Here is a 131506-nt window from a genome sequence, read left to right on the forward strand (position 1 = left end):
CTACTCAGACCCTCAAGAGTTTATGCCTCAACAGGGCAATGAATCACGGATGAACAGGGATACACATTTACAATCTGTTACAACTGTATTTGCTTTGTAAAAACTGGTGACTTGGCAAAACATTTAGACGGTCAAGAAGTAGCTCATTGTATATTTACATTAACACAGACGTTAATCTGAGTGTATTCAGTTCACAAATCGTCCACCAGGGGTCTCTCTAGCCTTGTGTATGTATCAACTCAAAGTTATTGTCTTTTAAAACTGTTTCTGAATGAATTGTTTTGTGTGATTAGCAAATTAGAGGAACATTGTGACGTTACGTAACACTTGCTGTAGATTACACTGGATGCCTCGTGTTTAATTCCTTATGCAGTTTTTCAAATTTACGAGAGCTGATTGGGAACAATCTCAAGATCAGCCATTGCAGCATATTTCATTATTTATATTTTGGTATTGTTACACCATGCTGCCTTTTACTGCCACAATCAGGAGGTCCACTTTCAAGGAGAGAGAATAGGGCTAAAATATCAGTAAGGAAATCACAGTAACAAACAAAAGGGGAAAGACATTTGCATACAATAGTTTCAACTATTTGCTTTTATCATGTGAGTTGTGACACATAACAGTAATCAAAACAAAGACGTTATTAAAAATGGAAACAAATATAATTGTAACTTTATTTTTTACTAAGTAACTACATAGTACCACTAGTCATCCTCCGTGTACAGCAGCACTCCACATACCTGGGTTAGACTTGGAAATCATTTAAATCAAGTCAATTCAACTCTCAAATTAGTTTCAAGAGGCTTTACAATCTGAAAAAAACATCACCCACCCATAGAGATAATTGTGTAACTGGTGATTGTCTTGAACAACTGACTATTAGGTGGGATTCTTTAATCATAAAGACAAATACACTGTATAATTACCTTTTTTCACATTCTTAAGTTCAATTGTTATACTTTATTAACATTTATGAAAGGGCCCTATGATTGAAAGCGATTATCACTATTTAGTTAATTGTAATATAGTATGACATTTGTTATTTGTAATCTATAGTGGACTTTTAAGTCACTTTAGTTTAGTCCTCAAAACGTATGTACTGTTCTAAGTGTATGGCTTCTTGATGTATATAGCACTGTTTTTTGCTTCATAGGAATTTAAAACTAATTATGACGAGCTTCCAATTCAGTATGTATGTTGTATGTATGTAATTTGTCTGTTCAGTTTGGTAATCTTATGTTTTTATGACATTTATTGACTCATTCAATTCCGTGACTTGAATGGGAATTCGAATGTGTTACGCAACATAATGTGCATTGATGGCTGCCACCAAATATGGCGCCCAGGTAGTTTTTTATATAGGGTAACACATTTTGATCGGGTAGGTGAAGACAGGTGTACCACATGTTGAGGGTTCAACTTGCTAATTTGTATCCAGCATCTACATTGACAGATGTCCCTTTCTCCCCGTGTATATATGTGAATTAAGTCCAATCTCCTGGAGACTTCGGGAGTCAAATCTACGGGAAACCGAAGCTTTTCCGCTCCAACCTCTGGATCCATTTCTCAACATATGGCGACGAGAACTGAAACGAGTTCTCGCGATAACTCAACGTCGAGGGGAGTGTCAAATTCCAAGAGAGGAGAGGAGAGGGGAGCCACAGAGAGGGGCGCAAGGGTGAGTTTGTAAACACTTTATTACCTTTTAAATTGCCCATAGATGTGTCGACTACACTAAACTACGACAAAGTAGCGTTTGGCGCGTCAGTTTCAGTGTTTTTGTATGACCCAAACTACCCGCATATTGAATTGCCCCAACTGTTGTGGCAGCTCCAGCGTTTCATTCTGTCTCGCTTTACACTCAAGTGTCAGTCCGCTAACTTCTCTCAACTGCGAGCTTTTTGTGTTTCAGTGAATTCGACTGTTAACGTCGTAAAAATGTCGTTCAAGCCCAGTTCCCTGCGGATGTGACTAGAGATTGCCGCTGCGTGCTCGTTGTCATCGCTGAGGCGGGTCGTAAAGCGGTTATTACACCTTGTGGACGCGCGTTCGGCCTGTTGTGAACGTTAGCCGCTCCAGCTAGCCGGGAGGGCTTCGTGGAGACGGAAAGTTGACTTCGGGGTTTCTGACCAATGAGATTCAACGAGCCAGTGTTATTGACGGGCTCCTAAGCGGCGCACACGTTAGCTCCTGTTGACTGACGCGCGTGTAGCCAGTTGCTGAGGAGAAAAGGCGGTCTTGTTACGGGAAAAGGCAGGGCTAAGTGAGCCCTATGTCGCCACACGGTAATGACGGCTGAAAAAGACAAAACTTTTTTTTTCAGGCCAGTCGGCGTTTTATGGAAGAAGGAACTAAAGTTTTCAGAACTTTTGGATTTCTGTTTGACACGGCTCTCTTTTTTGTTCGTGGCTGCAACAACACGAAACCACGTCTGTTTTTTTGGCGGTAGAATATGCTGAGATGATAATCTGGGTCCGGGCAAAAAGAGACACTAAAGAAGCCGAAGTCTCCAGTAATAATGATATCCATAGTATTGCAATTCGAGCGGTTGAACGCCCCCAGGATCCGCATCCCTATGCATGTCAACACCTTCATTAGGAATGTAGGTCGTGTTTTTGGCAGAGTTGTGCCTCATTCCATCACATAGAGTTACACCAGAGAAAACTGCAGCCTGTTTTGTCCAACCAAACATCTTGACCCACTCTAAGTAATTATATAAGTTTGAATTTTTAAGCAACGGAAATGTTCTTTGCTGCAACTCAAACAGTATTATTTTATTACACAAATGGTGAATAGATTTAATGTTATATATTTTGAGCATGTATGCATTTATTTAATTTGTGCCTTTGGCTGAGATGCCAGTGTCCATTTTATTGTTGGTTTGTTAATTCAGTGTTAGATTTAGAATTGGTATGGAGGATTAAGAATAAAAGAATGAGTTAAATTAATGTATGCACCAGCAGGCTTGAGACACCAAACATCAAGTGGCACAGTCTTTTTCTTTTGAATTAGAGCCAGCACCTCTCGGCAAGTGTTTATAAAAGTTGCAGACCAGGAATAATCTCAGCACAGTTTTTTAATTTAATTTGAGAAAACAGCTCTGGCTGGGTCCATTGTGTATTTTCCTACATTGTCTGTTTGCTCGGGATGGATTTAGCTTTACGGCCTTTTAGTTATGCAGACAAAGATATAGAATTTCATTTGTTCCATTTACCAAATCTCGGGTTCACTTTGCTTACATAAATACATATTGGCTGTTGCACAAATCCAGCTACAGCCTAGATCTCCCATGTCACTCATAGCCTACATTTACAGGACTTCACATGTGATCCAGCAAATATCCTTGATCCTTCAATTGATCACTCACTGACCGACTTTGGCTATTTCACCATTTCTCTCACTACCTCCCCTTACTTTATGTTTTTTTTTTTTTGTGGGGTCTCCCCTACCCCCTGGCAATTCAAGCCTCAGATTCCAGAGGTATAGTTGCAGTGCGAGCTATTAATACGGTTTGTTTAGTCAGTTTCCTAGCAGGCTGCATCAAACACTAGATGGCTGTGGCTGATTATAGCTGCGACTCATTTCCCTACACCTGCTGAGTCGGAGAAATCCAAGTTAACGGTGGGACTTTGGCAGCAGCTCAATGAGTGGGACAGGAATTAGGGCACTTTGACTGCTTGCATGTCACCTTGGCTGAAATCAGGCAAAATAGGTGAACTTGATATCCATGCCTTTAATGATGTGCATCACAAACCGACTGATTTATTGTCTCTCACAGAGTTGAAGTCTGCATGTAGCAGATCTTTACTGAGTGTAGTAAAACTTTTCACTGTCAACTCATTAATTACCTTCAGAGTTTATTCTCAGTGAGACACTACTGACTACCAGCAAACTTTGTTCTGTATTAATGTACTTGAATTTAGCTGAGGATTACAGAGATGTTTCAAAGATTTCATTAAAGATAGATGGATTTACCACAAAGCCAAGCAATAGATGCTAAAGAAAAAATTAAACACATCTGTTTTAATCAGATTAAGAGATTGGTAGGGCCAGCTATGAAAACAAATGGTATTTTCCACCCGTCATCTGAGCTATATGGTGTACTTCCCACAAAATCAAATCCCACTTTCTACGTTGATGCCAGCCAGCCAAGTTAATGTCTAGCATGTCGTTAGTAAGATGTAAACTCTGAAATCTGTTCCCACTCCTCACGCCAGATGTGTCCATTTCCCCACACAGTCCACACCCTCGGTATAACGAGCTAGACGGAGTATCTCGTTTGCAGACACATCTCTGTCCAAATAGACTCAGTGGATTGGGAACACTTTCTGAGGGCCCTGGCACCAAACTGTTGCCTTTCTCCAGAGCATGGGAGGTCTGGAAGAAATCAGACTGCGCTTCTTTATCGGCCATCTGATCTGCACAGAGATGTACAGGGCTTTTGCTTGCAAACACGATGCATACCCCTTCCCTCCATGAAGACACTGAGAGACACAACGGTTGGGCCTGTTACTGGTCTGGCGTCATGGGAGAGCGTTGTATTTCAGCGCAAGGCTTCAGTAATCATGTGTTGGCTCAGGGGCAGCTGTCCTCGTCTAAAGGGAGAAATAGAGGGAGGAAGGAGGAAAATATACTGACTTCAACACTGGGAAAACTTTCAGACATTAATGCCTCGCCAACATAATGAATAATCTGTCCCCCTCAATAATGTGAGGTTGCATTGCTCAATCCATGTAGTATATACAACAGAGGTTAATGTGGCCTGTAACTCAGTTATATTACAATTCTAAACATGTTTAACTAGCTTTGCTTTCCAGTTTGTGGAATAGCTGTACATATGAAATGTGGTAATGCATTGACAGATATATTGAACATGATTAAACAATCTTAAAACAAGTCAGAACAACACAGAAGTTCAGCGGCTGTCCTATCATCATAGTTACAGTACAAGTTTAGGAAGTTGGTCACAAAAGACATTTAAGACGTACATCTTGAAGGGGGTAATATTCAATTATTTAGGTAGAACACCATCTTGCTCATCAGCTCATGAATGTGTTTTAGCGAAACCTTTATGAGTATTGCAGTAGTCAGTGGGTTTTGTTTATTGAAAGGTTTCTATGTGTATACATATAAAGGTGCAATGCATGTTGGTAGTTGCTTCACTGTCAGTGGGACAGCGTTGTGTGATAGCTGCCAGAAGTCACTTTGGGCAGGTTCAGAGTCCCTTGTCCATCGGTTTTCTAAACTTCACAGTTTGTATTTACATGGAGTTTTGTTCATGGTGGTTTGGTGAAGTTGGGGCTTGAAGGGAGGGAAGTGTGTGTGGAGTTATTCTCCTCTGTGGAGACAGCTGATAGAAGCAGTAATCCTCCCACAGCTTTACTTCAGCTTCAGACACAACAGGAGGAGAAACCACACATAAGCATGTGCATATTTAACCTTTTGACATTAGCATTACTCGGGGAGAGATGGATGTGGTATTTGTTTTGTAGTCCTGTGAAAAGCTTTGGAAGTGCATTAAAATGCCCGACAATGTGAACTTTCTTGGCATCTGTACAATGTTAACAAATGTTGATGATGCATTAGCGTCCCAATGAAATCGTTCATGTTATGTTTTTACATCATAGGGTTGGAAAATGTAAAAACATTTATTGAATTACTGATGTAATAAATAGTATATCTACCAAAATGTACTTTTAATGCAATTTCCAAAGACATTTCTCTGGGAATTGTATATACTTAAAATCAGGAATAACAACCTGTCACACAGTTAGCCTAAAGTCTAGAATTTTAAACTGGAACAGAGTGAGCCAGCAGGAAAAGGGAATATAATGTAGGGGATTTATTTGAATCGTTTTAGAGTTAAATGTCACAATTCATTGTGGTAAAGATTTGAGCAGTTATATTATGCACAATTAGCTTTAAGCCATATTACATTTCCATTGTAATTCATCTAGGCAACCAGCTAGCAAAGGGGGATGTTGGATATACATCAATATAATATTTATAAAATTATATAAGTCATTATATTATTCAAAGTTAAGTAATAGTAAATAATGGCAATAGTTTAAAGGTTGGCTGGAATGAACACAAATACCTCTCTCTATTAATAATACTTCACTAATAATGTTTGGTCTCCATCAGTAACTTGCATCTCAATACAGGTAACGCTTATATTTAATAAGAAAGACAAGTACAAGTGACACTGTCAGGTCGTTCATGTACCCATTTCAATATATCTGTGCTGTGGATTGGTGGATGGAGATGACTGAAACAGAGAGAAACAGCAGAATCACAGAGATTGAATGAGGGGTGTAAGAAGGTAAACGGTTGGGAGGTGCTAGAGAGGTGAGGAGAGGGAGTGGTGATAAGGAGAAGAAGGGATTGGAAGTGAGGGAAAATGAGACAGAAAGAGAGGGCGGGTTCTTTGTGTAAACGGTAGCTGTCGTTCTCTTGTGTCGGCGGCTTCTCATTCGCCAACCAGAAGCCCCCCTGTGTGAAGGAAGTATCACCAGGGAAACTTCGTCTCGTTGCCTCTGTGCATGTTTTCCTCCTTGCCAGGGTTATTTTTAAATAGCATTCAGCTTCCTGCTCAGACTAAAGGCTACAAGCCACAGCATCCCTGTTTTGTTATTTTCAGGATTTGCCACTTCACAAATCAAGAAAAGCAGCAGCAATGTTCTCCTCTTCTCCTCTCCCACAGTTACATTGCAAGCTCTTTGCAAAAATGGGGGACGACCGACCTTTTGTGTGCATTGCTTCTGGCTGTGGACAGGTAAGTCGTATCCCTCCTTGTCCTGGCTTTCAGGTGTGTGTATGTGTGTGGTGTGGTATAGAGTACTCTGCAGCAGCTGACTGTAACTAATCATAATTGAATGTATTGTACTTCTTAAAGGAAAACAGAAAAGATAGAGTACTTGAAAAGGCACATGATTTACCGAGAATAACACATCACATATACAATGAGAGAACTTAAAAACCCTGAAAAGACTTCAAATAGCTTTCTAACTAGCATGCTGTCTCCTTCAAAAATTACTCACTGGAAGCTCCAGTGAGTAATCAGTTATTGTTTCAACCTGTCACTGTTGACTTCTAGCGTCTGCAGACACAGGTTTGAGCCATTGCAGTGACTCAGCTGAGTGCCAATAGTGCTATTAAACTGGTCTTATATCACAGCAAATTAAAAAAGTGTGTTCTAGGACTCATGTTTATTCAACAAAGGAAACACTATGTATCAAGTTGTGCTGAATTAGCTGTCTGATCCTGTGTTTAGTTGGGTGTGATATCCTCAGAGCTAGGGATGGATTATCACTCCTGGCGTCTGGAGGAAGAAAGGGTTTTATGCGGTTAAGAAACAGTTGTGATTCATAAGTCGTCTTCCATTCTCTGATCACAAGTGATCTGTTGTACATGGGCTTTGCAGTTTGAACAACAGGCATGTAAAGCAGCTAAACATGTGTGTGTTGGATGAATAAATTATGATTTGTTTGGTTATTTTCATCTCAGAACATTATGGACACCTAGGGACCCATTCCCTTAAATATTTGTTATTCCCTTCGACATGCTAAATGCTCTGCATATTTCATTTGTAGATATTGTTATTAATTTAGTTGTCAAACAACATAATCACATTCAAGCTTTTCAAGGCAGTGACGTTGATGACAGTCTCTAGCTGTGGCATAAATGTCATGGTGGTCTAGTTGGCAAACAGTTGTCTGTTTACATAGAGCAACATGATCATTCATTTGGACCTGTTTCGGTCCATGTGACAAATGTAAATCTAATATTCACTCTGAAGCTGCTAAATACACCACTATGTTAATGAGCTAACGTTAGTCGCAAACTGTGTGTGTCTGCAGTTTGGTGCTGGGCAGGAAGCGCACACTTTGTTTCGATGAAATAAAGCTGCATACTGAAGCTGAAATCAGGGTTGACAGGAGCAATGGGACTGAACCAACCAGCGACCCACTTCACAATACACGCCAGAACCCCAGACTAACTTTTTAACTGGTTGCACTGGTGCAACCAACTTTCTCACGTTTTACACACCAGCAGCATGGTATTAATCAATGAACTTTTCCTACAATACACACAGCATAGCTTTCTCCCACATCAGGTTCTGCGGTAGCCAAAGTGGTACTTAAAAAAAAATGGTTCCTAGAGTTCCTCTCTCTCTCTCTCTCTCTCTCTCTCTCAACCCAACCGGTTAAGGCAGATGGCCTTCGACATAAAGCCCGGTTCTGTTAAAGGGGAGTTTATCTTTGTCACCTTCACCAAGTGCTTCCTCGTGGTGGAATGTGGGGACTTTGTATATTAAAGCGTATGGTCGAGACCTGCTCTACATAAAACGTGTCATTAGATAACTTCTATAAAAATGTAATTGACTTGACTTCCGTACACGCACTATACGTAGGATGGAAACATCAATGATAATGATCATTATGCACTGACATAAACAATGGGGAATTATAACTTGCGCAGCTGTCAGTGTGAAGCCTTGGTCTTTGATCCATGGGTAACATAATAATTGATTAGTGCAGATTTAAATATTGTCTATGCACAAGCTATTAAACAAGAAATTGACTTGAATGAAAAACAGTCTAAATTGAAAGAGGAGCTATCTGTTTAGAGAAATAGCAAATTACTATAAAATCGACCAGACATTTGAAAACTTTTTGGACGTGAACGTTTTAAATACCTTTGGTTTTTTAGTATTGAGTATTGAGGTTCAATACCCAGTCTCACACTGCTGCATTTACTTTTATATCATCTTTGATGATATTTATTTGTGCACATTAAGACACAAGCGCCTTATGTCCAAATGCTGTTTTACTCCTGCCCTTTACAAGCAGTTGTCTACCAGGAAAGTCTGAATCATGCCCATAATAGAACACGGGTGATTGACTCCTGGCTTTGCTCAAGGTTTTCCTTTTACCAAGTTAACAACAACAACAACAATAACAACATCCCCCCATTTTATAATATGATGCCCACCATCTACTTTGTGGGGAGGGGAAATCCAAACTGCCAGTATCTCATGCAGGGAGATTAGTTGGAGATAGTTTCCTCTGCAAGATCCAGCCGCCTTGTTCAGAGGAAAGAGACAAATGAGACATGTAGTTGTATTGGTGATGCTGCCTGGTTGGGCTAAAAATAAGCCCGCTGACACTTGACTGTGTTTCCACTTCACTCTCTCACGTATGAACTCGCAACTGCAACGCAACTCCCAAAATAGGCTGCAGCAAATGGTGAATAGGCTGGTATCAGAGCTAAGATTATTCCTCCTACGTCTCTTGACTGATTCACCTCGCCACTTCTCCAAAGAAGAAGTGGTGCATCTCAGATGATGGCTGAGGGTGCTCTCTTCAGAAGGTCCCATTTGTCCTGTAGCGTCCACTGTGGATACCTGACAGGAAATAGAACAGAGGCTAACATCGAGCTTCATGGATTTTGTAACACACTAGTTTGACAACAATGTTTTCTCTTCTGTAAAAACACCTTACACTTGCATTTGTGTTGTGATGTGTCAGCTTATTTGCTTTTGCTATTTTTGTCATGCCACTGGTTTTCAGACCTCATCAATTTGTAGACCATTTCAACCATTGGTCTTGCCCTTCATTTGTATGCTTTTAAAATCAATTGATTTGTTATACAGGCCCTTTTTCTTTTCTAGATAATTCTAGTTTGTGCAAAGAAATCTAAGCCAACGTCCCGCAGCTGTTATGGGCCAATTCAGGGATTTTAGACATAAGGAGACAGTGCTCTTTATGGTTTGTGTGTATGCAGTGGAGGCTGCATGTGTTGGACTGTATCTCCAAGAGATTATCTAACTGGGATTATTGCAATTATGGAATATGATGTCTGGGTTAATGTTATATAAGGCTATTTCCTCAAGTCACTAGAAAAAGTAGACAATTACCCATAGGCTACCTATCTTTCCTCTTTTCTTCTTGCCTTTCCAGAGGTTTACCAATGAGGACCACTTGGCTGTACACAAACACAAGCATGAGATGACACTGAAATTTGGACCAGCCAGGACTGACTCTGTCATTATTGCAGGTACTGTTTCCCTTCTAAACAAAACCACAGCATTACTTTTCCTCTTGTTAAATATCCACTCCCTGGTCGTTCATCAAAAGCGTACCTCCACATCTGTGTTCCAACACTATTCGCATAATCTCAAGAAAAGCAGCTCCAAAGACACATTTATGACACAGGTTTCTATATTTAAGGCTGAGTGAGAAAGCGATACTTTGAATAATTATCTCTGTTCGTTCTCTTTTGCCAGACCAGACACCTACTCCCACCCGCTTCTTAAAGAACTGCGAGGAAGTTGGTCTGTTCAATGAGCTGGCCAGCTCCTTCGAACAAGACGAGGATGACAAGAGAGCAAAGAACTCTGTAAGAAAGACTATGATTCTGCCAATGTTTTCATCTGTGTTTGAATATGTGTTATTACTATTATTAACCGAAACCAATGGAATCTCCAAAAAGATTCCCACATTGTGAAAAATAACTACTTCCTTCTTTCTTACCTCAAGTGTTGAAGTGAAGAATTATTGCTTTCAGAAATCCCTGCTTTGTGCATTTATCCGTATAATCTAAACTGTTGCATTGACTTCTTTTAGATGATTCTATTTAAATAGATCTGTGTGTTTTCTTTGCACAGAATAGTGTTCATTGATTTTGTGGTTGTTTGGTTTGTGTGCTAAATACTACCTTACTTTTTCAATGTAATGTAGTCTGTTATCTTTGATAAGTCACGTAAACTAACACTCTTTATCTCTCTCTCTCTGTCACTTTTTCTGTCCTCCTCAGCTCCCTGCTCCCAACTCTGTGGCTGTGGACATGAGCATGCAGACAGCATCAGACGTGAAGGTGAAAGAAGAGGAACCTGTAGAGGTTGACTCCTCGGCACCAAGCAGCCCTGATTCTTACTCTGAAGATTCTGACAACTACACGCCTCTGGTTAAAGGAAAGGTAAGACAGAATGGGAGGAGGGGGGTTATAGGAGTGTATAGAGAAGAGGGTGGATTCTAAATGGTGTACTCACCTCACTGCTATTCTCCAAGGACACACCACCCAGAAGTTCCGCCCCCACCCCGACTATTGTGCGTCCAGGTTCCCTCCAACTACACTTGGGCTTTGATGCCCTTCAGCCCACCATGCCGTCACCCACCTCTGTCATCACACAGACACCACCTTCCAATCGAACTCTGGGGTGAGTAAAGTCTTTCTACTGACTTCTGATAACTACTTTAAAACCTGATTTGCCTTAGTAGCTTTAAAGCTCCTACATTATTTGTTCAATGTTCCATCAAAAGCTGTACCTTTCCTCTCCTTAAACAGCTCTTTAAAAGATCAGCCATCATTTAAACACTATCATTGGCTTAAATACCTCATTACTTCAGAAATCTCCACTCGACAACATCTCTCACCTGATTGCAAATGAAACATTAAAAAAGGTGGGTTAATAATGTCATAAAACAGTGTATGATTTATTTGACCAAGATAACTTCTTGTTTTTTTTGCAATTACGTGAAAATGTAATTACCAAATCATTATTTATTTAGATATTTTTCGATTAGATACAGCTTTGCAGGCTTTCCATATATTTCACAAAAATCTCTGTTTGAAAAGCAATAGCTTCGTGAAGGGTCTGACATCTTATATTTATATTATTCTAAACAGTATCTTGCCGATTGATAAATCGGAAATCGGATCTTGGATGCAAATACGCTGATAACATCCTTGAAATGTGTCATGCTGTGGTAATTTCAGCTAAACACAGACAAATACAATCTCACTAAGCTCTTATCTGGAACGATTTTGAAAATACATCATTAGAACAACTTCAATCATAAAACATACTTTTATTTTTACTCCCGGGGACAGCTAGGGAAAAAAGTGTATTCTAGAAAACTGGAAATCTGAACTTCCTCTTTCGCAGAGGCATTGGTCAAAGGAATTAACATCCTATAGTGCAGCGTTCATAGTGTAAGAAGGGAACCAGCAACGTATGAAAAAACAAGGGTCTCTTTTCTGGCCTTACATAATCCTTAAACCACCTTGGTTAGTATTGTATTGTCTACTTAATAGTGTCGGAATTTATCAACATAGAACATTAGAACCTCACACCTGATTGAATTCTGTTTTATTAGCATTTTTAGGGGTTGGGTGTAGGGGGCACTTTGTTTTCCTGTTTCTTTGTAATTGTTTTTGGAAATGCCTATTTTGGTTCAGTAAAACATCTTAAAAAACAAACGCATACACATTTTGTGTAGTCCACATTTCCCATATTCTCGATAACACTATGTTGAACCTCAACTATGTTGTGAGTGAACCCTTCAAACCCAGAATGCCTTTTATATATTTCCTCATCATTAATCAGACATATGTTGTATCTAAAAAGGGGTGATAGTTGCTTTGTTACAAAAACTTTGTTCTATAAAATTGTTATTTATACAAACATGACTGAACTTCCTGTTCCTGCCTGTCTGTCTGTCTAGTTCGCCAACCAGCCACTACCCCATGATGATGCTTCCTTCTGGTCAGGCAGTGCCTGTGCTCCCTGGTCCAGGACAGATGTCCTCTGTCATAAATGTAAGGCAGACCAACAGTCTAAATATGTTGAATGTCAATGTTATAACTAAAAAGTTGGTTTGCGCTGTGAAAACATGTGTATTTGTGCATCTTATCTGGTTTCCAGCTGGTCCGACCCATGAGCATGGTACCCAACATTCCTGGAATCCCCGGTCCTCCTCTGGGAGGCAGCAGCAGCGGCTCTAACTCCCCTTCTGGCTACAGCATCCACTCAGAGGCCAAGATGGTCAGCATTAGATTAGCTCTCTATTTTTATCTCTTTATCTGTTCTTTTTGTCTCCACCTTCACCCTCTAGCCTTCCTCTGCACTGACTTAGTTTGTTCATTATATGACTTTTTACTGCAGTTACTTGTTTATTAAACCCTTAAGGCATACCAAACCAACATCAAAGAACTAGTGGCGACGAAGGCTGACTGTTGCGACGCCTCACAAGGCCTGTTTCTTTGCCAATAAGTAGCACTTGAACACACCGCAAAGAGTACAGCCAACGGCCAACTAGTGCGTATATTCTGCACCATGGATGTGTGAATAGAAATGGATACAGCTCTGGAAATAACTCTAGATTCAGCGTAAAGTGCTTTTAACTTTAGAACCTAATTATTTAAATACGGGCTATTCAAGTGATTGTACTGAGAAGTTGATTAACCAAAAAAGAAATTATACTCAGACGTCTCTTTAAAAATGTAAGTCTATGGGAAAAAGGCTTTTTGGGCCCAATGGCATCACGTGACGGACCCTGAAATTATAATTCCACGGTTTGGTCACTCTAAAATTTGCTTTCGAGCCTGGTGCTTTTCCTGGGGGCTTGTTCTGAAATCACTCCATACCAGCAGGTGGCGGTAGTCCATATTTGTCATTCAAAAAGGGAAAACGCACTATGACTGCAAATATGGAAATAAGTGGAATAACCTAACCCTGGTCACACACATGGTTATGGGTTCACTCAACCACTATCCTCTTCCTAATAAACAATTTACTCTTTAGATTTTGAACACTTATTACTCATTGACTATCATTTTTGCATGTACAAAATGTGGCTCATTGCATCATTTGATTGTTTTCAGAAAATAGGATACAAGCCGTTATACTACCTTTTGTATTCCATTGCAGAGTCTTTGAGGGCATTAATGTACACAATCTGAAACTTCAATAAAATAGGGTGCCTTAAATGTAATAAACTATTTATTAAGGAGGGATTGCAGAAAGCTATGGGACTCTTTACTACCAAAATAATGGTATACGGTATTTCTTCAAGCAATGGGCAATAACACCTGGTGCTTATATTATTATGTTATTAAAACACCTGAGATCTTGTGGAAACAGGTGTATTGCACTTGAAATGTGTAACTAACTGCTGAATATAACAGAAATAAAATCAGCTTTCATCTCTGGTGTTATCAACAACTTACTTTAGGCTGTATTGATGATTAGTAACTAATGTTTCGTCAAAGTTGGATTGGGTTTGCAATGATGCTGCAGTGTTTAATAAATAACAAAACAGACAAAAAATGTTGCGCTATTGGTATTGAATCTGACTTTCTGTGGTCTTGCTTTCTTTACCTTTTTCAGTGATATTATCTTTTCTACAGAGATAAAGCCATTTTTATGCTTACATTACAGAGTTAATACTGTTGGTTTGGGCTGTGTTATTGATTGTGGTCGCATCATTGTTTTCCTGTAGCGTCTGAAGGCTGCACTGTCGCAGCAGAGCCCGTCAGGATACCATATGGGGATGATGGCCATGGGCGGCAGCCCTATGATACCTCAGAGGGCAGAGCAGAGCCAGCTGCTGGTCCAACATCCAGATGCTCCGTCACCTGCACAACCTCAGGTACACTGTTGTCTATAGGCAAGGACCTGACTGTAATCCAATAACTATGTTACTTACATTTGGAAAATCCACCAAAAGTAACTGAGCTAAATCTTGTTTGATGTCAGGCATATCACCTGTTGTAGTTAAATAAAATTGGGCTGTAAAAGTGTGAAACTATGACAAAATTGCAAATTGCTCTCAAACTTCCCCTTTCTTTCTTGTCTTTCTTCTGCTCCCCTTTTCCTTATCGCCCTGACCCGGTTCTCCCTCTAGGTATCTCCAGCACAGCCTACAGGTGGGCGGCGGCGGCGGACGGCAGAAGATGACCCAGATGAACGAAGGCAGCGGTTCCTCGAGAGGAATCGGGCCGCTGCATCGCGCTGCAGACAGAAACGCAAATATTGGGTCAGCTCTCTAGAGAAGAAGGCTGAGGAGCTCTGCAACATGAACGTCTCGCTGTCGGTGAGTGGGCCTCGAGTGAGTGGGCCGGGATGAAATGTGGCCTGTGTTAGTTTGTGCATCGTCAGTCGCTGTGCACAGTTCACAGGCTTTCTTGTTGTGGAAGTTTGTGAAGTGTTTACATCAGTTTCAAATTGTTGAATTTACAGGATTTTAAACCGTGGGACTCATTACAACTTGTTTCACATATTTGTTTTATCCGGTGGTTGCAGGTTATATTTTACACTGCATGACCACTTCTCCATTGCCAGCTGTATTGTAGTGGAAACCAGACTCTTTGCCCCTTTAGAGCTGAACAACATTAAATATCCATTAGGGGGAAACAAGTTTGGTCTCTCTGTTTTTAATAATATTATGTTTTCTTTTCCGTCAACTGCAAGTCTATAAATTATTGAAACGTGTTCTAAGTCCTTATTTTCTTATCCTAGAATGAAGTGTCTCTGTTACGGAACGAGGTGGCTCATTTAAAGCAGCTGCTGCTAGCCCACAAGGACTGTCCTGTGACCACCCTACAGAAGAGGACTGCCTACTTAGGTGAACCTTTTTAAATCAATGCCATATTCCTCCTATGGCAGCCTCTTATGTTTATTTTCTCACTCATAATTATTAACAACAGAATTCTTACACGCTGCACTGGGGTTACTGTTAGATAATACAGAAAATGTCTACAGCTTTTCAGTAAGGCTGATAGAAACTTTATTCATGGTCATAAGTGAAATGTTGCCCTCGATGGACTGGCGGCCTGTCCAGGGTGTCCCCTGCCTTCGCCCTATGTCAGCTGGGATAGGCTCCAGCGCCCCCGCGACCCTAATGAGGATAAGCGGTATTGAAAATGGATGGATGGATAAGTGAAATGCTTTTGCCAGTTTAAGTATAAATCTGTACTTGTGTCGTCTTCTTTTCTGTGTAGCCGTAGAAGATAGCATGAAAGACACCACAGAGCCTACAGGCTCGCCTGCCCCGGTGATCCAGCACAGCTCTTTGGCACACAGCCCCTCTGCAGGGCACAACGGCCTGAGCTCAAGGGCAGCAGCTGAAGCCATGGCTATGTCTGTTCTGGCAGGAATGGGCCAGCAGCAGAGGGCTGAGAGTGGACCCTCTCACATTATCATGGCTGCACAGTCTCAATCTGCTGCCAGATGATGAGCGATGCCACCACCGCCCAGACTTGGCTCACAATCATCACCCAGGGATAGAAAAGAGCAGCGGACCCATTTTTTCATCTTCCCCTTCGTCCTTCGCGGTGCTCCTCTGCTCTCTGACCCTCTTGTGGAGCCATCAAGCTGTGGCCTGAAGCTCAGCAGCAGCCTTCTGAGAATGGACTGAGACTTTTGAGAGAGAGCTTCCTGTTCACTTTGCCATAGACTACAGGGGCTGGACTCCAACCTCCCATCCTCGTTTCCCACTCTGTGCTTCCCCGCTTATCTCTCCTCACTGGACTGTAGGACTGCATCGCTCTGAGTGGATGCCACCATGAACTTCCCATGTGGACACGTGCACATCTTCTAACACACTAGGTGTTTTGCATAAACATTCTCGATCAAATCAGATACCAAACAACACACAGGACGTTACACTGTTTTCAGCAGGGATTTGTGCCTTGTGGTCCTCGACTTGTCGGCCATGCACACACCCACACACGCCATCACAGCATACGTCCCTGAACAACCGTGGTTCCAAAATGCAGTAGTTGTCTAGACGTCAGTGACTCGGATCTCAAATACTCACTCAAACCTTTTGTAAATGGTTCCACCATTTTTGGGTCCATCTCAACATGGACCTAAAAACCTTACCTCAATTACTCCCCTTTTATGATAAAATGAATAAACTGTGTGTGTGAGATAAGCTCTGTGCGTATATATTTATGTACATCACAACACAGCAGTTTGCCTACTCCTGAACTGATACGTTAATAGCTGGGTTGTTAGCATGTGACTATTAGGGTGTTATAATGTTGACACAGCTATGTGCAGCTATATACTTTTTTGTTATTAATTGGCACATTGTCCCAAATTTGTCCACAGAACCAGAACCAAAATCCATTGGATTGACTTTGTATTATCTTGTATGAGCAACAGTTTTTCTGACCTGAAGGGAATTCAACCTCTCCCCTCTGCCTTACTTTCCTCTAAAACAGACAGTTTAGCTGTTTCTTGGTTTGTAAGTGGATGCCTTTTCCATTTTATATGAAACTATTCTAGTGACTGTGTTTCTCTGTGTGGGCCCTGGACTTACTGTAACTGTTATTTTCACACTTCTCAGGATGGTTGCACATCCTTGCTGCTCGTTGGAAGTGCGATGAACCCAGTCACCTTGCGCTTTACCAAACCTAAACTAAGCCATACTGACCACAAATCAGATATCTGACTCTCCAAAGACCACCGTGTACTTGTTCTGGGGACAGGAAGTAACTAGCCTTACTGTTATTTTGTGACTCAGAGGTCAAAGTGACAAAATCTACAGTATATCCCTGCTTGTTACTTGCACTTACACTCAGTCTCACATACAGTGTCTGATGATTTTGCCTTAAGATCACATTGGTGCCTCCAATAACCCCCAAAAACATGCAGATTTGCTCTATGGAAAAAACAATGGAGCCTGAAAAAAATGTATTTGTATCAATTTGTCAATTTCCTCAAATAAAAAATCTTATCGATGAGGAACAAATGATTTCCTCATTGAAGATTCCTCAAAGCCTTTAAAATGAATGGATAATGAAACCATTAATCTCTTTAGTGACATAAAACGATCCCATACTTGCCTGTCATCTGGTGGAGAGACACAGCAAATACATCTTCACTGGAAAGAAAAGCTGATGTCTTTTGACTGTTAATGAATGGCTCCAGTTCTTTATAAATCCCACCCAGATATTTGACCAAGATATCAGTATGTTTTTTCATAAACACCAAGACAAGCTGTTGGCTTGCCTTGTTTTTCTTCCCGTATGTCGTCTTTTTCTTTCCATTTCTCTGATAGGATCATATATTTGCCAGATGTGATATTTCAAAAACAAGATATCTGTCCATTAACACGAGGGCATGTCTTTATGCACTAAAATAATGCAAGTTCATTGTTGCTTTGTATTCCTGTTCTGTTCATTTAAAGTTGTTGCAGTTCTCTTGCCCCAGGGGTATCAGATACTTTAAAAAAAAAAATCATGTTTCTCCTTTCTGTACTGTATTCATTAATGGGAATATGCCCGGCAACTTTAAAACTTTTCACCTTTGACTGAAACCTTTGTCCTACAGTCCCGTGGGAGAGCCCGACATTTTGTTGTACTTCAGAGCTGGCACTATATTTGGCTGGCAGTCCCTTTATAGACGATTGTTCATATGAAATGAAAAGTCAAACTATATTTAGCTTTCATGTAATTCATGTCCTTGGCACCTTTTCTGTCCTTTTTTCTGTTTTCTTGTGTTGTGTGCTATTTTCAGCACTATACAACCCTTGTCATAACGCTTCTGATTGTACTGATGAATATAGAAACTAATTTCTTTAACACAGAGATTTATTTTTTGTTTGTTTGGTTTTCTACAGAAAAATATCATTAGTCCTCTTTCAAAAAGTGATTTTGTTACATCTGTAAAGATGAATTTGGTCGTGTCTCTTGACTATCCTTATAACTTATTTTTTAATTGGTCAACTAACAATGGTCATAACAGTCTTTTGGCATATTAATATTACCTAGAATTGTTGTGAAAAGAGCAATTTATTGAAAAATAGAACAAAGTGAAAGTTGAATAGTAAATTAATGGTGTTTCACACTCCCACTGTTGGACTGATAATTTCAAAAATTGTCCCTGTACTGTACATATCTGTACTATATGAATATATTTACTTTTCCATGCATGTCCAAGTGGAATACTATGAACACTTACAGTGCTGCAGTTTTAATTAAAGAAACTACATACTTAATGAACATTTAAAAGGTTCTGTTTGTTTGTTTGTTTGTTTGTTGAATGTTATATCTAAATTTGCTGTAATCTCACATGACAACTGGAGAAATGCAGTTTTTGGTTAAAGTGATTTGAAAGACAGTGAATATGAAAGAATATACTATATGTTGGGACACTATACTGTCTGCTTTGTTCATAGTTGTCTGTACCCAGTGTTCATAGAGTTTCATGATTATATTGTTACTAATGAGAGAGGGGCAACATAACTAATATATATATATATATATATTATTATTGTTATAATATATATATTATTATAAGTATTATGGTTTCTTCACTTCAATATTTGTTGTAATGTTATAGTAAGCGCTAAAGCGCTTCGATTTTTTTTTTTTACACTCAAAGTGCTTACATTCGACAATTTCTTGACCAAAACTAAATCTACTTTAAAGGTCCAATAGAGTAACAAGTGAATTTTTCTCGCGTTATAAGTGCAAAGTATTGAAATGCACACTGCCCGTATTCAGATTCAGGATTCATGTACGGTTGTAATGTCAGATCTATACAATTAGGGATGTTCCAACTAATTACTAACATAGTCGAAGCTCTAGAAAAATAGTAGCAACAACAATATTGTCCGAGATATATTTTAGTCTACTAATGCTTGTTGTTTCAGAATAATCAACAGCACTGTTTATTGTGTGCAGTTTATTCGTTTGGTAGTCAAATCAGGCTCCTTGGGTTGAATCAACAAACAGTTGACCATTTGGGGTCCTCCCCTATCTACAATATTTATACCATTTCACAGTTTTTAATGTAAAAATGCTGAATGTGTCCCAGTTTATTTTCTGGTTGGAGTGTATCAGACTGACATCAGCTGACAGGATATAAACATTGACCCCAGGGCTAATGTAGGGCAGCGTTTCAGGGAGAAGCTCAATACAAACAAATTCAGACAATATGAGAAACATTACCAGTTTTTTAAAACATTAAAGCATGTAAACATTCTTGTAGAAACACAAAATACAACAACCTGTAAATGGGCAGAAGATTTCTTTGACATATCAAAATTATTTCTGAGTAGCGGTGGTGTGTATTTAGAGACTGAACATTTCACTCAGTATGCTTTAAATCTTCGCTGTGGCCCTGCTTTTAAGTTTATTTGACACAGTAGCCTACAATTATGCTGTTATGTCAAGTTTGCTTTGAAGCTTGTTGTTCTTATAAGACAATGCCCGTGTTTCTTATAAGGAAAACAGGGTTGTAACTTTTTGTAAGCAGCCCTTAATTGCAGAGGAAGTGGTTGGAAGGGTATGCTTAGTTTTTATAATAATTACAGTCACGATGCCACATTGGCCTTTTTAAGTATTCTGACATGAATTTACGTACTATTTAAAGTATTTCATCTCAAGTAGGACCAGGGTCAAATTGAACTTGCTATGTGGCTAAAACGAGTCTTTTTGACCCCCAAGCCGTTTTTCAGAAAAATTGAGAAGGTTTGCATACCCATACTAAACACAGTGTATATCCTCTACCACAAGGGCTATTTGAATTTTTTTAATAATATATAATAAAAAGGAAACACTTGTGAGAATACTTCAGATGTGTAAATATCAGCCTATATTTTACTGGTTAAGATTCAATGAAGATGGCACACAGCATAAATTAAAAAGTTTCAGGTTCGCCTTGTAAAAAACACTTATTATTATGATTATCTCTTTGGAATGATGCAGCTGAAAGGTTTAAACTTCCTCAACATCATAGCACAATATATGAACAGTATCTCTGCAAAGTTTGAGCAGAATCAAGTTAGAGCCTTGTTAGTAAAGACAGTTTAGGTGAGGTCTCCAAAATGGGCATTTGGGCACATTGGGCACCATCTGGGCCATTTGAGCATAGTGCACAACATTTAGTGTTTCAGCTTCAACAAAATAACAAAGACATTTGAAGCAGTGTGGGCGTTTGATGTGCATTATTCACTATTTTCTGACATTTTATTGTTCAAAGATTTAATAAAGGAAATAATTGTCACATTAATAAACATTGAATTAGTGGCAGCTTTACAACCTACACGTGGCATGTTACATTGTATTGTATTTGTTCCACCGCACCAGAGACCAACCAATAGGCCAATTCCTATGCTGCAATGGGCAGTTACTCAAAGTACCACACAGGGAACCTGGTACTGTTTGGGCCCCCTGGGTACTTGCCTGTTCTGCCTGGTTATTTCCTAACCCAGGTTTGATTGGGATATTCCGATAGTTTTTCCACCCTTGAAAGCCACATCCTAGTCGTAAGGCTGGAAAAAACCTTTACACATACTTTTTTATCTTGCCAAAAGATAAAGTTGAACTTTCCCCCTCTGAGTGAAACCACTGGGATTCGACGAGGGGCCCAGGATCTCACCGGAAGAGAGAGTGAGGATAACGTGATGAAATTGTGCAGCGCTACTCAAGTAAAAGCTGTTTCTGCCAGTGAGACGCCAGGGGGAGCAACAGTTTCGGTGTGTGTTTTCCTGGGACACAGCGAACCGATGTACAGGCGAGGTAAAGGCAGTCACGTGACCCCTCGTTGCCGTTGATGAGTTTTCCCATTATGGCGGAGGGGCCAGCCGTGCGGATGGACCGTCTCTCACACTCCGATGCTTGTTTTGTGTCTTGAGAGAGGGCGTTGTATTTTTTATTTTTCTACATTTACCCGCATCGGGCTGGTTCCTTTTCAACTAGACGGCTCTCGTGTTCATCGGTGAAGTCATGGCAGACCGCGGCGGGGATTTGTCCGCCCTGCCAAAAGAGGTTAGAGACCAACTGGCGGAGTTGGATCTGGAGCTGTCTGAAGGTAAAGGAGCGGAGGGGACCGGTGGGGTGGGGGGATGCTACAGCATATTTTCAAGCTAGCTATGTGCCTCAGCTGTCTGGGCTAACCAGCATCGATTAACCGAGCAGTTTCCCCCCTTTATTCTACTTAACAGTTCATCTTACTTGACTGAGGGCTCGCGTCTAAAGCTAGCTCATTTCGTGCTAGTACAGGATGTGGACACGCAAGCTAGCAGTGCATGACAAGCAGAGAAAAGGCTTCCCCATCCATTTCCTCGTGTCTGCTTTATCTTAAACCATTTACATCTGAACGTCTAGTTAGTTAGACATATGTTTTTGAACCAGAGAGAGAGAGAGAGAGAGAGAGAGAGAGAGAGAGAGAGAGAGAGAGAGAGAGAGAGAGAGAGAGAGAGAGAGAGAGAAAGAGAGGGGCCCTACTATCAGTGCTTGACCCTACTCCGGTCATCTTGGTTATACTTTTTCACATGGTGGCTTCCAGTTTGACATAATTTACTTTCTTCAGGTCTGGGCTGAAACAAATGTTTTATTGCAGTAAAAACTGAGTCACTGTGACCAGTGTTGAGATATAATGACAGGGCCTTTAGTCACCATTTACTCTAGTGTCATATGAAGATACAGACTGTTATGAATGACGGTCAGCAATTAACATAGTGTCTGACTTCAGTGATCAACAAGATGTACAGGCAGAGCCTTGGGCACCTGTATAAACCTGCTATAACTGGAATTATAGGTTTACCTACATGCGCCGCTAATCATGGGTTTCACTACCCTCAATCTTGTGGACAAATTGTGAGATGTGTGTCAGGTGTACCTATGTTTGTTCTCCCACTTGTGGATTTAGGTGGGTGATGGATGTGTCTATTTATTGTAGTTTGCAAATATCTCAACCATTCATTCATCCAAAGCATAGTGTAATCAACCCCTCCCTCAGGGCAGCTGTTAGCCCCTATCCTACTTTACACCCATTGACACACACTGTCACATCCCAATGACAGCATCCCCCTTCTCCTGCTGCATGGCACCTGGGCTACATTCTTCCAGCTGAGGTGACGTGAGGTGGCATCCTGTGCAGTGACCGCTCTGTGTCGACTTATCTACGCTGATTGACGTTTGGTTATTTTAGGAGTGTGATATGGTCTCTGAAACTGATACCTAGTATTTGATATGCATTTTTGCAAGACTCTACAAATGCAGATTAAACATTTCAATCGTGCCTGTAATAAGACCTTAATATATGGGTTGTTAGCAATTGACGGTTTTAATACATGTCATACTTCCATAAAAATATGAATGCATATTTACAAGCTAATTACTGTTATTCTAAGAATAATAGCGTGAGACCATTGATGCCTTTTTACAGCTTATTTTAGGCCAATATTGAAAGCTGATATAGTGCTTTTGGAATGTTTCATCCCATTTATTACAAAGGATTTATACAGGGTGACCATTTACCACAGTTACTCATAGGTCATTTTAAAGATGGTGTGTGTGTGTGTGTGTGTTTGTATGTTTGTGTGTGTGTGTGTGTGTGTGTGTGTGTGTGTGTGTGTGTAATTTAGATACATAGATAGACATAATTTAGTCAACTGGGATTTTTCCATATTGTTTATACATTATTTATACTTTAGTAACTATTCCTTTAGCATCTCATCAGGACTGTTTTATGGCAACATTTAATGTTTATATGATTCTGTCCACCCATTTGTTGATACACACATGTTTTAAATTCCAACCAGTCACTGAGAGGCACTGATTTGCTGAATATGTTTTTGAAATCATTGAGTCTGAACTCAAAATGAGATGATGCAGTGAAAAACATCACTTTTATTTTTGGTCACTTTCATATCATAATGATATGATATGAACTGTTCTACAAACTCTTCCTTGTTGGTGCAGTCAAGTGCCAGGTAGAAACATATGAGACTTGAAGTTTGCGTATTAATGCCACATTCACCGTATCCTACACATTCACCATGTTTACTCATTGTATGTTTCCCACATATTGGTTGTCTGACAACATACCTGGGAATGCTTTCTGGATTGAATGTAGTTGAGTAAATATTGTCTCAACTGGCAATGATAGTTAAACATGTTAGGGTTTGCAATATTTTAAATGAATGTGTGTGTAAGCCAGCTAGCCCCTTTATGACTGGATGCATGCAGTATGTCATCACCTTATAGGCCATTTTTCTGGGTCCATAACAAGTGTTCCTCTGAACCAAATGGAAATGCCTTTTCCTGCATTACTTGAATAAGAACACAAGCCTGCCAAATGGCCTCTTAAAAAACAACCCATTTCTGCTAGCCCCCTGTGACCATGGGGACACAATGAGGACCATTCAGCTGGTCTGAGCTGTCGTGGCCAGGAGCTCTGCTGCCATTTAGGCCATTCAGCTGAACCCAGTCTTTGTGTGCACGTTGGAATGAGCTGCCTCAATATGAAGCGTAGGGAGGGGCTGGTGACTGGTCATACTTGAGAAGATGACGTGTAGTGTGTGTACTACTGAGGGGAGTGGTTCACCGGGCAATCTCTCAGCTGAGCCAGCCAGGGGTAAAAGGTCATGTCTGGTTCTTCCCTCGAACCAGCCTACCTGGTTGACATCCCACACCACGTGTCAGGCATATTGGTCTAATGTTGCTGACACAAGCAAAATGCAACACAGATCAGTGTTTCGTCGTTGAGTTAGTAGCTGGTGGTCATTTTGACATTAAATTACAAATTGAAATTAATACCTTTTGATTGTCTGTGTTTATGAACAGATACAGTTTTGCTCTTTGTTTGCATCTGTATCAGTATGTGCAGACAGAGAGAACAGATTATTGCCAGTTGCTTCTTTTCTAGACCAGCTAGCCAGCTTTCAGATGCAACAGCAGCGGGCTTGGATTAGTTTTGTATTAAGTAAGAGGATCTTCAGCAGAGAATGACAGCATGGATATGGACCCAATCTGTATCAGCCATCCATCTTCCTGACCCTAGCCACCAGTGATGAGAAAGCCTTATGGATCCTTCAGGAATACAATACTCCCAACCAGGGAGGAAGACTGAGAAAGGATATATTTCATCTCTCATCATTAACAGGATACGCAGCAAACTGTTGTTTTGGTAGATAGTCAGGCAGAAGTGCTTATTTTGAGACGTGTGATATACTTCCTCAAACTGAAGCTCATGTGGTGCAGAGCTCTTCTTTATGAGGTGGAGGTCAAGCCCGTTACAAAAAGAGGAATAAGGGCTTCTCACACTAATTGAAAAGCTGAAATCTCTTCTCAAATTCATATCATTTCAGAGAGTCACCGCATTATCTCAACAATATGTTCACAATAACTTGTCAGATATAAAGACTGTTAATATGCATTTTTTTTCACTTTATTGGAGAATTGACCATCTCGAGAGACCGGAAACATGGGTAGAGGGATAGGGGACGATGACATGCAACAAATGTCCCCAGACAAAGCGAATCAGGAACATCGCAGTTACAGACTACTTGACTACTTCCTGTGTTTAAAGTGTTTTTCTGTAATAAAATGAAAAAGGATGTTCTTGTGCATTTAGACATAGCGACAACTGTGAACCACAAAGCCTCCTCATGAGCGTTTTGTAACAAAATTATTTTAAAGATTGATGATAAACATTACAATTTATTTATTGCAAGACAACTTAAAACTTACCACTATAATCCTTCCTTGCATTTGAATGAGCTTTGAGCAGTGTGTTATTCCTCTATAATAGAGAAATATAGATATTTGGATAGTTTACGCTTCTGTTGGCGCCCAATAGGTCAGAATCTAAAATGGGCAAATCATCATCCTTGTAGCTGCGGAGCCAATGCCTTAAGTCCAAGCAGATGGTTGTGTACTCTTGGCAAAGGTCTTTCCTAATGTGTGTTAGTGTGTGTGTGTGTGTGTGTTTGCACGTTCAAATGTGTGTTATAATACTGTTATACTGTGAATAGTTAATGATGGCTGCATTCCCTTTTCCTCCTCCAGACCTGTTGTAGTCTGAATTATTCACATGTTCTCATTAAATATCAGGACACCCTCACAGAGTGGTCTGTGTGTGCTTAGTAAGCGTCACTTTTTTACGCTTCCCATGTAGAAGTGGAGGCAACCGGCCTGCTTTAGTGCCAAGAGATGTATTGATATCCCACTCATCACCCCTCCAGACCGACACATCTCTTTCTACTGGAGAAGATGCTCAACTTGTTGAACTAGCTCACATGTGATGTCAGGCAGGGCTTGGCAATATATTGTCACAATATTGGCCCCACTGTCAGGACTCCTGTGTTACTGCGCTGTTGAAGTCTGAGAAGACACATGGAAGCCATGAAATAGTGGGATAGTGTCTGTAGACTAGAGTGCCATGAAGGACCTTGGTTGAAGCACCTGCATGAACAAGCATCCTCACTAAAATGGTGCTGACCTTGTGCTCTGACCTTCCTGTGGAGGTAGGCAAGTTCATCAACTCAACATTATCATCATCTCTTGATGTGATATTGTAGCATACTTGCGTATCTTACAGTTTGTTGAAATGCAACAGTCTAGGCAGGCCTTCTTCCTGCTTGTTGTAAATCCGTGAGTCACTACAATTAGGTGCGTCCTCTTCTCCGGGGCACATCCATCCGCCACAAAGTGAGAGAACCGGTTTTAGCCTCCTGTCTTAGGGCTGTTTACTCAGTCTGTGGCAAACTTTGACTCATCATAATTGAAGAATGACTGGGGATTTTGTAATATCAGACCCTTTCTCCCAGTCTGTACAACAGCCTCCTTCATTCACCGCGTGACCTACCTGTAATCCCAGCTGGGCTAACGGTGACGGTGAAGCTCCATCCTGGCGTTGCATTGCATAATTACGCTGATCTTTTGTGGCCTGCAGTCATTTAGTCAGGGACCCAGGCTCTGACATGTCAGACAATGTTGACTGATTCACACTCTGATTTATGGCCTCATAGACTAAATGATGAACTCATTGATAGTAAAACCGAAATCTTGTTGTGTCCATTGTTGTTGTCAGACTGTGGGAGCTGATGCAGTCGCTCCAATGTATTGCCAGGCTATCCACACTCTGGCGGGCCATGTGACTTTGCTAATGCTGAAGAATGCTCTTGTGAATATAAATAGACCTGGCTGGCAAGACAAATTTGCTTTCATGCCTGAGGAGGAGAAAACAAGCATCTCTTTGACACAAAAGCTCCGCCATTATTGCAGTGGAGGCCACCCTCCCAAAGTCCAAAGGAGTCAGTCCTAATTGCGTGCTTTTTCTTCTCGCTGAGGCTAATGCTCCTGGCTTGTAGACAGCAACGAGTAGCAAACACTTGCACATCCAACCACTAGATGCTTGGCTGCTACATGTGGGTCACTGTTACGTCCTTGGGTTGTGTGGGAAATACCGCTGCCTGATGAGAACTGACCTTCTCAGGCCAATCAGACGTCTGTCTGACCCATGGAGAAAGTTGCTATAGGTCTGCTAATTGTTAAAGCAGCATGCCATTGGTTTTTAGATGTTTCAGCATGCTGCCTACAGATTAATTAACAATATTACTGATGAAATGATGCTATGAGTTTAAGTACTTCATCAAAGTGAATATTTAGTCATGTTATTGTTATGTGGTCATACAGGTGAAGGTAAGGAGTGTTAACCTCATCTGCTTAAGGGAAAAAAGTTTCTAGCAGCAGCTGTTGTGTAAAATCAGTTGCATTGGGTAGATTTCCATAAATGGGTTACATCTTTTCATATAACCAATCTATTTACACCAAAGTGCCTCAAAGTTGCGAACAACAGAAAACATTATCTTTAAGCATGTGTACATGCTTTCTTATCTATAGCACGTACACTTATTTTGTACTGCGCCCTGGCTTGCTGAATAAATTAGCAAACAAGCAACCCAGTCTTGTTCGCTAATGTCTCTCATGCCATTGAGCAGTTCAAGCGTATCTGTAAATGTTTACAGATACGTTTTACATTGACAAAAAAATGACATGTATGATTGGGTGTATTAACTCTAAAAATGTCCAGAGCTCTGACTATAAACCTGCTGTCTGTTATAAATCATGTTATTCAAAGTCTCTTTCTGTCTCTTATTTGGGCTCTTCAGCTGATCAGCCACAGCTGATCATTACAGCCTTTGTAGAACACAGGGTATTTTCTCAGCAGCTGGTGAGTTTCTATATATGAAAGCGCAGGCCTGCGTCACAGGAAGGGCTGATGGGAAACCAGAGCTCAGGGGTAAAGCAGTCCTGCTGTACATGTACAATGAAAGTTTCCAAAAGGTCAACTGCTCTCTCCGTCGGTCACTCATTGGGTGGTTGTATTTTTTCTTCTTCTTTTGGATTCGTGCCTTACATTCGAATAGTTCTCTTCCTTATTCTTGAGCGGAGCCAAAGGGTTATTGAAAATAATACCCGTGAGTAGAAGTCCTCAGAAAGCCCCCCAACAAGCTGATGTCTATCTCCCGTCTTGGCCCCTCAGAGCACATTGTGCTGGAGCTTGGCTTGAAGTCAAAGACCCCTTTAATTCAACTTCAGAGCGAAACATGTTAAACAAATGCCATGAAAACACATCGAATGGGTGGGGCTTCAACTTCTTAATCCTCAACTGTCAATAGCACAGGCAATGTTGTATGTATTGTATGTTCATAGCCTTGAATGGAAACATTAGGTTAATATTTAGAATCACAGCTGTGTGTTTTAGTTTGGTTGTTCACTTTTAAGTGTGTCCTGTATAGTCATTGCGGTTGTTATAAGTATTGGACTAGATTTGGTGATGCTATATCAACACAGTGTTTTGCACACTCCTGTATCAGTGGGAGGCCTTTGACAGTAGGTGCGCGTTGTGCTACATGCTCCCACAGGCGCTGGTGACACTGGATGTTATTCAAATCACCTGGCTGTGATTGTGATGAAACAGCCTTTAGATTTAAAGTAATTTCCTAAGATTATCCAACAAAACTTTCTCTTGAGACTGTGTGAGGTGACATCAAGTGAGAACGTAATGTCTGACTGTAGAAAACTATGTTCATACTACTGTACATGTTGAATGTTTACAATTTTGAATAGCATTTTTACATCGCTGCCATTTTGGACTTGTGGTTACATAGAAAGCGTAGTCTGTGCAACTGCATTCCATCCCAAAACACATAGCTATCATTTATTAGTGTTTTTACAGTTCAAACTGGCATTTGATACCATGCATTCACTTTGCACCAAGTTTCAAGATCTGTTTTTGGTGGGTAAGCTCTGGCGATGGAATTTTCAAATGCACCTGCATTAGTGAAGATGCATTTCATTAAGTTGTATCAGGATCAAACCAGTTGTAATTGCTGCACATCTAAGACTCTCACCTTTCCTTCAGTAAGCACTCTTGCATCTAATCCCCTTACCTGCCTGTGTTTTAGTGAGTAGCTTGTTGCTAACACCGCCTAACTAACATTCCCCTGTGACCTTGTACCTTCACTTCCACGTGAAGGGACATGCTTTCACTGACGTTTGTGTATTTTAGACCTTTGACAGGCCTATTTTACACCACATTTTCTTTTACACTTGCTGAACATTCAGAGCCATAATTTTTAGAGCGCCGATAGATGCCCATCATGATGACAGGCTGTTTAATGAGCTGTTGGTGGTGGGAGGTCAGGACCATGAGCTGTCCAGAGAGTGGAACATGGACAATAAGTCCTGTGTGGTTTTAGTGTCAGCTGTAGACTCAACACTTCAGGATGTGAGTGTTTCTCACAGACCACCCCTTTCTTGTGAGCTTTTAATAGTGATTTAATGAGTCAGCTGCCGGGTTAACATTCCTCCAATATTAATGTCCTATTTGAACCCATCATCCATGAGCAATTAAGCAGTCAAGGAGTATCTCTGGTGCATATGTTTTCTAGAGATGAAACATAGAGGGGCTGTTGCTAAGCCAAGCTCAGTTTGTATGGTAGGTGTTTGGTGAAATATTGTCTAGTGTGTACTCACTGACCACATGTGGACAACACAACAGACAGATGTCAGTTCAGTTGATGTAGATGTCTCGGTGAACCTCAGGTCAGGTCTGTTGCACACTTCTAACCCCTGTATCTCTAAACTACTACAACAACACCACCACCACAGTGAAACTCAATACCTCTGACTCACTTTCACTGCTCAGTACACTCTAGTTACCAGCAATGCTAAAAAAACGGTCTGTCATGCAGCTAACCAGCCAGGATACCCCGGTCTAAATACTGTAAGTGTCTACTTTGTTTTTCCTGTTATTTGCAGTGCAATGAATGAAGACAGCATCAACATACTGACCTGGTTACACATCAACGAGATAGAAGAGAAAGTGACAACATGTCAATGTATACAATGGAATAGGCCTTTTTCACAGTAGCCATTTTAACTTGTTATAGTACAAAAAATGCATAGGTGTTACTAATAATATTAATACTTACTACTTAATCTCATTAAATACAGCTGTGCTTTAACAACTATGGTGGAGAGAGAGAAAAGACAATAGCTGGAATCAAACCCAGGACATTGCAGTTACTGTATATGCACTATAACCACACAGCTACTAATGCGCTCCATCACTATTATTCTCAAGCAATCTTTGTGCATAATGACAGATAATCCAGTGAGCGGCAGGGTAGCAAGCTAACATGACAAGAAATCTGGGAAAAGCCTCTCACTTCAGGTAGTCTCCCTCATGTGTGCACCCACAGTACAACAACAAACATGCAACCTGCTAGCTAACAGCTCATTGAGGTTGTAGCGTGATTAAAGGATGAAATACTTTTACTGGTACCACTTGTGGCTGTCCGACCTCAGTCGTCTGACGTCAGCTATGAACCATCTGCAGTTGCTCACCAGTCTAATCACTTTGATGAAGTAATGTGCTCTGAGTTTCCATAAAACAGCTTATCACTGTCAAAGTTGTGCAACATGCCTGTTGTTGGGAAATTCTGTGACCCAAATCAGTGTGTGATAGTCTATTAAAAGATGAGCAGCACTCATGAGAGGTGATTGTCAAATTTGGATCTAAGGTAAGGAGTTGGTAATCAGTGATATAGCTTGGATTATGGAGGACATTTCAGGCTTTCTCAACGCTGTTCCTGAACCCCGGCTCATAACTCCACTATACTCACACAGTGGGCTTGAGTGCCTTCTCGGAAAATATGAAATGCACAATGTAATATAAGTAATGGAGGAAGTAGGGCAGTGCTCAGTCTGCACTCAAACAGAATATGAATGCTTTAAAAGCTTGGAAGGAACATTAGTTTTATTTCTTTGGCAAAAACAACTTCAGGATGCCGACTGTCCAGTCTAATTGCTGGATGTTTCTTTCAGTTTGTGGATGTAGTCTAATCTTTATTTAATCCTCGTAACACAATTGAGCTGAAGTGTTTTCATCCCGTACAGGAAGGTCTGATTTGATGAAACGATTAGTTGTTCGAGTTGGAGTTTGAATGTAGAATTGGCCAGCATGTGTGTCGGTTTGCTTGTTTGTATCCATGACACTGATAATGGCGTTTGTTAAGATTTAGCTGAAGGAATGTGTGATTGTCTCAAATTCAGGGCACTAACACAGTGACTTTGATGTGTTATGTACTTGTGAGTCTTGGTCTTTATCTTTCACCCTAGTTTCCTCTGAGCTCTACCTTGCTGCTTTCCATCCAGTGCCTCTGACATGGCTTCACTTTCAGTTTTCGATACCACTACACATCTTTTGTTATAACCTATGTGCTGCTCACTCCATTAACTCAATACCTTCTGTAATGGCGAACACAGGTGTTACACATCTTTTATTGTCAGCCGTGACATCACATTGGAGTTTTTCACTTGAATCAATCGGTGCTAACATGCAGATCTCAGTCTGCTTATTCTTCTCTTTAAGTTTTTCTCAAGAAATTGCCTGGATAGTAAAAGGGACCACACCAACCCAGAGTAGACAATGGGTGCTCAGCAACAGATAGGCAAAAGGTAAATGATCCAATATGCCAGTTATTCATGCTCATCATACATATCATATTACAAAAACAAAACAATTTATTTTTAAATATCAGCATATGTCCCAGTAGATAAGATGGAGAAAACAAATTGTATTGTTTGTGTTCATGACAAACAATGTGACTTGTTGCCCAGCCCTACTCAATCAGGACTTGACAGTTCAGTTAACTGACAAGACCTGATGACTCCTCTGTTTACGCAACCAAATACAAACCACTTACACTGGAGATCATGTCTAGAGAAATTACACACCCTCTGCCTTTTTCTTAGCTGGATGGCAGATTTCTTCTTCCATCTTGAGATTACTTCATCCTCTATGTCTGGCTGAAAACCCCCACATAGACTAACTGGGTCCCAGAGGACTAGTAGGCCTGCTTTAGGAGTGGAAAACATTGGTCATGGAGTTGAGAGGCCTTTGTATACATGTTTCAATCTCTTGCCAGACATGAACAAATTACCCCCTTGACTGAGCCCTGATTGCTGCTGATATTTGATAACTGAGATTTAGCTGCCGAGTCCCTAAAGACTTTGATCTGAGAGTTATACACAGTTAAGAATGTGGATGCCAATGCAGTTGTCTGGTCATTTTCAAACAACCAACCGAATACAGATGATTCACTTTAAACTTAAAAATATTATACTAAATAAAGTGCAAAGTAGGGAAACATCCTAAATTAAGAAATACTCTGTATTTCGTATGATACTGTGAGGATGGCAATTGATAAACCAAGTCTTAACATGCATACACCCTGATCAAACAAGTGTGTTCACAGTGGGACAGTGTATAAATCATACATGAGAATTAAAATCTGGAGTATGTGAATTTACTCTTTTTCTTCTTGTCTAACTGCTTCCATTTAAGAGCATGAACTGTGGAAATAAGCTTGTAACATCCACTGAAACTAATGTCCAGGTGCCATTAAATGGCCTTGGTGTCAGGCTCATTCATTTGCATTTCCTACCTAGTGCCATTTACCGATGTTCTCAGCACAGGCTGCCTGTTGTTTTTGTGTTTCTGCTCTATAAATAAGATCCTGTGGGGGATGTTGGTTCCTCTCTCAGCCCCTGTGTTTATGTGTGTTTTGGGATGTAAATGTACGCACTGTGACTGTTTGTGTGAGAATATCTGTTTGTTGTTTTGCTCTGTATCTTCTCGCTGTCATGTGCTCACCAAGACCATACTGGAAACTAGCTGTCTTTTGTTGGTATCTATTTCCTGTGAGATTGAGTTGTAACAGTGTTGCATGTTAGCATCTCATTTATTACAGACAATAAACCACTGATAAACAAAGACGGCTTTGTGCAGTTCGAACCAGTATCGCCGGCTAAAAGCCCGACCATGATCTCACAGTTAGAAAATAGAGGCTAGCCTCAGTTCAGACCTTTTTGTCATCAATCCTTTTGACCACACATGTCTGCACAAATGTCCAGACGGAGGGATGTAATCTGTTAGGTTAGATGTAATCTCAGATTACAGATAAGGATAAAACCCAAAATGTGAACGCTGGATGATTCTCACAACATTAAAGGTTTTTTTTATTTATCCATATGTGTAATCAAGGTAGTTATTCTCATTGGCTTGCGTGTGTTTGTGTCCAGTCATGTGTTTTTCAGTAACCTGTGTGTGCCTGCAGGGAGAGGAACTGATACTATGAGGCAAGAGGAAATGACAGAAACAGTCATGTTGCTTCTCACCAGAGCTGGATACCACCAGACTAATCTGACCACAGTAATTATAGGGCTCCAGCAGAGGGGGGGATAAATATGTGTGTGTAAGGAGGTTGCTGTGGTCTGTGTTTGCAAAACTAACAGAAAAATGACAGAAACCGTATTTAATAAGATAAATTACAAGTGTTGTTGTCACGTCCTCAACAAAGAAGTGGAAAACTGTCTCACTGTCTTTTGTTCATATGCGATCTTAGTATTGTTGAGGGTGCTGGGAGGCTAATCAACTGATTCCTGAAGCCATTTAGTATCCCCCACTCATCCACTAACCTGCCCAACACACACAGGAGCAATCAGATCAAAGGCATTAATGTACAGCAAAGGTACATAATTTGGGTTTGGCAGTTTGGTGGATGAACGGGTGTTAAATCCAGTCTACACTCTCTCCTGTCTGCTGGCATCAACTATAAGCTCATCATTCATTCTATTAGAGGACACATTAGCCCGGCAGTGACCTCTGACTGTTGTTGAGACCCCCGTAAACTGTGCTGGCTCCTCGTTTATATCGTTTTGGTGCACTGTTGGGAGTGTTTTCATCATCTGGTACCTGGGCTGCTGGCGGTGATATAGTGCCATATTCATCTATAACCCAGGGTGCTTCCGCTATACTTTAAAAACAACTAAAGGTTCTTTCACTTTTGCTTTTTCAAATTGCTATTGGGCTTTTAATTTATGAAAATATGCTCTGACCACAAAACACATGGACAACGTTGTCATTAAATAGTGCTTCACTGAGCACTCCGGCAGAGAGGAGCATTTTCCAAAATGAAAAACAGTTTTTCACGTGTCAAGTCATATCAGTTATGAAGTACAACGAACGTTGTGCTGCAGTATAGAAGTTGGCAGCAGTTGTTACTCTGATTGAAAGAATAGCCGGGAAGCACTCTGGCTTTGTTGTTGGAGTTTTATGTTGGCGTCTGAGACTTCCACCAAAGTGCTGTTTGCTGATAGTGGCAGCTAAAATTAAACTGTTTGTTCATATTTTTAACCCGAATCAAAACAGTCCTTTCAAGTCCTCTTTAATTTCTAATATTCATTTCACACATTGCTAAATGACTTGGAGGTTTTAGGTGCTTCGGGGGAGGATTTGTCCCAGTTCATTTGAGTTTCATTGTGTATTCCCCCCACACAGCGTGTGCCATAACTCACCATAACCTCAGTCTTTCCTTCCCGTCCCTCTCTGACTGTGTGCTGTTCATTACTCATCATTTATACACCGTTGATGTGGTTCTGTGTTTCTCTTTAGCTTGGTTTGAGAAGGCCAAATATTTAGTTAATTGTTAATAGTGACCTCAGAAAGCGCATTTTAAGTGTGTCAACTACAGCCAGTCAGTCATTTTATTCATCATATCGGTGGCTTGGAAAAAAACAATGGAAACAACTATAAAGACAATAATGTCTAGTGGGCCACTAATATTATAGATCCACCAGTTTAAAGCACCAGTTTATCTAATCCAGAATTAACCAGATTTTGGCAGCAGATTTGTAGACCTCTTAAAAGATATATTTGATTGCCTCAACCATCACGGTGAGCTAAGACATGAGCTGCAGATACACAAACGGCTGGAAGGGGCTGGACAATGCCAGTCCAGATTAAAATATGCTTGTAATGCCTGGATTCATGCCTTGTACGGTAAAATCCCTCTACGTCATAGTGTGGTTCGAAAATAATTATTGGTGTGACTGTGTGTGTGTCAGCTGTGAGAGGATCAGCCTTCTATCTAGCCTGTCCTCAGGTCAGAGGTCAACAACAGCAGTTTAAAGGAAGTGTCAGAGGGTCACTGTCATTTTGACTTGAATTAGTAACAGCCACATTACACAACCAGCTTGATGAAGACAAACTAATGCCTGGATGACATGAGGAAGGATTATGATAATTGCTTACAAAAAATAGGTGACCTTTGTCACTGAATGTATATGTCTAAGAGACATTTTTACACACACTTCTCTCAACCAGCCTCTACAATTACTACAATGTTAAGCAGGTCCAGCATATGCCTGGACAACAAAACGCACATGAATCTGGTCTGACACACTGACACGCATCTCACAGAGAAGGCTTATAATGCAACTCTCCTCCAGGCTCAGTTAGCATTCATTTCTCTGTGGACTAGAGCACTCCTTAACCTGCAATAGCAGTGTATACTCGCATGTACACACACATATATTTTGCTTCCTGCACCTCAGAGGAGTTTTTGGCCAATGGGCTAGCTTTCCTGGCCAGTTGGCCCTCTCTGTTACCACGATGTTCTCCAATCAGCACATTCCTCCTTCTCTAGACAGACACAGGGAGACGATTTTGGCAGCACATACACAGGGTGGGGTAACGCTCATATCCTGTCCCCTGACCTCAGATTACACGCACACACACACACACACACACACACACACACACACACACACACACACACACACACACACACTGTACTGTACTGTACTGTACTGTTTTGCCCATGCTCACACTCAAAACACCACATTCTTGCTCTCAAAACATACAGCTTTTCCTCTGTTTTGAAGCAGCTGTCACAGTCAGTCTTTCAACCCAGAGCCCTCGGTGTCTCTGCCCACTGCCAGCTACAAAGCCAGTGCGGTCATGCCAGTCCACGCCTGTTGTTATGCCCTCACACTAACACAGACTCTTCTCTGTCTGTGTTAATGACCCTCCCTCCCTCCATCTTTCCATCCTTCCCTTGCTCCCTCCGGGCACCACTTGGGCACCAGGACCAGGCTTGACAGAACCTCATCTCCAACATCAATGATGCTCCAGTCCACCACAATCAATATGCTGCTGATTGCTGTATTTGCATGTCTGTCTATGAGTGTTTTCCTAGCCTGTAGCCTGTGCATAAGAGGACAAACAAAGAAAAAGTGATTGTTAAGGACATTTGCTGCTGTATTTTTCATCCCAAGTATATTTAAGGCTAGTGTGTGTATCCTGGCATGAAGTCAGAGCGGACTGCTGGCCACCCCATTGTAACTTTCTTATTCAGAGAGGGATGCCGGATAACCACTGCTTCACCCGGCATTATCCTAAATGAGGGGCTGGAAGTATCAAAATGCTCAAACTGGTAGAATACGCACACTTAAATCTATGCATAGATTTAAGTGGGTATCTATTCTACCAGCATTCAGAGAATGACAAAGCACTCAGCATTTAATCACACACGTGCGCTCTCTCAAACTGTCTCTGACTGCTGCTTATTTCTTCTTGCAAATGATGTTCTGTTCGCTCCCTCTTCCCCCGTTTCACGTGATTTAACAGTGTTGTGAAACTTTGAAGAATTTCCTGCATGGGAAGGATCTGAAATGGAAGTCCACTAAACTCAAATACTGCCAATCTTTAGACTCAAATCTGAAGGGAGCTTATTTTTTGGATTCAGTTTTTCTAGGCAAATACTACACACCACCAGATAGTGACCAGAGTGTTAGAAAGCTTTACCTGTGTCACACACGGGACTCCCTACCCAGTGTTGGCTTATCCAGCCCACTACCCGCCAATCTCCTGTTGAACTTTGGCTCCCCCTCTCTCCTCATTTTCTTTCCATTGTTGTTTCATACACACACCGATCCGTGTTTGCGCTGGCTTCTGCCAGTGACTCTTGCCGTTTGTTTCTCACCTCATCGCCCACAACCCTCTCCTCCCTGTTATCTTTATCTTATTTTCTCGTCCTCCGAGTTGGCTGGTTTCCTTGTCGTCACCGGTCAAAGTGTGGAGAAGGTGCCGGGATTGAGGCTAAGCAGTCCTTTGGCACATTGCACTTGACAACGCATATAGTGTAATCCCTGGACACAGGAAGAAAAATAACAGAGTTTGTGGTAGTGGGTTTGTTTGTGTATACAAGGGGAGTGTGTATGTGGCATGTGTGTTGTGCTACACAGAGAGACTGTGTGTTTTGGGGTCCCAGTTAAGTAGACTTTGTCTTAGCCTCTGTTGCTTTCCAACAAACTCTGGTCGCAGTGGGAGTCCTGCCAGTCCAAGGCCGAATGAGGAGGGGGTGCGGCTGAGTGTACAGTGGGAAAAAGAGGGGGGAGGTGGAGGAGATAAATTGTTGAGTCCCATGTGAAACCGGCTCACATGGCTTCCTTTTTGCTCTGCTTACTCTCCCAAATGTTCCCGATAGCCTTCAGATTTGCCATTGTTCTCTGCCTCGCTTGGTTATCTTCTAGTTGCCGTAATCATATTTGGGTTTTGTTGCCTGGAGGAGATTTTTGTGCACTCATCATGTTTATTCACTGGGGCTAATGTACGGCTCAACAATGGTGTTATCTCCTTGCCTAGTTGTAAATGGACTGAGCTGTTAACATGTGTAGTTCAGCAGATTTGGTTTAAAGGATTATTATTATGACCTGCACACGTATTAGCTAAAGCAGAGGCTGTGTGTTTGTGTGTGTCAGAGGAGTGTTGTGTGTACTTCATTTGGTTTATGTGTGTGTGTGTGTGTGTCTGTGTGTGTAGTTGTGCGTTGTATGTGTGGTAATTATAACTAACATAACAGTGTGGTGTCACTGTTCTCTCTCCTAGGTGACATCACGCAGAAGGGCTACGAGAAAAAGAGAGCCAAACTGCTGGCCTCCCACATCCCCCATTTGCCAAGTAAGACCAACTCTTCTGCTCTTTGCTTTTCCTAATTTCACTTCTTAACCATCTTTGTCTCTTTCCTGCGTATTCTCCATCTTCCTGTCAGCATTCTTGGTGCTGATCTTTCAAAGATGCGGAACCTTAAAGTAATTGCATCTCAAGAACTCAAGTCATGAGTTCTGTAAGATGGACGTTGCATTTGAGGTAATGGTTCTCCCCCATCTGTATGGAGAATTACATGCGGGAGAAACAGTGGTTTAAGTCTTTTAGCTCAATAAAAAAAGTAGCATCACTGAATATCCAGTGTGATTGTAATTCTCTTTGTCCAAATTGTCAAAGACAATTTGTGGCTTTCTGTGGCACTCTAGTGGCTGAAATTGGAATTGCACATTGCACATAACCAAGCATAGAGTAACATCTAGCAACTTCCCTAATATCTGCGGCGCTGTAGAAAACCCACATAATAACACCAAACCATTGTTAGTTTACAAGCAGCCACATAAGTAGGGAGGTACCAGAGTTTCACGTACAACTATGAGCCAGTCACCTCCCAGTCATCTCGTTGGTAACACGATATGTTCAGCTGACTCACATGAGGGTGTGGTGTTTCCTCAGGAAGAATTGCACCACATTAGCATGGGCACGAAAAGATCTTTCTTGATGTGTCACTGTAAGCTCATTTTAAAAAGAAGAATACTTGACTTCCTTTCCTGCTTAACCGTGGCCTGTTTTGGCTTGAGCTACCGCATGATACATGTGAAGTGATTACGCACACAGGAAATTGAAAAGGACTGCAGGAATCTCAATCTCATATGGATCATTTCCATATTTAGTACTCCCATGGTTGTTGGTTGGTTCTGCTTTGGAGCTCCAAAGGTCACCTCCGGCTCCTGCACCCGTCCCATCCAGTGTCCTTATCCCTCTGAACCATCATCCACACAGGGACTCCGTTGCTCAGGCCTTCTGAGAGGAGTTAATTAAAAATACATTTGCTTGAATCTAGCCTAGTTTCATGTACTGCGTTAGCAGTATAAGTTACATCAGTCAAGCACATGTCCTTATTTCACTTTGTGCTCAGAGGCTCTGTAGCGAGGCTACATTTAGAGAGCTTCTCTGAGTTTAATATAATATTTATGCCTACATGTAGCTGTAATGGCATTATATAAAGCAAGAGTGTGCATCCTTCCGAAAGATAATGTTTGTTTCTTGTTTATTAATGTCACCATGCATCATTTTCATTGACTTTACACATACCTGCTTCTTTTCTGTAGATGTGGATTTGTCTCTGCCAGATGTACAGCTTTCCCCTGGCCACAGTGCCGACCCCAGCCCAAGTCCTGAGGCCCCGGGCCCCTCCACATCTTCAGCCTCCAGACACCACCGCTCACACCGCAGTGGAGGGGCTAGGGACGACCGCTACAGATCAGGTAAACGGCGTACATAAAAAACACGCACTTTAACAAAATCATTAACTAAAATCATCCAGCAATAACAAATCATCCTGTCAACTAATATTTGTAATATATCTTTTCTCTTTATTTCTGTTTGTCTCACTTATTTGGCCCTCTCCATTTATTCTTACATTTAATATAGACATCCACACAGAGGCTGTACAGGCAGCACTGGCCAAACACAAAGAAGAGAAGATGGCACTACCCATGCCAACCAAGAGACGCTCAGCCTTTGTCCAGTCGCCCATAGATACCTGCACACCTCCAGGTAAACTAGAATTATCAGAGTGGGTAGCTGTCCATCTGGACAGTTAAGTGTTCACATTACTTAAGTGTCTCTAGAGTAAGACACTGTATCCCTGCCAACTGAAGGGATGCTGTTCTGTAGCTGACTTCTACATATTGATACCCCTTTTCAAGGAGGGCTAGAAAATGATACATGTGTCCTTTGAGGCTATATAGTGTAAAAGACAACTAAATGTTCAGGATTTTTTCTTTCCATCAGACACATCTTCTGCATCAGAGGATGAGGGCTCACTGCGTAGGAAGGCAGCTCTCAGTGCAGTGCTAGCCCAGAGCCTGCAGAGCCCTGATTACTGGATCAACCGTTCAGTCCAAAGCTCCTCCACGTCCTCGTCTGCATCCTCCACCCTCTCCCATGGAGAGCCCAAGAGCCAGCCCCAGCCCCAGCCCCAGCCCCAGCCTGCTGCTTCCTTGTTGGCCGATTTACTGGCCCACACACGCATTGGTAATCTTAAATAACTCCAATGTTCACATAACAGTGTTTGTTGGCTGTTGTTCCCATTCATGACTCTCGCTTTCTCTCCAGAAAACAGCGTGCCCCCAGATGTGACATCCTCCACTCCCCAGGAGAGAGGGTCCAGGGTGGACCTGGCTCCAGCCGTCAGGGGCATGAGCCGTGGACAGAGCCGCTCCAGCATGATTGAAACTGCTGATGGTACACTCGCTTAAGCCAAGAAGTTTATGAAAGTCTGTTGGTGGTATCAGTGTGTATTTTCCAGGCTGTATTTCCACTAAAAAAGTAGAAAGATCCCAGTAGTTTTCTACATGTTGAACTTGGTTACTGTCATCTGGTTATCGATCTTCTTCAGATTGGAGGTCAAAGTTATTTCATGTGCTAATTATGGCACTTGAGTGACATTTTCTGTTTTGCGTTGAGCGCATGGCTCACAGCATTGCAGTGACGAAACTGATTGGACGGTTCAAATCAATAAACGATCTCCCATGTTCAACATTATCCTCATTTCCCTGTGTGGTGGATGCTGCTAATCACAGATATTTTCTGTTCTTTCTTTTGGGTCCATTAATCCTGTCCATGTCTTGACTTTCATTTAAAAAAGGAAAAAGAAAAGGTAATTTAAATCGAAATCGGGGAACGGGAGGGATGCTGAAGAACCTCAAATCGGCTTGCTTCAAGCCTGGTGTCTGTCTCTCTGTCTCTGTTTGTCTCGTTTAGACGTAGAGAACATCCTATATTTGATTTTCCTAAAGATCGTCCAATCTGTGTCTCCTACCAATTTCCCATTTTAATCTTTCCTGCTGCTGATTCTGATCCTAACTGCGTGCTAGTGCCTCGGGTTCTCTCTGTGTGAGAGTGTGTGATATTGTACATTAGTATTTGTGATACAATAGCATTGCATGTGTGGGTGTGTGCTTGTGTTATTTGGGTTGTTTCTGACTGTGACCGTTGCCTCTGTTTGTTCAGGCGTGCCTGTCAACAGCAGGGTGTCCACTAAGATCCAGCAGCTGTTGAACACACTCAAACGGCCGAAGAGACCTCCACTCAGCGAATTCTTCCTCGATGACTCTGAGGAAATTGTAGAAGGTGAGACACACAGTGTGATTATGAATTCATGTTCAAAGAAATAATAAAATAAGCACTCACTTATTCACGTGAGCACATTTATCAACCTTCAATTGACCATCTTACGTAGTCTGTTTGACAATATCTCACTTGCTTGTTGTTGCTTCATTCAGACTGATTGTGACTATTGAGACTATTTTTTTGCTGCTTTTTATATGAACTTATGTAATGTTAGATTTTTTTGATTATTTAAACAGCTATTGACATAACTAGCAAAACTGGTAAATACGATTTAATTAATGGATGCTGAACCGAAAGAAACTCGCTAAAATGAATGTATTATTATTTTAAAAGTTATATAACTACACTATATTGCAATGTATTGTTGCAAGCTGTCGGCTTCTCATAATTATCTACCGCCTCTCCTCTCATCTGTTGTCCAGTGCCCCAGCCTGACCCCAACACCCCGAAGCCAGAAGGACGTCAAATCATCCCGGTGAAGGGGGAGCCCCTTGGAGTGGTCAGTAACTGGCCTCCTGCTCTGCAGGCTGCCCTAGCCCGCTGGGGGGCCACCCAGGCCAAGAGCCCTGCCCTCACTGCTCTGGACATCACCGGCAAGCCCCTCTACACCCTCACATATGGTGAGCACCATCTCCACTCACAGCAATGATAACGTATACAGTAAACAGCAAAGGTTCTGTGTAGTCCAAAGTTCATGTTCATGATATTGTGTCCACCAAATGCAAATGTGAGAGTTATGTCTGGCATATGAGCTGGTTTAAGTACATAAATATGTGCTGGCTTGAGCAGAATATGTGTACGATACATTTCCTACAGGAGCTACAGTGGGTTGTGGACTTGAACTATCCTGGATCAGTTATACAACGTGATAATAAACAACAAACAGGACATTTTATAATCATCTTTGGCTTTTCTTTTCCACAGGAAAACTATGGAGTCGCAGTCTGAAATTGGCCTATACACTGCTGAATAAACTGGGCACCAAGACAGAACCTGTCCTACAACCTGGAGATCGGGTAAGAGTCTCTCAGTTGCCACTTAATGTGTGAAGTATTAAAGAGCGTGGAAAATAACTTTGTTTGTTTCATAGGTGGCACTGGTGTATCCCAACAGCGACCCTGGCATGTTCTGGGTGGCTTTTTATGGCTGTCTGTTAGCTGAGGTCATCCCTGTGCCCATTGAGGTACCATTGTCACGACAGGTAACAAAGTCGCTCTTCTCAAGTGAATTTCTCTGTGGTGATCACTGAGAAATGCAAATCAGTCTCAGTTATTCTGAATTGTGTGGCACCATTTACTAACTACACTGTAATGCCATGTATGTACCTCTAATAATCATGTTTGGTATGGTAAATACAATGCCTCATAGCTCATATAGTCATATTTAAAATTTTAGAAAGACAGCTAGAGTGCATTTATGTTTTTTAATTGCCACAGTATTTGTATACTAGCCCCTCCATGTGTGTCATAAGTCTTTTGACCATTGTCCCTCTCCACAGGATGCAGGCAGCCAACAGATTGGCTTCTTATTGGGCAGCTGTGGTGTTAGTCTAGCCCTGACCAGTGAGATTTGTCTCAAAGGGCTGCCCAAGACACCTAACGGAGAGATCATCCAGTTCAAAGGTCAGTCAGCCCAAATGCACCATTGTTACGGCTGCTTGCTCATCAACAGTCATCTCTGTCTCAGTCTCTTTGGGAGCCATAAGAGTACAGACTCATTAAAGAGAATAACGGGGCTATGTTCACTGGCCAATGTAGGGCCAGTGAACATCAGTGTGTTGTCACTCTGCTTGTAAAGAATCGGCTGCTTACTTTTGGCCTTGAAACCAGGAGGTTGAAAGGTGAACCGTGTCAACTTATTGCGGCTCCAATTGAGTGAACCTGAACACACTCTTTCTTTTTGCTTTGTGTCAGCTAAAATATTTATATGTGTTTCTTTGTGGTTATGTTTACCAGGATGGCCACGGATGAAATGGGTAGTGACAGACACCAAGTATCTGACCAAACCGTCCAAAGACTGGCAGCCTCACATCCCCACCGCCAACACAGACACTGCCTACATCGAGGTACTCTTTAGAACATGCAGTCACAGTTTTGGCATTTCTACTTTGGTTATCCCACAACATGTTATTGATTGACATGCTCTTCCACCAGTACAAAGCAAGTAAGGAGGGGACAGTGATGGGAGTTGCTGTCTCCAAGATCTCCCTGCTGACCCACTGTCAAGCCCTGACGCAGGCCTGTAACTACTGTGAAGGTCAGGGCTCTAACTTATACCACTCCTGCTTCTTTGCCTCTTATGCTAACCCTCTTTCTTTGTGTAAGGGTGAGATACTTAAGCATTATAAACTAAATTATTTGTACAAGTTTAACAGTGCTCAGCTCTTGAGCTCTTCAGCAGAGGCACCTCAGAGAAGGTTAGCTGAGGATCATGATTAGGGAGAATATGAACTCTAATGGACCACAAATAAAAGTAATTTGAGTTACCAAGATTATGCATCTTTCACACAGTCAGCTGGTGATTGCACACATCTTCGCTTACATGTTTTTGTGTTTTCTGTCTTAGGGGAGACACTGGTCAACGTGTTGGACTGCAAGAAGGATATGGGCATGTGGCATGGTGTCTTAACGGTGAGCTGGATGCAACAATTTGTACTGTATATACTGACTAGTTGATCTTTTTAACTTTGGTTTGTAGCACAAGGGGACAATGATAATTTGTGTATTTCTTCCAGAGTGTCATGAACAGAATCCACACCATCACAGTGCCATATGCTGTCATGAAGGCATGTCCCATGTCCTGGGTACAGAGGGTCCACATTCACAAAGGTTTCAGCCATTGTCCAATCTTACTTGTATATTCCCTGTTTTTCTTATTTTATTGCCTACGTGATTTTGTGTTTTTTCAAATGATAAATGTTGATGCTAGTGGTGGACGTTACTACAAAATATGTTTTTTATCCATTTCCAAAAAAATCAGGGCCAGAATTGCAGATACCGATACTTTTTATAATTAAAAGTGGCTTGTTGCTATATAAAATAAACTGAATTGTGTACTTGCATGTTGCTTTCCATTGTTAATTATGTAATACACGCATGTTAAAACACAGCACGTCTTTCAAAGGCAAATAACAAAATGCACACGTTTATTTGTTGAATATATTGACAGTTTTGTTTTTAGTGAAAACTACCTTCTTCATCATTCACAGCTGTGAAATGGCTCAAAACATGATACTCTTTTGTTAACTAGCCAGGGTGTTATTTGACAGCACGCCGCTAAAGAGCAGCAGTATGAAGCAAAGATTACAAGCAAACTTTGTTTGGACAGACAGACAGACAGACAGACAGACAGACAGACAGACAGACAGACAGACAGACAGACAGACAGACAGACAGACAGTTCAGTTTGACTCTTTGAGAAACTGATTCCTTTTTTGTATCGATCCTATTGACGCTAGAATTGATGTTTAAATCTGTAGTATAAATATTTTTGGATCAATCCGACCACCCTAGTAGATACTTAAACATGATGACTACCTTCAAGACCACTATGTTGTATATTATTTAAAAATGGCAGCAAATGTCAAGTTGGAACAGTCCACACAATTTACACATAATTGATGAAACAAACTGTAAATACAGTATGTAAGTGCACGCTATATAACGTTCTCCATACCCTCTGATAGCACGTGTGGCCTTAGTGAAGTGCCGGGACCTCCACTGGGCCATGATGGCCCACAAGGACCAGAGGGACAGCAGCCTGTCCTCTATCCGTATGCTTATTGTGGCTGATGGAGCAAACCCATGTGAGTCTTTGAAATAAAGAACTACTGTGGTATGAACTTATATGTATGACTATTTCCACCTGTTTTGGTAATGTGTTTTTTTCCATTGTTTGTTTTCAGGGTCTGTGTCGTCGTGTGATGCCTTCCTGAATGTGTTCCAGTCTCATGGCCTGAAGCCTGAGGCAATCTGTCCATGTGCCACCTCTCCTGAGGCCCTGACTGTGGCCATACGCAGGTACAACATCTGCATACTCAGACGCTCTGGGATGAGACGCTCTGATACTGTTGTTTTGCCTGCAAACAACAATATTTGCTTTTCACACAATGCTCACCATTAAGTCACTTGTATTTAGTGGGTCTTAAAATTCAGGTGGGGGAATTTCTTAGTTTTTTATTGACATGGCATCATACTTAAAGTATGTTAGTTAAAAGTGATGTCTAGGCTATAATATTGTCACTACTTAGTAAATCAAAACAAAACCAACTCCTTTGTTGTCCTGCCTTGTTCAAGATAAAAAAAACACTAAAACCACTGCACTTTGAGACTAAGACTTGTTTTGTTCATCAGCAGACTTCAACAATGTATTACCTTTCTGCTACCTCCCAGCTGAACCCATTATTATTTCCCTCACTTCTCTTTGTGCTTTCCCTGCAGGCCTGGTGCACGAGGAGCTCCACTACCAGCCAGAGCCATCCTGTCCATGGGCGGACTGAGCCACGGGGTGATCAGGGTGAACACGGAGGACAAGAACTCTGCTCTCACTGTTCAGGATGTGGGCCACATCATGCCTGGAGGTTAGCCACCAGAGTTGGCTTTAATTGGCATTGCAGCTGCCCCATTTACTGTACTTTATCTTACCTTTATAAGAATTTAGGTACTTAAACATATGTAATGTTGTGATCTGTTACTGTGTTTCAGCTCTGATGTGCATTGTGAAACCGGACGGGTCACCTCAGCTGTGCAAGACGGATGAGATAGGAGAGATTGTTATCAACTCTCGGGCTGGAGGCACCATGTATTACGGCCTGCCTGGTGTCACCAAAAACACATTTGAGGTATGTCGGTGTGCACTGGGATTAGCTTCGGCCCCACTACACTCGATGGTTTAGAAAATAGATGGATGGAAAAGAATACATGCTTAAATGATTCACTAGATGGAGCCAGAGTCTTCATGAAACTATTGCATTATCTTCAATACAACCTCCCAATTATTTTGTGTTTTTGTGTATTGCATTTTTTTATTTAAACATTTGTAGGAAATAAACGCCCTCTAAACTAAACTCTTATGTAGTATCACAATTATAATTCTAGTTATTATAATATATTATGATTAATATATAATGCATTTAAGTCTAATCTGCAAACTTTTAGGTGATCCCCGTCAACCAAGCCGGAGCACCCATAGGAGAAATTCCCTTCACACGGACTGGTCTTCTTGGATTTGTAGGACCAGTAAGGGACACACACACACGCACACACACCACACACCACGCACCACACACACACACACACACAGTGAAATAAAGGCTTCACTTTCTGAAATTTAAAAAAAGAAATAAAATGAGATTTTGGTTTTCCTTACTCAGTTAAACGGTTTGCTCCACAGGGCAGTCTGGTGTTTGTTGTGGGGAAGATCGAGGGGCTGCTGATGGTGAGTGGGCGACGCCACAACGCCGACGACCTGGTGGCCACCGCGCTGGCAGTGGAGCCTGTCAAAACAGTTTACAGGGGAAGGTGAGTCACTGGCTGCTCCTTGTGAGCCATTGTGCTTTGTGTACAAGTTCACCACATAACGGTGCGTGGATGCACATCAATAATCATTTTTGTGATATTTTATTGGTAAATAACAAAAATAGCCCTTGTGTTGTAGATCCCTCTAAACTGAACAATCCCATGAACAACCTGCACAGCCTCTCCCTGTGCGCGTGTGTGTGTGTGTGTGAAAGAGTGCTCATTTCTCTGTTGTCGTTTATGCAGGATCGCTGTGTTCTCAGTGACGGTGTTTTATGATGAGAGGATAGTGATTGTGGCAGAGCAGAGGCCTGATGCCAGTGAGGAAGACAGCTTCCAGTGGATGAGTCGAGTATTGCAGGTAAAATCACATTCATGGTAAACTTTCTACTTACTTAAGTCAGAAGTTTTTAAACAAATTTTTTAAAGCAACGTTTTAGTTTAAACGGCCTCCTATCACTACAGAGGCTGGCAAAACTAGATTGTTCCACTCCCGTTCTTGGTCCTGAAACAATCTGCAGGCCAAGCTTAAACTTGAGACCTTTATCTCTGTAAATTATTTTAAACTAAGAACAAAGGAAGTGGTTACTGCTAGCTGCAGTTGCTCCAACAAATGCATGACCACAATGCTGCCTTGTTAATGCACTGGATGATGTAATACATTTGGTCATATCGATTGTTGCTGCTGTGATCTGATGTCCTTTTCAAAGGCGCAATGGGTAAAATAATAGTTTGTAATAACCGTGTTAACTTTGCAATCATTAAATAATAACCTATTTTCTTCACAGGCCATCGACAGCATCCACCAGGTCGGCCTGTACTGCCTAGCTCTCGTCCCGGCCAACACCCTCCCAAAGACGCCCCTTGGAGGCATCCACATCTGTGAAACCAAGCAGAACTTCATGGAGGGAAACCTGCACCCTTGTAATATCCTCATGTGCCCGCACACCTGTGTTACCAACATGCCCAAGCCACGGCAGAAACAGCCAGGTAGTCCATCTTAAACCATATCTACTTATGTTGATAATATAACATCACAGCAAAGACCAAATCAATGTTGAAAGTATGTCACTGAATAAACTCGTCTTTGATCTGTTCAGTGGATGTCGGCCCTGCTTCTATGTTGGTCGGCAACTTGGTAGCAGGGAAGCGGATCGCCCAGGCTACAGGCAGAGAGCTGGGTGTGGTGGAGGACCAGGATCTGATCCGAAAGGTACCACACTTTGACCTCACTGACCCTAGAATAATATCCAGAAGTTTAATAATAGAATCATGAAAATGGACCATTCTTTTTCAACTTTATACTGTTGCTATTATTAGTTATGTATGTATATCACACACAATATTACAGCATCAATGATTAGTTGATTAATAACGTGCAACTCATTTTTATCAAGTGGTTTGTCAAGCAAAAAATGTTTTAACATTATTACTGAATACCTCCATGTTTTGGATTGTTTTTCAGACGAATCAAAACATTTGTAATCTTTGGCTCTATGAATTCGCGATGGGCATTTGGTGTTTCCTGATGAATCAATTAAGAAATTAATTGGAAAATTAATAGATTTTTTTAAAGTAATCTTAAATTTCACTATAGGTTACACTACAGGTAAGATAAGTTACTCTGTATAAAACACAAATCTATTTAACTGAATGAGTTTACTAAGTTAAAGATGACCCTGTAACAGTCGGGGGGGAAATGGATGCTGATGTCTGATCCTAAATCTCTGTTGTTGTTCTACCTTTAACTTTGCTTGGGTTGGGCTTTAGCTCTGTATGTGGCCCACCATGATGGTAAGGCTCTAGCTTGGCCCCGTCTCTGCTTCTCCTGCTTCTGTCAGTCAGATGTGCTTTTGCAGCTGCGACAGCCGGATGGCCTCCAGCAACAGCTTTGGCCCGATGCACAGAGATGACTGTACAGTCTGGTTCCCTGGCCAGCAGGGGTCCACACACTTAAACTAATGTACAGAAATGCAATAAAGATCAAGTTAAATGCCACTTTCCATTAATCAGTGTCCCATAACAGATGCTCTGCTTTCACCTTTTGAAGATGGTAGTTTGCCAGCAGCCGATTAGCTTTACCAAACCGAAAGCTCAGCAGTAAACTAAGTGACATTCATCTAAGTGAACGCAAGTTGAAAGTTTTGTTCTTTTTAAGGAAGTAATGGAGACTTTAAGCAAGTGGTTATTAACAGTCCGCTACCATATGTGACCTTTGAAGACCATCTTATTATGTACTGCTCTGCATTATGCTAATAAACCCCCAGAAAAGTATTATTTACATTGTCGTGTGCGCCTCTGCTCGCTGTGTTCACTGTGATGCTCCCATGTGTAGCATGGCTTAATGAGTGCTCCGGGCAGACGGTCTGCATGATGTGACCCCTGATTCATTGTTGACCTGAGCACGACCTGTTGTCTGACAGAGAGAGAGAGAGAGAGAGAGGCACAAAGGATGACTTCGGCCAGTGATATTAATATGACATATGTAATATGTAAATCATGTTTGTTTGTCCTGAGAACGTCATAGTGTGAACTATATTTTGTTGTTACTTTACGTGTTAGCTTTACTTGGCGTCAGAGTTTCTTTACACGTCTTGTCTTTTTCAATCCTGTGCACCGGCCAGTTCCTCAGCTTATTGAGATCATTTATTTACAAGCTAATATTCAATTAAATAAAATTGTATTTCTTCCAATATCACAAATCACAAATTTGCCTGTACAACATCCTCTGTCCTTGGACCTACGCATCAGATAAGTAAAATCTCCCCCAAAAGAACTTTTAACAGAAAAAAGAAACCCCAGGTAGAGCAACTGAGGAGGGATCCCTCTCTGTGGGTCATGTGGTTGGAATGAAAAGCACAATGAGATTACATACTAGTCAATATGACAGAAATGATACATCTAAATAGAGCATTTTTATTTTTTTTGAATTCTAGTTTCAATTTAAAAAATAGTTATTGGATTCTTCTCTTGAAGCATTTTTTTTCAAAGAAATGTAATACTGAGGCACTAAAAAGCTTTTCAAAGTTGTCATGAGCCTTTGTTTTAAAGGCCCAAAGCTAGTATTAGTGGCTTGAGTTGCAGATGGTCTCATTATGACCCTGCACTAAAATATTCTGCAGACATACTCCTGTTGTTTGCCTCTGTGTGAGAGGTCACAGAATACATTTTCTTTTCTCTATTCCACACAAAGTCTATTTGAGTTGAATAAGTATATCTGTTGTCAGTGAGTTCTGTTTATTTTTGGCTGTTGGTTGGATCATATATGAAGTGCCACTATGTTGACTAGCTTTTATGTGTTATCTGTTGGATCATTGAATGGATTATTATTTGCCACAGATGTAGCTTTGTTTTTTTTGGTATGCAATACATGTTTTGACCATTAATGTTTATGTGGTAACACACTCTTTACCAGCACCAGTTTTTGTCTGAAGCTCTGCAATGGAGAGCTCAAACTGACCCGGACCATGTCCTATATGTGCTGCTCAATGCCAAGGTAAATAACACACACACACAAATAATGCTTACCTTTTTATTTATTTTTATTTCACTTTTCATAATGGTTCTAACAGTGATCTATTTTGTTGGGTGAGTTCAGCTGTACTTCCTCTCTTTTCACTGTAGGGGGTGGCAGTGTGCACAGCTACTTGTGCTCAGCTGCACAAGAGAGCAGAGAAAATCACAGCGACCATAATGGAGAGAGGAGGCCTCAACACAGGAGACAATGTGGTGCTGCTTTATCCCCCAGGTAAACACACACACACACCCCTCATCATTGTAGATGTGCATCCTACCTTGTTTTTCATTTGATATACAGTGAACAGGTAGCTGTGTTTCAGTTCACAAGGTTGCTGTCTTACTCTTATTTCTGCAGGTATTGACCTAATCGCTGCCTTCTATGGCTGTCTCTATGCGGGGGTCATCCCTGTGACGGTGAGGCCGCCCCACCCACAGAACCTGGCTGCTACTCTCCCCACTGTCCGCATGATCATCGATGTGAGTGCACACCACTGGCTTTCTTATTAATAGTGCTTCTTTTCCACAGATTATCCAAGTACAACAAGTAATACAAATACGTTTGCATTTGTTCCATCTTATCCAGCTCTTTAATGGGAGACTCTCCAGGAAAAAATATATTTTTCATGCACACTGCTCTAATCAATTTAAAGATTTTGGGCATATGCATATTAGATATAACATTTCAACCTTTGCCTCACCAAAAATAAAACAAGAAATTTTAACCTGGCTTTATCCAATGTTCAGTATTTTATATTTGATTTAAAGATTTTCAGAAAACTTTTAATATAAAAAACATGTGTCTTAATGTAAGTAATCAACTGTGGAAGATTCATGGCGATATCTATTAATTACATGTTTTATTACATTCACCGCATTTTTGTCAATATTATATCGCTCTCAAGAATCACTAGAGCGACCTGTGATAATTGGAAAGTGAAGTACCTCTGTTGTTGATCTCTATAAGTGATTTATTTCCCTGGAGGGAAGCAAATCATATGGAATTTCACCCTAGGGATCAATAAAGTGTAACAATGATTAAATGCCTTTTTATTAGAGCGATGCCTCGAAAGGAGGATTTGTACCCAAGGTCACTGTGAAAGCATTGCATTTGATATCGTTGAATGAACTCCTTTATATGTTTGTTTGGTGTTACAGGTGAGCAAAGCAGCCTGCATCCTCACCACTCAGCCTCTTATGAGGATCCTCAGGTCCAGGGAGGCTGCTGCCAGCGTCAACATCAAGACATGGCCCACGATCATCGATACAGGTGCTGTAGATCTGTTGAGATCTGTTAAAATAAGAATGGCTTAGAGACATTAGGCATGCCGTTAAGCAGATGACCAGCTGTTATTACACATCTCTGGGAGCACTTGGATTTAGCACAAAAACTTGAGACTACAAAACTTGTTCGCCTTCTGGCCACCAGGTGTCCTGTTTGTCTAACTTTGACTATGTTATGGAAAGCTAATGTCTGACTGAACACTCCTCCCTGTAGACCTAAATATATTTTCAGAAAGTTGCAACAGAGCGATGCTGCATATGACAAATGATAAAACATGGAACAATTACCAGTTTGCAAACAATGACACAACAGTAAGACAGTGCAAGTGTGTGATTTTATTTTGTCCAGTAGGAAAATAATCCACTTCCCCTCTTCTCACAGATGATCTCCCCAGAAAACGTCCTCCACACATTTACAAACCGCCTACAGCTGAGATGCTGGCCTACCTGGACTTCAGTGTGTCCACCACCGGAATGTTGACTGGTGTCAAGGTAAATGACTCTCACTAATCATGCATACTGTATGGAACCTGAAGCAATTTATTTAGCCAGAGGGACTTCGATAAAGCCGCTTTGCTCTTATTGTGTAGTTTGGTGACAGCATACAGTGTTTTAAGAGTTTATTTCCTTGGTAGATGTCTCATGCTGCAATCAGCACTCTGTGCCGCTCCATTAAGCTGCAGTGTGAGCTCTACTCCTCACGCCAAATAGCCATCTGCCTAGACCCATACTGTGGCCTGGGCTTCGTCCTGTGGTGCCTCTCCAGGTAACACACACACACATACACACACACGCACTGAATATCATGTATAAGATGCTGTTCGTGTAAATGTGGTATTGTTTCTGTAGCAAGTGTGTTTTTGGCCCAGTGTTTACTCAGGTCACCAGTCCATCCTTATCCCTCCTCTGGAGCTGGAGAGCTCGCTGCCTCTGTGGCTGAGCATGCTCAGTCAGTACAAGATCAGAGACACCTTCTGCTCCTACTCTGTCATGGAGCTCTGCACCAAAGGCTTGGGAACCCAGACCGAGATGCTGAAGGTCAGAATCGCACTCATACCCCTTTGAAATGTCATGTTTGTCACTACTCTAATCACAACACAGTGGAATCTTACCTGCTGTTAAGGTAACTAATAATTACCGGTCTGATTTTAACGTCATTGTTCATTTGTTTTTTGGACACTTTACATCTTTATTAGTGAGGTGACAGTAGAGAGAAGACAGCAATTGTGGGGAGAGACAGATAGGGAACATAAATAGAAAAACGTTTCTACTTTAAAAAACAGATATATTGTATACTTATTAAATGGAGTGTAAGTGTTAACAGGATGTGGAATTGTGTGTCTTTTGTCATACATCTGTCACTTGTGGTTCAGCATAGCTCAATATCTCAATTCACTTTGGCTAAAAATGTCCACTGATGCTGAGTTCATGTTTGTAGCTCAGTCTGCACTTAACTGTTAAAACTGTGAATAACATTTAGCCGTGTGTGTCTCCAGGCACGGGGTCTGAATCTGTCGTGTGTGCGAAGCTGTGTGGTGATAGCAGAGGAGCGTCCTCGCCTCGCTCTCACGCAGTCCTTCTCCAAGCTCTTTAAAGATCTCGGCCTATCGGCGCGTGCCGTCAGCACCGCCTTTGGCTCCAGGGTCAACCTGGCCATCTGCCTGCAGGTTGGTTTCATACCAACACACACTGAGTTATCTTCACACTTCCGCCCTAATTCAACTAATCCTATAAGGGTGTCATATACATATTTCAGTCTACAGTGTTTAATCTTGAAAACTTGCCCTCCAGTTTTTTTTTAAAATCAACTTTAGGTATTACTGAATGATTAATGAGGCAAAACGCTTTTCCTCTCTGCATCCTCAGGGCACTGCTGGACCAGACCCCTCCACCGTCTATGTTGACATGAAGTCCCTGCGCCACGACAGGTAAGACTGGAAACTACTGTTGTCACATGATCCAACTGGTGAAAAATAAAACATAGCTTTGACAGGTTATCTTTTGACATTTAGGGTGAGGCTGGTGGAGCGAGGAGCGCCACAGAGCCTTCCACTCATGGAGTCGGGCACTGTAAGTATTGATTATTGGTTAAAAGACTCATGTGTGTGTGATGCTCTCACTGGTCACAGACCCAGATAGGTATTGGAAGGGGTTTCATTATCTCTAAAGCTAAACTCTGATGTTATGTTCTCCTCTCAGATCCTACCAGGAGTGAGGGTCATCATAGTCAACCCAGAGACCAGAGGTCCGCTGGGAGATTCACATCTTGGAGAGGTGAGTGGAGAGAGGCACAGAGGATCATCAGACACTGACGTTTTACATTTCAGCATTTTCACAATGTCCTCTTATAATTCTGCAACATACTGAGTTTCACTCGCATGGAGCAAAGTGAATGCAGCTATTGGACAAAAAAAGCGATTAATTTGAATGTGTAAAATCTTGGATTTACTGTGACACCTACACACCTTTTTCTTTCTCCCGGTTCAGATCTGGGTGAACAGCCCTCACAGTGCCAGTGGCTACTACACCATCTATGGGGAGGAGAGCCTGCAGGCAGATCACTTCAACACCAAACTCAGCTTTGGGGAGCCCCACACTCTGTGGGCCAGGACGGGCTACCTGGGCTTCATCAAGAGGACTGAGCTGCTGGATGCAAGCGGAGGTGAGAGGACATTTGAAAAAAGTTGACCTCATTCACTTCCATGTAGCCTTTGTTTTTGGCCAATCTTGAAGGGGGGCGATAATAATAAGCTATCATAAATGTATACTTATATAATACTCAGCATAGGTTTTCATATCATCTAACCATAGTTAAGTCCATAACTATTAATAGTCAAATACCTTTGTTCTTCTACGCCACAGATCGTCATGATGCCTTGTTTGTGGTGGGCTCTCTTGATGAAACGTTGGAGTTAAGGGGGCTGCGCTATCACCCCATCGACATCGAAACATCTGTGTCCCGAGCACACCGCTGCATCGCAGAAAGGTGAGGTTCTTCAATTGGTCATTTTTCATGATTATGTTTTTCTTCTTCAACACTCAATGAGAAACAGCATAGAAAACCCGTGACTGAATACCTTTTGCTCCTCAGTGCTGTGTTTACATGGACCAACCTGCTGGTGGTGGTGGCGGAGCTGAGCGGCTCGGAGCAGGAGGCCTTGGACCTGGTGCCCCTTGTCACCAACGTGGTCCTGGAGGAGCACCACCTCATCGTCGGGGTAGTGGTCATCGTGGACCCCGGGGTGATCCCCATCAACTCCAGAGGAGAGAAGCAGAGGATGCACCTGCGAGACTCCTTCCTGGCAGACCAACTGGACCCAATCTACGTGGCTTACAACATGTGATTCAACTGATGAAAATGCAGAAAACTGAGCCAGGCTCAGAAAACAGACGTGAGGGAGAAGGACTTTGGGGTGCATTCAGTAGAAACCCTGATGTTCAAGCTCAGATACACATTTAAAACACCAAACAATGTGGGGATGCAAGTACAGTTTGAGTACTGTAATGAAAACACGCTTCCCTTTCAGAAACTATTTCTTCTTTGCTTCCACCTGCTCAATCGCTGCAGCCGGTTCACTGAAATCTACTGAGGGGGGCGGACATTTTCTGTCCTCTTGATAGTAAATCCACTTGTCAAATGGAGGAAATTGAATCTTCATTCTCTCCGTGCATCCCACTTCTCCCTCATGGCTCCAGTTTGTGTTTTTAAAGACGTTTTTAGTTCCATACTTTCACCCTCCTTCCATTCCTTGGTTTTTATCCTGAACCCTTCATCCTCGTGTGCTTCTTTTTTTAACCCCATTGATTCTTGAAGGCAGGATGGCACACTCAAACTGTTGAGAGGAGCTGGAACTTTCATCCTCTTGCACTTTAAGTCCTTGCACCTCTGAGTCCGCTTCCTGCCTCAAAGGGACTCCCCCCATGTTTGCTGCTTTCATGAGAGCAAATCCACATCAGTATTAAATAGTGCCACCAGTGAGTGCAGCCCTACGAGGGCGGTCGTGGCAGATTGCCTGCCCCCCCCCCCCCAGGTGCACAATGGCTCTCAGTTCCCATCCCATACTGGAGACGTGCTGTTGGCATTCACACGTTACAAAATGTCCGAAAAAAATACACTTGAATCATTTGTTGGTGTGGGAAAAGAAAGACTTGCTTCTTAAACATACAAACCTGGATATTATCGTTGATGGGCAGAAACATTTCGATGTGAGTCAGTCCGTTAGATGATTGTGAAATACTAATACCATTTTTTTAAATGCACAGATTTTCAGACAAAGAATCTATACCTGGTGGTTTAGGTGCGCATGCTAATTTTGAACGCAGTCAATGACAATATGCAGGCCATGAAAAAACAAAAATCTGTAACAAGCCATGGAGTCACGCAGCAGTGGATTGATTAGTAGTGTTAACTAAAAGGGGGAGAATTGATCACCGACTTCAGACAGACTCATTGAATGAGGACTGAGTAATACGAGTGAAAGCTCCATAACAGGTGAGTGAACCTTGTTTCCTGGCTTGAACGGAAGTGAGCCGCTAGCTTTCAGTCTGTGTGTAGTTTCCCGCGTTAAAGAAAAGAGCATCTTTCACTTAATGTTAGCGTCAGTCGATTAGATAAATGTAGATCATCAGAAGGCAAGTCAGTGCCTTTTTATCACGGTGATATTAATGATTACAGACTGTCAAAGTTTGAATAAATACAATATCAAAAATGAGGACAGAACTTTGCCTTACTAAACTTATGGAATTCTGTACTTTTTATGTTTTAATCCCTCATTTCTAGCTGTACTGTTCGTGTATTTAAAGGACTATTCCACCGTTTTTCACTCGTGGAATCTGACTGCCGTTTATAACTCATAATACACTCATAATATCTTATGTTTTAGAGGAAAGGGGGGTGTCTAGTTCTTTTTGCAAAAACCTTTGCGGTCTGGACTTTCTCATTTCATCATTACCATTTAAACCAATTTCTCTGAATGTCTGTAACACTGAAATAAAATTAATTAGGAATTAACAATCAGTAAGGAACCCGTGATTAAAAAATGGCAGAATCCTCCTTTTATATATACAATATGGAGGTAATAAATGAGGGTGATGATGTTGTCTGTATACTGTATTTTAGAGGTCAAATATTACTGGTGTTAATGTGTACATGGATATGAACTTTGTCGATAAAAACTTGACTGATCTTTCATACTTGACAGCATTTTTCTGCATTGTTAATTTAATGGTATCACATTGCAAAAGAGGAAAAAAAGGTTTCAGATTATTTTGGCAGGAACAATGTGCACTTTCCCAATATCATTTTATGTGTGTGCGTGTGTGTGTGTGTGTGTGCGCCTGAGGGAGTGTGAGTGTGTCCAGTTCAACAGTGATAATTGGCTTTACTGGTGCAACAAGGTTTGTCTTTTGTAAGAAAATGATCCCAAAATATTGAACCTTTTTTTTGTTGATTTATTCTTTTTTATGTCGCCACCACTGTATTTTAATTATTTCGATCCGAGTTTGGAATCCGATGTTTTATAGGGATTTTATCAATATTTTCTTGATATAGTCTTTCTTTAAAACGGCACAACTTCTGCAGACAGATGATTTGATTTAAAAGCAGCTCGACATAAAGCACAACACGTCAGTAAACCACTTTTCATCCGTGACAGACACTGATGACATGTCGGCCAGACAGTATATGGCCGCATTAGAGCTTCTGAGCTGCTGTGTGATAATTGCTTTGTTGCTACTGTTTCACTTTGACAAGTTTTAATAAAGTTTTATAATGTCATGTTGGCTTTCAAGCATTTTCAATAGACGTTGGTGCTATTCAATAAGGGAAAATTAACAGACTTTCCTCCAATGTCACAACGAAGACGTTTTCTTCCTGGATGCCCTTTTTGTGTGAAAATCGGTCATTCTTTTTCCATGCCAACATTTCACTCACTGCTCGGTTTTACAAATGGTTCGTCATCACCAGTTTTCATCAGCTTTGCGATCTGATGAAAACTTGGAATATTTGACATATCCACCATTTCAATTTTGATATTTATTTCAGTTGTGAGGAATGGCGTGCATTTCAAACCGCCAAAGTTATTCTAAGCACAAAATGTAAATGTACATGTGAGGTAATGAAATTAGGATCTTTCACACAAAAGAAAACCTCAAGGGCCCACAATGTATACCTCAACAGCTGTTCACTATGCATCGTCGAGCTGCAGCAAAGACATTCTGAACGAGTCAATGGTGCGATAATTTCTAACATGTCTTACTTGACAAAAACACTGTCACACTGTCATTGAATGTGTTTCATGTCAAATAAAAAAAATCCTTTGTCAGAATTTCTAGCGCGTTCTTTCTTATTTTCCCTCCGAACATCTCTGGAAGCTTCAGGAAGCAGCTGCTGCATTAAAAGAAAATGGCCTATTCCTTCCACTAGGTGGCAGTCTTACTAGTTCATCAGATGAAAATGGATTTACTCTCCCTGTCATCACAGGTCATTAACATATTAAACATCATTTGAATTCGAACTTCTCACTTTACATTTTGATTAACAATGAAACGTGTCCTTTAATAATACTAAAAGGTATCTTTAATCATTGGCTGACATCAGTGGTTTTGCATGTTTTATTGATTCCATTTAAAATCAGTTAAGCTTAACATCACTTGTGAGATCTGGAGCGGGTGCTGAAACAACTGGTTGTCTGAAAATGTGATTTTCTTTGCTCTCAGTACAGTATATGTTTGCAGTACCTTGATGCTTGAGTTGTTTGTTTTCTGGTCAGTTAGGGTAGCAAGATATTTGCTCCCTATGTATTACATTTATTGTTTGATGATGTTTAAGCATTCTTATAAACCATCAAACCCTCTATCAAGGAGGCCTTAATAGAAAGTAATCGATAATACTACACATAAATACATGTCGAAAACATTCATCTTTAATGTGAAATGACAATTCCATTTGTTCAGATTTGAGTTCTGCATGGCTAAAAAGATCTAACGAGCTTGGTGTATATGTATATTTATTGCTGATGGATCAGAGCAGCACAGAGCAGAGCTGAGATCAGTCTTGTGTTCAGTCTGTGTGCAGCAGACGCTGATGCCGTCTGACTCCGGTTCAGCCAACCTGCAAACCTGCTGGTTCTGGCGTACACCCCCGGCCTGCGACGAAGTCCGCACATGTGCCCAAAGCTCGTCACTCCGACCACATAAAACCTGTCCTCGTCCTCGCTGTAACACTGCAGGGGGCCGCCGCTGTCGCCCTGAGGCACGCACACAAACAGCAGTCATGTCTTGTGGAAATGAAACCTGCAGCGAGCAGTTTACCAACATGTAAAGTACCATCACCTGACAGGAATCAGATGCCCCGCTCTCCAGCCCAGCACAGATCATGTTTTCAGTGATGATGCCGCCATACCAGGTGATCAGGTTACACGTTCTCCGGTCAATAAGCTCCACCTGAGCTTCCTGCAATCTGTTCTTCAGCGTACCTGCAGTTTACCAAGATGATACTTGATTTATAAAAGGCTAAGCAACTATATATAAGAGCCACATATAAAAACAACAATATACATTTGTATCATTCATAAGCAGTCTAGGAATATTTTATAAATTGTAATATATATAAGCAGATACAACTACGACTGCTCTTGTGAGCACCCAGACATGGCGGCTGGTGTTTAAACAGATGAATAACAACATTGTTAAACACTGTTGAAATAATCTAAAATGTCTTCATAGGGGAAGTTATGATGCTGTACATTAATTAACACTTGAAATGACCTTTTGAGAGTTTCGCCTGGTGATTACATTGTTGACCCTACATGTTGATGCCACACTAGGACTGGGCTTCACTGCTCCAGTCTGGGATGGAAAAAGTCTTGGACTGTCTCTTCCGCTCACGCTAAATCTCTTTTTAAACATAGGTTTAGAACTCAAAGGACGTCTCGATTCAGTAAAGGTTCACGTGTCTTGTTCTTCCCAGTGAATCTGTGTTAGTCACAGAAGTCGTCAAGGATGCAGAATCAGCGAGTGTTTAAACCAACCTCTGTAATAGCTGCTCCCCCATCCGGTGATAAAACAGTGGCTGAAGTTGAGGATGAACTCATGAGTCACATTATGAGGAGTGCAGACCGGCTGGATGTGGTCTGAGAACTTGAAGGGAGAGCTGAGGAGCACGAGTGTCACATCGTTGTCAGACGTGGCGGTATTGAAGTCCTTGTGCATTTGGACTTCACGGATGGAGCGGATCTGGGTTTGATTTCCTGGAGCGGATAACAGATTAAGTCCTGCCACCACACGGAAATGGCTCCTGCTGATCTTCCTGGAAACAATACACTGGACTGTTTATGACTCTGACTGCCTTTTCGTTTACAAACTAAGCCAGCTGTGCATTTTTATCTTTAATCTCAAACAAAGGTTGGTTTCATTAGTTACTCGGAGATGGCATCCTTTAAATGTACATGTAAAATGTATATATACTGTACTGTACGTTCTCTTGTTCGTGTGGGGTGTGAAAGGAGATGAAAAACAAGAAAATATAAGTTCAACATCTTGATGAACATACCCAAACAGATATACATCATGCACACACTTACACTCTCTAACACACACACACATTAAGAGAATGTCAAACATGAACACTTTTGTAAAAAGAATAAAGTAAATAAATAGAAATCACAACGTTAGATCAAACTAGGTTGAATCCCGTGCAGCAGCATTAATTTGTTTCAGAGTTGAATTCATAGGCCACTGGGTGTTTCATCTTCAAGGACTGTGTTTGTTACAGGGAATGTTTGATGTGCAAACCAGCTTCTATCTGTCCATCATTACATTTAACACACGTGTTGCTTCTTCACAACATATACAACCTTCACTGTTTAAACTACTGAGCTTGAATACAATGTCACAATCACACAGCTGCTCATATGGACCTCTGGTTACATCCAGGACTTGTAGATATGTCCGTGTATAATATTTGTTATCATCACCTTCAAGTCTACTTTCTCTTTACATATTAAATAGATAGTTTTCTTAAAACTAGTGCACATGCACCTCGGTCACAGAAGACTTGGCCTCATTGAAGTTTATCAGTTGTTTCAGGTTGTTTTGTTAAGTCACAAATCCAAGTGTTGGGTGCCAGACATATTTAATAGCTGGAAAATGCTGTTAACTTAACAAAATGTCTCACTCGTTTTTACATATCATTAATTCACCTGAGAAGTAAAGCTTTCCATATCAAATACAGAACGAGTTATATACTAAATGTGAGTGCAGGTCATTCAGAGTCAGTTACTCACATGTATTTGTGGAAGCAGTGTGTTGCAGTGAGCACCATGAGGCTGCTGACAATTGTCCCGCCGCAATGGTGCCTTGACTGGATCTGGATGCTGACCTGCCAGGGCCAAGCCCCCTCAGGGGCCTCCCGGCCCCCCACTATACGAGACGTACCAGGGGGGGCGACCAGGAACCGCTGCCCACAGCCTCACACATACAATCACAAGAAATGTCCATGTAATATTTAAATAGACATCCTGGTTTTTACTTTGTTGGGTACAGTTGGGGTGACGGATAGCTGCATTCTAGGTGTGTGACCCTTCTGACATAGAACCACTCTAGATTGGTTCTGATACAATTAGCCAATTCATGAATGTGTTAATCAACAGAAAATAAGTCCATTACAAGAAAGAATTGCCAACAATTTTCCGGTTTCAGTTTCTCAAATATGATTGGTCAGGGAATTTTAATACGTAACAAGGTTGTGGAAATTTGTGATGTGATTAGCTTTTAATAAAAGCGGCTTTACAAACCAGAATGTAGTTTTTGTTTCATGATCTAAATGATTTCTTGTTTAAGCTTTAGTAAACCCCTTTGTACATCTCAGGAGCTAGAGGAGTGGCCCCCAGGGCTTTGGACGCCATGTCTGCTCCTGATTGGTGTTTAGCTTCACCTCGTTTTTCAATCAGCTAACTGACTCGGTCACGTGACCATGTAACCAGGCCAACATAGGCCGTAAAGCAAAACTCAAGAACAAGGCTGTTTTATTGCTAATGAATTCAAATGTTCCTTTATATTTGGATGTTATGTTGTTATTTATTTGAGTGTCACTTTAAATGTTAATAGAATAAAGGGTCAATGGCTCCTCTCCTGAGGGTTAGCTAGCTAACGTTACTTTGTACGACCATGGCCGCAGTGACGACGCAACGTCACCGTTACCCATGATGGGTGGGTAACGGTTGGCTCCTCTGTGACCGCCACACAGAACAAGGCCCTTAAATGAATCACGGTAACGTTACACGTCTTTCTGAAGCTTTGGGACGCGTCCCCCCCGGTGCTGTACTCACCATCCCGCGGGGAAGCCAGCGCGCTGAAATAGGGAGCGACCACGAGCAGCACAAGCGCCGTGAACTCCATTTAGTTTCACGCGGTTTTCACCGCGAACCAAAACAACGTCTGTTGTTTCCGGCCGATGACGTCATGGCAGGTGCGTCAAAGGTAAAATGAACTGTGTAGTAACGTTAGATCATTACAATACAACATTACAAATACATAGCAATATAACTATTTTCTCAGATAATATCCCAACAGAAAAATACATTACAATAGTTAGCCATTACTCAGCGATGAAAGCGTGTTTCACAAATATGAATCTTAAACCCACTTATAGTTAACATTGTTATAAATGTATCTGACAAAGTACACGTGTAATCTTATTTACATTAGCCTGGATGTAATATGATCTGAATGATGGTGTATTCAGAACATAGGTGTCTCGTGGAAGTGGTCTCTAACTGAATGCCTCCAGCATTACATCCCATCCGCGCTCATCTCTGAGCCCACGAGCTGCATTGTGTGAGCCACACACTGAGGTGTGCAGGCTGCAGGCCTAAATGACCTTTGCGTTTTCACGAAACGCACTTGCCGACACTCCCTTACATTCTGCCGAGAGTCATCAATTATGCAGGAAACTGCTCGCGGTGAGGGGGAAGATAGCAGCAGCAATATGGCGACGGCCGCAGTTTCTCCCCAGTCTTTTCCCCATCTGCACTTCTGCAACGGCTTTCCCGATTTATTGTAACGCTTACAAAGTGAGTATCCTTCATTCATAATCGTTTGAGAAAACGGTTCATATGGTTTTAGGTGACGGTACAATTTGCTCACTGTCGGTATCCTTGCGTAAATGTCGCAGAGCTGCACACTGCCCCGCATCTTCTTTTTTGGAGCTGGATGGAAGAGGGTGTCTGCGCGTGCTGAGCATCTATCGGTTGGACCAGAGCACGAATACATACATGTGACAAACAGTTGATGTCGATCGCAAGGAATTTATCGGATGAACTATTTTCGTCGAGCATCTGAGGCGTTGCTTAGACCTTTGAGAGAGAAAATGCCTCGTAGTTTAGGCTGCAGGTAGTGCGCCGTGTGACTGCTCCAGACCCCCCAAAAGCCACAACTAAAGATTTTTTTTTCTTCAAATTGTGTTCACTTTTTTTGATTTTATATAGTCTACCCTCTGGATTACAGGATGGTGCTCTTGAAACACCATAAGGCTTCGATGCTATGTGAGTAGCCCGATCCTCCTTCCACCATCAATACCCAAGACATGTACATTCCTCCAGGTGATGTTGGCGTGGCAGCATCGTAACTGTTAACTCTACTCCTCTTATTTGTCATGTTTAACCTCATTTTTAAGACTGTTTGTGTGTATTTATTCTGGGGTTTCTCGTCATCCTCTGGATTATCATGTGCACAGATAGAGCCTATATTGATTTGACAGTCGACAGGGCTTCGCGGGTGTGGTGGTGCAGATCCTTCAAGACAACGCGCAAAAAAGCACCGAATATCCAAAAAAGAAAAAAAAACAATCTTATTTGTCTTTTTTTTTTTTTTTTACAATAATTTAATAACAATAGCGACACAATGATTTAATTCATTTTTATACATCGACATCACATTTGTGACTGTGACAAATCCACCGTTGCGTTTACCACAGCGTGACAATTTCCACACGCAAACCACCCACTGCAGCAATAACGCTTTGGCCAATTTGGTGTAGCGGGCCACTTCCATGCGCAGTGTAACCTCCTGCTTCTCTCCGTGGCCGAGCGGCACTTTTATATTCAATGAAAGAAATTAAGAAACAAAGGCAGGTAACGGCGTCCTTCCCATTTAGCAGGTTCGGTAAACAAGTCTTTTTCACGGCGTCTCTGAAAAGAAGTGGAAACATGCTAAGAAAACGTGCCGGTTTGCCATGTTAAATGATTGCACGTCCAAACCTGAATGTCGGCAATGTGCAACCCACGAGACCGAGACACCAAGACGAGTGTTGTCACTTATAAAGAAGAGAACGGACGCAGGCAGTGCAGGCGTACGGGCTCAGCCAGAAGGCTTGATTACAGCAACACGGGTTTACAGTTCGAGCGGTGATGATTTTTTTCTCTCTCTATCAACCCTGCATGTATGCTTTCGTGCATATGCGTGCATGTTTGTGTGTGTGTGTGTGTGTGTGTGTGTGTGTGTGTGTGTGTGTGTGTGTGTGTGTGTGTGTGTGTGTGTGTGTGTGTGTGTGTGTGTGTGTGTGTGTGTGTGTGTGTGTGTGTGTGTGTGTGTGTGTGCTCGTGTGGACCTGAAGTGGACAGCGCCAGCAGAGCAACAGAAGGCTCAGAGACTGCGAGGTTCCGGGGTCCATTTTAAAACAGACGTCTTGGCTCCCTGGCTGCATGTTTTCATGTGTCTCTCCCCCCCCCCCCCCCTATAGAGTCTTTGCTGTGTGATATCTGCTACTGCTACAGATATGGGGGGATGTAGTGCTGTCCTTATTTAGGCTGCATCACGCTTTTCCCTCCGCCACCGTAGAGTGAAAAACAAAGGTTTGTGTGTAATGACAAGGGGATTTAGAGTGAAATGTAATGTTGAAAATGTAGCACAAAATCAAATAACAGCCATCTTTAAAATAGTTCAGGTGTGGCTGTGTTACCACTGAACTCCTCGTTCCTCTAGCACTGCCCCACATTCGTATATTAACCCTGAAATGTCCTGCAGCGTGAACAGTTGTCATGTAACCATCAATTCCCTTTTTCATCTAAGTGTGCTGGTTATTGGCTAATCATTTGACATATTATAAATATATACCTACAATACATTATATAAACTATATACCTAAGGTCCACTGTCCATGACCTCAGTATATTCTTACATCGAATTTATCTATTCATTTATTATTATGAAATAAGTCACTGAGCATATGTTAAGATACCAGTTAGATATATCCTATCATGTATCAGATGTATCATTGTTCTGGTTTTTCTCTGTTGATGTTAACGAAACATTAAACACAAGTCTGTTTAGGTTTTCCGTTTACCGTAACTCAGGTAAAGTCAAAGGGAGGAAGAGACTGTAGGATGAGGGAGCTCAATAACTTAATATCTTGAAAAAGATATTCCACTTTACTATAATTACCGTAGATCTGGTAGCCAGTTATTCAAAGAGTGAGTGAGACATTATGAATACTTGTCCATAGGTGGCAAGTGTTGGAGACGGATTGAAGTAAACATTCCACTGATTGGCTCCTGAGCATTTTTTGTGGATTGACAAATAACATTGTAAAGAACACTATCATAATAACAGGATGTCTCCTTGTTGAAGTCTTTTGCTCTGGGCTGCTATTTATCGCCTGTCTTTTCTTATCGACATTCATTTGGATAAAGGAAAACCAAGCAATTTGATAAATGGTAATATTATAAATAAAGATAGAACACTTTTTTTGTAGTATCTTAGGTTATTAATAATCATTTATTTACTATACCAAAACCAGGGGGAGGACATCACAGACTTTAAGATCACAACTTCTGACACAATCTGGAAACATGTTTTCGTAAACATGTATACATTTGGGTGTTTGGGAGCTGCCCTTATGCATTTGGTCACTTGTTCCAAACATCTTCCTATGCTCAAAGAAAAAAGTCTAGGATTATGGCTGAAAAGTGACATTTTATAGCTACATTTAGATTATAATGTTCAACATCCCAGGTAATAGGTCTTTGAGAAAATATTGTGTTTAACTTTTCCTCTTGTCTGCACCTCTGGCAGAGCTGTTACTGTGGATGGTACACACCTAAACACCAGGTAGCTGCAGGATGAAAACATGGCTGCACCCCTTAATGCAACGCCAGGACCTAATAGCTTAAAGAAGTTTACTTTGGAATCTTTGGTGAATATTGAGCTGCGCATCAATGAGGAGAAGAACAAGAAGCCACCCAAGCAGGACAGCAGCTACCGCGATGATGATGACGAGAACAAGCCCAAGCCCAACACCGACTTGGAGGCTGGGAAGAGCCTGCCCTACATCTATGGGGACATCCCGAAGGGATTGGTGGCGGTACCACTGCAGGAGCTGGACCCATACTACCTGAATTCTCAGAAAGTTAGTTTGCAAACACACACAAATCATGCGTAGTGATGTTATCAACCCACATTTAGCAGAGTTGTTTAAACCAAAGGATGTTTCTGACTAGGACTGGGTGTCAAATGCTATTTGTCCCTCTAACTCGGGCGTCCAACCTCTCATATTACAACTGTATATGTGTCAAGCATCTCTAATACTAACTCTGTATTGCCAGAATAGGATTACATTGCATTACATCACAACCCGTCTCATGTGCCTCTTTGAATTCTGAAAGCAAAGTCAGTTGAGGTGTGGTTTTTCAGATTTGGTCATTTCTGTTTCATTAGTCAAAGTTACTTATTTGTTTGTGTGGCATCTTGATAGATAGCCTCCGAAGGATATTATTTAGAACATATTAAGATCAAGATGGTTGTCATGTGGTCCTGGTGATCATTTTCCCAAATTGATCAGCAAACACACCAATGTTGATGCTTACGCAGATAGACAGGTGTTCTACTATATCAGTCGAGTCCGAACATACTAATTCATTTCTCACACAATGCTCAGTAGATGAGTAGCTTCATGACGTAGAGGTGAGTCATACTTTATGGCCGGAATTTACTCAGACTAAGACGAAATGTTGTTTGGTTTGGGACGGTTGGCTTACGGATGTGCTGTGTTTACAGTTATTTTAATTTCCTGATTAGGTTGCACAATGTAATTATGTTTTCCTACTTGAAGACATTTGGGGAGTGTGAGAGTCGTCGAGCTCTCGAGCTGTTGAGGGGGCCGTTGCTGTACCTCCGAATGGCTCGCAGGGCTTTGGGGAGAAGGTCAGAAGCAGTAACTGTTGAAAGACTGTTGTTCCACACAACAGACTTTTCTAATTGCTCAAAAATTAATTTCTGACAGGAGAGTAAAGCAGCAGCAGGCTTAGAGGACTGTGGTTGTCTTCGATGAGACACGTGTCTCTCTTGTTTCTGTCATCCCTGATACTCAGTGTGAGGACGGCTGGATGACCTTGAGAGTCCCTGAATATCCCCTTAATGTGTACCTGTCAACCAAAACTGTTAAAGGAGACTGTATTTATGTCTGTGTCTTGCTCTTTGCCGAACTAGTCAGCCTCTTAATGAAAATAATAAAACATATAAGACCATTACTCTCAGATATTGATAGAGGGTGAAAAAAAGGCTCAGGAAAGTTCAAAACTTCCTTGAAATTTGCAGCCATTTTGGAAAAACTTAGCCATCTATGCATGGTAGTGCTTCTATATTCTGTGTTTAACAGTACCATTTTGTTTCTTTAGAAATAAACAAGAAATCTTATCATAAAAGTCCATCTTTACTGAAGCATTAATTTATTGCTCAGTGTACCGAGGTTAGGTTAATACTGGTGTGTTTATAAACAGGACTGAGTAAGGCCAAAATCTTCTACCATGGTAACGTCATTTGGGCTCTATTTTTAACAAAGTATTATGTAACAAAATTGGTATCTCCAATCATATTCTTTTAAATACTGCTGCACTTGTGTGGTGTTGTATAACTTATATCCTGTCCACACAGTGTACATTAAAATAAAGTACCTGAAAAAACAAGCTTGTGATAATCTAGTTAGTCATCATCATCAGCTCAACGGCTGTGTTTAGATACTGTGTGTGTGTGCGTGTGTGTGAGTGTGTGTGTGTCTCTGTGTGTATGCATTCAGGTACACATTATCTGTCTCTCCATCTGCTTCTGTCTCATATACCTCCCTGTCTTTACACCTCCCTGTCTTTACACCTCTCTGTCTTTACCCGCTGACTGTTATGTAACTCCAGTCCAGTTCACAAGGAGGAGACACGATTCAGATGACATGTGGTAAACATTTCTAAGGCACAGACAAACGTCCATGCATTACTGTCACCGATAAATGCGAGTCATGCAAGGCTCTTTGTGCATCTTGTGTCTGGCTCCTCATCTCTGCTGCGCTTGCCTTTACCAGCAGTCCTGTCAGCTCTCAGCTTCAGGCAAATCTAACTATGGCCCTCGATCTAGTCTTGTTCTAATGCCAAAGGGAGCCGATGCTTCTTTGGTTCTGGCAGCTTGAGCGGCCGTGACGTCAGATCAGGTGGTGACCTTGATGGAAGAACCTTGCTCTGTATGTCTTTGTCACTGAGAGGTGGCGGGCCGGCTCTGGATGCATTTCTCGTAGGGGAGGGAGGGGTAATAACTGTATAGGAAAGCATTTAGCCCTCCCCAGTTGGCTGGTGGTCGGAGCAGGGTCATGCCACGCCGAGCTGAGCCAGTCGAGCCCGGTGTCAATGTACGAGGTCGGCGAAACAGATCTTTTTCAAGGAGAAGGTAACGAGAGATAGAGGGGAGGGGGGAGGGAGATGAAGTGAGGACAGGAATGAAATGGACGACATGTGCAGGGATGCATGAGCACACTTGCTCTCCTTCTTGCTGCAGCCAGGCTCACTGAAATGTGTTTTTGCTGGTGGAAGACCTGAAGGTGCAAAAACTTTCTCACAGAAAAAGAGCTTTACAAGATGTGAACGAGTAAAATCAGGGACAAATGCTTTCCGCCAACAAACATGTGTACGTGCATCGGAGGATGAGCAATATGTGCTCATCTGTTCTCCTTTGTGTGGATTAAAGATGAATAATTATGCTAAAATGATCTCAAAAGTCAAAGGTGACTGTGGAGGACCATGGTATACTAATGATAAAGTATGTTTAATCTAAAAGAACATATAATATGTAGATCACAGTGGAGGGAACATATTAGCATGTGTCCAGATCTTTGCACATATCATATTTTCACCCACAAAGATACCAGGCTTTTTAGATGTAAAATGGCAGTGACATGGAAAACATGAGCAGGTTAGCACGTAGCACAGCAGCTGAGCCCTATGCCATAGCTGTATTCATATGTGTGTGTGTGTGTGTGTGTGTGTGTGTGTGTGTGTGAATGGGAGACTCTCGGGCCATTAAATGCAGTCCATTTACCATTTACCACACGGGTTGAACAAGGGGGGCTCTTTGAATCGCTGCTGTGGCCCTCACTGCTGCAGATGCTGCAGCCTGGTGGCTGGAGCCTCTGTGTTGAAGCCTCTCTCTCTCCCTCTCTCTGTCTCCCGCCCATCCCCCCACCCACCCTCTTCTCCGTCTTCTGCCCAGCTCCCTCGCTCTGGCTGCCTCCGCCCTGCTTCTCCTTAGCCTGCTGCTGCCACAGTTGTTGCCTGCCTGCCTGCTTCATTCGCTCTTCATCTCCCCCGTTTTCTGCCGTTCCTCTCCTCTGCTCTCCTCTTTGCTCAGCTCTGGATTATGACATTTTCAGTAGATTTGCAGCAGTTTAGTCATGCGTTACAAAAAAATACTCCCGACATATATAGCAGTCATGCGTGTGGATGTCAACCTCGCTTGTTCATTTTTTAGCTTTGTGCATTCTGGTTTGTGTGCACATGTCAGGTCATGTGTGTGCTTGTGCACAGGTTTATGTACAGTATATATGTGTCATGCATATGCACACAACATATGTGTGAAATGGTTTTATTTAACAATAATGTCATGCCACCAGCAACTGGGACACATCCATATGTGTCAATATGGGTGCCCATGGTGTAGACTGGGAATGTTTCCAGTATGAGCACTAGGGAGAGGCTGCTGCTCTGACCTTTAATAGTAACCAGAGTGTAATATCTGGCTTGTACTGGCTTGTTCTGAGTTGTCAAATTAATATCTGGGAGGTCATGTGACAGAACTGTGTCTCGTCCTCCGGGAAGAAAGCTTCCTCACTTCGGTTCCATGCTCCTCTCTTAAGATGTTTAGGTTTCTTGTTAACAACATTTAACACATGCACCTAATTTCTGTTAAAAGTGCACAAATGACATGCAGTCATGTGACCACCATGAGGCCTCTTACTGTACGTCTCCCTTCCCATTCCTCCTCCTCCTCCTCTCTCTTTTCACTCCACTGTCTCCAGCCTTCAGCAGTGAGGTGGTAGCTCTGCAGGGCTTAATGTAGTGAGGGTTGCCTTGTTAAAAGCACAAGGGCCCATATCACAGAGTCTCATTAAAGTTTCATGCAAAATGCCATGTTTTATTTAAACAATTACGAGGTTATCCACAGAAAGAGGCATGTCCGCCCTTCTTGGTTTTGCTTGTTTCCTTCACTTGAAACCACTAAAGCTTTGATGTGGAGGATGGCACTGAGTGACTGGGACAACAGACCAACATCAGAAACATCCTGGCAGCCATTTTCACTCTGTTCAAATGTGGTCAGATAAGTTGTATGCATAACAGAATATGCACAATTTACATTATGAGGAGCAAATGCACGGATTATCTTTTACATATTATCAACACGTTTATATATGAGTTATATATACTGACATATATGTATGCAGAGAAGAAGCTTGCTATACATAAAAAGGATGACATATTGTTTTTTAATCAAATTCAGTTGCTTTTGGTTAATGTTTTAGAGATCTATACTATTGTGTATTTGCTGAAATGTGTATTTGTATCTGACTGTTAAGTGATTAATATTCTCTCTCTCTCTCTCTCTCTCCCACAGACATTTATAGTGCTAAATAGAGGGAAGACAATCTTCCGTTTTAGTGCCACATCTGCCTTGTACTTCATACATCCTTTAAATCCGGTTAGGCGAGTAGCTATTAAAATTTTGATACATGCATATCCTTTGAAACGGTGTCTTAACGGCAAAGACAAAAGAGTTTCCTGTTTGTGTGTATTATTCATGATGATATGTTCTGTCTTTCTGCTCATACTGTGAGGGATGTTTCCCGTGACTCTAACCACAGGAGAGGACACAGACAATTGGTATGAGGTTAGGTAGGAACTCATAGCATGTCAGATTATAGAAAATGATGGTTTATGAAATGTCAAGAATGCTATTGTCAGGCTTTACAGCTCCCATGTCTAATGACAGCATATCTACTTTTACCACAGTCACAACAGTTAGCGTCCGTTATGTGACAAATATCCAGGACGAGGAAGAAATCGACGCTAGAACTCAGCAATATTCTTGGAAAGGGTCATTTTTTAAAACAGATCCAAACACACACCTCCTCCCATGATATATCTGCTAGACACTAACATTACAACCCCCATCATCATCAAAAATATCCTAAGTTTAGACTACAGCAAAAGAACAAAAGAGAGAAGAGGATCAGGATTTTGATACAAAAACACCAAACGATAACAAAATAAACACATTTATTTGATGTATTTGCTGTTTGTACACAACAGCATTATCTTTATTTTAAAAGATGACTTCATTTCAGCTGTCTTGTTAATTATGGAAATTACACTACAATGTTATAAAATATCAAAGCATACATTGTGGAAGCAAAATATATTCAAGGACGATTTTTGTCCAAACATCCTCAGAACAATAACTTTACAAATTTGGAAGTATAACATAACAAAGATGTAGTGACAAATTTGTTTCAGTAAATTCTAACAGCATATTTCTCCACCTCATGATAAATGTACATTTTGTAGATATATTCCCTTTGCGACTGTTTGGGGAAACAGCAATACTAATAACAAAAACTAAACCCTTTTATACTCTATACTTATTGCGTTGTCCCTCTATTTACCAAATGTCCTGCTATTCTTAGCCACAAGCCACAGCTTTACGAACCTCTGGCTTCATGTCGGCCTAAAGCCAACTGTGCTTTTCTTGCTTCCTCTCTGCACTGAAATCCTTGCAGCTTTAAAACATCTTACTGCTTTGTTCATGCCATTCTATTTTCACTAAATATATACCATTTAAATTTTTCATGGGTAAAATAATGGCCAATGTGGTAGCGAGAAAACAAAACCACCTCCTGTTAAGTGCTATGTGAAGGTTTTATGACATTAACACTTTGCGTTGAGGGACGTTGAGGTTCACTGGACCACAAACATCACATTAGATGCAGACTGTAGGTACTGTAGGTACTGTAGATACTTTAATGAGGTTTGATGAGGTCTATGTTTTTGTGATTGCTTCTATCATCCATATTTTCCTTAACATACTCCTCACTCTTTTCAGCATGATCATTATGTGTACTATTTTGACAAACTGTATATTCATGACCTTTAGTGATCCTCCCGAGTGGTCAAAACAAGTAGAGTAAGTACACGTTTAATATATTCACCCAACACATTAAATGCATGCTAACTGCCCTCCTATGTGTTGTGCCTCCTTTTATTATAACCTTGAAGCTGAGTATCCGATATTACAAAGAAAAAACCCAGCTATCTTTGAAAAGGTCAGAAAGTAATGGTAATACATGAGAAGCACAAACTGGATCTAGCCAAATGTTCTACAGAAACTATCATCCCAATTCATAGTTTCTGCAAAGCCAACAATTTATTTAGTTAAAAATAATACATGTTGCAATCTACTTGACTTTATTATCCTAAATTTATCCTGTATTTATCTGGTTTTTTTTAAACAGCTAACAAGGGTGCAGCCTTATAGATGTGAAGGAGCTTTGATTCAGCCTGGTGAACTGATTCTGTCAACACTTTTCTCTTTGCAGGTACACATTCACAGGAATTTATACATTTGAGTCTCTTGTAAAGATCACAGCACGAGGATTCTGTATAGACGGGTTTACGTTCCTTAGAGATCCATGGAACTGGCTGGATTTCATGGTCATTTCGATGGCGTAAGTATTTTCCTTGTGATTCAGACTGTCAGTGGATTATAGAAATGAAATAATGTGCACATATATTGCCATTTCTGTTGTTAAAAAGGGTGGGTTAAGAAATTGAGCTTTCAGTGTTATAGATGATTGTTCATCTTTCTGTCTTTCTTAATTTTTCCTTTCTTCCTGTCTGATAACCCATCTACTGTGTTTCCTCCATTGATCTGAGATTTTGTCTTTGGGAATTGAAGGTTTCCATTCGACACTCTGCGGCCTCCCTGACAACAACCCGTCACATTCATCCGATTTATCTTCCTCGTGTCATCAAACTCTCCCTCTCATTCACCTTTTCTCTTTCAGTCTGCAACATGTAATTTAAGGCCCAGAGTTTCCCGTCGACTATATACCACCCAGCATTTATAATACAGATGTACCTGCTTCTACATGACAAAATACATTCCTATTAATCCTCACCACCATCTAGAAAACGTCTCCATTGTTTGTACAGCTGTCTCAATGCCCATCTGTGTGTGAATGTACCTTTCCACCTCATATCTTCATGTAAATAACAAGCTGTTGTAACTGTGGTTTGATCCTGCAGGTATATAACAGAGTTTGTAAACCTAGGCAATGTCTCAGCTCTGCGCACGTTCAGGGTGTTGAGGGCATTGAAAACTATTTCTGTAATTCCAGGTAAGACAGGATGGGGCGGGGGACAGTTGGGCAGGGTTGGTGTTAGGTGTGTGTGTCTTTCTTTCCTTTTACCTTCCACCCTTCTCCTCAGTGGACAGGCTCTGTGAGTGCCGTCGTTTCCTCCTGGTTCGGTGGTGTTGTGCTCTTGGCGTGTGTGGTTATTGTCATCGTGTTTGTTCTGTGTGTGATCCTTCCCCTATTTCAGATATATAACAGAGTTTGTGGACCTGGGCAATGTATCTGCGCTGAGAACATTCAGAGTTCTCCGAGCATTGAAAACTATCTCTGTCATTCCAGGTGAGACTCAGTTTAAACACTAAGGCTGATCCTCTCACCCTTTCTTTTCTACTCACTATTATTATGATTACAATTATGATTTAAGCAACAATAAAAGAATTGGAGAAAACCATTTTTTTATTTATTTTTCCTCCAAAATTATCAAAAATGGTACTAATACATTTTTGATAGGCTTTGCAGTCTCCTCCAGGGCCCTCCAAAGTGTCTGCACTCTTTTCTGCCCCAGTAGCACTCTCATTATGAGGCCCGTTTCCAAGGCAGCTGTGTGTCTTCAGAAATAGCTTTAACTCACTTCTTTTCACCCCCCTGAAGAATAAGCAAATGCCCTGTTCTGTAGCAAAGACATTTGTTGATAGAATCTTCTCATTTTAAGGAGATACAAAAATTAGGTGAATATACATGGTATACATAGCTTCTCAAATTTGCCAGAAAACATTCAGGTTCTACTGTTACCAAAATGAAAGTGCAAGTTAAATTAAAACATGAATCATTTTGTTGCACATTTAAAACTAGTGATTTGATTGGAAAAAGGGATTCCATGTTTTTTGGGATAAAAAATAAACCTTGTATACTGTATGTTGATGTTCATATGAGAAATGGCATAACTCTTAGAGAGATCCCACAGAATACACCAATTATTTATGTATGAAGACTGCCAAGCCTAGCTTGTGAACATATATCTTATGCTGCATGATGCTTTTCAGTCACTTGCTTTTACAATATTAGCCTACCAAGAGCTTGGCTGACAAATGGCATTGGAAGTTTGATTTGCCTTCTCTTTGTTTTTTAGTTTGATTATTGATTTTATTTCCCTCTCTCTTTTTTACAACCTACTTGAATGATATACCACACAGAGAAATAAACTGTGTGCTGACATTGCAGAGGTTGGGGACGCAGATGGGATGGTTCAATGACCTCTTGACCTTTTTGAGTGACACTGACCACACATCTACCTATCTATTGATAGAGGATGTGGAACAGATGTCTTGCTTACTCAAAAGAACCATTGTGGATGGCTTTTTTTTAAACAGCATATTCATTTGGAAATATAAAAAAGGAAATCCTTTAAGTGGAAACAAAAAGGGGACAACATTTGGATTTGAACTGTATTTAAAGGAATAGTTTTCTTTATATATATATATATATATATATATATATATATATATATATATATATATATATATATATATGTTGAATTGCTTTCTAGCAGATAGTTTGCTAAAAAGATTGATACCACTCATTTCTGGATGATTAATATGAAGCTATAGCCAACTGCCAGTTAGCTTAGCTTAGCACAAAGACTGGAAACTGGAAACAGGTAGTCAGGCTCCGTCCAAAAATCCATCTCCCAGCTCTTCTAAGATTCAATCATAAACATATAGAATTTGTACAAATACTAAAGCATCAAAATGTCAGGTCTTTTGAAGATGCCGGATTATATCATGGCTCCAGAAACACATAGCGTCCTGTAAAACCTCTCAGCTGATTTTAAACTTCTGGTTTTTTTTTTACGAATTACATACAAACAACACATATCATATTATTTAGTGAGCTTTAGGGGTGTTGTTGAACTATTCCTTTAACTGTTCCACTAATTAATGATGGACTATAGCACCGGAGTGGAGAAAATGTAGCTTTTATCGGGTAGTTTTAGTTCATCTGAGAATAGTTCATGTGTAGTGGAGGGCATGATTTCAGAAGATAAAAAAAGTTATGTGGGCGTTAATATAATACCACAATTGATATTTTAACATACTTTATTAATTTATTTTGCTCGATGAAATCTTGTCATGTACTTCTAGATAAGAAAAGTTGTTTTGATATAAATGCTTTTCTTAATTGACTCTTCCAATCAAATTGAGATTGTCCAAATCTGTAATCCTGACCATATTTTACAAGAAGTTACAGTACGTAAAGCTGGTAAAGCCCACTGTACCTTTCGAGACCACGTTTGAGTTCCTTGTGGACTCATGTAAACACTGCCAGAGCGAGGATGCCTGTTCCAGAAGGTAAAACTATTTTGTCTTAGCGTAGGTGTGAATGAGACAGACTGCAGGGTCATGGCATGGGGAGTCAGTGCTTTCCTAATGACACCTTATACAAGACAGTTCAAGAAAGTGCCCACACTAGCACTGTTATTAAATAGATCCTGTTCAGCCTTGGAGTTTAAATGACCTGCATGTGGTTTCCAGACCCCCGCCTGTGCCTCTGTCCTTCTCATAGCCCCTCTTTGTGCTGCTGTGCTCTCTTCCTTATGGATTTCCTCTCACTTTTCTACAGTCTTCCCCCTCTTGTTCACTTTGTCCATCATTGGCAATGAAATGCAAATTTCTTCCGTTTAAAAGTATTTTTGATTTGATATCTTTTACAATATTTTCTGTCTGGATGAATCTGAAAAGAGTGGGAAGGCTCCTAAATATTTCTTGTTTGTTTTGTTTCTCCAGATGTTATGTTTGTATTCTGTCAGTTTGTCCAAAATGTATTAATACCTATATGTAAAAATATGTTTAATCTTAAGTTTAATTCATATAAATCCAAACCGTTGTTCAGATGGTCAGCATATGAAGTCAATAGCATAATAGCTTAACATTAAGGTGTTAAATCACATTAAATATTCACTAATGTCATAAACATATATTTCATAATATGAAAGCAGTACTGTTTTGCCACTCCCAGCTTTTGACCTCAATCCAGTCAAAACTGGATATTTCCCAGTCATAGATCCCAAAAAGTGATTAACATATTAGCAGTATTAGTTACAAAAGCAGATTTGTAGTAGAAGTAGATACTCCAAATATTCATACCTGTGGCATCAGCATCTCCTGCATCATCTGTGTGATTTGTCCTCCAGGCCTGAAGACCATTGTGGGCGCTTTGATCCAGTCTGTGAAGAAGCTTTCGGATGTGATGATCCTGACCGTCTTCTGCCTGAGCGTCTTTGCCCTCATCGGTCTCCAGCTCTTCATGGGCAACCTGCGCCACAAGTGTGTAATCTGGCCAATCAACACCACCAAGAGCTTCGACTGGAAAGAATACATCATGAACGACAGTAAGTAGAGACCAGGCTTCACCGGTGGTGAGCTGGCAGCAATCAAAGAGTGTGAGTCAGCCCATATGCTCAAACGACAAAACAATATGTCATTTTGGCACTGGGTGGACAGAAATAATTGGTTTTAAATTAAATTAATTGAAAATGTATGTATGTGCAAACTCAAGTCGGAAATTGGTCTGAATGAATTTACAGACCGTTGCAGAATAAACAACTGTGGCTGCGTCAGAATTACTCATTATGGCTGTTGGTTTATTCTCCAGCCAATTTCTACTTCCAGCCCGGCCAGTTGGATGCTCTTCTCTGTGGGAACAGCTCTGACTCTGGGTGAGTTGCCTTCTCTCCCCTCCTCCGAATGCTGCTGATCCTCACAAAGACCTGCTGTAGCTCTTCTCTCTGCCTGAAGTCAGATTACATTATAAGTAAATAGTGCTGAGTCATTTTCGGGCCGGGTGCCCCGTTTTCTCTCTCTCTCTCTCTCTCTCTCCCCCTCTTCCACCACCCCACAGCCGCTGCCCGGAGGGCTACACATGCATGAAAGCAGGGAGGAATCCAAACTACGGCTACACCAGCTTTGACAGCTTCGGCTGGGCCTTCCTGGCTCTCTTCCGACTCATGACACAGGACTTCTGGGAAAACCTTTACATGCTGGTAAAGCTGATGTGTCAAAAAGTTAGCTTTTTCAGAGCAGGCCTATACAACAAGTTCTCAAATGCCACTGCCTTTAAGCAGTCATTTTGCATAGTGATGCTGAAATGATTAGTCAATTAATTGATTGGTTTTTTTTGGTTGCCAAATATTTTCAGCTCCTCAAATGTGAAATTAGCTGCTTTTGCTTCATCTTTGCTTTATATCACTGCACATTCAGTCTTCAATCTTTCAGCTTTAGACTGTTTACAAACAAACAATGTAATTCAATTTAAATTGCAATGCCCAAAACCACACAATCTGTACAATCTGGACACCATACAACACCCTCTATTCTTAGACCTTCCATTCAAGCTAGTTGAGGACGTCACATTGGGTTCTCAGAACTGGTGATGCCTTTTTCATTATTTTTTGACATTTTGATCAATTAAGAACACCCTCTTATCAATAATGAAAATTGTAATGATTGCTCAGTCATCATTGCAGCCCTGTTGTATAGAGCAAGGTAGTGGATATCCAGTGAGTCTTGGGTTTCCCTGCAGTAAAGACTGATCCAAGCTCAGCCCCTGCACTGATTCTTCATTCTAATGTGAAATATGGAACTCCACCTTTCAGACATAACATGGTGGATCATTCTGCCTCTAGTTTTTTCCTTGTTCCCACTTCGATTCATCTCATCTGCTTACAGTAGTCAGGCTACTTCTATCCTGTCTGTCAGCCTGTTCAACACAAAGTCTGTGGACACACTCCTGCCTCCACATACCGCGGCAGAGTGAAAGTATGAAAACAGCTCAGGATTACAGGATGACTAATGGGGGAGATGAGACCTGATTGAAGCATTGCAGCTCATACTTCTATTTTTGCTCGTATCGTTAACATTCAGCTCCGAACTACAGGCTCTCACTGCGATTGATTAGTATATCTTTAGAATTATTATTATGCACTAGTGGATGTTGAATGTTTTTCAAAGATTTAACTGAGATCTTATCAACTGAGGATTTTTTTACCTGCCCACATGGGATTTGGTGTGGTACTAAAAGACAATCATTTTGACTCTTCTTGGAACTGTTGTGCTATACACTTCCCAGCACTACATGTCAACCACAATATCACTTTTCTATCCCAGGATTGCTCTGCTCTCCGATGACAATAGTTTGCCTTTAGAAAGGGGAACCAAAGGAGGCTGATGAATGATACAATTCAAATTTGGGGTCCTTCTGTTTCACTAAGGACCTATTAAATACTTTTGTGAATAAAACAAAATGAGGAACATTTCTATTTAAATGTAAATTCATTAACTAAACCTGCATTAAAATGAAGGTTACCATCATCCAACAACAATAAAAAAAACATTTTCAAGATTTTTCCAGAATGTTCTCATTAGTTCTGCCGTGCCTCTGCAGCCCACGCTCCTCACTTACCATCTCCACTGGGAATAGCACCCCAGTCCATAGAAATTGTTTGTGCACTGGCTGGCATAGTGTGCATGAACAAGTAGGTCATAATGCATATCTCATGGCTCTCCCTGCACAACCTAGGGCTCATGCTGAGAACCTTAACGAGCACAAGGTATACAACTATTCCTGTGCGGACCAAGAACAGATGGTTTTGTATCGATTTATCATTGTACGAGATGATAGTAGAACTAATTTCAGCATATTAGCAGTCATGTACCAGAAACAAGCTGACGTTTACACTGACCTGATTTTTTGCACCCAGAAATTTCCAATCAAGCCTTTGTACCCTTTCTCTTATTCTCACCTTATCCAAACAGCTGACTGTTTATTTCTGACGAGTCAGTGTGAAAGATGTGCTTGACTCGGGGTTCGGTTCAGATGTCATAAATGTCTCTGCTGTTCTTATCCCCTCTACTCTCACATCTGCTCCACTGCCTCCCAACAGACCCTGAGGGCGGCAGGGAAGACCTACATGATCTTCTTTGTGTTGGTGATCTTTGTGGGCTCGTTCTACTTGGTCAATCTGATCTTGGCTGTGGTGGCCATGGCCTACGAGGAGCAGAACCAGGCCACCATGGAAGAAAGCCTGCGGAAAGAGGAGGAATTCAAGGCCATGCTGGAGCAGCTCAAGAGACAACAGGAAGACGCCCAGGTCAGTCCTCTGCAGAATTGAGCACAGAATGATTACTTCGTTGTGTTATATCATTGTTCTGACTTCCTTCATGTGTTTGTTTCTTTACAGACGGCTGCCATGGCAACCTCTGCGGGTACAGTGTCGGAGGACGCAGTGGAGGATGATGGAGGAGGCCGTCTGTCATGCAGTTCCTCTGAGATGTCAAAGCTCAGCTCCAAGAGTGCAAAAGAGCGTCGGAATCGTAAGAAGAAGTGGCGCCAGAAAGAGCAGGAGAAGGAGAAAGGCGACAGTGAGAAGTTTGTCAAGTCAGAGTCGGATGACGGCAGCAAGAGGAGCCGTTTCCGTTTTCCTGATAATCGCCTCGGTCGAAAGTCTTCCATTATGAACCAGGTGAGGAAAGCAAGGATCATGTGTCTGGATCAATTCAGCATAATTTGAAGGGTCAGTCGAAAAAGACTTCACTTGGACGTTTTCTCTGGAAATACATCCTCTCAGTGTGTTTTTTGAATGCTTTAAGTTCCACACATGGAATTCTGCTTACTTCCACAGCAGTGGGTTGCTGGCATAACTTCAATTCAATTCAGTTTATTTTGTATAGCCCAAATTCACCAATTACAAATTTGCCTCAGAGGGCTTTACAATCTGTACACATACGACATCCCTGTCTCAGGACCTCACATCGGATCCCAAAAAATACTGGACTGAAAGTGAAATCTCACAGCAAATATAACTGAAACTATCTCACTAACTGTCTCAATACAACTTATAACTTAGATAAACTGCCCCTTTATGCTGATTGAGGCTCAGTGATAATTACTAGTGAAAAACACAAAAATAAACCAAACAAGATACCATAACATCAGAGCCGCAGAATTAAAATAGAGATGCTTTTTATCTCTATGAATAAACAATAGATGTCAGTGAAAAAAAAATGTAGCTTTAAATGTGGCTGTGTACTTTTTGACTGTGAGATGAGGAATATTTTAGATGGAGAGTGCTGCTATTGTACAGTGTGGTGTTGCACAAACTCACATATAGAGGAGCATATAGTGGCCAGAAATATATAAACATATGTCCAGGTCCTGAATTATTCACAGTGATTACATTAATGTTTCAAAGGGAGCAATCCTGCAGCTTTGCTTAGGCCCCACTTGGGCTCCACTGGCTCTTATAATGGGTTTTACAGTGCAAGATTGACCAAATAAGATAATTAACAATCTTCCTATTAACAGAGGATTGTTTAAAAAAGAAAGTGCTTTCAATTTAGCTAGCATACTCTGCATGCAGCTATATAATAATATTTGGGTCCATTCTAGTAGCAGCCCAGATTGATTTTGTCATTACTCATGTTCCTCTCCATGTTGTTTCATCTGCCTGTGTCTCTGTCCTGTGTGTGACATTGACAGTGTAGGATATCACTGACCTAATTATGTATTTCCCTCTTGTTTATTAAATCACTCCAATCCAGCAGATTATGCCTCCTGAGGGAAAAGCGTCCTGGCTGCATGACATTTCCCACAACTCATACATGTTGCCTTATATCATGACCTCCACAACTGATGACAAACAGCATACAAATGATGGTGCAATCAATTGTAATCGCGAAACACCTAAATGTCTCCTCTCCACATCTTTCTTCTACCACTAGTCCCTCCTCAGCATACCCGGCTCGCCTTTCCTGTCCCGTCACAACAGCAAGAGCAGCATCTTTAGTTTCAAGGGTCGCGGTAAAGACGTGGGCTCAGAGAACGAGTTTGCCGATGATGAACACAGCACGGTGGAGGAGTTCGAGGAGCGCCGGGGCTCCCTGTTCAGCCCTTATCGACGGAACAGCTACGGTGGCTATCACGGGAAGAGGAACAGCACGGTGGATTGCAACGGCGTGGTGTCGCTCATCGGCCCTGGGCCCGGTGGACGCCTTCTGCCTGAGGTGAAAATAGATAAGGCAGCTACTGACGACAGTGTAAGGAAGTCAATGAGTAGACCTGACTAGGCATGGCCCCCCTCGTCCGTTTCTTTTCTTTCTTGCCCTCTGTCCTCTACTCTGTCATTTTTGCAAGTCCGTATGTATCTCTTGGCTAAGCACTCGCGCCTCCCCTCCCCCAGCAATGTATGCTGCCCTCCGACAGTAGACAAAGGATGGAGAAATAGCTATGTTTTATAGTGAATATACTATAGCCAGTGAAAGTGGGTCTATCAGTGACTTCCAGGCAATTTTGTTGTTTGATTTGAACAATGAATGTTAATGTTTTGAATGTTCATATCAAATTACTTATTCATACATGCACCCTACTCACACTTATTACTCCTAGGCACTAATTAAACAGACATGATACTATTATCCTTCATGCATTGGTACATTAGAGTTTGGCACAAACATCAAAGCCTGATTAATATAATATAGAACTTCCTGTGTGGTATGTCATCAAGTTCCTGTTTAACACACTCTTGTAATGGACCACCATTTTTGTAAACAAACAGCATATAATGATGAGTTAACATGCTCTAGTGTGTTGATGTGTTCCTCCTCCAGGCATCCAGGTCCTATGCTAGCCTGTGTGGGTAGATCTACAGTAGGAGGCAGAGGAAACAGAGGGGACCAGCTCTATAGAGCCACAGACATTTTATCTGCTTCACTTATACACTGTTAATATCGCAGATACACACGTAAACATATATAATTCAAGAAAAAAGGAGGGCTGTTGTCCTTGTCTGTCTTTACCTTTCTCTGTTTACCAAAATCTCCCTGGTCAACATTAGTGAATTAGTTTTGCCTCATTTTACATAGGATGGTAGATTTAATTCCAAAATTATAAACAAGCATGACATTAGAACAATGGCTATGGTGTCTGTAATTTCCTCTCCTTCTCTTTGACTTGGAGCATGCTCATGCATGACAACTGGATGGATCTGAACTATCCGCCTCCATAAGATCTTTTTACAGTGCTCTTGACTTGATGGTTGCAATATAAGTTGTATGGTTTCAAAGTAAGAAAATACATTAGCTTTAATTTGCAAGTATCATTATAATGGCCAGATTTGGGAGACCTTTTTTTAATGAATAACCTAATGATTATATTGCAATGGCAGCAAAGCCTCCATTATTGCATGTCAGGACTGAAAATGCATTCATGCAGAGGCAGTTCTCCTTGCACAATATCGCACAATACATTTATTATTTAATCGGGATGAGCTAATTACATTCAAACACAATTAGGTCAAGTAGCCCAAGACCACTGCTCCCACTTTGGCTGAGACCTGCATGCATTTACAGCATAAACACATCTTCCTTGAAACCAGCATTGATATAGAAAAGATTCAAACATGCTCCCACCCCAAAAATCTGATCATCAACTACTTTTTCCTGCCAATGCTGTTGTGCACTTCCCTCCGCCGGCCACCGGTGGTGATGTGGGATGGTGTTCATGTCCTCTCCATGGGTGCTTGATTCTTCCTCTCCCCCTGACAGCCAACTACTGAGGTTGAGGTGAAGAAGAAGCTGTCGGGTTCCGTGATGGTGTCTGTGGACCAGCTCAATACCTCCTATGGGCGGAAAGAGCGGGCCAACAGTGTCATGAGCGTCATTACCAACACACTAGTGGAGGGTACTGCCACTTTAACCCAGCTATTTAACCTGCTCTTTCATTATTCTTTAACTAGGGCTGCTCTCATTGGTTGATTAGTTTGACATGAATTTCCTGCTTATCTGCTTTGCATATCCAACAGTACCAGATACATACAATGCATACAATTTTGTCTATCATTTAAAGCCATTGCATGTGGAATGCTCAAGCACGCAAGTATGTTTGGTTTTGATGTTTGGTGTGATATGTCTTCAGAACTGGAGGATTCTCAGCGAAACTGTCCGCCATGCTGGTATAAGTTTTCTAACACATTCCTGATCTGGGAGTGCTCCCCCAACTGGATTAAGATCAAGGAGATTATGAACCTGATTGTCATGGACCCCTTCGTGGACTTAGCCATCACCATCTGTATCGTGCTCAACACTCTCTTCATGGCCATGGAGCACTATCCCATGACCACCGACTTTGAAGACATGCTGTCTGTAGGCAATCTGGTGAGTAGCAAATCTTTTTGTTCTTTTTTATTTATTTTTCTGAATCACTGGTTAAAAATCTCCTCTGCTTCTTCTTTGCAGCTCATAGGGAGCAGTTATTTTTAGGACCGTAATTGGCAGCTCTTTCCTTGCTGATTCAGAGTTGAAAGAAAGAAAGAAAAAAAACATTCTCAAGCCCCCTGCTGTTTTCTTGTATCGATGCATTTCTCATTTCTTCACACACACGTTCCCTGTCTTCTTCTGCTATCTCTCTTTCTCTCCTGTGCTTGTGTTGAGCTGCTGTTTCAGTGGGACCAGTCTGCCTCTCTGCTAGTTTGCTGACTAGTGACTAGGCCTGCATTAATATTTCATGGCGCTTGATCGATGAGCTGCTCTAAAACGGTGCCTGAATCATGGCTTGGATAACACAACTTGGCCATTTTCACTTTAACATTGAGTACATTTTCGCTGTGGCACCATGATTGTTTACTTTTCAGTATCACATTTGTTAATATATTTTGTGCCAGTGTCCTAAAACGAGATGTTTCACAAATGACACTAATCTCAGTGTATGGTAGTGTGTGTTTGGATACACACTTATTTTAATTTACATTGAAACAGTGCAGGTGTGTTATGTGCCATTTGTTCTCCAGAGTAGTTTACTAGAAAAGGCTAATGTGTGGCACAAGTGGAAATTTGTCAATCACCATGCAATTAGTGATTTTCTCAGACACACACACACACACACGGACACACACGTGCACGGACACACGGACACTCACAAATGTACTGACATACCGGTACATGTGTGTTTATTCATTATATAAGCTCTATGATTGAGGATAACCCTCAGTAATTTTATTAGGGTTGTTAAGACACCACAGAAGTGCCATTTGTTCAAATCTGTTCCCTTTCCTACTTACCAGGTATTCACAGGGATCTTTGCAGGGGAGATGCTCTTCAAGCTTGTGGCTATGGATCCATATTACTACTTCCAGGAGGCCTGGAACTGTTTTGACGGTTTTATTGTGACGCTGAGTTTAGTGGAGCTGGCTCTGGCTGACGTCGAGGGCCTGTCTGTGCTGCGGTCATTCCGATTGGTAAATGTTCATATTAGTTCCTCTCTAAATAAAGAAAGCACGTGGAGTTATCACTTCAGCATTTGGAACATGCACATTTTGTTGCTCAGAGGTTACTTTATTCACTGTGTGTGCTTGCAGGCAACATATACCTGTATGTTCATACCGTTTTTACTTCACTGAAGTGAAGCAGCAAGCTAGCAAAGTTACATTGTTTTGTGACTAATTCATATCCCTTGTAATCTTTCCACCCACCCCCTTTAGCTGAGAGTGTTTAAGCTGGCCAAGTCATGGCCTACCCTCAACATGCTGATCAAGATCATTGGTAACTCTGTGGGAGCCTTGGGGAACCTGACTCTGGTGCTGGCCATCATCGTCTTCATCTTTGCTGTGGTGGGCATGCAGCTGTTTGGAAAGAGCTACAAAGACTGTGTGTGTAAAATCTCTCTTGAGTGTGAGTTGCCCCGCTGGCACATGAATGACTTCTTCCACTCCTTCCTGATCGTCTTCCGGGTGCTGTGCGGTGAATGGATTGAAACCATGTGGGACTGCATGGAGGTGGCGGGTCAGGGCATGTGCCTCCTTGTCTTCATGATGGTCATGGTTATCGGTAACCTGGTGGTGAGTGTCCAGACTTTAAGGCTGTGCATTTATTCTTTTAGAGAAACAGTTGACTGTTGGCTCTCGAAGCCATCTTAATAATTATGATGTGGTCAGAGAATAAAAAATGTGCACTCAACATCCAGTTACTAATTTCTCATTTTGTATCCAAAGGTGTTGAACCTGTTTCTTGCCTTGCTGCTGAGCTCATTCAGTGCTGACAACTTGGCTGCGACAGATGATGACGGTGAACCCAACAACCTGCAGATATCCGTCAAGCGTATCAAGATAGGCATTGCATGGATAAAAGCAAAGATGCGGATATTGATGGCCAGTCTGCTAAAGAAACCACAGATGGAGGACGAGCAGAAGCCTTTGGATGACATGTATGACAAGAAGCTGAACTGCATTGCTAACCACACCGGGGTGGACATCAACCGTGAAATGGACTATGCCAAGAATGGTAATGGCACTACCAGCGGTATTGGTAGCAGTGTGGGCAAGTATATGATTGATGAGGACCACATGTCGTTCATCCACAACCCAAACCTGACCGTCTGCGTGCCCATAGCTGTTGGAGAGTCTGATTTTGAAAACCTCAACACAGAGGACTTCAGCAGCGAGTCGGAAAACGAGAACAGCAAAGAGGTCAGTTTGAGGATTACATTATATCATCAACTTCTAATAGTTTATCACACAAGTATTCTGACTGAAATTTGCAGCATACTTAACAACAAAACTGTAAGGACAGTAAAGCCATGGGTGTGGCTGGCTACTCTACACTGTTCAGACACTAATATAACTCTATTTCAATCAGGAGAAACTGGTATTTAGAGTTTAACAATAATTTATTTACAATTGCATATTGAAATAGTGCAAAGTCTTTGGTGATTGGACTCCATCCTGAATTAGGATAAGCAAGGGGTAGAGATGCTGATATCTGCGAAGGCAGAATCCCCCCATGGACACACTGGTGGTGGTGTAAGTAATCGCTGCAAGACTAAGAGACTGCTTATGAATGAACCACAGTGTAAAGCAGATGATATGCCATTTGATATTCCATTTCAGTGTACATTTGAATGACATGGGATTTTCAAGATTGTTATAATGTCCAACCAAGCCAACACAAATTGGAAATAGGGTAACATGACAGGTCCAGACTGCTCCTCATGAGTTCAGCTTTCTTCATAATTAGTGATTGCACAGCCATAAAAACTGATATGTTTCTGAATCACTGACATTTTTGTTTCTTTGTGTGTCTGGATCTGTGTCCGTGTGTGTGCTCCTACGTCTGCATCTCTGCAGCTGGATGACACCAGTTCGTCAGAGGGCAGCACTATTGACATCCGGCCAGACGTGGAGGAGGTGGTGGTGGTGGAGCCGGTGGAGGAATACCTGGACCCAGAGGCGTGTTGGACAGATGGTGAGACCACTGCTCCTATTGCCATCCCGATTTCCATGGGATACATCGAATACCAACGTTTCTGGACAAAGAAATGCGCAATGACTCGTCAACATTGTGAAACAATTCATTAGGTTCACGCAACAAAACTACTTGGTGAAGGTTATAAAAAAAAAAAAAAAATTAAGGTTTGTGTTAAAATAACGCAACCATCTACCGTAAATAAACAACAACCGCTCTTTTAGCATACTTTGTTTTGTACCATAAAATAACAAGTGTAACACAATTAGGTAAAAACGTTGGGTAAAACAACATTAGGTAAAACAACATTAGGTAAAACAACATTAAGTAAAACAACTTTAGGTAAAACAGCTTTAGGTAAAACAACGTTAGGTGAAACAACTTTAAGTAAAACAACTTTAAGTAAAACAAGGTGAGGTAAAACAGCTTTAGGTAAAGCAACATTAGTGAAAACAACATTAGGTAAATCAACGTTAGGTAAAACACATTAGTGAAAACAACGTTAAGTAAATAAATGTTTGGTAAAACACCATTTGGTAAAACAACATTTGGTAAAACAACGTTAGTAAAACAACGTTAGGTAAAACAACGTTAGGTAAATCAACGTTAGGTAAAACAACGTTAGTAAAACAACGTTAGGTAAAACAACGTTAGGTAAATCAACGTTAGGTAAAACACATTAGTGAAAACAACGTTAAGTAAATAAATGTTTGGTAAAACAACATTTGGTAAAACAACGTTAGTAAAACCAGGTTAGGTAAAACAAGGTTTGGTAAAACAACGTTTGGTAAAACAACGTTAGGTAAATAAATGTTTGGCAAAACAACGTTAGGTAAAACAATGTTATGAAGGATCGCTCACCTATGGAGACATGAATTTGAATTCTAAACACTGGACTGTATCTTATCTAACCATATCAAATGCCGTTTCTCCTCCTGTGTGTCCTAAGGATGTGTCGCCAAGTATAAGTGCTGTCAAGTTGACATTACTACGGGCTGGTGGAAGAATTGGTGGTTCCTGCGAAAAACCTGCTACCTGATTGTGGAGCATAATTGGTTTGAGACCCTCATCATCTTCATGATCCTTCTCAGTAGCGGAGCCCTGGTAAGGAGGCCTTCTACAGGTCATAAAGCAACATAAAGCAAAATAAAATCCAAACTGGATAAAGATTGATTAAAGATGACTCATTAAAAATGAAGGCACTTCACAGGCACTAGTGTGTATCTACAGTATGGCAGTTTCTCAGTCTCAGAGCAGTACGGTTGGGGGAGGGGCCAGAAGCGCCTGTGATTAATGGACTACCATTTATCAAATGGGGGATTTATTCCTGTTGTTGGAGTGGGGTGTGAAATGCTACTAAAGAGCAAAGACTGCTGCAAAATCTACATTAGCTTTTAGAGGTGGGAATCACCAGAGGCCCCACAATACGATATTTTCACCATATTTAAGTCAATTTTAAACATTTTACGGTATGCTGAGTATTGCGATATCAATTACTGCGATATATTGCAGTTTATTACCTAATGTATCTAATAATATGCATCTTTCACTTGTTTCATATCACTTCAGTCTGTTTCTATACAACCTATAACTGATCGATAATTGAGAATTATAAAACGTTCTAGCCTTTAGGGCACTCATTTAGCGGTCTAGGAAACACACCGACCAATCAAATGCGTTGTAAACCATCTCACGTGATGCTACTCAGCCAATAAAATATGTGTGCTCAAAAAAGAGAAATGTGGACAGCGAGACCAGAGCCTTCAACCAAGAATGGACAGAATCAGTTATGTTCATTCTTAATCAGGACACCATAGATATTGTAGTTTCTTCAATTCTCATGGTTATGAAACAGTGACTTATATAATTGCTGTTATGGTTAGTCCCGACATCCCTGATTGCAATATTAATAGTTTATATAATACAGTAAATGATCGATACTTGGCATTTGTGTATCAATACAATATTGCTATGCAAAATATTGTCATACTATGCTGTATCGATTTTTCCCCCACCCTGGTTAATTGTGGAATATTTCATGCAGAATTTATAACTTTTTTTATTCAGTAACTTACCATTAGTGATAGTGCTGCATACAATTTTATTTGTAGAATCATATCATAAGGTGTAATGTTTACGTCTTTGTCGTGGCTTACAAGTTTCCTGTTTCTCTCCAGGCCTTTGAGGATGTGTACATCGAGCAGAGGAAGACCATTCGGATCATTTTGGAATACGCTGACAGGGTTTTCACCTACATCTTCATCCTGGAGATGTTGCTGAAATGGGTTGCCTACGGTTTTGTCAAGTATTTCACCAATGCCTGGTGTTGGCTGGATTTCTTCATTGTGGATGTAAGTCCAGCTCTTGTTTCCTCTATTGTGTGAAATAGATTAGATCCACCACACACTGTTCCAACAGCAACATACTGGTGTGAAGATAAACACAGTATATTAAGCAGCAGAGCTAAGGCTAATTTAGGCTGTAATAATAATAATATTAATTTAGCTTTATTAGATTGGTAATAACCATGTCAGATGCACTGCATTCATTATATGGACACAGGATATGATGTTTTTATAATACTAAGTGTTGCCCCTATCATTGCCTGTTGGGTATGGTTAAGTCTGAGCGGACAGGTTAATAATTGAATCTCTGCTTAATGTCATGCATTAGGTAAAGGGCATGTTGTTTCATAAGAAGCCTCTTGTGTGTCTGTCTATTTCAAGTGTACACATGCCGGTCACCTTTTACAACTCCATTAAGCAACAATCCTTTTTTTATACTTGGTTTATCACTCTGAGATGCTTGAATATGTACAACAATTATCTGTTTTAAATATTAACACTTTCTCCGGTTTGCCACAAGCATCCAACTCATTTTGTCTGTTTCCCAACTTAGTGCAGATACCAATTTGACTGTTTTGAGGCAGAATTGATAGAAATTATTCCAATTTGAACACATAATGTAGCTATTTAAGCATGGATGCCAGCCAAATTAGAATGAGTCAATCATTAACCAAGCTCATTGATTACAACCATATCCAAGTCATGCTCGGAGCAATGGAGCGTGTTAAAGATGCGTCTTTGCCTGTGTTTCTGACCTATAAGATGTTTGATATGTGTCTCTGTGTACTTCTCTGCTCCTTATGTCATTCAAGATTGAAAGACTAGAACGGGAAAAATTCTTCCACCTATTCTTTGTTAGTTATATATGTATATCACCACATTGTAATCTTATTTGGACTATTTTAAGACAATATAACCTTCGACTGTGAGGTTATTCCAATGAGATTCTAATGTGTGGAGAAAATGAGAGGACCATTATCGTAGCTATAAGCTTAAAGCATTTACATTTTACATAAATGCTGGCAGAATTGGGATAGAATAGGAATTTCCCTGATTTTTTTCTTTCTCCTTGAACTAACCACCTCTACGCAGTGTCCAACACCTCAGCTATTACCCGCGAATGGACTCCTATCATTGGCCAGAGGTTGCCATGCTGATGTATTATAAGCTTCTTTATTTCAGACTCCATGGGGCAAACATGCATTTATTTATTTATTACGTACCATAGACAATGTACACTTCATTTTCTCTATTCACACATGTCATTTTGTGTATTTTAAGGTTTTTTAAGGCTTACAGTAACACATTAGTTTATTAAGACTTCCTACAGACTTCACTACACAGCTATTTTTAAACCATATTGTCACAGCTGACACATATACAGCACACATAGAGCCTTGAGCAAATAAAAAATACACCACCCTTTACTGATTCTGGTTACTGCCTTGGTAAAATCCCTGCCTGTAGGTGTGTTGTCAAGCCCAACACTTTGGACAGTGAAGGGCGTGAACATGTTACAGAGAGTGACAACCCTCCTTGCCTCCTCCCCTCTTTCCCTGTTCTCCTTTCATCCCCTCTTGAAAGTGTAACCTCAGGTTTGTGGTGATATTATGCTGAGATGTAATGATGGTGGGTGACAGGCGGCCGGCGGTAAGTTTGGTCTTCACTAGTGCTCCCCCTCCCATAAGAGCAGTACTTGTGCGTGATGAGTCTGGGTTGTGTTGTGGCCTGACTGCCTCTGCCGCCCTGTGTTGTGAGGTTAGACCATTGCCATGGACTCATAAGGGGAGGGGGGGGGGGGCGGGGGGCACCATCATTAGACCGGCCTGTATTTTTTCTGATTGTGGATGTGCTTGACTCTTTGTGTGAGTGTGTTCCTCCTCATTGCCCTTGTGTTTCTGTATCTTTCTGTTACCCATTTGATTATGACACAGGGCAAGACATGTATTGTCAGAAAGTGTGTTCTTCAGTTTACAGCAGTTACTGGAAAACACAACCAGATATTTGTAAAGTAGTACATTTTCAATATTTTGCTTACATTATAGGAATGATAATTCATATTATAGATGGAATAATTCATATAAATCTTATATATGCTGTTTAAATTGACAAAATAGCTAGAATAGGTCATTCTAGTTTAATAGTGATACTGAAGTGTGTCAATGTGAGGGTGATTGATAGGTGTCATACTCCATTCAGCTTTCTTTTTCACTCAGGTTATTATCATTGTTTTGTTGTGTTTTTTCTTTTCATTTTAGTTTGGTTTATTTCTGTTTGGTTTGTGCTGTCGTCATCATGGGATCACAGCCCCAGATGTCATTGGCCTTGCCTTGCAGAACTCTGTGAGAAGGACGTTGAGGCGCTGAGGTCACTACCACACAGCTGGCCCAGCGGGGGGGCCAAGTGGTCAGGCTGAAGGTGACAATTACCCCAAACACTGTAGTGTAGATCAAGGCAAAATCTTTATTTTACTGTCTCCCACCAGCACAGCTCAAAATGTATTGATTTAAATAAGCGTGTAAGTACTTACAATCTTAACAGCATCTAATCTAAAACCCTGTCCAGGACATCCTGGACCCGATGAACATTCATATGTACAGTAACAAGTCTGAATCCATGCTGCCACATTTTCTGCTATTCTTTCCATAGTTTTGATGCATTCCACCCTTAAATGGTTGAAAAGTTGGTCTCTTTAAATTCATGTGGCTAATGACATCAGTCAAAATTAAGATTTTGCCTGTTACAAACCTCCCTCCGTGACTTTGTTTCGCTTTGGATGTTGTGCACTTCTTGCGGTGAGTTTGAGCAGTTGGTGTCGGTGGCTGGTTGGAGGTGCTCACATGTGTTCACTTTTGATATTTTTCCTTATTTGTAAGAAACTGGTACTCCCCCTGTTTAAGCCCTCCAGCATCCAGACTGGGATTGCAGACTTTTATTTATTTTTTAAAGACATCCTGAGGATACATTTCCTGTGCTCTTGCACTGATTCTTGAACACGCACATTTCTCTGTATATGACCTAATTCTAATATAATTGCCCACTCTTGCATTTTGTATCTAGATTAATCTGCTTTCAGCCAAATAATCCTTCATTACAAAGCTTCCCTGTGGATCAGACAGTCTGTAACGGCCGTCTTAACTCACCTAAGGTGACTTCAAGGCAAAGACCTTCCTGCACTTTTACCAACCCCTTAAAGAACATTAGCATAGCTTATTGAGCGCAATCCCCATAGTCTATTTCCTCTATTGTTCACAATGCAATTCTGTATTTGTGTTCATACCATAACTCATAAGTTTACATTGATTTATTATGGCGATAGGAGTTCTGCACATTTACTTTGTTACTGCGAATGCTAGTATACAGTTTTGGGAATGAATGACATAATGTAAGGACTTAGTGATTTTTTTAAAACTATTGATAACACACTATGAAGTGCTCTTCGGCTGCAGCAATGCCTCTGTAACTGCAGCCGGATGTGAGAGGGGCTGCACCAGTTTCTTTGAGGTTGTGTGCTGTTATTGTTAACTGTTTGTAACTCAACTGTGTATTTTTGTCCTTTCAGTGCCATCCAGTGCTAATAACTATATCCGGTTTGCCCTTAACCTCCATCCCTGTTTCTTGTGCGTAGTTCATGTGACTGTGGCTCTCCTATTTGACTCTAAATGCTGTGTGCCCATTTGATTTGATGTCTGAGAAAGAAAATGGCAAAATGACACACTTGTACATGTTTACTTGTATTCTTTCTCTTAGGTTCCATTAGTTTGTCTGTCTTAGATTATATGGGATTTTATGCCTCATCCCAAGAGCGACATGGAGAGACAATGTTAGAGGGGCAAGGGTAAGGCTCTCAAGTCTGTTGGGTTTCCGTTGGGTTTCAGTTTCTACAGTTAACCTCTCTCCTTACCTCCCTCCCCTACTCCTCTTCCTCTGCTTTCCCCGTCCCTTCACGTAATTTTACTAAATCAAGTAGCACTCTTTTCTGCCTAATTTACCCTCTATTTGAGTCTTATGTCTCTATCTCCTCTCTCAACCACAATTTTCTTGCAGGTACAAAGGACTTTTCACTTCTCGTCAACTGCCCAAAATAACAGACAAACAATCCCTATGGCGCACTGCTACTAAAAACACTACACACATAAGACCTATACTAAACATTTACCTTCTCTCTCAGTGTATATACATGTATAAATGCAATATTATACATGCATATACATGCATAGACTTATGTGTGTATGTCAAGCAACTCTCCGCCTATGCCAGGGCCGTCTCTCTTCCCTAGTGAATATTCTCACTTCTAACAGTTTGGAACCTCTTTTGCTTCTCTGTTTTTGTGTAGGTGTCTATAGTCAGCCTTGTAGCTAATGCGCTGGGCTACTCCGATCTAGGGCCCATTAAATCACTCAGGACACTAAGGGCCTTGAGACCCCTCAGAGCCTTGTCACGTTTTGAAGGGATGAGGGTAAGATCCAAAGCTAAGCAGCTGATCCTTCCGCATGCCCATTCAACAGTTTAAAGCATGCTAGAACTGATCTAAAAAACAAACTAAGAGGACAAATATCTCCAAAATTGAGGGGGGGAGGGGGGGTTACCACCAGGAAATTAAAGCCAATAAGTCACCATTCTATATGCAATCCTGTACCATGCCTTTCTGAAAGCGAAAGAAAAAGTCATGATGCAGCTGAGAGACTGAGTAAAGTAACAGTAAAGTTGTATGCCATACATTTCAATTGAATTTCTTAAACAAAAAAATATATACAGAAATTGATTATGTTTTTTTTCACAAAGCTGCCTCATCACATAAGTGATAAATTCTGGTTACTACTTTGTTTCTCCTTGATTGGCCAAAGTGAATGTGAAATTGGTCAGCGCAAACCAAATTTCCAAGCCATTTCATAGAGCTTTCAAATCAACAGTTAGCTCTTCATTTGGTCTGAATCTCAACCACTGCTTTTAATTTAGACCCCCCCTTCCCCTACATATGCCATCCCTCCCTGCTTCCATAACCCCAACCCCAACCCCAACCCCAACTCTCCCATCCCCAGCTCACATCATATCCCAATGCATCTTGCATCGAGCACAACCAGCAGGAACCAGCTGCCGGACACCAAAACCTCTGCCCAACCAGTCACACCATAACTGTTTGCAGGCCGGCTGCAAAACAACCACTCAGAGAAATCTGACCCACTCGTAATAGATGTGGTTTCCAAAGCTAGAATCACTTGCAGCCTCTGGTTGCTTCAGCTGTCACTGCCTAAAATATGATTGGTTATCTTTGTGACTGGTGGTAGCAACAGGTTGCACCTGGTTGTTGTCACCCGTAGTCCCCCTGTGTCTTTCTCTCTCTAAATACTCACTTCTCTTGGACTTGTTCCCTAGTCTTCTAGTTTGAGCTTCTTCTCTTCACATCAGCCCCTCCACACCTCCTCCTCAGTCCCACATGTCTAGCACACCTCACCCCCCTCTTCTTCTGCACCCTGTTATCCCTTCACTACTCACTCCACCTCAATACGGTACGGCTGGGCTGTCATGTCATGGCACCACATACTGTCGTGCATACAACAGGCCCTGGCTTCCTGTTGCCTTCCACTCCCACAGGAAGTTAAACTGGAAGGCAACAACGGGCCCAGTTAAACTCTGACTTTGAGTTCTGGGTCTGGGTGGGTGGTGGCCCATAGGTTGACTTGGACAACAGCGTTCAGACAAAACTCTCAACCCTACAATGTGTTGCCCCTCTTTAGTACGTCCCAAAAATGACAGACCAGCAGGAGAAGAAGGCCTGTGCAATTATCTAGTGGGTGGACTAATTGTAAATGTATTAAGTCTCATTCATACTAGATATCCAGTGACTAAAATGTAATGTTGTTGCTCTTGAGCACACGCCAAAGCCTTTAGGCCCTGGATAGGCTTTATGGATGATGTCATGAATGTCTCACTGACATTGTATAGGTTTAAAGTTAATTCCGGGGTAGGAAATAGAACTATTAATTGTTATGTCATTTTTGGGGTTGGATATTATGGCACATTTGCTTTAGTAGTGTAATAATGCCAATACCAGTGCCCCTATGAATGACCCCATTCACTGGGTTTAAGTGGTAAGAGAGGTGAGGGTGGCGCAGTCACGCAAAGGGAAACAAATAGAAGAATTTAATCCTGCTGTAACAATTTTCTACTATAATGTCTATGTTCATCAATTGAGTTACCATTTAGTTTGAACTGAAAATGGAAGGTTTTAGGTCAACGCAATAAATAAATGAATTGGGAATTTCATGAATGGAGAGATGACACCGTATGAAAGAGATTCTGTAGAGTTAGAATGATGACAACTTTTACGTCCCCACTGGTTGAGTATTACGGCGCGACGCATTGCAGAGGCCAACGCAACTCAACATGGCCGAGAGAACTGTGCAGCTGGACACATTACACTGCTTAGCATGCAATGCTAATTGGCTGCTCTGACTACAAACTTTGCTCTCTTTCTCATAATACTGCTTTGTAATCTCGGTCTTACTTTTTTGAGCAATGCATTGTACAGGAATGACAACATCTCCAGCCATCTTTACCCCATTTACAGCAAATCCCCTCTTTCCTGACGAACCTGCTGACATTTAGGGTGCGCCAAAGATTTTGAGATATAAATAAATATCAGAACGGCTCGTCAGACGCTCAAGCAAACAAAGCTTTAAACGTTATCTCTTTAGTCACCATCTCTCTATCCACATATTTCTCTATTTATTTATATATTGAGATGAACGGTTCTTGAGATTGCACAATGTCATGTAACACGCATGTACTATAACTGCCGATGCACATTATGCATTTTTGAAAGCCATTTTCCCTCTTTCTGAGAATGCTTTCCCCACAGCATGGCCTAATTATTTTAACACAGAATTTTTTTAAGCGGTTCAATTGTATCTCAGATTGAGCAAAGAGTCATTTTCTCTGCAAGTGCAATGGCAACACTAGGCTTATAATTGTATTTGGAAAAAATCATCTTCAAGCCATTTTCTTACAGCATTTTACATCGGACACAATATTTTACTTGTGTGTACACATTTAAGACTCAGCCTGTAGAGGTTGTGTACATGCCGAGAAAATCCTGCTCTAGAGCTCCTCCCTGTCTGTATGTAATGAGGAGGGAATATGGCTCCATAAAACGTGTCTGCTAAAGACATGCATGCTCAGCTGTCTGCCTGAGAGCTGCTGGTCGGCCTGCCTAACACTGGTAGTGAGCGGCTCACTATGTGCTGAGCTTATTACTGGCTATAATACATCTATGGGAAGTCCAATTGGAATGCTAGAATGGTCCAGAGTTTGGGGTGGTGGTGGGAACTATTATACTTCATATATATATATATATATATATATATATATATATATATATATATATATTACTGCTAGTGTTATATTGTTTAACTTAGTTATGGGAAAGGGTCAGTAAGATTAAGAATATTGACTGTCTAAGGTTGGGGTGGTAAGAGTGGACACCTCATAGTGGTATGGCAAACATTTAATATTTTACTGAAATGTAAGCTTTATTTAGTAAATATGTAGAAACATACCCATCTATTTCCTCCAAATATTAAATCCTAAACTGTATTTTCTCACATCATTGTCAAATGCTCCCATTATTATTTCATGTTATTTGGGAATTTACATTTATTTCAGAAATATACATAAAGGAAATAAGTACTTTAAGAAGTATTTTACATTTTTGTGGTATTCTTAGGAGAGATAACGTTTTAAACAACCACTATGTACATTCACCTGAATGTGTGTTGTATGTATGTATGTATGTGTGTGTGTGTGTCTGTCACCTTATGAACAACAATATTTTTGATTGAATATGTTGTCAAATATATAATAGCTCCAATCATTTTCACTGCATGAACTCTTCTTCCTCTTATATGATTCATAGGAACTGTCATGCCCATTTTCTACAGCACTGTATTTGTTTAGTACCACACATGACATGTCAATGGCATTCATGTCATGTACACACGTATAAAACATAAAATAGTAGTCTGTGTTGTGCCTGTAATTATGAAATCACAAAATGCTCAAATAAATGATGATGACATTTTGATCCTCATAGAATTTTTAAATATTGTATTTTCCTTGGTACAAGTGTTTGTGTGCGTGTGTGATTGAGTGATTTAACACTTCTAGCCGCATGCTTCTACAGATCAAAGAGCATCTCAGTCACATCAGTGCTGCTCTAATTAGAAATGGATTCATGCATCTCTCCCTCCCATTGATTTCCAACACTTCTGTATGTTTGTCACAGTAGTGTGCATTGTTTATTTTTTGACTACATTAAATCACAATAGGATTGCACTGCTACTCTCAACGCCACCTGTAACACAAGCTTAAACAATTCTTTAAAGTACTCAGTGTAATGCCATAACAGTATGGAGTGTCTTAGGGGAGGGGTTGAAAGAGCTGCGTTTGTTTCCTGGTTTTCATGTCATATCTTGTCTTCCCTGGTCTGGTCTAGGTGGTAGTCAACGCCTTGGTGGGTGCCATCCCTTCCATTATGAATGTGTTGCTGGTTTGCCTCATCTTTTGGCTGATTTTCAGTATCATGGGGGTCAACTTGTTTGCGGGCAAGTACTACTACTGTTTCAATCAGACGTCAGAGGAATACTTTTCCGTCGACGTGGTCAACAACAAGACCCAGTGTGTGGCTCTCATGAATCAAAACTTCACCGAGGTCAGGTGGAAGAATGTCAAGATCAACTTTGACAATGTGGGAGCCGGCTACCTGGCCCTGCTGCAAGTGGTGAGAGTGTCACTCCTCTCCTCTCTTTCTGTCTCCAGTTCTTATTTCATGCTAACATGGTTTCTTTTCTCATTTTCCAATGCACTTTTCAGTTTTTTTCTTTTCATTCTGTGCTTCACCTGAGGGTCTGTTGTTGCTTCAAACTCCATTTGCTTTCACAGCACTCTGAGACTGTTGTTTGGTGTTTCTCCATGCCCTTTCCTTCATATACTTGTTTCTATTTCCATGCACAAGCTGTACTACTGGACATGCATCAGTTTCGGTTTGAGTTTCTTTGATTTACAATTTACAATTTTGTGCTTTTACAATTTTATTTAGTAATGTCTCTCTTTTGAAAGGCCACATTCAAAGGTTGGATGGACATTATGTACGCGGCTGTGGATTCCAGAGAGGTATATTCATTGCTTCTTCAATTCATATTGTAATGCTTATTTATCTCACTGTATGCCAGACTGTTAGCACACAGTTCTTAAAGGAAGCGTTTGACATTCTGGGAAATATACTTATTACATTTCTTGCTGAGAGCTAGATGAGAAGAGTATGACGCTACCGCCAGCAGCAAGCTAACTTAACTTAGCATAAGACTAGACTCGACCTTAAGCGAGAGTTTATTTCTTAACAAGGACCTTTTGATTTTATTACATAATAAGCAAATTGGTATTAATACGTGAACTTAGGAGGTGCTGCTGTTGAAAGCTTCATATTTACTGTGTGGATATGAGAATGATATAGATATTTTCATCTAACTCAAGAAAGAAAGATATGTAATGTAATGTAAAAGTAAATAATCAAATTTCCCAAATTGTCAAATTGTTTCTTAAAATGTGGTTAATAAATCACACTTGCTTCAACATTGTGCTTCCTTCCTAGGTGGAAGACCAGCCCAACTATGAAGTCAACATCTACATGTACATCTACTTTGTGGTTTTCATCATATTTGGGTCCTTCTTCACCCTCAACCTCTTCATTGGTGTGATCATTGATAACTTCAACCAGCAGAAGAAAAAGATAAGACACGTTTTGCTCCTTAACCTCTATTTTCCTTTAGGAGTTTCAGTTTTAGTGTCAGAATGTAATTATAACCACATCTTTGTTTATCCCTTCACTTTGGAGGTCAGGATATATTCATGACAGAGGAACAGAAAAAGTACTACAATGCCATGAAAAAACTTGGGTCCAAAAAGCCACAAAAACCTATTCCTCGACCACAGGTATTTTTTTTCCCCTCTGGGTAAGTATGACTGTAGTTGAAATCTCAGTAAATCTCAACTTCATCCCTCTGTGTTGTCTTTCTTTGTAGAACATGATCCAGGGCATGGTGTTTGACTTTGTGACAGAGCAGGTCTTTGACATCTCCATCATGATTCTCATCTGCCTCAACATGGTTACCATGATGGTTGAAACAGATGATCAGTCAGACGAAACGGAGAACGTCCTCTACTGGGTCAACTTCATCTTTATTGTAGTCTTCACCACAGAGTTCTTGCTAAAGCTTTTTGCCCTTCGCCACTATTACTTCACTAATGGCTGGAATATCTTTGATGTGGTGGTGGTCATTCTGTCTATTGTCGGTAAGTGAGGAAGGTGGATGACACGAAGCAATAAGAAAGAAACTAAAGAATAAAAAGTCTGTTGTTTTCTGATGGTATTCTCTTTCTTTCCTCTGTCTATTTTTCTTTTTTTTTTTCTCTCAGGCATGTTCCTGGCTGATATAATTGAGAAGTACTTTGTGTCACCAACACTCTTCAGGGTGATCAGGTTGGCTCGTATAGGCCGTATCCTGCGTCTAATCAAAGGAGCCAAGGGCATCCGGACTTTACTTTTTGCTCTGATGATGTCACTGCCAGCCCTGTTCAACATTGGCCTATTGCTCTTCCTGGTAATGTTCATCTTTTCCATCTTCGGCATGTCTAACTTTGGCTATGTGAAACATGGAGCCGGAATTGACGACTTGTACAACTTTGAGACCTTTGGCAACAGCATGATCATTCTGTTCATGATCACCACATCAGCTGGATGGGACGGCTTGCTGCTGCCCATCATGAACTACCCACCAGACTGCAATCCCAGTTTTGAGAACCCCGGTACATCCGTGAAGGGCGACTGCGGTAACCCCTCAGTGGGAATCTTCTTTTTTGTCATGTATATCATCATTTCTTTCCTGATTGTGGTCAACATGTACATTGCCATCATCCTGGAGAACTTCAGCGTGGCCACAGAGGAAAGTGCTGATCCACTCAGTGAGGACGACTTTGAGACTTTCTACGAGATCTGGGAGAAGTTTGACCCTACTGCCTCTCAGTTCATTACTTTTGCCAAGCTGTCTGACTTTGCAGACACACTGGAGCACCCACTTCGTGTGCCAAAGCCCAACACTATAGAACTAATTGCCATGGACCTGCCCATGGTGAGCGGCGATCGTATTCACTGCCTGGACATCCTGTTTGCCTTCACAAAGCGAGTGCTGGGTGACAGTGGTGAGTTGGACATGCTGAGACAACAGATGGAGGAGCGTTTTGTGGCAGCCAACCCTTCCAAGGTGTCATATGAACCCATCACCACCACTCTTCGCCGCAAACAGGAGGATGTCTCTGCCAGAACTATACAGAATGCCTACCGCATCCACCTCATCCGGCGCGGCATCATCTTCAGGCGTAACATTTTTTCTAACAATAAGTTTGAGAATGGCGGGACCAACCAGGAGAAGAAGGAGAGCACACCATCCACAGCCTCTCTCCCCTCCTACGACAGCGTGACCAAACCTGACAAGGAAAAGCAGGATGAAAAAAAGGACGAGTGGGCCAGGAAAGACAAGGACAAAAACCAAAAAGATGAGTGGGAATCCAAGTGTTAAGGTTGAATGACTCTCAAAATCCAATAAAACAGAGGGAGAAGAGACTCCGAGCCCAAACACGACAAATGTAGAAAAAGTGATCATTTGCAAGTAAAAAAAAGAATACTAAAAAAATGTTTACAGACTCAATACTATTCTTCGTCGTAAAAGACAGCTGAACCAAACACAATCAGTTTACCACGGAACTTTTCTGCATAATGACCAAGTTCATATAAATGAGAAATGAGGAACAAATACAAAATGACTCACAGTGTGCTGGCCAATGACACATTTCTTTGCGGACCAACTGCCAAGGCATCGAAATCTCTGCTAGATGATCGAAGAATTGCAAAATCCCTGCCACCACCGAGTGTGGACCCCCGCAGCAAAGCTCCAATGCTACGGGACTGGATCATACAGATCCCACTGGAACTGTATTACCAGTCTAAAGGAGAGTCTGTAGCACAGTTTACCATCTTGATTAAGAAGAAAACAATAATCAACCAAGCAAGTTTTAGCTAGGAAGGAAAACACTAGCTAGGAAGGAAGGGGAAACCCAGAACTGTTGACAACATATTTTGTTTGTTTGTTTGTGCTGAGTATACTTGCATCTTTACATTATTTGAGCAGCAAAAAAAGATAACTTTCAGCCCATGTCACTAGTCTTTTCATATCCTCTTTATTATACTGTACTGACATTGTAAAAGACACGTTCAACATGGGCTTTCACACGGACTGGGTAGTGGTCATTAGTCATGGTTCTGACTTGGGCGGAGGGAGACTTGCTCAAGCCGAGTTACAGATAAATAATAACTATTGTACTCGTTCAATGCATAGAAATGACTTGCATGGAGGCACGTTTTGATCAGGAATGATGTGTGTAAACTGTGGAATTAAGTATATTTGAAGATGAAGATAATGATTCAGAGAATATTGGGGGAATAATAGTCGTATGATCTTGTCCTTCAATAGTTTTGCTTTTCAATTGACGAATCTTTTAATACTGGCCTTCATTAACATATCTGGTGAATGAGGGATGTATGCACTCAGAGGCAGAGTCTCAGTCGGATCGGCCAACATTACAAACTAGATACGTTTTTTTTTGCTGCTCTGAATGTTAGTAGTCCTGAGAGAGTGTGGAGTGTATGAGTAGGAAGCAGGATCTCCTCACAATGAGGATGCACAGATTTGGAGGGCCATGACAGTTGCCCTGTTCCAAATCTGGGGCTTATATCTCTTTGTTTACTGACATCCGTCATACAGTCACTTTCCTTACTTCTCTGTGGTCCCTGTTTCGTCAATGAGAGCAGGTGATGTTTTTCCACGCCAAGGAATCTATAACTGGCACCAGTGAGGGTCTAGTGTGCTCAAGTGTCAATAGGTAGCCCCTCTACTGCTGTAGTTCTACGAGAAAGGACAGAAATGTGGTTTTATTTTTGTTTTGATACTATTTTTGTTGATTTGTTAGTGGCTAGTGGAAAAACTGAACTGCATTTAGATGATTAGATGATTCATTCATTTGAAGTTCCTCTTTTATACTCTGTCAGACTCCCATCAGAATTTCCCAGTGAATGATGTTTTAGGTAGTGCTTTTCAGACAATTTCAGTTGCCAGCTTTAGACAAAAAGCCTTGACGTCTTTCTCTGATATCCTTGTGATGCAATCATCCTCAGAAAAGGATTCGATCAGTGAGAGTGACACTGACCATCTGAAACAGCAGAGTTAGCAGAGAAGTGTCACACGGACACGCCTTGTCGTGCCTAGCATGTATGGAAGGTGGATGGCTACGAAGGGCTTGTGGTTTGGACTGGAATCAAAAGGATTTTGTCTAATATTTCAGGGAGGTGGATGGACGATAAATAACTCAAACGTGGACCAATAGATAGGTAGAGACCCTCCCTTCAGCGTTTTAGACTGACTGCCATGACAACAGGAAGCGGAAGAGGAGAAGAAGAACAGTGCTTTGGTCCGAGTCGAAGTGCTGAAAGTCCCATGTTTGTCAGTGTATTAATGTGCTTTTGTGGGACCTCTTAAACACTGTGTGGTGTTGGACCCAGGCTCGCAACATCTTTTCACATACTTGCAGGCTTTCAAATACTGTCACCCGTTTAAAAAATGATTAGCCGGAGATGAAGGGAGAAATGCAAACACTTGCCAAGATTATCCATCAGCAGGCCTCACATCGACGCAGCTATGTTGTATAATAAGCTCTGTGGATGTTTTTCATAAAACAACCTGAGACTTGAGGTCAAGTGGTAGACGAGACACAACTGCCTCCTTAGGTGTTCCTGCCATTTTTTTTCTACACAGGAGTGATGGTCCTATTTATAAGTGGATGACCGGACATAAATCTTGCATCCTTCGTCACACCAATAATGCCATTTGGTGTGTTTAACACTGCCTGTACCAGAAGCCCCTGTCTGTAACAATAACTGAGGTCTGTTTACAATATGAGGTGTCCAAATCAGTTTGGCTGCTGCACACTGAAACCAAATACATTCCCAATGAGAACCACAGGAGGAGTGGGTTATGTCATCCAATTAATCCATGTTCATCTTGGATGTAATGATTTACAATGATACATTCACACTTGAAAAAAAGAAAACACAAAAACAGATATATGTACAGTGCAGGCTATGATGTAAATGGCACAATTGCTGAAAAAGAATGAACTTTTTGAGAGAAACTATAAATATTGTATTATATTATTTTGTTTTATCGGCATGCTTTGTTGTGTTTTTTGTAAATAAGGAATTTTAAAATGGTTACGACTAATAATTAAAAAGAAAAAAGAATAATAACAATAATATAGAATGGCTTCCAGCTATGCCCTTTGTCACATTTGTTACCTTTTGGATTTTTTGAGACACTTTTCACTTTGTTGACGAAAATTGAATGAAATATAGATATTATATAATACAAAAGATATATACATGTATACATATATGTCTATATGTATATACATGAAACAGAAGAACAATGTTTGTCACATTTGATTTATGTGCAACACGTTCAGTGGATGTATAAAAGTGGTTGTTTTCAGCACTCTTCTATGTTTGGGAACAGCTTATGTGCGATGTTACTGGAACTGCTTGCCATGGATTGTAGCCTGATCATGAGGAAAGGATAATGTTACCAGCACATTTCTCACTTACTGTCATATCTCTCACCTTCACTGAGTATACAGGACACACCCACAGTCACGGACACAAACACACACACAGGTGACGCCTCACTGCCCACCAACTTTACCAGTGAACTCTTCCTTGAGATGGTCCCTACCCCCAGGGCCTCTTTCCCATACCCACACACCAGTGCCATTACAGCGCAACATGCATACAACCACGTACTTGCTTCTCATCCTCACATTTCCTTTGTTGAATGGTTTTTTTCCGGTGTTCCACTCAATGGCATGTGCCTTTTTTCTGCTTTTTCTGCAAATTTGGATGTCAATTTCACACTGAGAAAAAATAAAAGAAACAAAACTGTCCAAACTGTAGAGCGTGGAGGTTTTGGGGTGAGCACAACATTTATCAGGGATGTCGAGTCAGAAATACTGCCGGAGGATCATCCAGACACCCCACTTCAACTTGATATTCAACAGTGTGTGATGTTAACAGAAAATCAGCTAACTCAAAAAATGTCCTGTTCTTAGTGCTATGTGTGTCACCCACTTGGCTTGTGAAAAAGCAGCTTGCCTTCTATATTTCTGTTCTAGTTCTTCAATGTTTCTGACTCCATCTGAAATTTATTTTTGTATTAATATTTGATTATAGGACTCATTCTTTTTTTAGCATGGTTTATTATGGGCTTTTCTTTCTTTGCTGAAAAATTGAAAAGTGCTTTTCAAACTGTTATCATTTGACACCATGACAAAAGAGGATATACAGTACAATATGATGGTGTGTTGCACAACCACTTGGACTCTTGGTAAGATAAATATGAAAGATTGTCTTCATTTGAGCACAAACCTTTTTATTACCAATAAAGCAGCCTTCCAGTTACAACCTGTTTGTTGGTTTTCCATTTACAATATCTACTTTGCTTTAGGCTTGTGTCCAGTTTAATGAGTGGTGACCATTTTGTGCAGATTATTTTACTTTTGTGGTGCTGTATTTGGATGCAAGTGGATTACAAAACATCCTGTGAAATAGAGCTGAGTGGCGCTGTGGTAACAGGGTCATGAAAGGCAGCCTTTCAAATGTAATGGACTTATTGAATTTGTTAAGAGCCCCATGTTAACATCCCCCTCCCAGGCAGAAGACGGACTAAAGCCCCATCATTATGCAGTCCATCTGTACTGGGATGCTCTTGTTTGTGGTCTACTGTAAAGTGAATGGCCTTGAGGTATGATATTACAGTTGTCACACTCAACATCACAAGAACAGGACTGGAATAGCCATGTTGGGCAATTTTGATCTGTTTGTGCTTCTCATTTGGGAGGAGGGTAAGAAACCCTTTTTGGAGCATAGGAGTTGTATGTAAACGAGGCATGGAGTTGTTCTCAGACACTGAATAGATGTCAAATGCTCTATGGACTACCCTCCCTTTCCTTTTTTGTCACACCACAAAATGTTGTCTCCCTAGCTCCTTGTCCCTCAACATGGACTCCTTTCGACTTCACTTTTGTATGATATTTTCAAATCTATGTGTCTCTCTGCTATCTATCATCTCGACATGAAGGCAATAGGAACCTGCTCCTTATTGACTATTGACACCCTCTCCAAATCGTTTTGTTGCCATGCTCCAGGATGGTTCTGTGAGAGTGCAGTGAGGTAGAAAAGGAGAGAGAGAGAGATAGACTCGGGAGGGGAGGGGGGAGGTAAGGAAAAGAGAAGGGGAAGGGAGGTGGTGGAGCACTGCAGTGCAGATAAATTAATGCAGCAGTTGAGGCTGAGTCAGTAGCACACTCCCAGTTTGGCCCAGTGCCGCCATCAGCACGGCTGCCTGGGAGACCGGCTCCCACGCTCAAATTATTTTTATTTTTAATTTTTAAATCGCACCAAAATGTAGGCTCGTTAACGACATCTGAGCGTGGGTCAACCACCACGGCAGCCGGTGTAGCTGCGCGCTGTGCAGAGGAGATGTTCTTGGTGGCTGGAGACCGACGAGCATCATCTGCCCGGCTCTGAGGCTCCTTGGGTGGGGTCATGAATTAAACCCACCCTTAATATTTGTGTTTCGCAGCGCGACCTAATTCTTAGACAGCCACACCTACACTCCGCTCTCCTCCTCCCCTCATCGCGTTCCCCTCACCCCACCTCCCTTCCTTCTGAAGCATGTTGCCACAGAGCATATGGTTTCTCTGTGGGTAGATCTGAACGTGGCTAAATATAACGATTAAACGTGACACCGTTTTCCGTAGCCAGCATTAGCTTGTGAGGCTTTTTATACACATGATAGCGACACTGAATATCATTATAGTCCTTTAATCGCTAATGAGAGCTCTACATCATTCGCAAGGACTCTCCATCCATTGCTACACAATGCTCGGATGCTCTGTCCCATTTTGCTGCAGTCCTGTTGGTAAATGTCAGACAGGCAGTAAGTGCCAGCAGTAAAAGGGGGTTTCCTCCTATCTGGTCTCATTTTAACCCTTCTCTGAGATCAGAGGGTGGTGTTCTGTGCTCTGCTGGTGTTCCCTCCCTCCCTCCCTTTCTCCTTTTCTTCCTCCCCAGATCTCCCTCTGAAGCCCAAAAGAGGGAGCTCTCAATCATGGCTATTGCCCCCCCCCTCCCATTTCTCAATGAGAGACACCCCCGACCTATCTATTCCCAACACACACACACACACACACACGCACACACACACACACACACACACACACACACACACACACACACACACACACACACACACACACACACACACACACACACACACATGTACATAAAACCTACACTACCACCACCACCACTCCGTTAATAGCCCACAGGTTCTCTCCACCTACCTACAATCCACCAGCTCTCCTTTATTATAAACATTAACTCCATTACATACTGTGTTGTCTGCTTGCCTGATTGCATAACCATATTGTGCAACAACATACATGTGTGTGTACAAAGTGCATGCTATATGCAGTCTGCACTGCAAAAAAGAAACACAACAGATGCCTTTACACCCCACACGCTGCCTTTTTGCTTTTAGATTCCCCAACCAGCCTGCGCTGAACACTGAGGTGTTTGGCTGGCTGATTCTTCTGATTTGCTGAACAACAGCACCCACCTCTGTTCAGCAGTATGTATGAAGTACCCTTTATTATACAGATTAGACAGATTACTAAATACTGCCCCATCTTTTCATTTAATTTGAATTGCACCTATGATCCATCTCCAATATCAATACAAAACATTTTATTCTAAACTGTTTAATAATTTTAAAATACATTTGTGTGCATCACAACATAAAAAACACGAAAAATCATTAAAAAAAGACCGTATATTTATGATTTTAAGTAATTATTTTCATCTTGCATCTTAGTTTGTTCAGGCAAACAATGAAATAAAACCTGTATTCTCTGTCAGGTGTTGGTATCTGAACATTTTAAATAAAAAGTAAGCCCGTAAATGGATATTTCTAAATAACATGCAAGATGAGATAAAAAAATGTTTACATCTTGATCACTTTGCTTCACTTTATTGCTTATTTGGGAACAGCAAAGTGTGAAATGTCCTTTTTATTTAAGAATAGATAGAATAAAAAACTGACCAATTGTTATGTTATGGAGGATTCATCTTCTGTTGTGCTGCTGGATGACGTAAAGCAGGATCAAGCATTCAACATGTTTCAAACTTCTGCTGCAAGGCAAAGCAGTTCTTCTTGACACCTGCAGGTAAAACATAAGGAAATGAGGTCAAAAAAACAAAAAAAACATGCATCCAATCTAAAATACTGACTATTTACTTTGATGGAAAATTACACAGGTATGTTTAGTCCCTCTGCACTACTGGTAAAGTGACTCCTGAAACATTGTAACTGTTTGATAGTATCTAATAGTATAAATGTTGCTTTTCAGCTCACCCTTCTCGTTTTCTGCTGGCCAGCCACTCCACAAAATCTTTCGCCTTAATCTTATCAAGATAGTGGGTGAAGTCGCTGGTGAATGTCCCTTCCGAATGTCTTTTGAGGTTCCGGACAATGTTTCGTCCTTTTTCCATCTGGTAGGAATGCCATCTAAAAAAAGCGGTGTTGATGAGTTAAGTTATTTTGAGTTACGTTATTTTTTTCAGTCGATTCCAGTGCTAAACCTCACGTTGCATATTTCATATACAGATTTCACAGACTTCAGGCAAAATATCTAAGATAAGAGTATATTGATTTTGTTATTTTTCCAGTAAAAATGGTCACAGTAAATGTATTGGAGCTGTCATTTTCTGTCAAATATTTACTTATCAGAATGTCTCTAGTTTACAGAATCATATAAATACTAAATGTGCTGCTAAACGTCTGAACGTGCCAGCAACTAATTGTACAGAAAGATACTGAATACACACTTTGTTGGTCTGGTTTTGTCGACAACCATCTCTTTAGTGCTCGGACAGAGAAACAGGACCAACAGATACCACAAGTATAGGCTCATCCTTGGGTCTCCTACTCAACACATAAGCAAGAGCACAAACACACTGTTTAGCCTCCTAAGATCATATAGGAAAACATTGCATTTCTTAAGAAAATAAAAACTCACCTTCGAGAACTTTGACAGTGACACGTGTCCGATTAAGTGCTGGAATTGCCTGTTAGGGTTAGCACATGCAGTGAAATATTAATGAAGCCACAGTCAAAGCCCTCTACACTGTGAAGAAAAACTGAGAGTGGACTAAACAGCAAGTACGGATAACTGTCATTTTTATAAAGACAGCAGGTGTCCAACTGTGACATCTACTGGGTCACCTCCCACAACTGCTGACCCTCTTCCTCATTAGGGTGGTGTGAATCATAGCTGATCTGAACTATATGACATTTGATATGTGCTCTCTGCAGAGTTCAAATGTCAGAGTCCACTCTCCCTTCTTCAGACGGTAGCAGGTGTGAAGAAATGTTGTTCTGGTGTCTGATGTCAAGACAATGAATCCTAAACTGTATTGTTCACTTTTGTAATATTTGAAATCTAGGCCATTGAGTGTATTCAGCTGAAGTGTCTTCAGGCTAATTTGGATGAACATTTGAGAAGAGTAGATGTAGTTCTGCAACACACTCTAGTATAACCTTACAGTAATACATACAACAGTTAAGTATTTTTTATTTAATTTATTGAATGTTGATGAAATGCAATATGTTGCTTTAAAAAGCATTTCACCATTTAAAATTCTGGTACAAAGGACAACAGGAGCTACTCAAGGGTGTTCAAGCCCACGATCAGCCTAATGTAAGAAACTCCGCTCAGCCTCACCTGTGATGCTGGTGACAGAAACCAGCAAGTGGTCTTGTGCCATCTTAGATCAGAACAGGAAGCGTTTGATTTATTTCTCCCTTATACCTTAAATACTGAATAATGCATTGAGTCAGGCCTTTTCCCGACTGGGGGAATAGGTTAATAAGGCAGAGGCCACTTCTTCTCCACCAGCACCAGCTCACCTGTTGGCCTACCTTTCTAACAGTCTGTCTTTTATTCTCACTGATGTTGTGGTTTTGCAATATTTGACCTGATAAGTAACATTAACAACCAGGGAAGCTGGCAGTAGTTATATCTTTTAAGCTTTTTAAACATGTTTTGGTGCCATCTCATCCAATGAGACATCTGCTAGTTTTTAGTTTGACTCTCATTGTGAACTAAACGTTGGTCCTCTGAAGACCGCACCGTGCACTCTGGGACCTGATGACATGTTTACCGTTAAACAGTGAACAAGAAACCGGTGTTGCGTTCACTGTTCGGTCCCGTTGATCAGTGAACAATTGGGAAGGCTGAACATGCTTGGGATGTTGCCCCTAAGCAGCCCGTGCCTCGGCGCATGACGTCCCCTCTCCAGCCCCCAAAACCTTCACTCAACCCAGCTGAAGCATGTAAGTACCACTGTTGGCAGGCTAGCCCAATGCACGTGTTTCCCCATGTTTTCATTTAATTCAATTCAATGTATCTTGTATAGCACAAAATCATTACAAATGTGCCTCAGAGGGCTTTAGGGCTTTATAATCTGTACACATACAACATCCTATGACCTTTGAGCCTCACTATGGTTGAAATTATTCATATAATGAGTGTAGTAAGCATGATGAAAAAGTTACAACTACCAAAAAAAAACAGCAACAGTGGATATAGTAGAATAATAATGATAATAAAAGCAGTGAGGGTATTGGCAACACTAATAGCAATGCAACTAATAATAATAATAATAATAATGATAGTAGGTGGACCAGGGTCCAGATATCACCACGACTCCAGAGAAGAAGCAAAGTTAGAGAGAGAGAGAGAGAGAGAGAAAGAGAAAGAGAGAGAAAGAGCGTCAGCAGGGCCATTCAGGGCCAGTCTCCCTCTGCAATAGATACCAAGCTCTGTCTTCGTCATGTATGATTTTACTTTGTATTCTAGTGCATCACATCATGGTTTGGTTTCAATGCGTAAATGGTTGAAATTGTAAAAAAGATACAGTTTAGTCCAATGCAAAGTTGCAGAAAGTTGTGGTTTCTTGAGTGCGTAACTGGGTTTATTTTTTCAACATCTTTTCAATATTTGTACTACTTTTGATCTTTGCAAATTACCTCTCTGGTTTGTGTGACTTCTCTGTAAATAAATAAATAAAAATGTTTGCTGTCTATATGTGGCGTACTTCTAACCATTGGCCACTAGGTGTCAGACTTCATCACAGCATTGCAGTGAGGTCTCCTATCGTGTTGAGGCGCCTTTCAAAGTGACTCCAGTGTAGAGTTGCTTAACCATTTTTGTAGAATAAAACCCTAGCAATTGCAACAACCTTGCAAATCTTAATTATTATTTAATTATGTCATTTATATTTTCAAATTATGAAGGTAGCTGCAGATGGATTAGACACAAACATTGATGCATTTCAACATTTAATTTACTGTTCAAAAGAAACCAATCAAATATCCATTGAGGACATTTTCGACAATCTTGTCCACTTTTCAATCAATCCCATGTGGGTGCCAAACTGGACGCATGAGAAACTCTGCACTTGTATCTGAAGCCTAAAAGGTACAAAGACTTTCAGATGCCTGATATGATAAAATTAAGGCGCTGATGGAAGAGGCAAGTATTTGGTCTGTTAAAGAAGCTGGTAGCATGTTGGGATGGTGCAGCCATGTACTATTAATAAGAAATGTACTGGATCCTTGCAGGAATACACACATACACACACTGACCTCTCAACTCATACTCGCTATTCTCCTCCGGCATTATCCCCGGGGAGGAGGGGTATAAATGTTTGAGTCTATATTCGTTATATATATATATTATCTCTAACAGAAGATAGGGAGTTCAGTGCCGGGATCATATAGCTGAGGGTCATGCTTACATGGGCTGCACTGCTGTTCTCTCAGCTGCTGCTTGATAACTTGGTGCTGATTGATACATTAATATTGCATTGATCCGTGCTTTTTATTTTACACAGGGGCACTCCTTTACATCGCTTCACATAAAAGCTAAGGAAAGTTGAAGCTCTTTGATGCAGCATCAGACTGTCCCAGTGAGTTTAGGGTTATGTTGTGATTGATCCTGTTCATTAAGTTAATTTCCTGGGAAAATATTGTTTCAGATGCTAACCACAGTCGCGAGACACAAAGAGACAGTCAATCATTTAAATAGTTGCCTTTCTCATTATTCTAAACATCTGAAAGAAAAGACAAAGAATCAACAGGGTGGATGTTACATACAATGTAAGATTAGTTTACATTGAAGAGAAACGCAGCGCTCTCATATGGAATCATGCCTCACTTGGGGTTTCAGGGTCTGTGAATCACAGTGGATGCTACACATTAGACAATTTATCTGCAACAATAAACACCTCTGGCGAGGCATAGCAGGTCTTTGAAACGCCACGGGAGACAAAACAATAAGGCTATCACCTATAAACATCACGACTGAGGGCAGTGGTTTAGCCTGAGATTTTTCTTTCCATTTATTTGGGCTGTTAATGATAGGCTATCAGATTCCTATCTCCCTTTCCTGCTCTCTCCCCTTTTCTGCTGCCGGCTGTAGCCTGAAGGACTGTTTTGGCGAGCATCTGGAGGCAGGCTGTTGAATAGGCTCCATTCTTGAAGGGCCTTGTGCTCCAGCGAGCGCACTCGGGGCATGGACACTCGGCCTCGATTGATGGAGAGAGCAAGGCCGGCAGCGGGGGTGGGGAGGAGGAAGAGACGTAAGGAAGCCTGCAAGAACACAGCAATACGTTTGTTGTGAATTTTCTCATTATTTGCGTCCATGCACTGCGTCCCCATCAAATGTTATTGCCTCCCATTTCCCTTTTCATTTACCCCATCTCTTATCCTCTTTCTTTAATTTCCCTGCAAATGGAAATGATGGTCTTGCGCCTTTTTAGACCGGAAATGGAGTTGTTTGATTTCTTTCTTCCTCCTAACTTAAATGCTCAACAATGCTCTGCAGCATGGAGTCAGGTGGTGGAGTGTGTGGTGTTAGCAGTCAGCTCGAGTGGATATGGTTTTAGTGCAGCTGAGGAAGTCTATTTACAGCAGTTTTAAAGAATGCTTGTGGACAACTGTGGTCTTAAACCTCACACACCAAGTGATTGCATCATACCTTTTCATCGCCTCATGTCGTTTCCTTGGGGCGAAGAGTAAGGGTCGGTATTTCAGAACAGTTTGAATGTTCACCAATCAATCATCAATTTTAAGATAATTCATCTTTTGATTGTCTTTTATGATTTGAATGTTTGAAAACATCTGCCTGTCATGACAGGAGTGGGGAAAGAGTAAGAAATAGTTAATTCTGTGTCATTCACTCCAAAAGTATGGCAATAATATTTTCTGCTTTAGGCAGTTCATCATAAGTAAAATCATCTTAGAAAATGTGTGTGGTTATAACTCATTTGAATTAGCTTTGAAGACGTTTGCACTTCCTTTCCTATTGATTGCGTGGTTGTGAATCTGGGATGTCTCGTGTCTGCCCTTGCTGTTTGCTGGTTCAGATGTTGGATCAATGTGTTTGTGTCTGTGTAGGGAGGCTCTGGCTCGGGCCTGAGCTGAGCTGTAGAAGGTAATGGGATTGTAAGTGTCTGGCAGAGAGGAGGAGTGGTAATGAAATGAGGGGCCAGGGCTGTCAGAGCGAGAGATTTGAACTGACAGCCACCCGCATCAGAGGACACACACCATCCAGCGTGCCGTTTGTGTACATTTTGTTTACACGTGTGGGAACGTATGCATATGATTTCATGTGTTTGTATCCATGCAGACGCAGTTCTTGCTTTCACAGAGTCACTGCTCCCGCTGACAGTCAGACAGGATCACAGGAGTTAGTGTTTGCTAACTGTCATTAGCTCTGTGGGCTTGTGGATTGAATCCTCAGCATGACAACATAACTGCAGCATGTTACAGCGGTGAAGACGTGACCAGCTCTTGCATTTCCACTCAGAAGGCAGATACATATGGTAATGCCGTCTCCGCAGATGTCAAAACAGTCATTCCCTTGTCATTCCTCTGTTTCCTGGGAGATGGAGTTTAGCTAAGCTGTAAGACAGAGGTTATGGATTGTCATAGTACAATTTGTACTGGGCTCTTATAGAAGCGGTGACCATTTGGGCTATCTATACCAAATCCAAAAAAAGCACTTCATTTTGTTGTTATATCATACTCCTGCCAAATCCCTGCTAAACTCCCCTGGCCATTCTGTGAGTCGCCCTCCTGCTGTCCATACTTTGAAATCATAATATCAGCGCATAAGCCATATATGTATCCTATTGTGATTTGATTTGGACAACAGAAATGGCAGATTAGTCTTAAATCCGCCCAAGTAGATTATCCACTCATCTCTAAAGCTCATGCATTGAGGGTTCCTCATAAATGCCGCTTGCGGAGTGCCCAGCTTACCCCAAGATCAGGAGAACTGGACCGATCTGCTTCCACAATGCCATATATTTCTGCTTATTTTAAGTGTGGTTGACCCCGTTTTTTTGCTCCGTGTGCCTCTTCCCATTGTGTTCTCTCTGATTGATGTTGACTGGGGTCACCTAAGCCCATGCAGGGGATCACGGCACAGTGCGCAGGGGGCTAAATGTTTACATGCATTCATTTGACTTTACCCAGGGGTCTGCTGGCCCAATCCAGGGTCGTCCTGTGGACGGGCAGGCTAGGCCATATGTCATGCTTTTTTTCATCACTGGTTTGAAGGTCAGGCCCACCAGGTTATGGAGGGTAGTTAGGAAGAATACATACTCTTCGTGGGCAGGTCCTTCCCTTGTGTTTTGGCTCTGAGCATTCAGCTGTGACACCAGACGTGGCTCTTAACACGATGGGGTTGAGAAACATGTATGCCACTAATGTTGCTTCTCCGTTGACATTAACCTGCAATCCCGCATATTATACAAAGTGTTTCAGTTATGCACTTATGTGGAGCCAAATGTGACAGTAAAGAAGAGAGATGAACTAATGTTAAATAGTTGAGCTTTAAAAAGAAAAGAAAAAAAGCCCGCGGGATAAAAAGTTAGACTACGTAGTTACAGGACAAACAGATCTGTTTTCTGCAGTTAGGGTAGAGGTGAACAATCACTGTCACTTACATACAAAACTATTGAACACAGATTAATGTTTTAAAGTAAAATAGTCTGTCTTTAGAAGTCACCTCTGACTACGGGTCAGGTTGATGCTCAATCAGAACTAGTTTGTCTAACCAAGTCAAAGGTATAGTTGTTCTGAAGGGCTTCATTCAAAGGTTGAGTGAAAGCTATCCATCATAGAGAAAGGGGAAATATGTGATATTGTTTAAATATGGTGATAATGGCACACATTTCCAGACAGTATCTCCTGGAATCCATTCATAGTGTTGCCCTAGTTGTTTATATGAAAAGCGAAAGAAAGAGAGTGTTGATTTTGAATCGTGACTGAAATAGTCAAACACAGCTCTCCGTCATTTGATGTCAGAAAGGTGGGTGTGCTTTTAAGAAAACACAAGCAAATGAATGCAACGTCTAGTGTTGTCAAAGTGGTCAAAATATATTATTATTATTTGGTTTACTGTACTGTCTATAAATTAATTAATGAATAGTTTTATTTTCATGTCTTTTACATATCCTGACCTTCATGGAATTGTTCAAACACATTAAACAACAACAAAGCAAACAATCTCATTGTATAACCATCAGCATCTCCACAGCACAATATATTGGAGCGTCTCCGGTTTAAGTTCGACCTTTGCTGCGTGCCACCCCTCCTCTCTCTCGTCCCTTGTTTCCTATCATCTCTCTCCTAGTGCTATCAAACAAGGACAAACATACTGAAGACTGAAACTGTATGTAACTGTTAATAGAGTTAATGGAGAAACTTCATTGTCAAAACCCATCGCCACATAACCCATGATACAACTTAACTGGCAAACGTTCAGTCGAAGATTTGTGTGTGTTATGCTAATAGTGGCTAATGTAGCGTCTAGCCTCAAGCAGAGATGAGGATTACAGAGGTCTCGTGACATTACTTATTTCTAACTCCACACCCAAAGATTTATCATCTTCAAACATGTAGTCTTCAACCCCAGCTGACATGGGGGTTTGAGACATCACTTGAGGCACTTCATCAGATTTCATGTAGTGTTTTCTGGAGCCACAAAACACTTTATACAACTTCACATATGCAGAATATGCTGCTTTACCATGTGGTTAGTTCATATAGACTATTTTATTTATTGCATTGTCAGAAAACATTCTATGGATAGCTCTCTATTAGCTAAAATATCGACTACCCAGCACTAAGTTGCAAGTGTATTGATCATAACGATCTGAAAGTTTCTGCTACTAGTGGCAAAGTTGGACGTTTTGTACCGATGCAGTGTTTAGTTTGGGGTTCAGTGCAGCAGTTACCGGGTGTTGCAGCAGCAGCAGCTACTCTTCAGCTCTCTGTTATGATTCACCAAATTATTTAAGAGCCAGCCATTGATCCACCTGGTAAACATTCATTGCTTTCAACCTGATTTTCCACTCTGTTTAGAGATCTCTCTCTCTCTGGTATTCTCATACTTAAGCATTGGAATGTGAGCGTGTGTGTGTGTGTGTGTGTGTGTGTGTGTTTGAAATGAATGTTAACAGGAGAGCGGGGGTAGGGTAACTGATTGGAGTCTGAGTGAGCGAGTGGAGGTAGAATGTGGTTACTAGAGAAGAGAAGAATAGGATAGAAAACAGACAGTGTGGTAGTAAGGTATAGAATTGAAGGATTGTCTGCTATTTCTCTCACCCATTAACCAGACACGGCCATTGTTGCGCTCACTTCCCACTGGCACACTGTTGCTGTGATTGACAGCCCGACAAGCCGCCTCTGTAGGTCTGCCACATGGTGGGCCGCTGAATGGGGAATGCAAAACGTCAGTGCTTTGTAAAAACAGCTTACCTCAACTCTTTATGTTGCAAAAAGCTTTCACCTGCGCTTCACACAACACTTTAGTAATTGCTTTTGCTTCACAGTCCTGCTATTTTTTTTGAAGCCATTCAGATTAAAAATGCAATTGATCTTATTATTATTTATTTTGTATTGATTTCCAAGTTTGTGAATGTCAGATTTCATGTTCTGGTCCTGGTGACTTATGTAGTACAAGTGAATTTCATCTTTTGTCTGCACAGCTGCTCTGTATACAGTGATGACTATATGTCTGTGCACGCACCCGTCTTAGAAAGTGCGGCACCATCAATGACAGGCCTGTGGGAACTACAGTGTCGAGTAACGATAACTTTCCTGGCACCACACTGTGAGCTTCTCCTGAGGAGTGTAGCCCCATCCTCACCTTAATACCCTCACTGCACACAGCCAGGATGGCGGTGGGGAACGTGGAGCGGGAGTCGAGGCGTGTGGAGCGACTCTCACAGGCCGAGGCCGTCTCACGGAATTCCAGCGCCGAAGCAGGAGGCAGAGAGGAGGCTGCAGGGGGAAACAATGGCCAGGGACATCTGTCATGCGTGGATGCACTCCCCTTCACTTACAATGGGACTCGGGGACCAGCCAGTGGTGGCTTTCTTTTCTCTCCCCTCCTTTCCGGGGACACTTCTGGCCCTTACAATAGGCCTTTTGTCCCCTCCCTGCTTTTTTTGCCAACGTTTAACCCTTCGTGTCTGCTCCTTTTTCTGCCTCTTCTTTATGTCTCCACTGGAAAACAAAACATAGTTCAATCCGCAGCTTTTCATTCACCTCCCTCTGCTTCTGTTTTTCATTATGACTTTTGGCTCTGTCTCTAGCTGCGCTCTTTGTATGAATGTGTTGAGACCCTCTTTATGTGTTGCATGTGTGTTTTTGAGAGAAGTGAGTGACAGAGGATGGAAATAATTCCTGCACTCCATATCCTGTTCTGTCCATGGGAATAAAATAAAAGTATCACAGTCCGTTGCTCCCTTGACACTTCAACAGATCTGATTTCAGCCCGACATGGCAGTAGCCTCTGGCACTTGAGACACCGTCCCGGCTCAATATGCTCCTTAACCTCAATGGTGTCCTCTTCCCACCGGCACCATTTCTTTCCTCCAGGTAGCCACGTTTCTAGGGCGCCAGGCCACTAAGAGGTTGTCATCATACACTTGCTGCTTGTTGATGCGACACAAATTATTTCCCCTGTGTGACACCTGGCAGTGTAGTGAGCTGTGCGCATGAATGACAGTTTTTGTACGGTGGGTTTCTAATCAGTACCATCGCTTATCAAATGCATGATGATGTTAGGGCCACAGCTCTGCACTGGCTAGGATGTAATTATACTTGGATCCTCGGAGCTGTCTCTTTCTCAGTGTTTTTAACACTCATCAGCCTGATGTAAATTGCTAATTGATTTTTCCCCAGCCTCTCATTCTTAAGGACTTAAGGGGTTCAAGCTGGTCTACAATTGATTAGTCAGATTGCAATTTATTATTGCTGTCAGCAACAAGACTTTTCAAGGGGAGACTTTCTAGTCCACTGGGTAAACTGAACTCATCACCTTTCCTGTGCCAACTTGACAACGCAAAAAACATTTGTGTTTGAAGGCTAATATCTCAACTATGGTATACAGAAAAACCCTCTGAAGCGTAAGTTGGGTTGACTAAACATGTTCGTCACCCTGCTTTGGGAATGACACGCCTTGAAAAAAGTCAGGTGTGTACAATTATGGAGTAGAGATTCAATAGCCTCTATCAGATCTAATTTAAAGCTTCTGGCGCTTGTGATTCCACTCCCATGCTTCACCCGGCATCATCATGGACCGACGGGCAAGCTGGACTGCTGCGTCCTGTCCTGCCAGCTAATTGCTGCCAGCTGCTGGGGGTCAAGAACAAAGGGCCGTTTGAAAAGGTGATCTGTTGATTGGAGAAGCTGTCCAGCCTCCTTTTTAATGGGATGTGCATCACATGAGATGTGACATCCGTGTATAGTGCTGTCTCATTCTCGCACACATGTCCCCGGGGCCCAGGGCACTGTAACGCCAGCCCATCTGTGTTGTGTAAGTGGACATCCAAATGAACTCAAAGAGTGAACAACAGGACAGAGTGTGCCTGAATAAGGGGAACGTGGTACAGGTCATTTCCCAGGGTTGGAGAGTGGAGCTAAGGAGGTGTGTTCTAAAATGTTGTCGTCTTGATTCCTGCCCTGACGTGTTAATATTCACAGCCCCGATGAAACCAGTTGCATACATTTGGGGTTGTCTATCTTTTCACTGGTGCACACACTTTTTTTATTAGCTCTAAGAGAAGGTGGAGGGGTTGTAGGAAGCAAATGTTTCATGTGAGTGGCTGAGACAGAGCATGTGTTGATATGGAAGCACGTCTTGTTGGCGATAACATTCTTGTATTTCTTTTCTGTCAGCATAAATATTTAAGTAAACCTGTCAGTGTTGCCTCCCTCCCCAGGCTCCCTCAGATGAAGGACTGAACAAGAGAGAAAGGGGGGGGGGAAGAAAGATAAAGGCTTCTGATTGATGTCTGTCTGTCAACAGATCTGTACTCTGTGGCTATAACCAGGACCTCTCACAGGCAGACAGGTTATGTGTGTGCGTCTAACACCTCTCAGAGTTGTCTGTCCGATCCAACGGCCCTCCAGGCGTCCTGTTATGACAGCTCTCTCTCCGCCTAGAGAGACCTCATCTGGGGCGAGTTCTGACAGGGCGGCCGCTTGGAATAGCTCTGATGAGAGGCAAGCATAGAGCTTCATCATTCTGCTGCCGCTCCCTGTCACTTGCTTTCTGTCTCTGTTTCTGTGTGTGCATGCTTGTCTCTTGTTGGTTTATCTTTGAGCAAGTGTGATAGCATCTGGAAAAATTGCTGTGATAACAATAAAACTACTTTATACAGGAAGAAAGTGTATATGCATACAAATATATATAGATATGTTTTCACTGCAGTTATGTAATGCCATATTTATAATACAAATCATGTACAATTGAGAGAAATCATGGTAGATGAACTGCAGTTAAGTCGCATAATTTACTAAACTGGATAAAAGGATTATGATCATTGCCAAAAGAAAATGAAAAAAGAAATCACCATAACATGCCAGATTATGTCTAACTTTTATAGCAATACTGCAATGTCAAAGTAGTGGAATGCAAAGGGCGTGCTTATATGTTTAGTACCAAGGACTCCCTGGAAAGCAGTATTGATACCGGATGGATTCTCCAGATGAGATCAAGTAAACTACACTGATGTTGATTGGTTTTCAATGAAGTAAGTTCCAGGGACTGGTCATTTGAGTGGGTCCCCGATGTAATGTGTTTTTTCACTAATTATAGTGTTTTAGTGTTTGATCTTATTTGGTATAACTATGGTTATATTCATGTTGAAAATTAATCTGTAAAATACTAAATATGAAAACTTTATTTACAAAAAATTAAACAAATCAAATTGTATATAGAGAGATGCACAGATTTAAAAGTCTTCTCTCTCTCTCTCTCCTTCCTATGGGATGCATGTGATTTAAATTGATTAAACGGATATCAGTGAAGGATCTACACATCTTTGCTGTCGACAGTTACTGCTTTGTAGTCTCACCAGAAGCCACACTTTGGTAAATCTTTTAGTGGGATATCTGACAGATGCGCTCAATTTAGTCTGTACAGTTTAGTCTGTTCCTTCTTTTTTGACTTGATTACTTTCAGCTTTTGGACATTATTCTCTACAATTACTGTGGTTTGTAATCAGTCAATTAGAGAAAGAACAATCCAATTATTATGGGAACTTTATAAAAAATTGTCTATGAGACTTGTTATTGAACAAGATATTGTTTTCCATTGGTTTGATTATCATCCATTTCATAATATATATTTATATTGTGTCAATGCTCAGCAAAGAAAATACTCCATAAAATGATATGAACTAGACATAAAGTCATACCTCAGGACTAGTTCTGATTGACATTGTAAGGGTGAGATAAGGAGATCCTAACCCTAAAAATGTCCTTGACAGACCTCTGGCTTGGCCATAGTTAACAGATCAACCAGCACCATCTGTGACATCCCCAGAAGCAATTATCCCCTATCGCATCCTTGCTGACCATCTATATTAAAACCTGTTCACAACACCTGAGATTAACCCACACTTGCACCTCTCCTGCCATGATCTTGCCTTACATGTCTGAGCCAATAGTGTGGTTGCTGGTTCAGGGTCAGCTTACACCTTGTTTCACGTATTCAGCCATTCCACTGCCGTCACTGGTCTGCTCTACAATCATAGCTACGGCTGTCATAAAATGTCCTGTGCCTGAAAATGACTATAAGCCATGCTATTACAGACAGCAGGGAAGGGGGGTTTGGCTGTAAAAGTAGCATCATGGACTTGTCCCTCAAATGGCACCTGAAGGTCAGTGGCCAGCCACGATGATCCAGCTGTGCTCTAAGCCCCTCTCAGAAATGCTGTCTTGCTTTGTTTTCCCCTTTATTTTGGAATAATCCCCTTGTTCATGGAATGTCCAACAATTTTATGAAGCCTGAATTTAATTTGCTCTCGCTTACTTTGCACTTTGAGGGAGTTTTCTTCACTATTTAAATCTATTGTACATTTGTCTTGCGATTGAACTTTAATTTTCCTTGTCTTTGACGCCACTTATGATGTTGTGTACAGTTGTCCAGTAAAACTGCAACCAAGACTATGAGCGCCAACAGTTGAGGGTTGGGCAAAGGTAAAGAACAATACATATCAGATGTTTTGATACATCAATATAGCATTACTTTGAATCTTTTCAAGTGCAGGTTTTCACATCTTTCAGCACACTTCAAATTATTCTAGTGATTTTCTTTCCTTTTTAAGCAAAGCAAAATACTTTTATTAGTAATGGTAAGATCATTGTGTGCATGGCTGCTCTCTGTGGCTGTGCCTTAAGCTGAGAAAATGAACAGACCTTGAAAGTGCAGAGGGCCACATAGACGGTATGCATGATGTCTTGTGATGTCAAAAGGAAAGGTAGTGAAATGGCCCTGACAAAGAGCAGAGCTGCCATGGCTCAATGAGAATTGTGGGTGAATGGGGAGATGGAATTGAGTACAGGCTCATGCACATGGCTTTATTGTGCGAGATGTTGTTTGCCTGCTGCTGGACAATGTTGATGGCTGCTCTCTCTTTGTGCGCTGTCCTTGTGTTCCTTGCTGCAGCCTGTGAGAGGTACATCCAGCCGAGCCTGCTGAATAATATAGACTTGATGGAAAGAGAGTCAATACGCTCCTTCCAATAACAGAAAGTGCCATTGTCCATTGCCTTACTGTGACTAGCAGGTCCACACAACAGTATTCAAGCTTTGACTTGAATATGGAGGATTTGACTTAAAAGCTCCATGGATTTCAGTGCATGTTCTTCTCTTTGCAGAGGCCATTAAGCTATCAAAGATGTGGCCTGTGAAGAAATGAAACATTGTCCAGAGCTGGAGAATTCCTCTGAGCTGGGGGAGGATAGAGAGAGCGAGAGAGTGGTGGTGGTGGTGTGTGTGTATGGGGGGATTATAGAAGGTTTGGAGGTGGAGGAGAGGGGAGACGATGATGATGGACAGACACGGGGGAGCCCCCCCAGTATCAAAGCAGCAGGAATGTGCGGCGGGCTGGTCGGACCTGGAACGCTCTTCTAACCCTCTGATCTGATGTGATGTGTGAAGTGGAGGGGTGAGTCAGAGCTTAGCACTGCACACAGCACCCAAGATACAGACCAGGGCTACAGACATACAACTGGTTACCAGACATGAACCAGCATCACACCAGAAGAAGAAGTGCAGAAAAAAGTCACTTTCATGGAGAGAAATCATTAATATTTTGCTATGGGATGTGTTGTGTTATAATAGCATTTGTAATGCTTTGATGGATGCCCTCTTTTTTTGTGCAAAAAACTGGAAAAAAAGCACAATACGCTTTAGAACATCAATATATCTTTTAACCGTGTATATCTTGCAAAATCCAAATGCCATATCTATTTACGTAGAAAAAAACGGCATTGGTCAATGATTTCTATTTCACCTGGTGTGATGATCTATGGGCACTACCGTCTGTGTCTCACTGGTGTTTGGTGGTTAAAGAGGAATCAGAGCTCTCCTGCTTAATTGACCGGGGCAGCTCTCCATTGCTGCACAGGGTCATGGGCCGGCTAGAGACTTGGCGCCTCCACTCCATTTCATTTCCCACTAATAGACAAAGCCCAACTCCTTCTCCAAGTGTTCAATCACAATGAGATAGATACACATGGAATGTATTTCTTTGAACTGACTCGTATCCCTTTGTGGACGGAGACAGACGGAGACAGACGGAGACAGACGGAGACAGACGGAGACAAGGAGGACAGTGCTGTCTGTGGTCAGCCATTACAGAGATGCATAGAGCTTTTACAGTATCTGTCCAATTATGGCTCTACATCCGCATCTGCTAGAGTCCATTTGCTTTTACTTATGCCCCAACTATTCCCTGATGCTTTGTTCTTTACTCTAAATACAAATCTCTCTATCCATCTCCCTTTCTCTCTCTCCTTTCGTCTCCAGGCTGAGTGGCTCCTTGCCCTCTCGCTCCACCTCCCCACTGAACATGTAAGCCGCCTCTCACCACTGGCTGCAGGGTCATTAGCCACCGGAAATGTTGGCTTTTTTTCTCTTGGTTTTTTTCTTCGTTCTTTTTCTCTTTTTTTTTTTTACCTTCGCCTGGAACAAAGAAGAAACATTCAATAGTTATTGATTCTGAGAAATACAACTTTTACTGGAGATCCCATTTAATCGCAAAAGCTGATTTATTGTAGGCCCTCTGACAATCCCATTAAATTGCTGTCTAGCTAATCAAGTCCATTCTTTCTCCTCGTGGACTAATCTTTTATAGGCACAGCAGAACAAATCCCGTCAGTAACAGGATTTGTGGGGAAATGGTAGGTTCAGGGCTGCCTCACCTTACCGTAAATTAAAGAAATCATGCACAATGATGAAAAATATTCACCCTGAAATTATAATGTTTGTCTACTCTGCTGAACAAATTGGTTTTACTGGTAACACAAACAGTGGATTAGTGATTCCTTTCAAGTTGTTCGGTTTTGATAAATACATTATTTTAGTTAAGTTTACAACATATCTCAAAAAACCTCCAGTTAATGTTTTTATTTAAACTTAAAGGTTTGACAAGTGTAACATTTTTCTCACCAGTGGGATGTGGCATGAAAATTCATGCTTTGTATGTATCTGCAGGTGTTCTGTTACGTATATATGTTGTATTTATGTCTTATGTGCAGCTTGTCTACAGATTTAGATGAGCTGGTACAAGACATAGCAGGCCCCAAAGCCTCTCATCATGATATTGTTCTAGTAAATCTTTACGTTTTTCCCCGTTGCATGTTGTGTGTACATCCCTACTTTATGAGTCACTCGCTCATTGGGCTACAGCCCATCCACTAAATGAAGTGGAAACCCAAAAGAAATGATAATGGAATCCTGGAGACACATGACTGAATTTTATGACGTACTGATAACATTTCACTAGCTCTTGTCTCATTGGATAACTCCAGGAAAGATACAATTGCAGTATGTTATTGCCTTATTTTCATTCATTTCACTTTGAGACAGCCATCCCCCTTTTTGTTGTTGTTTTTAAATCAATCCTGCATCAATACGTTGTATATTTTAGCTGTGTATTAATTCAGTATTACTCCAAGTATTGTACTTTTCTCTTTGTGTGGCACTTCAGACTCTTGTGTTGTCATTTTGTCTGTGAAGTAAAATGGCATTTGTAATATTTCCATTTGAGCAAAATGACATTTTTGAAATTGTATGTGATAAAAAGCTGTAATTGCTTGCTGTTGCAGTACCTTAGTAGGAATTCAATCGTGTCAATAGAGTGCAATTCTCTGTAATTTACTGTTAGTCCACTGAGCATGTTCCTTTTGATTGTCATCTGTGAAACACTAACTGGGCTGCAGGGTATTCGTCTGCTTTGTGTTTTCAGTTATGCTGCTGTCCCCTCAATATAATGAATGTCTGTGTTGCCCCACCTCTGTGTGCAAGAACAAGAAAACAGAGACATTTACAACAGCCACGTATTGGTTCTAAGGTTCGAGGGACAGTGTTTTTTTTTTAAACCATGGACATAGTCAGGTGTTTTCATATAGGGGATCATATTGTTGCAGACAATCCTTGGCCTTAAAAATAAGATATCTAGTGTAGGTCTAGGCCTGGCACACCCAAGACACACACAGGACATAGTGCTGCCTCTGCAGGCCGCTCCATAAGTCCAGCTCAGCACCTTTGGACCTTAGTAAAGCGACCATTGATTTGATCTCCTCACTTATTCCTCCATTGACATAGATACACTGTGTCAGAGCTCCTTGACAGAATAAATCTTAGTCAGTCTAAACAGGCTTATTGTCGGCAGACAGTCTGCTGGAAAGGTTTTTCCTTTGGTGTTTATGGAGATGTGCAGCTCCTAATTCAATAGCAGCACTGCTAAGCTTTAGAAGGCGATTGCATTTTGCCCCTGTGATCTGCATACCAAGAGTGGGTTCCCACTGGAAAGATCAAGGCAATCTATGTGTGGCCAATGCTGGCCAGCTGCCAGGAAGACTGTCGATTCCATTAAAGGTGGGGCCAGATGTTTGTCATTACCTTTATTGATAACTACAGGGTCAATACTGCGATTTATTCTGCTGGGATACGACTAAGTCACAAGTTTCACCAGGGCCTGATCAATAGTACACAATGGACAAGTACAACATGACGACATATGAACTGAGAGCATCAGCAAAGCTGTAAATCTATCACAAATTTGTGTGGTCAAGTGTTCATACTCCCGGCAGAGGAACTGTAAAGCTGTTGGGTGTGTTTCATTTCTACGACAAAGTCCACAGCCCTTGACTTGTAGCACAGTTACATTTCATTGTGAAATATCTATGCATTTTGCCAGGAGGACTCTTTACATGCTGTGTGTGTGTGTTCCCTCATTTGTTTTGACATGTTTTACATCCTCGCTGGACATCCTTTCAGTGCTGGAGCTCTTCTAAAAAAAATTACATTCAGCTTTCTCACCATGACGTCACTCTCTGTCACAAGACTGATCTGTTGCACAATGTGTTACTGTTGATTGCATAGGAGCTGCCTTTAAAGGCTCATATGTCTGCGTTCATTTTTACATAACAGAAATGTTGTATTTCAGTCTGGATGATTGTAATTTAGTTGCTAATTTATTTGTTGACTGATAAAGCTTATTTTTATTTTTCCCCTTGTTAATTACCAGAAGTAACTTGCAAAGCTCCTGATATCTTACTTAACATAACAGGGGCAGTGTATTGATTTGGCTAAAGGGGAAGAAGTTTGATGATAAATGTTTTGAGTTAAAACATGAAAGTCCTTATGTAATCTGTACAGGGTAGTGGTGTCTGTGAAAAACTGTCTCTGAACTGTGGCCTCCAAAAGAAAGACAAAACCAATTCAGTGTAGCTGTTTGTCCACAGCGGCGTGTCCAGAGCTGGACATTCCTCTGGTGGCGGTGGTCTATAGGAGGAGGGCACTGACGGCACCTTCTGAATAGACGCTGAGTCGCTGGACTGGACCAAAATGTAATTACCTCTCCCTCACAATGTCACACTGCAGACCTGAGCCTGACAGCAACCTCAAAATGGAACGTGCTGGGATTGAATTAACCTCCAGCTGGGAACGGTGTTGTTGTGTGTGTTGATGTGTGGTGTGAACCACACCCACGCTTTTTTCCATGCCAGCAATTCACAGAATCTTGTCACATTATTATGCAGCACACAATCGGTTTCTGAAATTGCTTGGGAAAGCAGCGTTGTTTTGTGGCATTTTGTGACTTTTGGCCCAACCAGCCAACCAAAGGAATGGGCTCAGACCACTGTGTAATACACTCACTGCCTTACTTGGCTTTCTGGTTGTGCAATCTGGTGGCAGTGACACTCAAACATTCTCCCTCTCGGAGCTTCATAGCCTCATTGATATGATAAGCCAATAGCTTCAATGCCTCCCCAGCTATTAAAGTCAGTCTATCCCTGTGAGTGACAGTAATTTGCTGCTCAGAGTATAAACCTTTGTCATAGTCTTTAACATCCAACAGATTATGTGCAGTCACATATTAAGATTGATTAATATTTTCATGATGTGATTTATTTGCTGGGGAGTGTACAGTGTGCGCTGGCTGAAAGGGCTAATGTAATGTAATGTAATGGTGACTTAAATGAGCCATTAATCTGGCAGACCCAAGGGTAAAGGGACAGCACAACAGGGATCCTGAGCATGATGTAACCAAGATGTGGGGAGTTGCCGATGATCACTAATTATTTGTGATTTCATACTTAATAAAAGATAAATAACTGGAATTGAACATATATTGGGAGTACTAAACTTAATATCCCCTCAATTACATATATCAGGTTTCTATCACTAGACAGAGATTTGTTTCTCAAGATTTTCCATCAAAAGCAGTTTGTTCGTGACGCAAGGGCAGGGCCAAACTGGGGCTTTAAAAGGGGATACCAGGTGCTCCAATATGGGAAATTGAAAATGGAGATAACACTGTAGAGCTGGCGATACACAATTATCTATGGTAGGTGTTAGGTATATAAATGACCCTCTGAGACCAGAGAAGGAGGTGGGAGCCAGTGATCTGTTGGGGGCTTCCTGGCTGTGTAATTGAAAATCATTCAGACAGCTGTACAGTTTAACCTTGGAGGACTATGGTCTTAGTCACTAATTGATGGCTTGGCGTGCAAAGGAAAAGTGGGAAGTATGTTGCTGTGTTTCAAGAAAGCTTTACAAAACACCAAAAGAGGCGCTTCGTGAAAGTGCTTCAATAGCTCTCTGATGTCCCTTGACATTTTCCTTGAATATTTTCTATCATACATCAACACAACAACATTTTGCCTTTGGCGCTGAATCGTTGTATTGGGATGTTTGTAACATCGATGCGTGTGCTGATTTCTGAGCATCTCTGTGTTTTTCTTGAACAACAATCTTGTCAGCTCTGCAAACCCCCATCTGTCTGATAACACATTTAAATCAGTAGAGACTTATTTGAAAGAGATGATTCAAGAGTAATTACATTTATTTATTTACATGCACGCTAAGAAAGAAGAACAATGTGTAGTCTTTGCCTATTAGATCCCATTGTGACAGGATATTTTAAGGGGGAAGTGATGCCATGTCCACTATGGACTCTAGACACTGGTGGTGATGAAGGGGTGAAGAGCCATGCCGGAAGATTTGCTTATGGATAAGCTTACTGGAAGGCCAACTGGAAGACTGGTTGTGATAAAGATCGTAGGTGAATTGGGTGGAAAAGGGTTGTAGCAATCCAACACTGAAATGATGGCTAACAGCATGGGAAGACTAAAGAGTAAATAATAGTGAGTGAGCATAAAGATGGTCAGTCTTCCTGATTGATTTTGTGCTAAACTTCATAACAAACCAATTTCTGAAGAAGCTTGTGTTAGTGACGGATACAAGCCAGCGAGTCAAGTGAGCGATCTACAGGAAGTAATAGCTCTCTCCGGCAAGTCGAAGCAGAATTCTGTCTCCTTCCTCCTTGCGGAGGACCGAAGTAGTATGGTTGTCTCTTCCCTCATGGATCCAGATGCATTATTGATGGATGGCTGATTGGGAACTCAATTACACAGAGATTACTGGTCTGGCAGACACTGGGACACCGCTACCCTGTTGGAACGATTGAATTAGAGCACAGGAGAGGAGGGAAAGTGTCCTTCAGAGACGTCTCTTCTCCCTCTGCCGACCTCCTGGGGATGCCAAACGGCCACAGCCTAGTTCATACTGTGACAGATGACCTTCCCAACAACTGTAGGTGGAGCTGGGCAGCCAGTTGGCTGCATAAAGCTGCACAGAGCAGTGGGGAGAAGCTTATTACAGGCTAACGAGTGTCTGAACAGTGTGGTGCGCACACATTTCTCTGGGTGGTGGTGGATTTAGCGATTGTGCATGTGCGTGCACATGTGCGTATTTGTGTATTCCTCAGTATAATTTGATGCATGGAATGACAGCTGCTCTTCCTTTTAATACGGAAGAAGATGCAATGATGAGAACGGCTGGCAATGCGAATGTATGTGCATAAATATTGGCATTTCACCAAATCTCATTCATATAACATGGACCAGCTGAATGAGAATCGTGCCTTGCAGGGTCGTATGCTATTACAAGTTTAATGTGAAATCTGGATCGAAGAAGATGAGAGAAGGGGGCCTCGGCATCTGAAATGGAAGCATTCATCTTCTTTTTCTGTTGGTCAGCAAATGTGCTGAAAGTAAAAAGCAAGGCAAGAAAAGCTGATCTCAAAGAAGAGAAATTATTTCATACCAGACCATACAGTGAAGCCTCTTTCACCCTTTGGTCTGGTACAACTGGCTGTTTATTGCATTCATCAGTGAAGATATGGAAGACCAATCTGTGCCTGTGGCTTCACATTTCTGCCTCACAGTGCTTTTTCTGAGGAAAACTCCATTTATTTTAGACAGTCATTACAGGTCCACGTTTCTTCCTGTATCATTTGTGAAGAAAGCACATGTATGATCATGAACAAGGTTTTCCATTCCTTAAGTGTCTTTTTGTATTGTTGCTATGTCAGTGTGTCAGTGAAGAGAACCCATCTTGAAAGAGACCATTGTTCTGGTTTGCGTTGTCAAGGGAGACAGGGCCATAGCTAGGATTAGGTGGACAACAGGCAGCTTTCACCAGGCTCCTGCTTTGTCCAGGTCTTCTCCAACAGACTGGACACTTTAGAAAAGACACCCCGGTGTGCTTTGCCCCGCTCTGTTGCCCCCTTTCCCCTGAACACTGGGCACGAGTTAGACCCCGTAGAAGGTTTAGTAAGGAGTGGAGAATAGCCATTAGCTCCCTTCCAACCTCTGTGGATGGAGGAGAAAATAAAGGGACCAATAGACCAACTGGAATCTGTGACAATCTCGTAAGGGGAATTGAGCCTGACTGGTCCATGTGTGTGGCGATTGAGCCATAGTTAATAGTGAGATAATTGTTATACCTGTAGCACTCTGGTGGCCGGATAGAGGTCATTTGATCAAAATCCTATAAATGGTTTTATAGTAAACAAGCCAGAGGTTTATCACAGTTAACTGCGATTTGTTCTTACTGACGTATAACTGTGGTAACATTTTTAAGTAATCAATCTTTGTTCAATTCAATTCAGTTTATTTTATATAGCCGAATATCACAAATGTATTGCTAAATTTGCCTCAGAGGGCTTTACAATCTGTACACATACGACACAGATTGCTAGGTGCTTGTCATTAAAAACTATTTGGATTGTCAGTTGTCAGAACCAGCTTGCGTCTTTACTATTTGCAACACTTCTGTGACTGGATAAACTCCAAGGATAAAGTTTCCTTCAACCAGCTGAGTAGGCTGAAAATGTACAGTGTGAGAGTCATTGTACAGTCTCATGCCAAAATAGGGAATCTGTTGGAAGATATTAGAAATAATGAATACATTCATGCAATTTGCAGCTGACCTATTCACAGTGAATAAATACATGCCATTATTTAAGGAAATCATCTTCATTAAGTAAGCATTTTTGCAAATTGATGTCAGTGACTTGTAGCATTGAGTTACAACTTGCATCAGTAAGCAAGGTTTTGTTTTGCATCAGTTATCATTTTTTATCCACCTGCCCTGTGCCGCGAGTATATCTCATTTGATATATCAGTGTTTTTTTATTTGATTAAAAGCATGCCTCTGTAATCATTAATGGCAGTTATGCATGACACAAGCGTGTGCTCACACACAGTTCTGTAGCCGGAGCTGGATGGAGGGAACACTGCATGAGATTAAACCACGTTTAGTGTCTTATTGATAGTAACGAGTGTTAGGTCCTGTAACTAGTGGGTTAGCTGACTGGATTTAAAGTTGGCAGGCTGAAATGATGGACACACTACACACAGTTTAATAGATTTTTAAACTACTGTTAACATTAAGGAATAATCTCATGAGCAGCAGTCACATCTAATTGCTTTTCTCTGCCTGTGATCTGAGCTGTTTTCATTGTAAATCGACATGAGAGGCATTAAGAGCTATAGTCCAAATGCCAGCAAACACTATGATCCACAGAGCTAATGTGAAGATCTCCACATCTGGAGTTAATGTTTGACGGCATAGGGATTGAGTCTTGTCAGCACCTTCTCCCCTTTATCTCCCCTAGTTTGTCTGTCTGTTAGCCTAACTACTTCCTCAGCACAGAAAACAAACCTTTAACACTGAAACAACACAAAACACAGACACAGATAGTAATTTGAAACTGCTCGAAGCCCATTTCAAATCTAAATATAACTCCCAGCCCTCCATATGTCCAAAGACCTGTTTCCATCCCCTAAGACTGCATGCCTACATGGCGTGGAAAGTTCAGGTTTCACCGTTCCCAGTGTCACATGTCCCTCTCCAGATTAGCAACATGCATGGACGTGATCAGAGTCCCTCTGACACGACAGGCTCATGCCAACAGCGTATGTAACAGAGAGAGCCCATGTGTGCTGGGAGGGAGTGAGAGTTGGATTGATGTTCCTCGCTGTCTTTTAAAGAGTTTATTCGGCTGGGTTTCCTCTCTGGTCAGAGGTCATGATCAGCAGCATAAAGGCAAGGTGAAAAGAGTTTGTAAATGTTTCAATAGCATTTCAACAAAAACCTCAAGCTCTTATCAGCCAACTAACAGCCGTTTTTTAAACACTCACCCACCTCTGAAGTGTGAAGCTATCCATCGACCTTTGAAGTCTGTGAGTGTCTTATCACTTCAGAGCGGTAAATCTGATGTGTCTGTTAAGTTTTGTGAATGACCTCTGTGGTGTGTGTATGTGCTGCGTCAGTATCTGTGAGCGCTGTCAGTGTGTGGAGCCATGCCACAGGGTTTAACCCCTCTGCATTGATCCCTAGGTTGCTCAGGGCCGGCGCCTAATTCCCCAATTTTCAGCTGTTAGAGATAGAATTGGAATAATAAACAGCTGAACCTCCCACTAATAATCCTGCTGACCCCCCCGTCCATCTCTTTCTTCTTTCTTAAACACACACACACACACACACACACACACACACACACACACACACACTTTTTCCCTTCCTCCACTGCTCGGCCAACCCTCTTCAGGGCGACTAGGGCTGGAGTAGAGTTTCTCACTCTTTTGCCCTAATCTCGGCCAAAGTCCCAGCTCTCACTCCTCTGCTCTAATGAAATGATATCAGCCAACCTTGGGAGCCTGGAACTGATTATCACAACCAACACACACACACACACACGCTTGTGGATCGTTTATGGATCCTTTCACACACTCCTCAGCATAGGCAGTGTGCACACCCGACTCGGTATCCGTAGATTGCTTTTTTTACATTGTATGGTTTCTAATGCTTCATTGAGCTTTGACACGCTGTCTCGGGAGGGGGAGTGCCGGAAATGACATGTAATGTGTGTTTTAAAAACAAAATGTACAACATTTGTAGTGTTTTTCTGCTCAGAGGCCTACTTGTTCAATTCAGATGTTTAGTTTCCTTGAAGTAGATCTTTGGACTGGCCAGTCCACACAGTCCTGG

General features: G+C 41.4%; 4 protein-coding genes across 10 annotated transcripts; 3 read left to right on the forward strand and 1 right to left on the reverse strand.

Annotated features, from left to right (window-relative positions):
* Positions 1–1561: 1561 nt before the first annotated feature.
* Positions 1562–18795, forward strand: atf7a (activating transcription factor 7a). Its single transcript, XM_034536731.1, has 12 exons — positions 1562–1681; positions 6707–6778; positions 9966–10062; positions 10292–10404; positions 10822–10983; positions 11076–11224; positions 12513–12606; positions 12713–12832; positions 14289–14438; positions 14694–14882; positions 15308–15413; positions 15790–18795. The coding sequence occupies exons 1-12, from the start codon at positions 1577–1579 to the stop codon at positions 16020–16022; spliced, it is 1590 nt and encodes a 529-aa protein (XP_034392622.1). The 5' UTR covers positions 1562–1576; the 3' UTR covers positions 16023–18795.
* A 2545-nt stretch (positions 18796–21340) lies between these two features.
* dip2ba (disco-interacting protein 2 homolog Ba) lies at positions 21341–57277 on the forward strand. Of its 3 annotated transcripts, XM_034536189.1 has the most exons (39): positions 21529–21613; positions 37832–37903; positions 39160–39315; positions 39482–39607; positions 39845–40087; positions 40169–40297; positions 40701–40712; positions 41066–41185; positions 41608–41805; positions 42110–42201; positions 42276–42386; positions 42684–42807; positions 43141–43250; positions 43339–43441; positions 43751–43815; positions 43920–44013; positions 44871–44990; positions 45090–45204; positions 45625–45764; positions 45889–46025; positions 46342–46422; positions 46577–46704; positions 46948–47062; positions 47490–47691; positions 47802–47914; positions 50117–50197; positions 50326–50449; positions 50576–50697; positions 51376–51487; positions 51884–51993; positions 52137–52267; positions 52371–52539; positions 52998–53168; positions 53368–53429; positions 53514–53571; positions 53701–53775; positions 53989–54163; positions 54364–54487; positions 54593–57277. In XM_034536189.1, exons 1-39 carry the CDS (start codon positions 21529–21531, stop codon positions 54843–54845), a joined length of 4758 nt encoding a protein of 1585 aa, XP_034392080.1. In that variant the 3' UTR covers positions 54846–57277. The 3 variants fall into 3 exon arrangements, 2 of the variants coding, with proteins under 2 accessions (XP_034392081.1, XP_034392080.1); XM_034536190.1 differs by lacking the exon at positions 40701–40712 and having other exon boundaries at positions 21349–21613; XR_004609681.1 differs by lacking the exons at positions 50576–50697; positions 51376–51487; positions 51884–51993; ... (7 more) ...; positions 54364–54487; positions 54593–57277 and having other exon boundaries at positions 21341–21613; positions 48167–50197; positions 50326–50369.
* Positions 57278–58508: 1231 nt separating this feature from the next.
* LOC117733795 (transmembrane protease serine 11D) lies at positions 58509–61899 on the reverse strand. The gene is made up of 5 exons (XM_034537687.1): positions 61830–61899; positions 60786–60969; positions 59532–59809; positions 58834–58976; positions 58509–58748 (listed from the first exon to the last, which is right to left on the reverse strand). Exons 1-5 carry the CDS (start codon positions 61897–61899, stop codon positions 58509–58511), a joined length of 915 nt encoding a protein of 304 aa, XP_034393578.1.
* Positions 61900–65626: 3727 nt separating this feature from the next.
* On the forward strand, positions 65627–100586 carry scn8aa (sodium channel, voltage gated, type VIII, alpha subunit a). Of its 5 annotated transcripts, XM_034536602.1 has the most exons (27): positions 65627–65905; positions 70423–70541; positions 71899–71988; positions 72401–72529; positions 73110–73201; positions 76350–76547; positions 76811–76874; positions 77057–77198; positions 79098–79304; positions 79395–79676; positions 80935–81216; positions 82756–82891; positions 83126–83364; positions 84270–84443; positions 84687–85043; positions 85197–85670; positions 85975–85995; positions 86328–86445; positions 87395–87549; positions 88623–88796; positions 93127–93249; positions 97285–97569; positions 97908–97961; positions 98440–98577; positions 98676–98780; positions 98870–99140; positions 99264–100586. In XM_034536602.1, the coding sequence occupies exons 1-27, from the start codon at positions 65627–65629 to the stop codon at positions 100421–100423; spliced, it is 5868 nt and encodes a 1955-aa protein (XP_034392493.1). In that variant the 3' UTR covers positions 100424–100586. The 5 variants fall into 5 exon arrangements, with proteins under 5 accessions (XP_034392493.1, XP_034392492.1, XP_034392491.1 ...); XM_034536601.1 differs by lacking the exon at positions 85975–85995; XM_034536600.1 differs by lacking the exons at positions 73110–73201; positions 85975–85995 and adding an exon at positions 73407–73498.
* Positions 100587–131506: the final 30920 nt, after the last annotated feature.

The sequence above is a fragment of the Cyclopterus lumpus genome, chromosome 7 (assembly GCF_009769545.1).
Source record: "Cyclopterus lumpus isolate fCycLum1 chromosome 7, fCycLum1.pri, whole genome shotgun sequence".
In the NCBI taxonomy this organism is placed as follows: Eukaryota; Metazoa; Chordata; class Actinopteri; order Perciformes; family Cyclopteridae; genus Cyclopterus; species Cyclopterus lumpus.

Excerpts from the sequence above, each read along its gene's own strand:
- atf7a (XM_034536731.1), top strand. The coding sequence starts at position 1,577 with ATGGCGACGAGAACTGAAACGAGTTCTCGCGATAACTCAACGTCGAGG. Across the intron at positions 6,779-9,965 it reads TTGCTTCTGGCTGTGGACAG|AGGTTTACCAATGAGGACCA; the intron begins GTAAGTCGTATC and ends TTGCCTTTCCAG. Across the intron at positions 12,607-12,712 it reads AGATGTCCTCTGTCATAAAT|CTGGTCCGACCCATGAGCAT; the intron begins GTAAGGCAGACC and ends TCTGGTTTCCAG.
- dip2ba (XM_034536189.1), top strand. The coding sequence starts at position 21,529 with ATGGCAGACCGCGGCGGGGATTTGTCCGCCCTGCCAAAAGAGGTTAGA. Across the intron at positions 42,202-42,275 it reads TCCTACAACCTGGAGATCGG|GTGGCACTGGTGTATCCCAA; the intron begins GTAAGAGTCTCT and ends TTTGTTTCATAG. Across the intron at positions 50,450-50,575 it reads GGTGCTGCTTTATCCCCCAG|GTATTGACCTAATCGCTGCC; the intron begins GTAAACACACAC and ends TTATTTCTGCAG.
- LOC117733795 (XM_034537687.1), bottom strand. The coding sequence starts at position 61,899 with ATGGAGTTCACGGCGCTTGTGCTGCTCGTGGTCGCTCCCTATTTCAGC. Across the intron at positions 59,810-60,785 it reads CACTGCTTCCACAAATACAT|GAAGATCAGCAGGAGCCATT; the intron begins GTGAGTAACTGA and ends TATTGTTTCCAG. Across the intron at positions 58,977-59,531 it reads GGGGAGCAGCTATTACAGAG|GTACGCTGAAGAACAGATTG; the intron begins GTTGGTTTAAAC and ends GGTAAACTGCAG.
- scn8aa (XM_034536602.1), top strand. The coding sequence starts at position 65,627 with ATGGCTGCACCCCTTAATGCAACGCCAGGACCTAATAGCTTAAAGAAG. Across the intron at positions 65,906-70,422 it reads ACTACCTGAATTCTCAGAAA|ACATTTATAGTGCTAAATAG; the intron begins GTTAGTTTGCAA and ends TCTCTCCCACAG. Across the intron at positions 99,141-99,263 it reads GGTCATTCTGTCTATTGTCG|GCATGTTCCTGGCTGATATA; the intron begins GTAAGTGAGGAA and ends TTTTTCTCTCAG.